Here is a 144,179-nt window from a genome sequence, read left to right on the forward strand (position 1 = left end):
AAGCCAATAAAAGTGGACTCTGAGCATTGAGTTAGTCCGAACTGTAACTTGGTGTCCAATGTCGTTGGGGTAAGAATGTACAAGTGGTGACTAGCTGTGTTTATCCTTTGTGTTAACATCTCCTGTTGTCGACAAATCTGTTATGTTCAGTGCATGGTTGATGATGTAGTTACCATGATGTCATTCACCATAAACAAAGCTGAGGTTAATTGCTAGACATTAAACAAAAGGTGTTGAGACAGCTGCGTTAATTGCAGATGGCATGTACTGAGTCAATGCTGAAGTCGGTTCTATCATTTGCTCTTGTCAATCCGGGTTAGCGTTGTATATTTCCAAGGACGGTATACACGGTGTTGAATTGATGGCTTGGCTAGGTTTGCTCTCTAACATCATCTAGTTTTGCAGTTTTCAAAACACATATGTAAGTGGATTGTTGTCTTTCCATACTGTGAACTGCCATGAACTGCTGCCCAATCAGGTAATAACTAATTTTGATTGTATTAATGGCCCACTTCAATGCAAAATTTTACAGTTTATTGGCTGGGTAATTCTTCTCCAGTTGTGTTAGACTTCTGCTTGCTTAGCTTATCACACGCTTCTCATCCTGTTGTTATGTGTAAATGACTGCTCCTGGTCTTATATCAGGAGCATCAGTGCACAGCTCGAATAGTAGTGTTGAATCGGTATAACCTAATATATGTGCTGATAAATGGAATCGCTTCATCGAATCAGTTAGTAGTCTACTTATCTGTCTGAAATTTAGAAATAAACAAAAAATAAACAAACTCTCTGTTATAATTTACAAGTCAAAGACATTTTCTGGTATATATAATACTGGCGATGTTGGTGTAGGCCAAGAAGTCACTTTGTCTGTCACTCTTTCCTGGTATCGATCGCTTCCCCTGCCTCTGACGTTATGTGACCTACAAACTCGACTTGTATCTTAAAGAAGGAACCATTCTTTTGAACTAGCTTCATGTTGACTTATCAAATCAACCCTATTACTAACTTGAGGTTCTGTATGTTCTGGTAAACAATGACATCGTCTATGAAGACACACCAGTGTGAAAATCTACTTCTGTATACCATCTTCTGATCAATACAGGATAGTTTAAGAAAGTTATTAAAATTTTAAAACTTAAACTACAGAGTGAATGTAATGTCAACTGGCAGAAAAAACTAAGTCCTTTATAAGTAAAAAACGGATAAACAGGATTGTTTTTTACAAAATTTACTTCTGGAAAATATCCTACGATCAAAGACAAGTTTCTGTCCAAGTTTGGTAGAAATCCAAAATAGTTTAAGAAAGTTATTAAAATTTAAATAAAAAATCGACAATAAAAGAGGGGCGAAAGATATCAGAGGGACAGTCAAACTCGTAAATCAAAAACAAACTGACAACGCCATGGCTAAAAATGAAGAAGACAAACAGACAAACAATAGTACACATGACACAACATAGAAAACTAAAGAATAAGCACACGAACCCCACCAAACCTGGGAGTGATATCAGGTGATCCGGAAGGGTAAGCAGATCCAGCTCTAGTGGCACCCGTCGTGTTGCTTATGTTATAACAAATCCGGTAAATAGTCTAATTCGGTAGGTCACATTCATGAAAGGGAAGGGGATTATAGTTACGATCGATGTACGAGGAACATATCCGATATCATCTGTGAAACGTTTATTCCATAACGGTCAACCAACTAGTGATGGCTTCCGTAAAATTTACGAAGGGATGATTTTAACTTCACCATTTTGAACTCTTGGTTTAATAGCAACCCTCTATCAAGAAAATCATGATAGGAAATACAAGCACGGGGATATCATATCAATTGGGAGATATATACCCCGTATGCAGGTGCTGCTTTAATGTTGCTACTTATAAATGGAAAGTTCATAATTGGAAAGCTGAAATCATCTCTTTTGTCGTAAAGTTTTGTTTTCAACCGACCCTCATTGTCAATTTCTATGTGTAAGTCAAGATATGAGGTCGATTTAACTGTATCTGTTGTATCCTTTATCTCTAGTTCGGTTGAATAGATGCGTTCAACATAGTCACCAAATTTTGAATTATTTAGTGAGAGAACATCATATCTATATAACGGAAAGTAAAGTTAAAGGATGTTGCTTACTTCTTATCTTTCTTCCTAAGAAGTTCCTGTATGAAGTCAGCCTCATAATAATAAAGAAACAAGTCGACAAGAAGAGGGGGACAATTGGTTCCCATTGGAATGCCGACAGTCTGTTGAAAAACACGTCCTCCGAACGTAACAAATATGTTGTCAATCAAGAACTCAAGCATCTTGATAATGTCAGATTCATAGAATTTTTTGTTTGAATCAGAGTAATCCTTTACAAAGTAGGATTTAACCCTCTCTAAGACAAGATACTTGTTTCTACGTTGGCCATTCTTTTTTATGAAACAAAGCAATACCAACGCTTTCAATTTGTCTTTTGGTTTAGAATGTGGAATACTTGTGTAAAGTGTAGAAAGGTCAAATGTATTAATACTATTGCAAGATGAAAGAGAGTTAGATTGTATGTACTCTAAAAGATCTTTGGAAGTATTTTAGTATTCACATCTGAATCACGCCACCTCTAGAATAGGCAGTTTCACAATAACTTTGAAGCCCGGCTTTGATTGCTGATAAAATAGATGTGAATAATTTAGAAAGAGGTTTCGTGGAGCACTTGGAAGACCCAGCAATATACCGTTGTTTGTAAGGACACTTATGTAGTTTAGGTAACTAATACAGTGATGGAAGATCCAGTTCTTCATCTTTGGTTGAAATTCCAAAAACATAGAACAGACCTATGATTATCCAGGATTTCCTCTTTGATAAGTGTCGGGAGGGTATATGTTGAGTTTCCAAGTGAATTATCAATACCCAATTCGTCTTTCAGGCAGTTTTTGTAAAGATTGTTACACACAAAAACGATGTTGTTTGGGGCTTTATCTGCGGGGACATATTTGTCATAGGAGAAGTAGGATAAGTGTTTTGCAACATTTGGGTCTTTGAAGATTGACGTAGCATGGACATTGATAGACCCATTCAGTTTCTTAATTCTGATTTGTATCAACGACCTCACAGCCTAAATTCATTCGGAAAGAGTGTCTACTTTTTCCTTAGCCCATTGCCTGACATAATCCTCGACTGAATCCATCAAAATTTTGAAGTTGTATTTCCAATGGATGGATTTAGGCTCGATCACGATATTTCGGACCTTTCAATAAACCATCAGCTGACTTATAGACATTTATAAATGCCCTGCAATGATTCTATTTACTAATTGTTGTACTTCCATTATTTATATAAAAAAAAAACCCAAAGAAAATAAGATATTTTGTTTTGAATATTCGTTTTAAACTGCTGCTGAACAATGACAAGCGGACAAGGACCAAATACATATGCCAGATGGAAATGTTAGACTATAAGGAATATGTGTGGGGCGTTTCTAAGTCGTCTACCTATTGAATGAGTACAAAATTTTAAAAAGTCAGTGCTAACCAATTAGCATCACAGCCTGACAATTACTGTTCAATCTCCTTCCTCATATCTTGAATTCTATAGTATTCTATAACTCCCGTTAGCGCCATGTGTCACATAGGGCGCGAATGGAAGCCTTCCATCTGAGTCTGTCTGCTGCTGCTTAACTTGTTGTGCTTTACCCCATGTTCTCCATCCAAATTCTGTTCTTTCCTTGTCTACCATTCGTCTCCAAGTTCCCTTTAGTCTTTCCACATTTCTCTTTCCTGGTGGTGTCCACGTCAAGCAAGGCGATTCTACAATCATTCCATGGGTCCATCCTCATGATGTGACCTATCCAATCCCATCTCCTGGTCTTAATGGTGTTGATTATGCTGCACATGTTGGCTTTTTGTAGCAGTATGTGTTGGATATCAAAGTTGGCCAAAATATCTTGAAGATTCTACGCAAGTTCCTGGTGTTAAAGGTGTTAATAAATAAAATTGAGAATGGAAATGGGGAATGTGTCAAAGAGACAACAACCCGACCATAGAAAAAAACAACAGCAGAAGGTCACCAACAGGTCTTCAATGTAGCAGGAATTTCCAGCACCCGGAGGCGTCCCTCAGCTGGCCCCTAAACAAATATATACTAGTTCAGTGATAATTAACTATCTCCATCTCTCTTGATTATTTTCCAACATTCTGCCCCATATAGCAACACTGATATTACATTGCTTTTGTAAATTTTTTATTGGTGTTTCCACTGTATTGGTTTGATGTCCATATTTTTTTATAGTATGCTGCTCTTGCTTTTTTGATTCTATACCTAACGTCGGCTTTTGCATTGTCGGTGGTATCTATGACCGCTCAAAGGTATGTAAAGCTGTTTACTATCTCTATTTCTTCGTTGTCCAATGTAATAGTAATGTCGGTTGAAAACAAAACTTTACGACAAAAGAGATGATTTCAGCTTTCCAATTGTGAACTTTCCATTTATAAGTAGCAACATTAAAGCAGCACCTGCATACGGGGTACATATCTCCCAATTGATATGATATCCCTGTGCTTGTATTTCCTATCATGATTTGCTTGATAGAGGGTTGCTGCTCACAAGGAAACTATTAAACCAAGAGTAAAAATCATCCTTTTGTAAATTTTATGGACGCCATCACCCTTTGGTTGACAATTATGGAATAACCATTTCACAGATGATATCGGATATGTTCCTTATGTCGTAATTACAATCCCCTTCCTTTTTCACGAATCTGACCAACCGAATAAGACTATTTACCGGGTTTGAAATAACATTAGCAACACGACAGGTGCCACATGTGGACCAGAATCTGCTTACCCTTCCGGAGCACCAGAGATCATCCCCAGTTGTTGGTGCGTTCGTGTTGCTTACACTAGTTTTCTATGTGTCTTTTGTACTATTCTTTGTCTGTTTGCCTTTTTTCTTTTTTGGTCATTGCGTTTTCAGTTTATTTTCGATCCATGAATTTGACTGTACTTCTGGTATCATTCACCCCTCTTCCATGTTTTCTTGTTTCTGCTCAAAGTCAGAAACCAGCATGTAAGTAAGTGTAAAACATTGGGAGGTTTGTGATGTATATCAATGAGACATCAACCCAATCACATTTATGAGAAGTCTTTTTAAAATAAAAATTGGTTTTTTTTGTAATTGGAAAAACTTGATATTGATGAGTTATCCTTGGAAGTCTGCTATTTCGTCCCCAATTTTCTAGACAAAAGTTGGTTTAGAGCTTGAGATATTGTATTTACACCAGCCCTTTTTTAATAGCAGTAAATCATAATAGTCTTTTGAGACTCATTGTACATTAACATCAATATGAAAAGTTCCATTATCTGCTGGGTTCCAAGGATAATAATTAAATTGAAAAATAGAGAGTCCTTTATCAAATTGCAAAATCAAAAGCTAAAATGAATGGCATTCACTTAAACAACTGTTTCCTTCTTTTCTTTAAACCCTTTTAAATATCTTAGAGGAATAAGGGCTTGAGATAAAATGCTTGTAATATTTTGAATGAAACATTTACTACTTTTTAGAATGTTCTTTTGACCTGGGTGGAATCAGTGATTCTTCACCTCATCATTAATAATGCATCCAGTGCATGTGATATAAGAAACAATTGGCAAGGTATAGTTAGAAGAACACAACCATGTTATAACATGGAAAGGCATATAGAATATGAAAACACAAAACAATAAAAATGCACCAAATTCAGCAGTAGTCCCTTTCCATTCAAATAAGCCTTAAATACCTAATGCCTAAACAAACTTGTTTTCAGTGGCGGATCCAGGGGGGGGGTTCCAGGGGTGCGCACCCCCCCTTTATTTTTGCCGATCAATGCATTTGTATCGGGACATTTGTTTTGCACCCCCCCTTTGCCCTGGGTGCCCTGGGTTAGCACCCCCCCTTTCGAAAATTCCTGCATCCGCCCCTGGTTTTTATGTCCAATAAATCATATGCAAACTATCCTAAACCAATATTTTCTGGAGGATGTTTTTACACAAGGGGAAACTGTTATACAAATCACTTCATACAAAGAATGATTAAACATATTTATTTTTATCACATTTATAACTATAACAAAACACAAAAAAAACAAACACGATTGTAAATGTAGACATTAAAAGAAACATGATTGTAAAAGTAAACATAGAAAATTGTAAAAATAACTATATTACTACATTTATCACATGTGATAGCTTATATTATTGCACTTTTAAATGACTAGGAATTGAAACAGTATGGACTAGAATTATCTTGACTACTTTATTTCTATAACAATTTTTTTTTTCTTCTATAATTCAACTGTTCTCGCTTAAAAATGCATGATAATGAGGATTCTTTTATCTTGGTTTTTTTTGGACTAGACTTTTTTCATACGTTTAGGGTGGATGAATAGGGGGTGCATATTATAAACAAATGCATATAATAAATGGCAGAGATTGGTTATGGCTTTTAATGCCTCTTCTCCTCTCTCTTCCCACCCCCCATCTATTCTTTACAGATATTATTTTTTCTTAGAATTAATCAACTCAAATGAGCTGAAAATACAGCTATTCAAACATTAAGTTGGTAATGAAATCAGGGGCAAATTACAATCATGGACATTAGGGGCAAACATATTTTTGATTTGAGATAAAAAAAAAATCATAATAATATTTGTACATACATGTATTCATTTTAAATAGACACAGGTAACAAAAAGATAACTCATAATGAATATGTAGAAAACTTGGAAAAACAAACATAATGCAAATAATGTAAAATTTCTTCATATTTGAAGTTATAAGTCGTTTTTTTAATACCTTTTACTATCCCATTTTATACATTAAATTAAGAAAATATTTTTATAGCAATGTTTTAATATAAATCCAACTAACAACAGGAATGCAGAATGATCATGATTATCAGAAATAAAAATCTATGAAAAGGAACAACATTTTGAGATCAAAGTTCATTTTGTGACATTGAATTTCAGATGTATGATAATCAAAGGTGTTTTCTTTGTGAAATGCTTCACTGTTGTTAGTATTGGATAATATTTCTGAATTTTTAGCATTTTAATTGCATTGCAAACAATTTTACAACTGTGTATGAAAATAAGAAGATGTGAAATGATTGTCAATGAGACAAGTATCCATTAGAAAAAAATGATCACTACGTCTTTCCTTAACTATAAAATTGAGAATGGATATGGGGAATGTGTCAAAGAGACAACAACCCGACTATAGAGCAAACAACAGCAGAAGGCTACCAATGGGTCTTCAATGTAGCGAGAATATGTCTATGTGAGACAAAACTATCTTAAAGTTATACATTTTTCAATGAATTCTTATTAAGAAGCTTTTTGAAATATTTGTGATATCAAGCACCTGAATCAAATGGCCTAGACTTAATGTCTACTTAGCAAGGCTGAAATTGACTCAAGTTTATGGACTCATTAATCATTGCAATTGAATATAGTAAAATCTATGAAGTTTGTAAACCAAAAAAATAAGTTAAAAGTGAATGAATTGTAACTTTGTGATGTAAAGTTTCATAGTTAAAAAGTAAATCTAAAACAAAAAGAGATCATCGCTGTCTCAATTTTATATGAAATCCAATAGTGTCATCAATAATAACAAAAGTATACGCATATCTAGTAAGGGAAATAACTCAAACTTTCTTACTACAAAAATAAAGATGCAACAATTAATGAAATTGTTTCTTCAGCATGAGGTGGCATTGTAAAGCAAGCTATGTGCAATGATAAGGTAAGGTAAAATGTTAACTAGACCTGTATTCATTATTGAAAGAAAAACAGTGTTTAATCAGTTTTAAATTGTGAATTATTTCCCTTTGATAACACATTTGGCTTAGTAATACAAAATCTAGGCTTAAATAATTTGATATTTTCTTGTGTACCATAAAAACTGAAAGATTAACACTATTGACTAAGTGGGCTATTACAAAGAATAGCAATCAATAGAAAATTTGAATGAATATTTAGTTCATGTGCTTACATTCTTTAAAATAATACACAAGTACATGTGATGAACGAATGTGATTTTCATGTTGTGTAATTTTAATGAAATATAGTTACACTTTAACTATTGAAAACCTTATGTACAATATATCAAATATTTTTTTTATCATCTATAGTAACTATAAATCAAATAAAAATCAAATCATTATCAACAAAGAGCAGATAACTGTGGATAATCATACAGAAGTCAAATTCTTTCTAAGATTTTACATTATCTTAACTGTAGTGGAAAATTTGGTAGTATGTTTGAAAAAAAATCTTTTGTTTCCTTCTGCTTCCATCATTTATTAGAGATGCTGCCTTTAAAAACCTAGGTACAAATGTATTTTCTGTCAATGTCTTTTGTACATCAAATTATACCTATGTGCTTTCTGAAAAAAAGATACGAGTCCATTATTTATTATTGTTTTGAGGGGTGGGAAATTTTTATAAAACATTTTTAGTGATGCAAAATGAAACAAAATATTCAAAAATGAGGGCTTTATCATACAAATATATCCACATCGACAGCTGTATAAAATAGACAGTTACAAATTCATTTTACAATGAATAAGTTTGAATGATACTGGGGGAAGGATGCAAATTTTCAGATGTTAGATTGCAGCTCCAATATTTTTGGGCTTAATCAAACTTTAAGTCAAGCTAGCTATAAAAACAATTTTAAGCCACCATTTTCTACATAAGTTAATGCATGTACCAAGCCAGGAAGATAATATATATTTTCCATTCGTTTGATGTGTCTGAGCTTTTGATTTTACCGTTTGTTAAGGGACTTTTATTTTTTCTTGGATTCAGTATTTTTCTTTTTTTTCTTTATTTTAAAGTTAAAAATCCCTATAATATATATAATCTAAATAATTCAGTATTCTCTTTTGATATTAACTATATTGTTGTGTGTTTGTTTTTGTACCTTGTCTAGAGGTATAGGGGGAGGGTTGAGATTTCAAAAAAATGTTTAACCCCCCTGCATTTTTGTGCCTGTCCCAAGTTAGGAGCCTCTGGCCTTTGTCAATCTTGTAAGATTTTTAATTTTCGTTTCTTGTGTATAATTCAGAGTTTAGTATGAACTCCATTATCACTGAACTAGTATACATATTTGTTTAGGGGCCAGCTGTAGGACACCTCCTGGTGTGAGAGTTTCTCACTGCCTTGTAAACCCATTGGCTGTTGTCTGCTTTAAGTCAGGTTGTTGTCTCTTTGACACATTCCCAATTTCCATTCTCAATTTTATAAAACACTTACCTCAAATTTTATTATAAAATCTGCAAAAATACCGAAGAATTCTGTGGTGGTAATATTCTTTGGATCTTCTCCAAAGTATTGTACAACATGGTGGAAATCTTCCATTGCATTAGCCTGAAGTCTGAATAGAGCTTGAACCTCATCTGATGCTTCTGATATAAAATGCTGGAAACAGTCAAGGAAATACCTATATGTTTGCATGGGAAAAGATTAAAAAGGGCCTAGGCTACTAATTTTAGTCTTATTGATATTTTTAAGTTTTCTACTGAAAATTACCATAATGCATAATGTTAATCTTTCATATGATGACAGGCTGTACCCCTGGTTTGAATGGCTGTACCATATGAATCACAAGCTCTCTGTTGAATTTCGCATACAAAAAATTGGTCATTTCCGTTTCATCAAACAGGTCCAATAATTTCTGTATAATGTGAACATATTTTTACTAAGAAATATTCTTTCAACCCTAATATATAATGTTCTATATCTAACATGAGAGTCAGCATGAATCATCCATTCTATAATTAATATGCCATGCTTTTCAAGAGACTTTATCTTTATTTCTCTTATTCTATGGAAATTTATCCCTTTCTGAACCCATTTTATAAAAAAAATTAATCAATGTGTAGTTGCACGGTGATCTCAAAAGATCATTGAATGATTTTAAGGGTCATGACCCTTTTAGCTAACTGGATGAATCAAAATATGCTAATTTGTGGAATGTGAAAAGCACTCGAAGGGAATTTTCGTTTCACAAAAAAAAGAAAATTTATTTTTTAATCATTAGAGAAACAGATTCTTACATAGTTACTCGTGGATTATCGAATTTATCCAATCTTGATAGTTTAAATCATAAATTTTATAAAGTCCTTGCTGAGGTTTGGACTTTAAAATTGATTAACTATCTCGATTGGATAAATCCGATAATTCACTGGTATCAATGTAAGAATCTATATTTATATATTACAATTCAGGTTAATAACAGTTTCAAGGCCAATATCAATACTAATAATAAAGGATACACCCATTACATCCTGGAATCTGTCATTTACACCAATTCTTGTCTTTTGAGATCCATACTTCTCTAATGTATTGGATATTTCCTGCAAAAATATTAATTTAGTTAAAAAGAAAACTACTTACTTACATATCTACAGTTGATCATTATTATTTCAATGGTAATTATGAACCACAAAGGAGTAGGTTCAGTAAGAACCCTTTTTGGCCCCAAAATATAGCAGTTTTACAAAATTGTTAAAATGTATACTTTAAGTTATTTATTGGACAGTAGAATGCTTCTGCTAAATAAATATGGGCTGTGTTTGACAATACAATGCACATATATCAGGTACTAGCATCATTAAGTCATGCTAAATTACTGAAATCTTCACAATTTTAGCATTTTAGTTATATTTTAGACTATTTCCGTCTTAAATGAAAGTGGCTGCATTCGTGTTCATTCTTAATACTGAAATATAAGTTGTATTTGATGATAATACATAACATATATAAAGGTTGAGGATGAACATGGATGCAGCCACTTTCATTTTTGACAAAAACCATCTGAAAAGGGACAATTTTTGGCATATTTGATAGATTTTTCATATTTAAGCTAGAATCGGGGCGTTTTTAATGAGTAAATCAGTTAAAATCTGTTACATATACTTATTGAATCAACAAAAAAGACACTTGAGTGTTTAAAAAGTGTCTAAAATCTTTCGTCAGATGAACTTGAAATTTGAGGTCAAAATCGGTCCTTACTACTCCTTTGATCGTTCAACTAAGTAAATATTTTCTATAGGCTTGTATCCAGAATTTGGCAAAACCAAAAAAAATAAAATATTAATGGAAAATAATTATTTTTCAAAACTTGAATTATAAAAACTAAATAAAAAAAAATTGAGTCTTTTAACATAAAAAAATCATAGAATTTGTGTTATACAATTAAAGAAAATTTTGCAATACAATTCAATATTAAAATTCATGTAGCTGTTTAACAATAATTTGTATGACTGAAATTCTTAATGAATCAATTATTACAGTACAAGATACTGTTGTTAAAATAATAAGTCCAGCTGTTATGATTCAAGTAGTCATTTAACATACTTTTATCTGACTAACCTGTAAAATTTTTATCTGACTTACCTGTAAAACTTTTAGTAAAACTTTTATCTGACTTACCTGTAAAACTTTTCTAAGTTCTTGGATTTCCTGATTTACCATTATATCAGAAACTACAATGAATATAACATTTTTTTTAATTATATTATTGTAGTAATAAACCCATTTTTAAGACGTTTCGGCCATTGGCCTTCTTCGGTTCTTTATTTTTCTTCACAACTACACGGCTGTCATTTTTTTCTTTTTCACTCATTAAGATGTTAGAGTGGGGTGCTCATTTTCGCCATATCTTACCATGTTTTCCACAGTTTATGTTGAGGTCTATACGTTTTTAAATAATACTGATATTTCAATATGAAGATAACTTCAAATGCAAAATATTCTTAAGCTTGAAAACGTGTTTGTTTGAAAATAATCATCTGTAAAGTTAGATTAAAGGGTGTTTGAAATTGCCTGATGTTTTGCCAATGGGGGACACATATTCGCCGTTTTTATACATCTATTTAAACCCAAATAACTGCAGCTTTAAACAATATTTATCAAATCAATTTCATTATAGATGGCAATAGCAGACATTTTAAAGGTGTACAGAACTTAAATTTAGGGCAATCAGTCAAAGATTTTCTAAGAAATACTTCTTTGAAATCGTGTTATTCATTCAGAAAATTGGCCGAAAATCGTTATCCGTTTTTCGGTCCTTTGCGGTAAGTGCCGCAGTTTTGTCGTAGTTTAAAATAAAATCATATTTGTTATAAAAATCTTAGTTACCGGCATATTTCTTCCATTTCAGCCATCTTTTGAAGTATTTACAACTCAAAATTATAAAACGACGAAATTGTGTCCCCAGGGAATATGTGCACCCCACTCTATAGACATTTTTTTTATCAAAAACTTTCTATAATGTCACATTAACAACAAGGAGGTACAGCGCTTGTTACATTACTTTTGTACTTTTTCCTTTCTTATTACATCTTTCTTGTTTTAGTGATTAATATATAGCTTCAATATTCAAGTTCTCTGGGATTTGTTTGTTTATAATCTGTTTAGAGGGAGGGTATAGTTAACATTTAAACAAAAACCCTTTAAATAATAATCTTACTAATATTATTCATTTCCAAGGCTTTGAAATAGTTAGTCAATCTAATTTTTTTTCTTCACCAAACATTTGCACTGATTTACTTTAAATCTTACAAAATCTTTTAACATGAAATAAGCAGAAATCAACTATTAAGTAGAAAAGCCTTATTACAAAATTAAATTTCATCTTGTAGCAATGGCTAATGTGACAAAATCTCTTTTAAGAAGTTGATAACACAGAGCCAAAAATATTTTTTTTTACACCTTACCTTTAGCAGCTTCTGGTATACTACTTAATTCTTCTCCAACAGCTAAAACTTCAGGAAACTTGACATAAACAGCATTGGCAAGGACATGTAAAAATGTTGTCTTATTGTCACTTGTCTTAGTTACTTCTAACTGTAAAATATATAGTTGATATATACTTAATAGTAATAATAATTGTACTTTTGTAGGGGAACAGTAAAATTCTGTTGCAACTGATTTTCCTTCTCAATAACAACAGGTTTGTCTCTGAGATGAATCACATTTTTTTATAGCTTAATGGGAACATCATCAAAATTTCAGGAATGTTAAATTAAGGTGGTACCTAACACTACAGGGAGATAACTCTGTAAAATCAGCAGAACGTTTTAATGACGTTGTGTTGTTAAGGGAATATTAAGCTTCTCAATGATCAAAATAAGTGTTCGTCAAACTGCTATATAACCAGTGTATTTTTTCTTATTAAACGGTTGGTTCAAATTTTTTGAAAATTTATTATTTTTGTCAAAGCATCATAGTAAATATTTTGTCAAAATTTGAAGAAAAATAAACGAGCCACATTAATTTTAGTTAAGGTGTTGGGTACCACCTTAATACACTGCATCTTTACATTTCAAAGATGGAATATACATGAAAACAATGTAAACTTTTCAGTTACTCTGAAGAAATAAGAATTATTCATTTAAAATTAGATAAACTTGAAAAGTGAAAAATATCTTATATAAAAAATTTATAAGGGTTCTGCGGAACTCAGTGTTTCCCCTACTTTTGCTGTTAATAGCAGGCTCAACAAAAATGAGGAAAAAAAAAAATAAAAATACTCCTAGATACTATCTTTTGATTGTAAGCAGTTTCTGTTCAAGTTTGGTAAAAATCCAGGATAGTTTATGAATCATATAAATGTTTTAAAACTTTAACTGCAGACTGTATTTTATGTTAACTGGAAGAAAAACCAAGTCAATTTATAAGTAAAATACAAAAAACAGGTACAAAGTTTTAACAAAATTTCCTTCTTGATACAGGTTTTGATCATAAACAAGCTTCTGTCCAAGTTTGGTACAAATCCAGGATAGTTTAAGAAAGGTATAAAAATTTTAAAAACATTAACCACAGAGTGAATGTAATGTTTCCTGGCAGAAAAACTAATTCCACTATTTTTTTTTACAAAATTTACTTTTGGATACTATCAAATGATCATAAACAATCTTTTGTCCATGTTTGGTAGAAATCCAGGATAGTTTAAGAAAGTTAATAAAATTTAAAAAACTGTAACCACATAGTGAATACTTGTGGACGTCACCGCTGATGATGACAATGCCGACGGAATGTAGGATCGCTATGTCTCGCTTTTTCAACAAAAGTTGAGGGCTTAACAAAAAAAAAGAAAATGGATATCCTGTATTCCTATAAGTAAGTGATTACAGTAATATACTTAACTCTTGCTTTAATTATCTCCCCCTGAATCCCAAACATGGCCCAAGACCACAATTAATGACCCCGCTTTTCGTTGTCCACGAATATAGTTCCTTTTAATTAGAGTGTATTTTTCCTTAATTTTTTTTCTTTCCTTTCCTCACTCATTCCTTAATTCTTTTTGGGTGGAAATGAAAGAAGAGAGGTCAAATAAATTTTTGGAGGTTGTATTTTAACTGATTTTGATATGGAATGAGTGATTAGGTCAAGTGCAAAAAGGTGATATTTACAGTTTTCAGAACATCTCTTGACTTGTCAATAGGGGTATGGATGTGTATTGGCTAAATTTGTAAAAGTGATTGCTTCAATCTTTCTGAATTTTGGATATATATTTGGACTAGGACAATACATTACACACACAAAAAATTGGACAAAAGTGCATGGTGCAATTTTTTTAATGATGCAAAAGGTTATAAAGAACTGATAGAGGAATTAATTGTGGTCTGTGGCCTAAGAGGTGCATTTCAGCAAATTTAGAATTTTTACTTTGGCATCTTTTCTGAATGATCTATTGGTATTGATTTGTCAAACTATATGAGAAGAAATGATTTTCACTTTCATTTGATAGAAATTTTGTGAAAAAGTCACTTTTCAGGTTAAATGCCTAAAATGTAGCTTTTTCACTTTTTTCACTATTTTTTCAAAAACAGCATGCTTAATTTCTCTCTGACAGTTTTTTTCTGATATCTATTTGTGTTTGTGGTATTTATTTCAGTTGTTTAACTTATTTGTGAACTCTGAACACAAAAAAAAGTAGATAAAAACATAAAAAGAGTGCAAAATGTGCTGTTTTAATAGTCTAAGTCTAACGGTCAGTATACGCAGCAGGTGAAATGTGAAGTTCTATGCACTTAAAAGTTGTATTCCAAAACAGATTGCACTGAACCTACATCAAAAACACTTATTACTGGTTGCTTAACCATTTCTGTTTCACAGACTACCTTTACTTTCTTCTGTTGGATAGCTAGTGGTTTAAATATTAACCTTTTGAGGCTGACATTTCATTCAGTTTTTAAACAGTAAAGTTAATAAACTTTGCATCAGACCATACTGTCTGCATATATAGTTGAAAGTGATAGTCTTGTTACATCCAGGCTCCATGTTTTATCATATCTGAGCACAGATTTTAGCAAAAAGAAGTATATCTCCATCTCCCATATCATTTATATGCTTTTAAATATGCAAATGTGGGGAACGGCCTAAACTGGCAATCTGTTTTTTTAAGCATAACATTGCTAAAGACCATTTTATCCACATGCGTTATGCTATTTGAAACTTATATTTCCATCAAAAGTACATTTATAACCTGTTAAAGTTTGTTTAATAACTTAACAACTTCAGAAAATTGTGGTAAGTGAAAAATATTACATTTGATATAAGGCCTCACCCTAATTGAAAACCTCTATTTTTTGGCACAGGCTCATATAAAATTAACTTCTGTCCATTTTGCATAAGTCTGTTACATGAAATATGCTTTCTGTTGCTTTAAATAGATGTTAACTTATACATAGAGACATTAACTAGAGGGTCCAAGGACCCTGTGTCGCTCACCTGATATTTTTATTTACAATTGTTGCATGATAAATGCAACTGTTGTACTGTCGTTTAGTTTCAGAGATATAATACTAAAAAGTGCATTTGAAACCTATGTTTAATTTCAGTCATGTGGGCAGGCAGGGTCATCATACACAGTGGTCCCTGGATATCCTAGTGGTGATTTAAACCAAGTTTGTTTAAATTCAACAGTTGTTTCAGGGGAGAATTTTTGTAAAATTTATCTAACAAGAAATGCAAAGTAATGAGAGAGTTGTGAAGTAGTTTTGTTGTTGCGCAACCCCCCCCCCCACTTTGCCAAAAAAAACAAAAAGGTAATAAAAAATTATCATATAAGGGCAATCTATCCTATTAATGATTTCTGCAAAATTCAGTTGATTGTGCAAGGGTTGTATAGCCAGCTGAGGTCGTTAAAAACTCTCTTTCTTTTGTTGTTGCAGATAGATCTTGACCTGATAAGCAATTCTACCACATGTCAGATTTGCTCTAAATGCTTTGGTTTTTGAGTGATAAGCCAAAAACTGCATTTTACCCCTATGTTCTATTTTTAGCCCTGGCGGCCATCTTGATTGGTTGGCCGGGTCACCGGACACAATTTTTAAACTAGATACCCCAATGATGATTGTGGCCAAGTTTGGTTTAATTTGGTCCAGTAGTTTCAGAGGAGAAGATTTTTGTAAAAGATAACTAAGATTTACGAAAAATGGTTAAAAATTGACTATAAAGGGCAATAACTCCTAAAGGGGTCAACAGACCATTTTGGTCATGTTGACTTATTTGTAGATCTTACTTAGCTGAACATTTTTGCTGTTTACAGTTTATCTCTATCTATAATAATATTCAAGATAATAATCAAAAACAGCAAAATTTCCTTAAAATTACCAATTCAGGGGCAGCAACCTATCAACGAGTTGTCCGATTCATCTCAAAATTTCAGGGCAGATAGATCTTGACCTGATAAACAATTTTACTACATGTCAGATTTGCTCTAAATGCTTCGGTTTTTGAGTGATAAGCCAAAAACTGCATTTTACCCCTATGTTCTATTTTTAGCCATGGCGGCCATCTTGGTTGGTTGGCCGGATCACCGGACACAATTTTTAAACTAGATACCCCAATGATGATTGTGGCCAAGTTTGGTTTAATTTGGTCCAGTAGTTTCAGAGGAGAAGATTTTTGTAAAAGATAATTAAGATTTACGAAAAATGGTTAAAAATTGACTATAAAGGGCAATAACTTCTAAAGGGGTCAACAGACCATTTTGGTCATGTTGACTTATTTGTAGATCTTACTTTGTTGAACATTTTTGTTGTTCACAGTTTATCTCTATCTATAATAATATTCAAGATAATAACCAAAAACAGCAAAATTTTCTCAAAATTACCAATTCAGGGGCAGCAACCTATCAACGGGTTGTCCGATTCATCTGAAAATTTCAGGGCAGATAGATCTTGACCTGATAAACAATTTTACCCCATGTCAGATTTGCTCTAAATGCTTTGGTTTTTGAGTTATAAGCCAAAAACTGCATTTTACCCCTATGTTCTATTTTTAGCCATGGCGGCCATCTTGGTTGGTTGGGCGGGTCACCGGACACAATTTTTAAACTAGATACCCCAATGATGATTGTGGCCAAGTTTGGTTTAATTTGGTCCAGTAGTTTCAGAGGAGAAGATTTTTGTAAAAGTTAACGACGGACGACGACGACGGACGACGACGACGGACGACGACGACGGACGCCGGACGCCAAGTGATGAGAAAAGCTCACTTGGCCCTTCGGGCCAGGTGAGCTAAAAAGTGTTAGTTTTGGTATCTTTTGGTTTTTAGGAGCTCAAATTTGATAGTTTTAATTGTTTTAATTCAACGCCACAATTCAGCACCCAAAATTCACATATAAAAAATGCCACATTTTTTTTATTTGGTATCATATGGCTTTGAAACTTTGTAACCTGTTTTATAATATACTAAGCTTGAATCATGCCAAGTTTTATTAGAATTGGTCAAGTTTTAGGCCCCTAATAGGCCCAAGACCACAATTAATGACCCCGCTTTTCGTTGTCCACGAATATAGTTCCTTTTAATTAGAGTGTATTTTTCCTTAATTTTTTTTCTTTCCTTTCCTCACTCATTCCTTAATTCTTTTTGGGTGGAAATGAAAGAAGAGAGGTCAAATAAATTTTTGGAGGTTGTATTTTAACCGATTTTGATATGGAATAAGTGATTAGGTCAAGTGCAAAAAGGTGATATTTACAGTTTTCGGAACATCTCTTGACTTGTCAATAGGGGTATGGATGTGTATTGGCTAAATTTGTAAAAGTGATTGCTTCAATCTTTCTGAATTTTGGATATATATTTGGACTAGGACAATACATTACACACACAAAAAATTGGACAAAAGTGCATGGTGCAATTTTTTTAATGATGCAAAAGGTTATAAAGAACTGATAGAGGAATTAATTGTGGTCTGTGGTCACATTTGTTTTAATTATCTCCCCCTGAATCCCAAACATTTGTTTTAATTATCTCCCCCTGAATTACAAACATTTGCTTTAATCATCTCCCCCTGAATCACAAACATTTTGTTTTAAATTATCTCCCTTTGCAAAATCATGGAATTTTTTTTTAAATCTGCAAATCTGATGTATTTCTTTTAAAAATTGCAAGCTTCAATTATATCTATAACTTTGATAAAAACTATAAAAAATGTCCCATAATACTTAGATTCAACTAAAAAAGTTTGAATCTGAGATCTTCATCTTCAAAGCAAGTCATAATTTGCATTTATATTTTTATAGGTCGACAGATATATTTGACAACAACAAAAAAATATGATAAACACAAACACATAAAGTTAGTAAAATATCCAAGATGCCCATATTTCGAACAATACTCAGTTGAATAGTCAACATTTTTATGAAATATTTTTTTTAACCAACCTGTGATATAAATGAGATCTTGAATCCTGCAGCTTCACCAACTCGTTGATTCCCTTTATTCATATAATTACCCATAGCAAGTATCATCTAAAAATTAAAGCATAGTAACCATGATCAGTAATGAACAGCAGTGAAACTTCTCAAAACTGACCGCCCATCGAATATCTGACCATTGAAAATGGCTGGTTTGTTGAGAATTTAAATCATCCTGAGTTACTTTTATTCAGTATGTGAATTTGAGTATATATGAAAATGTATTTAACTTTAATGAAAATATATGTGTTTTTCTCTGTGAATTTTAGTTTTGTATATTATATGAATGGTAAAAAAATTGTATTAAATATCAAGCTGTTGTAAATCAGTGTTTACCTCTAATATTTTTGTCAATCTTTTACTGTTTCTCAACTGTAAAGATCCTTTTCTTATACAAAGTAAACTCTGAAATATTAAGAAAATTGTACTGATCATTTATGTGAATTTATGAATATACAAACAAGAGATATTAATATAGTTATCTCATAACAGTCCATTTCATTCAAAACCAGTTAATACACAGTATAGAAGACTTCTGTCCTTTCCAACTGACCAATAATCAAACATTTAAGTTTGAAATATTCTGGATAATGTTAAAACCCTGTATTATGCTGGGCTTGCAAAAACTAATTGTTGATGGAATAGCATTGAAAAATATATAAATACAATATACTTCAAGAAGAATGTGTCTGTGGACCTGAATGTCCTAGCACAAGCTTTGCAACAAAAAGGGAACAGACAGAAAGATGGAAAGATGGAAGGACAAAAGAATGAAGGATGGAAGGACAGTAGGATGAACAGTCATGAGTAATGCTTAATGCTCCTATCAACTATGACGGGAACATAAAAATATGCATATATTTCTACTATATCATAGTTCTATTCTATGCAATACTACATGCAATGAAGAACTTCTTAAGAAAGAAAAGAAAAAAATCAAATAATGCATTGCAAAATAAATATATAAATATGTATAGGAAAATGGAAAATCGCAAGCAAGATAGAAATAAGCAATACAATTAGTACAAAACCTGCTTTAAAGGTAGCTCTGTTAAACATAAACCTGTCCTAAGTCAATAATGAAGACTAAAAAATGGTTTAAAAGATACAGATTTCTAGGTCTTTTTGACTTATCATTATTCTGTATTGAACAAAAATCAGCTCAGCATCTTTTTAATACACTGTGTGTCATAATGGATATTTCTTTCTCTGCATCACAAGTAAATCTATTTAGTAAATTTTTCCACATCACTCAAAAACAACATCTATGTTAGTTTGGTTTTGAAGCAATTATACATACCCTTTGAACCTTTTCATGGGTTTAAAAACAAAGCTATCAATAAATGGTATATGTTTGCACACATCTAATATCAGGGAGATATGATTATCTAAAATTGTTAATAAAAAAATCAACTGAACTGAACTAGTTGCTGCTCATTGTTGCAAGGCTTAAGGTGACCTAAAGTTGTTAATTTCTGTGTCATTTCGTCTCTTCTGAAGAGTTGTCTCATTAGCAATCATACAACATCTTCTTTTTTATAGGACACATTTTTGTTTAGGGGCTAGCTGAATACAGCCCTGTGTGCAGGATTTTCTCAATATTTTGAAGACTCATTGGTGGCATTGGGCTGTTTTCTGCTCTTTGATTGGGTTGATGTCTCTTTGAAACATTCCCCCTTTCCATTCTAAATTTTATGGATAGTTAACATAATTTACAGGATTTTATAGTGTAAAGAATCAAACAGTTCCAGGGTTAAAATTATTTGATAATCAAACAATATAAATCTACAGATATGTCATATGCTTTTGCAAAAACATAAAAAGACAGCTTATAAAAAAAATATTCATGACAAGCTTTCTAATTCTAGTATATTTGAATATTACCTCCTTCATGTCATCAATTTTCTCCTGAAAGTTTGCTTTAAATAAAATGGATTTCAACCTTTGTTCATAGCCAGGAACACGACTCATCTAAAAAGAGAAAGAGAAAAGCAACATTTGAGAATAAGTTTTTTCTTTTGTTGTTGTTCTAACTATAACAGTTATCGAGTTATTTAAATCGAAATTATCAGGGAGCCTCTGTTGCCGAGTGGACTAAGTGGTCAAACTACTGTATCACTAGCCAGTCAACACTGAGATAGCAAGTTTAAATGTCGCACTGGGCAATCTTAATTGATTAGGACCATCAGTTATCCTATGGAAGGTTGGTGGTTCTCTGCAGCCACTCCAGCTTCCTACACAATAAAAAACTGACCAGCAGGAAATAGCACAATAATGTTGAAAGTGGTGTTAAAACACCAATTAATCAATCAATCCAAATTATTAACATTTTTTTTTATATCCTCACCTAATCAATCAGACAGAATATAAATAAAGAAGACATTCATAACTATTTAAGGATCATGATGTGACACAAGTTTCTGTCACAGTTTGCATGCATTTTCTTCTATGGTATCTGAGTCTGAATTCCAAACCTAACAAAATGTAGGTCAATGTCACCCATTCATATGGACATTCTACTTTGAATGATGTTTATACTGCTGGCTCATAAGGTTAAACTCCATAAGCAGACATGTCATGCTAGGTGCTGTGTGCTGAGGGGTGACAGACCAAGTGCTAGTTGCTTAATATTCAGTGGTAAACATTTCATACATATTTCAGGATCAAAATGAGTTAACACTGTACAAATTTGTAAGCATTAAAAGACTTGACCCGTTTTAAAGTAATATAACCATTTAAGACTGCAACTGGATAAACTATCCACATTGATTTTAAAATGGGTCAGAGCTTAAATTTTTTTTTTTGGTGCAGCGATTGTAGAATCTCACAAATATTTCTCAATATCACAATAAGTTCTATAATGAAAATAACACTTCATTAATTTTGTGCACCCACAGAACTTTATGAATTACCTTCATCAGGAACCCTCAAACACAGACATTTGAAAGTCAGGGATGCATAAATCTTAGGAGCTAGATGACCAAACATGACATAAAAAGAAGGACCAAATTCAGCTTTAAGTGTCCTTCATAAAATTACCTCATAAGCAAATCTATCTGGTAAGCTTAATTCCTCAATATCACCATTAAAAGTATCATATTTCTCCATCTAAAAATAGAAATAAATCAAATAATACAGTTAGCAATATGACAACTCTATAAACTGATTAACTGCTGGAAAGATCATGATAGGTAAACTGCTTTGCTTTTTGTTTGTAAATGTAAGTTTTGAGAAAATTGTGAAAATATATTTATGAAGATGAAGGTATGATAGCTATTCCTTGAAAGTTCTGCATTAAAAAGAGAAAATACTTTAAGATATAGCAGGTGTATAACTTCATGAACTTAAAATAAATCTGTGGGAGTTTGATCGACTTTTGTCAAGCGGTTCATAGGTAGTTGTAGATAAATATTGAAGTGTGACACAGTGACAAGTAAAGTTTTGTTTGAGTTAAACTGGAGAAATGTTTTTCTTACCTCTTGTTTATTTGGAGTAAATGTGAGTAACTGTTTGAGTAAATCTGGAGTAAGAATTTCCTCATCCATTAAATATAAAGCTTGTTTCATCTGATCTATTGACATCCGTAGATGTCCTAATAATATTGCTACAAAACAAGATATAGATTTCTAAATAAACTCGTTATAGATACTAGGATTGAAATTTTGTATTTGCGTCAGACACAGATTTAGTCTACAAAAGACTCATCGATCAGTGATTCTTGATTTATAAAAGTCAGTGTGGATTAATTGAAACCACATATTTTCCTCAATAAAAACAAATTGGTATCCAGGATAATACATAAACCACTGTAAGTAATCATAATAAAAGTTTTGCTTTATACTGTTTATTTTTAATGATCTATTGAAGATATGCTTCATGTAAAAAAAAAATGGAAAAGTGTTTCTGGTGTATTTTCATATCACAGACCTTTTATTTATTTGAAAGATGATATTAATAAAGTGGTACCAAATTTATATTCTTCACATCTTTTTAAAAATTTGTAAACATAAAAATCACTCTTTGGTGAAACAGATTATGCTAAACTTACAGATGTTATAAGCTTTCTTAGGACTCAGAATGTAAATTTCATTTTTCTTTTCTGTAAACACTGAAAATATAAAAAAATTTGCTAGTTTATGTTATTAACTATTTCATATTTTGTTTGTTATGTATAGAGAACTATCATAGGAATTTATATAAATATTTTCTGAATTATTAAAATTAAATATATTAATCTTTATGAATATTCTCTTTTCTAGTTTTTTTTATTTTATATAGATTAGACCGTTGGTTTTCCCGTTTGAATGGTTTTACACTAGTAATTTTGGGGCCCTTTATAGCTTGTTGTTCAGTGTGAGCCAAGCCTCTGTGTTGAAGGCAGTACATTGACCTATAATGGTTTACTTTTTTTAAATTGTTATTTGGATGGAGAGTTGTCTTATTGGCACTCACACCACATCTTCCTATATATAGTTTAACAGTACAAGATGTATATTTTTAACTTTATGTTATATCATATCGAATCAAACTAAACATTTCAAACAAATGCAACAATCATAAATATGTATTGCTATCTTAACAAGGAAAACCTTACTGCCTATAATAGTATTTATATTTTGTAGTCATTTTTTTTTATGTATAAATACAGAGATTTAAACTATCTTATACCTGACATTCTTCTTTGGTTCCTGTGTGAAGCTGAAAATTTACAGCAATATAAATTAACGTCATACCAAAATAAGATTACTCATTTGGGATTTTTGTTTTAAAAGACCAGAAAATATAATACATATAAAGCAAAAGACCTCATTGCCATTGGAAAGTTTGACCTGAGAATTTTAAGAATTCAACTAATGAACAATCAACCTCATGAAACAATTACTATTGCATTGTAACACTATTACATTTTCTTTCACAAGTTAACTTTAATGTAATGTCTGTGAACTAGAATAGACGAAGACAAATAGTTATACCATATTCAACAACATATATTGCAGTCTATTAAAAATTTAATAAAAAATTATGAGAAAAAAAATCACAATTCAATAGACGTTTATAAGAAGAATGCAATTTAAAAAGAAAAAATTCAATCAAAAAGGAAAAGTTGGTCATATCATGAAATACACCTACGTTTGACAGGATTGGTACTAAAATGTTGTTCCAGCTCTAAATACTTCAGAACATCATCAAGATCTTCCTCATCTCCCAGCTGAAACAAATAACATTAAAATCAGCTATGCTGAAAGAAAATATTACATCCATATGGTCTTCATATATAGATTAGGTTTTCAGTTGAAAAGTTAAAGCAAATATTTATTTTTTAACAAGGGACATACAGTAACTCAAGGAAGAATATGTATGTTAAAATAGGCAGTCACTTCACAGAAAAAAGAGTTAGGCAAACTTAGATAAGTAAATGTATTTTGAAAGATGTGTACGAATTCATTTGTCTGATGCAATTTTACCTTTCATAAGTCCAAGTTTTACTTTTTATGCTTTATAGGTAAATTATGAACACATTTTTTTTTACAAAGAGTGGTGTTATATATATATTCTGCTCAATGATTTAAACAAAAATACATTATGCAAACAAGAGCTGTCAAAATGACAGTAAACCGGATTCTTTAACATTTATTTGTGTTCTGGCATTTATCAATACATTGTATTACAAGGACCAAAACTCCTAATAGGTAAAATTTATGATTATCAATATCAAACTTGACTTCCATGTTGTCAACAATAACAACATATAAATACCTTTATCAATCATAGAATGCTTCTAAAGTTAATGAATCCCATTTCTGTTGTATAATCTGCCAATAATATTCAGGTAACACAATTTTTCAATCTTTCAAGAACCGAAAGGTTTGGTTGAACGGTTCATGAGCAAATGCACGGACACGACATTTTTTAAACTTTCAAGAACCGTAACTCCTGAACGGTAAAAGTCAAAATCGTCATTATTGAACTTGACCTCCATTTTTTTGTCAGTAACAACATATTAAAATTTTAAAAGGTTTGGTTGAACGGTTCATAAGTAAATGCACGGACACAACATTTTTTAAACTTTCAAGAACGGTAACTACTGAACGGTACAAGTCAAAATCGTCATTATTGAACTTGACCTCCATTTTGTTGTCATTAACAACATATTAAAATTTTAAAAGGTTTGGTTGAACGGTTCATGAGTAAATGCACGGACACAACATTTTTAAAACTTTCAAGAACCGTAACTCCTGAACGGTAAAAGTCAAAATCGTCATTATTGAACTTGACCTCCATTTTGTTGTCAGTAACAACATATTAAAATATTAAAAGTTTTGGTTGAACACTTCATGAGTAAATGCACGGACAACATTTGGTTGCTGCCCGACCGCCCGCCTGGCCACCCGCTGTACATCCCCAAATCAATAACCGACATTTTTGACACAAAAATCCGGTTAAAAATAAATCAGTTAAGCAGAATACAATGTATGAATTTTAAGTTTACAATCCCATCCTAATGTTCTGTCAAGACTAAAAATAATATTACCTGCCCCCAGACTGTGTTTCCTACTTTTTGAGCATCAATCTTCTCCCAGTTGATTCTTTTCACATTCATCTTTCCTTTAGGTTCACTCACATCCTCTGTATTAGTTGGGAGTGGTGGAGGAGGGGGAGGGGCTGTATAATATAAATAAAATGGCTGTAAATAACAGTTTTGAACCAGTTGAAAGATCTATTACTCGGATTAATCATTATATTTGTGATACCAGACATGGATTTCATGGCTATTGGTGAATCATGAATTGTTCTGTCAAGTTAAAATTTCAATTGGCTTCAATGCAAAATCTATTGAACCATGGTATCAAAAATCCTCATTTTTCTTCTTCTTGTAAGCCCTATATAGTGGTTTCCACAAAAGTATATGAAACCACAGTATGTAAAAAATAAAAAAATAAATGATTTTACTGTTCCTTTTTTATGATTTTTCATAAAACATTATAAAGGAGCATATGATTTCTGTTTCCTGCAAATTTGTATATCTGATTAACGAAAGTATCATGATGAATTAAACCAACTTCACCAATAACCTTTGAGATCGCATCAGGTAGCACCTGCTTCATATTAAGTAATGTTTTGTGAAAAAGTAAAACACCAGTTACCTTAAAAAGTACTTAATTTTCTTTCCTTCTAAATCTCTCAATTTAACAACAACCTCTATATATTCTAAAAAGCATAACTTACGAGGAGGAGGTGGAGGAGAATGCACCATTACCTCCTCTGTAAATGATATGGATTTAGGTCTCAAACGGGGAGAGGATTTTGGACTTAATGTTGCATTGCTGGGACCTCTATGACCGATCTCTAGTGCACTAGAACCAGCATCTAAATCTGAAACCTCAGCCGCCATCACAGCATCTAATTCCTTCAAAGCCGTTAAAGCTCGTCTGTTAAAAGAATCACCAGCTCTCAGGGTAAAGTTATTACAAATATTGTCACGATCACTTTCACTTTCAGATTCTGATTCAGTTATCACAATTTCTGGAGGTGAAATTAGTCCTGACATTGTCCGTATTAATCCTCCATTTTGTTTATGAAATGGAATAGGATTTTTTAAACTACTTTTCAGTCTGAGGCTACTTGAAGGAGATTTATCTTTTTCTTCTTGTTCGCCAAAACCTACAGGTATCACAGTTACATATTTGTTAGTAGGATCTTCATCAGAGTCTGAATCTGTAAGAAAAAAGATGAAAATTACTGTTGATTCATGGTCATTCAATGGATAATAGTTTTCATGTGGACTTTTTTTTAATAATGTTTAACCACAAATTTAAATGTTTAACAAAGTAAAAATGTTCTAAAGGCATATGTGCATATATCGGCAAACCACAAAATCACATATCCACAAGTTTTCCTCCATCACAAAAAATTGGTAGTGTGGAAAATACAGGAATCCATTGGAAGAACTATTTTACCTTTTTCTACAGTGATGCATTGTTTATCAAACTCCAATCTATCGATTAATACTATATTTATGATAAATTCAATTTTAGTTCTTGTATAAAAAGTCAGTGTCATTTTTCATACTGTTACTATTTTCAAATTAAGAATTCATATTTTTGTCACTCAGCAGTACTTAAATGAGTACACTTATATAAATAAGATTGATGCCTACCATATGACTCATGGTTGTCACCTCTATTGGCCCCTAAGAACATTTTTTTTGCCTCTTGCACTGCCCTTCTTGTTTGTTCTAATTCTTTCAACAGCGCAATGTCAAATCCTTTAGTTCCGTCTATAAAATATGAATGAAGGATCTATTTTTATTTAAAGAAAAGAAATAAAACTCAGAGTATCATTGTATCAAAATTTATTCAGACCTTCTTTTATATGTTCTTACTGTGACTTGACTGTAATACTGATCTCAAACTATTGCAGTTTATTAAAAATACTGACCAACTGTTCACCTGGTTAGAAATTGAAACAAACTGCTGAAAAGAACACATACAGGTACCTATGGACATCGAGCTAACAAAAAGTCACAGAAGCAAAAACTAATTATGAGATAACTATATTGTATTTTAAGCTTGGCCTTCGTAAAACATAGATTTTACTGTCTCAAATTGAGTTTACCTAACGCGCAGAGCTGAGTTGGGAAACCGATTTTTGCGAAGGTGAAGCTAAAAATAATACAGTTATCTCCATTCTAATGCCACATATTAAAATAAATTTCATTTGATAAAAATTTTTGCTTAAAATTGCCATAAATGAAAATGTCTGCGAAACTGTTGCATCGTCTTTATCATCTAAACAATGTGACGTCATACATGTCAAACATGAATACTAAACCTATTGGTACTTTTCGTACGCTTCAGAATGGTTTCAAGATAGACAAAAAGAAGATTATTAGGCTCAAAAACTGGCTATCTTGTTTATTTTTTGAGAAATTACATACCTCAAAAAAAATCAGAATTAAAAATGGTGGCTTTCTTAGTTACGGATTGGTAGAACGTGGAATCTAACCCCTCAAAATATTTGTCAATGTCCAATGAAAATTATCGTTACAAACTCATTGCATTAGAATATTTGATTGTCATCACAACATGACCAATTTAAGAATTAAGAATTCATTGATATAGGCAGAAATTTAAATATTTATACAAATAAAATAACTATTAGTTCTTCCCTCTTCTATCCCAGTTTTGTCTCTCTGTTGTTATATGTACACAAAATCATTTGTAAGACTTTTGTATTTCCATTGCTACAAGTACACAAAATCTATCAAAAGACTGTCATAAAAACTACCTCTAGCATCCATATCGTCATAGGAATACATGAACCCAGGATGCATTGTTTTCCATAGTCGACCTCTTGATCTTCGTACACCTGCTTTCAGGGTTCTATAATGGGCATCATCTTCTGAAGAAGACTGTTAAAATTAAAAGTTCAAGGATGTAAGCATAAACACATATTGGTTTGATCTCCAAAATTAGCAAATCAAGGCAGACTTCTTTCTTAGCCTGTGCATTAAGAAATGGAATATTGTCATTTTAGAATATAATGCAATTTTTATCTTTGCAATATTGAGAAAAATCCTGTTTAATTCATATAAAAAATTACAAATGTGAGTTAAAATTATTGCGATTATAACCCTATTGCATTTTTCACAATAACAAAAACGTCGCAATAATTTCTGAATTTACAGTACTTGGTCTTTCTGGGAAAAAAAAAAACATGACAGAAAGACATTATGAATAGACTAACAAAGAAGTAGTCCTGTTTAACTCTCTCTCTCTGAGTAGGGGCAAACAAACCACATGAACAGGGTAAATTCTCATGGCCTTAATTTAAAGACATTACAAATTAAGTCATACCAAATTTTCATGGCTTCTTCTCCAATCATCTAATCTGTTTTGACCCTCTGAAATAAAACAAAAAAACTCAATGTATATATTATGGGGGTAGACCTAGGTTAAGGGAAATAACTCTTAAAATCATCAGTACGTTTGTGTCAACCATTTTCAAAAATGTATTCTAAGCTTCAAGGTTACAAAGATTATTTTCAATCTGTTTCAGGTAAATGCTTAAAATTCATTGACAAAACTTGACTTTTACAAAATAATTGATTTAAAGAGTTATCTCCCTGAACCAAGGTCTACCCCCTTAAGTTGAATCCACTACTTTTTTTCTTTTTCTCTTTTATTAAGCATAATTGATTTCAGAACTGCTTACACTACCAGAGCACCTTAGTTCATCCCTAGTTTTTAAGTAGTTTAAGGTTGCTCAAACTTAACTTTTCAGTATAGTTTTTGTGAAGTGTTATAGTGCTGTATTGGTTTGTCTATATTCAACTTTTACATTCTTACTTTTTGTAACATCTTACATGTTTGTAAAATATAAAATGCATTAAAGAAGACATTTTAAACAGCAACCCTCTTAATGAAAATATATTGCAGGTTTTAAAATGGTGAAATTCTTGAAATGCAGTCTATTTTTTAATAGACAACATGATATAATTGAATATTTAGCATACTTAATCTTAATCCATTAATAGGACCATCTTGAAGAAGATTTTTTCTTGGCATTCTAGGACTTGGTTCTGTTGATGATAGGAAGTCTGTTATATGAACACTGGATTGATCTAAAGCTGGAATCAGAAAAAAATCAGAGTTATCTCCACTTGAAACTATTTTTTTTTTTACATAATTTCATTAAAATCAGATTTTGGGTTTTTGTTTAATTTTTGGTAGATATATACATTTTTGTAATATCAATTTCATTGTTTTATTTCAAATTTAATCTATAGTTTTTACCAACCATACTATATTTAAAGTTGAATATGTCATATAAAACAATAACTCATGACCTCCCATGCTATTTTCTTAATAGTCCAGTCAATCTAGCATAAATTTGAACCTAACCTTGAAGTAATTGCAACAGAAGATTTTTAAGTTTTAATCTTAAGCATTATATCCCAAATATACACAGAAAAAAGTTCAACAAAATCTAACTTTAGGAAAATTAAAAAATCACGATTTAAAAATTACTATGGAGATTTGAATTGAAATGGTAAATATTTCTGCAAAAAAGACAGAAATATCAATAAAAATTGATACAAAATTATAACTTTATCGCTTCTATATGTATACAGTATGTATTTATTCTTGATATTTTTGCCGTCTTTATAGAGTAAAACAAACAACTCGAAAGGTGTTTTCATATCTTTTATCAAGCTGCAACCTAGATTTCATAATTCATTAGTTTGTCGAGGTAAAGAATCTCAAATTTAATAAAATAATTAAACATATATTCTTCTTATAGCCATAAATTTGCAATTTCGTTAATGTGATATGTGCAAAAAAAAAAAAAAAAATACCCATAACACTTCGGTTTTGTACATTTCATGAGAAGAAGATAATATAATATAGTCAAATAAGAACTTATAACACCATCAAAGCATCATACTTTACATTAATTTTAAGAAAATCAACCAAAAACTGACATAAAAAGGACTCATTTTTGCGGAGTTATCTCCCTTTCCAATGTTAATTTTTATAGGAAATTAAAAATGCTGATTTAGAGTTTTCCTAAAGTTAGATTTTATGGGACTTTTTGTCTGGGTATATATGGGGCTAAATGTTATAGATTAGAACTAACACATTTTCTGTTGCAATTGGTTTGAGGTTCAAACTTAGTTTGACTGGACTATAAGTCTAATTTTATGTGATCCTTTTTAATCTATATGAACAATAGAGCAAAAAGATGAAAGAATTTTTTGGTTTTACTAATAACTGTAACTAGTTATAACATTACCTTTGGAAGATGGACTGAGATTTAATTTTTTGATGGTATATTCTTGATGGGCAGATGACAATAGCTGAACTATATAATTCCATAAACTTTGTTTAGAAGGTGTGTCTAATATCACATTCATATCTAATATCAGGTTGTCTATTTTCCTGAAAAATATAAAAAGAATGGAATATAAAGTAAGGGCTATGAAGAATTCAGTGTAAAAAAAGTATGTGTGTGCAGAAGATATTTTACAAATTTCCTAAAGTTGTCTAATATATCCCAAAAGCCCTCAAGAATTCAGTGGTATATAAAGGCTGTATATGATATTACATAAATTAGATTGGTTAAGCAGAGATTTACAGCAATCTGCTTAGTAAAAAAAAATTAAATATGTTTCTCAATGACACAGAAACCCAACTACACAAGAAAAATAAATTAGACATCCAGGTCATAATACTGTATTCTTTGCAGAAAAGGGGGTTGGTTACAGAATAGCCTAAGTCATTGAACTATGTCACTGAGGTTGTGAGTTTGAATCTGGCATGTAGTAGGTGTGTTAGACTCCAATCTTAATTGTCAGACTAGGATTGCCAGTTTTTCTCCTGAAGCTGGTGGTTCGCACAGGCTTCCTCCACCAATAAAAACTGACCACTAAGAAATATCACAATAGTGTTGAGAGTGGTGTTAATCACCAATCAATCAAAGGAGAAGTATAGAACATTAACAGTATAAGTAAACAAAGAAAGTACATAACACTCTTTAATATATCAACCTGTTTTTAGAGTATATCTGTAATGCTTTCTTTAGCTGCATTCTTTCTCTTGATGTTAATAAAAACTCCATTTGTTTTTTAAAAGATGAGAAATGAGGTCCATTAGTTGGTGTTGATGGTGATGAGAAATCTGTGTCATGGTTTACTAGTGTACTGCTACTGGCTATAAAAATAACAAGACATTATTTATAAAAAGTTAAAATTAATTGTTCAAATTCTTTTCACCTAAAAGCAAACAGAAGGTATGTGAATTTTTTTAACAGAAATTGCCACTTAAAATTGGCAGTGATGTAAAACTAAAACAAATTGTCACTTTTTAATTTGAGATTAAAAGGTTAATTATGTAATCAAGACTTCACCAAGAATTTCTGTGTTAAAATAACAACAAAAAAGGATCTGTCTTTTTTTTTTTTTTTTTTTTTTTAAATTCTGATACTTTCATACTGCAGTTCAAAATGTAAATTTAATTTGTGGAGTTAAACAAAAAATTCAGTGGTCAATCTGCAATCTGACATCAATTTGTTCATATATCTATTCTTGTTTGTCAATTCACATCACAGCAGATCATACAAGAATTACACCAAATTACAATTCAAAGAAATTTTCATCAGACATTATGCAAACAATCTTGAAATTCAGTATCCTAGCCCAAAACCAATCAACTTTCCCAATTTCTAAGTGATTTTTCCTAAGAGAGGTTGTGACCTGACTCTCAAAATCCTCCATGATTTGAACTGAATACCTTAAATCAGGCATTCAATCAAATGAGTCAAATAACTTTTAAAAAATTCAGTCACCTATATGTTAATTCAAAACTACATTATAACAGATTAAAACAAATATTACATGTGTAAGTGATGCATTTTCTGATGCAAGAGTTGCTCCTGTGCATAATCTTTTTTTCAGAAGTTGGCAAGTATGTACCCCGTAGAGATCAAGATCAAAGTCTTTAAGGTGGTACCTAACACTACAGGGAGATAACTCTGTAAAATCAGCCAAACATTTTAATAACGTTGTGTTGTAAAGGGAATATTAAGCTTCTCAATGATCAAAATTGGTATTTGTCAATTTGCTATATAACCAGTGTAATTTTTCTAATAAAATGGTTGGTTCCAAATTTTTGAAATTTATATATTTTGGTTAAAGGATCAAAGTAAATACTTTGTCAAAATTTTATGAAAATTAAACGAGCCAAATTAATTTTAGAGAAAGTGTTGGGTACCACCTTAATCTGACATTTTTAAACGTTTTTTTTTTTGGTTTCTTAATTGTTGTTTAGTTAAAGTTGAGTCTGCAATATTCCAGGATGATTTTTCAGTTTTCAGTTATACCATACCTTTTGATGACCATGTACTATGTCGTAGGTCAAAACTAGAATTGGACATTTTATCATGATTCTTCCTTCCATTTGTTCCTCTTCGTTTTAATTCTGTAAAAAAAAATACAAGTACAAAAAAAATAAAAAGCAAGCATCAAAATGTCAAATACTACCAAATATTATAACACTTAAGGAACAGCTATCTGTATGTGAAGAAATGGCGCTAGCAAACATGGGTTACACTTTTACTATCTGCCTATCCATAAATAAGGAGCCTATAATTTAGTGGTTGTCATTTGTTGCTGTAAATCAAAGATGTTTTTGTTTATTGTTTTGTGCTTAAATCAAGCTGTTAGTATTCTTGTTCGATTTGTTTTTATATTTGTCAATTTGAGGCCTTTTACAACATTCTTTGCTCTCTTCTCTTTACATCATTTGGTCTCTGAAACATTGTCTCATTTGCAATCATATCAAATATCCTCATTTTCTTAAGGGAAAATTACCAAATTAAAAAGGACATGCTTTCATTGTTGCTCTTCAACTGATAAGTTACCTTGTACAAGACTCCTTGGTAGACCTCCTTTACCGACACAATAATCCATGTGTTCTGTAGGTAGTATAGGTAATATATATCTCCATAAAGTCTTCTTAGAATGAGTGTCTAATATCTGGGTCAATCTCTTGTGAAGGTCAACAACATTCCTGAAATGGATAGTTTGATGAACACTTATTTTAAAAGACTGATTGTACTAGTAGTAGTATATGTGACTGTCCCAGGTTAGGAACCTGTAATTCTGTAATTCAGTGTTTGTTATTGGTTTCTGTCAGCCATCCCCCTCCCATAAATCAGGCTATTGGTTTTCTCTTTTGAATTGTTTTACAGATAAACATAGATTATCTTCATCAAATCCTTAACTGTCACTATAATTTGATAAACTGGAATTAAGACAGATCTTAATTGAGTTTGGCCATGAACTGTAATTCTTAAGAACACAGGAACAATTTTTTGATTAAATAGTTGTCTCTAGATGTCAAAATATGAATTTATGCTGCATTTAGAAATTGAGAGAGGTCATAATAGATACAAATACAACAGTGCATATTCCAACCAACTCTCATTAATAAAAGTATGCAAAATAGACAAATGATAGTATCATTTATGAATTAAATTGAATAAAAGGTAGTCTATGATATACAAACTTTCTACTGTCATATTCCAACATAGCTTTCTTCAGCTGAGATCTTTCTTTTGATGTCAATAAGTAATAGGCCTGAAAGAGAAGACAACATAAATTCAATTGATGGTAAGAAAAACTTTTGTATATTATAAAGTAATACAATTTTGAAATGAAACACAGTTAATATTTCTGTTCCTTCTTAAAAACTACTTGAAGTGTATTTGGAAAATTATTTTAAAGTATGAATTTACAAATTCTGAAATAAAAAGCATCATAATCCTTTCACTTCTTATAAAACATTTGAAAGTTTTTAACTATGGTGAATTATAAGAAAACATGAATGATTAAATATAGATCTGGGTTACTTGAGTAGACGAAAATATCGAAACTTTTAAAGATTTATCTGTTGAAACACATTTTACCAAGATCTCATGAAACATGATGTAAACTTACACTTTGCTTAAATGTTTTGCCATCTTTCTGTTCTTCTGTAGGTTGCCAATCTGATGAGGCATGACTTGTTGTAGTGGATGCTAAAGACAAAGTGGATGGTGTTCTTGTATGCAAACTACCATTTAATCTGACACCTAAAATGTATATGTATGTTATGTTAATACACATTATATTTATACCTGTTTATAAGAAGTGCTAATTTAATTTTGGATGTAACATGTCTTCTTATTGGCTAACAGTGTTTTGTTTATCAGCTCATGGACATAATTTTGTCATGTGACTGTGAAGTCTTCAACGTTCATGATTAATACACCGGTTTAAAATTAATTATAAGGAATAACTGTATTGTTTTTTTTTGTCTATTCAGAATAACATAAAAAATGTGGTTCACACTTAAAAACAATCATTTAGCGTGTTATTCAGTGTACACCACATTTTTTATGATAGTTCTACATAGAAGGAAAATATAACAGTCATTTCTTAATTAACATCATTAAGGCAAAATCATTAATGAATCATGTTTCTAAAAGTTACTGCAATGATGCAATTGCTTAAGTTTTAATTGGGTGTTTTTTGGTGCTAAATTCACTTATAACATACATGTAACATCCTGAAAATTAATGAATTTAATTTTCTATATATAGAACAATCTAAACAAGAAACTAGAGGCTCCAAGGAGCCTGTGTCGCTCACATGATATTTCTATTACTGCAACAATAAATACATGAAATAATGCAAACGTTATACTTTTGCTCTAGTTTCAGGGCTAGAGATACAAGTTAAAAACTGCATTTTCCCCCTATGTTCTATTTTCAGTCATCCATGTTGGTTGGCAGGCTGGGTCTTCGGACACATTTTTCAAACTAAATACCGTAATTATGATTGTGACCTAGTCATGCAGTTTTGTCAGATTTTCGACAGTTAAGAACATCAAAACGTGCCAATTTTACAGCTATGATTTGCTTTTTCCAAATAATTTGTCTCAGTAGTTTCTGTGGAGAAGATTTTTGTAAGATTACAAAAATTTGCATAAATTGTTAAAAATTTGCTATAAAGGTCAATGACACCTTAAGGGGTCAATTGACCATTTTGGTCATGTTGACTTATTTGTAGATCTTACTCTGCTGAACATTATTGCTGTTTATAGTTTATCTCTATCTATAACAATATTCAAGATAATAACCTGCAAAATTTCCTGAAAATTACCAATTCAGGGGCAGCACCCCAAAAACAGGCTGTCTGATTCTTCTGAAAATTTCAGGACAGATAGATGTTGACCCGATAAATATTTCTTACCCAGTCAGATTTGCTCTAAATGCTTTGGTTTTAGAGAATCTACATTTTCTATGTTCTTTTTTTAGCCATGGCCGCCATCTTGGTTGGTTAGCCGAGACATTGGACACATTTTTTAAACTAGATAACCCAATAATGACCCTGTAGTTTCAGAGGAGAAGATTTTTGTAAAGGTTAACGACGACGACAGACTCCAAGTGATGAGAAAAGCTCACTTGGCCCTCTGGGCCATGTAAGCTAAAATTGCATAAAAATAAAAACCAAATATAAAATTAAATTAAAATTAAAATTTATAAAAAGATGAAAAATGTCTCAGTGTGCTTGCTATCATTGATGATTTTGCTACCTAATGTAATTTCAAAACAATTAAAGTCATATGAAATGTGTGACTGTTGAAAAAAAAATGTTTTTCCAATTCTTGAACCAATGCATTTATATATCATAAACTTAGTCTTCTGTGCATGATTTTATCATTTTTTACGCAAAGATATATCGTATAATCGTAATTTTTTCTCTCTTTATCTATTATAAAGTCAAAATATAGCAGCTCATAAATTGTTGTGTTTTGAAGCCATAGTTTACTGATTGTCAGCTTTTAGTAAACAATCAACAAAGAAGCATGGATATTGAGCATGTGTATAACATGCATATATGTACAATCAGATAATAGTTTTTTTTAGTGATAGATCCATGCCTATTGGGATCACAGGATTTTTACAAGAAGGGTCATGCTAAGGTCACTTGAATACGGAAAATATTTTTGAAAATTGGTTCCTTGAAGCAAGCATTTAAAAAAAAGTATACTTCTTCTAAATGTGAACAAATTAATGAATTTTCTTCAGAAAAAATATATGTACATAAGTTAAATAATAACTATCCATTTTGTTATAAAAAACATAAACATAATTTTTTTTAATTTGAGGTTTCATATGACTTTAAAACCAAGTACCATTCTACCAATTCTGATAAAAATTGGTTAATTCTTAAAACATATATCAAAATGTCCTTTTTAATCAGGGCTCATAAATCTAGCTTGGATAATAAGCAAAATGTTGGATGCAATTCTAAAACAAAAATTTCATTTTAACATGGTTCAAGTAGGCAAAACTATTGTAAAGTGAAGCTTAAATGTTAGACCATAACTGAATAAGATGAATATGTTGAGTTATGGCAAAATAAATGGGGAATATGTACAGGGGACAATACATGATACCCCCACTTGCAAATAACATTATAAAAGGACATAACTCAAGAAAGGTAAAAGTGATACCATCCAAGTTCAAACTTGATCTTTGTTTTGTGATAGTAAGCATTGTGTATAGGTAAAAATAAACTGTTATCATAGAGATATGTCTCACCTTTTTGTAATTTTGATTATGCAAATGTTGAAATCAAAATAGCGATACTTTAACATCTTACACAAATTATGCAAATATTCAAAGTCTATGAACCATGACTGAGTTACGTGGCTAAACAATCTCTATGTAAATGAGATGTGCCAATGCTAAAACTAACTGCATACCAAATACCATTGACTTATTATAATTCGTTCCTAAACCTAAACACAAACATTAACTTGTAAACTATGTAAAAGTTTCAAAGTCAATGAACCATGAAGAGGGGGTGGGGCTATATAATCTCCATGGAAATGATACTTGTGAATGCCAATAAATTTTCATACCAAATATCATAAACTTAACATAAGCAGTTTATCTCAAATTGATCTAATCACAATCTAATACATGTAAACTAAGATAAGTTAAGTCGGCTTCATATCTTGACTTACATCTAGAAATTGACAATGAGGGTCGGTTGAAAACAAAACTTTACGACAAAAGAGATGATTTCAGCTTTCCAATTGTGAACTTTCAATTTCTAAGTAGCAACATTCCAGCAGCACCTGCATACGGGGTATATATCTCCCAATTGATACGATATTCCCGTGCTTGCATTTCCTATCATGATTTTCTTGATAGAGGGTTACTGCTCACAAGGAAGCTATTAAACCAAGAGTTCCAAATGGTGAAGTTGAAATCATCCCTTAGTAAATTTTTTTCAGACGCCATCACGAGTTGGTTGATCGTTATGGAATAACCGTTTCACAATTGATATCGGATATGTTCCTTACGTCGTAACTACAATCCCCTTCCCTTTCATGAATGTGACCTACCAAATTAGACTATTTACCGGATTTGTAATCACATAAACAACACGACAGGTGCCACATGTGGAGCAGGATCTGCTTACCCTTCCGGAGCACCTGAGATCACCCCTAGTTTTTGGTGGGGTTCGTGTTGTTTATTCTTTAGTTTTCTATGTTGTGTCATGTGTACTATTGTTTTTCTGTTTGTCTTTTTCATTTTTAGCCATGGCGTTGTCAGTTTGTTTTAGATTTATGAGTTTGACTGTCCCTTTGGTATCTTTCGTCCCTCTTTCAAAGTCCATAGACCATGACTGAGGGGGTGAGGCCAAATATTCTCCATGGAAATGAGATGTGCCAATGCTTATACAACTGAATACCAATTAACATTGGCCTACCACTAATGGTTTCCATTGAACTGACCTAATCACAAACTAATACATGATAACTTAGCAAATTTTTTAAAGTCAATAGACCATAACTAAGGGGGCAGAGCTAAATTATCTCCATGGAAATGAGATATGCCAATGCTTATACAACTGTATACCAAATATCATTGACCTACCACTTGTGGTTCCCCATAAACTGACCTAATCACAAAGTAATACATGTAAAATAAGCAAAAGTTTCAAAGTCAATAGGCCATGAATGAGGGGACAGGGTCAAATAATCTCCATGGAAATAAGATGTGCCAATGCTTATACAACTGCATACCAAACATGATTGACCTACCACTTGTGGTTCACCATTAACTAGACCTAATCTCAAACTAATACATTGTTGACACTGCTGTCGCCGACGCCGGAAACAGCATACCTATGTCTCGCTTTTTGACTCCGTCAAGGCGAGACAAAAGATTGGTTGAGCCACAGTTAGACAACAGAAACTAATTTTAGTACTTCAATATGGACAAACAGACATAGCTATACAAGGTTAACGTTTAATGCCCCTCTGCATAAAAATATAGACACATGGGATCGTTTGACAAAATTATTATCAGCTAATCTAAGATGGACTAAGGTAAAGTATATAACTTACTCCCGTTATCATTGCCAGTCCTCATAACTTCTATTTGTGGAGCAGAATCACTATTCTGTAATAACTGTACTAGGTGGGCATGGCTATAGTTTCTGAAAAGAAAAGTCTAATTGTTATTAAAAATCTATAAATACCGGTATATAACTGATGAATAAACCATACAAGAAAAATCTATACTGAACTTTTAATGGCTGTCATACAAATTTGAATACCACTTTATAAAAAAGAGGTTGAAATTTGCCATTGGGACATTCAAAACTCATTAGTCAAAAAGAAACTGACAACACCATGGCATGAAATGATAAACAAACAAGAATGTGTCCAAAGTACATGGATGCCCCACTCGCACTATCCTTTTCCGTGTTCCATGGACCGTGAAATTGGGTAATAATCTAATTTGGTATTAAAATTAGAAAGATTATACTATAGGGAACATATGTCCTAAGTTTCAAGTTGATTGGACTTCAATTTTATCAAAAACTACCTTGACCAAAAACTTTAAACCTGAAACTCCCACTTTCATTTTCTATGTTTAGTGGACCGTGAAATTGGGGTCAAAAGTCTAATTTAGCTTCAAAATTAAAAAGATTATATCATAAGCAACAAGTTTACTAAGTTTCAAGTTGATTGGACTTCAGCTTCACCAAAAACTATCTTGACCAAAAACTTTAACCTGAACGGACGGACGCACAGACGAACAGAGCCACAGACCAGAAAACATAATGCCCCTCTACTATCGTAGGTGGGGCATAAAAACAAGTCCACAATAAAAACACGAAATAGAAAACTAAATACCAAGCAACAAGAACCAGGCCATCATAAAAAGAGGGTTTATATAAGATGCTTATAAGGTAGAGTAAGCAGATCCTGCTCCACATGTGGAAGCTGTCTTGTTGACTCATGGTAAGCATACCCTTAGCCAGATGGGGGGTTTAAACGACCCCCCCCCCCCTGAAAACAAATAAGCACTGTTAAAGTCAACATTCTGTTTGTATTGTGACTGTTAAAGTTGAGTTTGAGAGTCCAAATACTACCCCCACCCCCTTGGAAATTCCTGGTTACGGGCCTGGAATTTAATTTTCCATAAAAAGACTCATAAGATGATGTCACAATCAATCAGAACCAAATCTAGGGAAGTCCATTATTTTTTTGGTACTGAATTTGGGCACCTTCAGCAACAAAACAATACAATTTCATATTATGATTATTTTATCAAAATAAATTTGAATACTCTTTTTGAATAAAGAAATCAATTCCTGATTTTTTTTTATAGACCAGATCACTATTAGTCATAGAGCAATTTCACAATGCATGTTTTATATAAAAAAACTAATAGGCAATTATTGCAAATACATGTATGTCCAAAATGAGAATACTTGTTCTTTTCAGAAATGGTGAGGGCCCTCATGGGGTTTTTGATTATGTGATTACTTGGCCGTTTTTTTAATGATTATTTGATTATTAAGCCAAATATTTCATGATTATTTGATTACCTAGGACTGTATTTTTAGTTTATGATTATTTGATTACTAAAGATAAGCAAATATTTAATGATTATGTGATTATATTGGCAAAAAAATGGTGATTATGTGATTACTAGGACCCCCCCCCCCCCCCCCCATGAGGGGCCTCAATGGTAAATCAACTGAATAGAGAAAATATATAAACAGTGTTAGTTGTGTAAAGAAAACTTGAGTCCAATACTTGAGCCAGGATGTTTCTAACTGTGGAGGGGTAAAAAAAGGAGGGGGGTTATGATGTTCTTACTTTAATAGTCAAACTTCAATCTGAATCTATTTTAACTTTTTTAAAACTATACCGGTAAATGTTACTAATGTTAATAGATGATATAACTAGGAGGCAGGCAAGTGGTCCCGAAAGCTTTTTACAGGACAGAGAATATTTCTAGACTACTAAACATGGTAACCCTGAAAAGTTTACTTTGATGACATAATATTCAATATAATTTCAAAGTATATCTTGTTTTTTGTTGTTTATTACCATTTCAAAGGAAATATTTGGAATTTATGTGATAACATCTCAATTAAACCCTTTGCAGTTTCTATCTTCCTCTCAACATATTTACATAGGTACACCAAACATCTGGATTTAACCAAGTGATGACATAAAAATGCTCCACTATAATTCATGTAGGTGTCAGATAGAAGAAAAACAAATTCCTTTACTTCATTTTATAGCAAAGATCTTATACATACCATTATGCAGAAAAATAATTAATAATCTAATTATCACTTACAACTAATTATTTACTAAGTAATACACAGTTTAAAGTTACTGTTAAATTGATCAAATCATAATGAACCAAAAATATTTTATGCATCATTTTAAAAATCAATTTTGTGCAATGAGTTTCATTAACATTTTATCTCAAGGCCTTAAACATTGTTAAAGGTCAATTTATAATAAATGACCTATATTACAGATTTTGTTAAAATTTTGTATGCAAATTTGGTCTGAAGTTGAACATAATTATTGCTGTGGTACAGTTTATCTCTATCTATAATGTAATTTTCAAGATAACATGCAATCAAAAAATGCTAATAACTTTAAACTTGCCAATTTAGTGGCAGCAACCAAGCAATGGAATGTTCAGTTTGTCTGAAAATTTCCGAGTTGATAGATCTTGACCTAATAAACATTTTAAAAGGGTGTAAGATTTACTATAAATGCTTTAGTTTTTTTAAATAAAAACCAAAAACTGCATTTAATCCCTTATAATGTTCTAATTTTAGCCATGGCGGCCATGTTTATTGTTGGATCAGAATTTCAGATTAGTTTATAAACAAGGTACACTACAGAACATTCAATTTAAGTATGAAAGTATTTGGCCAAATAGTTTCAAAGGAAAAGATTTTTGAAATAGTTTATGACGACAACAATGACAACAAAAACAACAGACGACGGACACCAGGTAGTGGCATAAGCTCACATGGCCTTTGTGAGCTAAAAAAACAATAATAGTATTATACTTTTGTTGCATAATTATCTACATCATTTTTCTTGTTTCCACAAAATTCATTTTTTACTTTTAGAGCAGTATTTTTACTGCAGTTATACCACCTCTGATTCCATTATATTTTTTTTTTACACAGTCAATGTAAACTAAGTCTAAAAAGTGACATATAACAACTGTGTCAAACAGATGCTTTGAAAAAAAACATTGCATCAATTGATGAAGATGAAAACTCATTAAATCTTATCATGTTATTCTACGTTGTTAAGAAAATTAGTTGTTTTTAATTATAGGTGGTAAATTATTTAACATGAAGTAATCCAACGAACCAAAAGTACCCATCCATCAATTGTCATAAAAGCTGATATGTTTTTAAAATCATTTCTCCTTGTAATTAATCCCCTTATTGTTAAAAAACTTTAAAATTATGGTTACATAATACGTTTTTCTGGATATTGTTTACAAGTTTTAGTTCAATCATCAACTTTTTTATGGTGTTTACAATTTCTGTCGAAAACAGTTGGTAGATCAATTCAGTTTTTCATATTACACTAAAGCAATCAAGTACTTTATCGGTAAATTAATCTATTAAATTTTTACCTCTGAACCTTTATAAATTTACCTCTAACATTATTGCTAGACATGATATAGAGTTGAATGACTTTGCGTAATAGGTGTTATTTCTCGAAAATGCCAACTCTTTTTAAGATCCATTAGAATGCATGTTGATTATGTTATAACTTTCTGAGGAGTTTTTACCACAATAACTCAATCAAGGAATAAAACAAAGAAGCAAAATAAATGAAATCAGAATGGAATGCTATGCAAATATAGTTTTACATAAACAAATAACAATTAAACAGCCTTAAGGGAGTATAAAACGTCAAACTAAATTAAATTTGCATTACAAAACCATTGGCATCAAAATCAATTTTTAATCATCTTTCCCCTTTGAAGTATTTCAGCTCTTGAATACATTTATAAATATTTCCTATACATACTATAAGGAGCAAAGAAAACCTAACCACCAAAATGGAATCTAACAAAATTCACTGAGCTGTTAAAGTAAACATACAAACCATGAACCAAATATCATCAATTCATTTTACTAATTTTCAACACTTAACATTAGGTTTAATTGTTCATTTTGTAACCAAATTAAATTTAGTGAACTGCAAAACATTTCAGTTTCGTTTGTTTTTAAAAGAGAAATTTAAGCGCCCAGTCAGTTCCTTACAGTTGTTATCCTAATGCTAGCATGTTGGTTCGGTTTGCTTGCTTGCACGCATGCTTTGTTTGTATTAAAGTGTGCTCAAGCATTGTTATTAAGATTGACATCTGAAAACATATTAAAAAGACAGAGTTACACTTGTATAAATTATATTAAAATTTTATTGGACATTATCAAATAATCAAATTTACCTATATACAAGTTAAGCACTGCCTACTTATATGGTTTGAAGATGCCAATCTTAATTACAGTGCTTGAGCAAAATTTAATACAAACACAAAGCAAGCAAGCAAACCAAACCATTTACTTACTAGCATTAGGACATCAGCTGTAATACTAGAGTCTGGTTCACTTATGATATGGTAAAAAGTCATCAAGGTAAAAACACTCACTAGTACATATGTAATAAATGTAATTGATCAAGTGGTTTACAAGAAAGATTTTTATAGATATTTCCTATGACATAGATATAAAATTAAGTACCCATTTGGCACCCATATTGGCATTAAAGTATGAACATTTAATAAGTACCTCAAAAGATGCCTCATTGTCACACATGTTTTCAATTAATCATGACACACTTCTGGCTTTGTTTGGTCTTAATCACTTCAGCATTTCAAAAGAAAAAGTTTCCAGGTGTTTACTTTAGACTGTCATTTATCCTTACAAAATGCATGTGATAAAAAAAAAGAATTCTGTTGAAATAACTACCCTTCTGAAAAAAAAATTTGACACTCAGTGGTAGTAAACATAATTTTCTCGTTTAAATTGTTTTACATTGTCATTTCGTGGCCTTTTATAGCTGGCTATGTGGTATGGGCTTTGCTCATTGTTGAAGGCCATATGGTGACCAATAGTTGTTGATTTTTGTGCCATTTTTGGTCTCTTGTGGAGAGTTGTCTCATTGGCAATCATACTGCATCTTCTTTTTTATATAATAAAATCTTATTCTTACAAGCAAATAATAATGTAATAGGATACAAAAAAATCTGTGCTTAACTACTGGGAAAAGGAATGAGTGAAAAGGAACAAAATTCTGTCTTTTCTTATATCTATATGCTTATCATATTTGCCTGTAGACTTTGGCAAAATCATGCAATCAAAGATCTATTGAAAAAAAATTGTTCCTTTCCATGAATACTGGCAAGTCCACAGTACATGGTGTATGATAAGGAATTTTAAGAATTAGAACTTAATTTCAAATATTAGAAAGTTACACTAGAGGCTCTTAAAGCCTATGTCGCTCACCTTGGTCAATGTGCTATTAAAGAAAGGACACACATTATAGACAAAAATAGACTTTATGACAAAATTGTGTTTGGTGATGGTTATGGGTTTGAAGATCTTACTTAACTAAACTGTCTTGCTGTTTATAATTATATCTATCTATAATGAACTTGGCTCAGTATTTTCAAAAAAAAATATTTTGTAAAAATTTACAAAAATTTACAAAATTAATACTTAAATTGTTAAAAATTGACTCTAAATGGCAATAGTTCCTTCAGGAGTCAATTGACCATTTTGGTCATGTTGACTTATTTGTAGATGCTGTACATTATTGCTGTTAACAGTTTATCTCTATCTATAATAAAATTGAAGATAATAACCAAAAACTGCAAATTTTTCCATTTCAAAGGCAGCAACCCAACATGCCTGATTTGTCTGAAATTTTCAGGGTGGATAGACAATTTTACCTAAAAGCCAGATTTGCCCTAAATGCTTTGGTTTCAGAAATATACTCAAAAACTACATAGCCATGTCTGCCATCTTGGTTGGTAGGGGTGGTCATAGGACAGATTTTTAAACTAGATACCCTAATAATGATTGTGCCCAAATTTGGTTAAATTTGTCTCAGTAGTTTCAGAGAAGATTTTTGTAAAAGTAAGCAGACAACGGACATCAGACGATGGACGCTACATGATAAGAATAGCTCTCTTGGCCCTTTGAGCCAGGTGAGCTAAAAAGGATTTCTTAGATCATGTAGATCATGTAGTTGTTGAACATACAAGTTCTTGGTTGACCTTTACCAACAAAATCTACAAAAATTGGAATTACTCCTATATGAGTATGTAGGATTACATGTTATTTGACAGCTTTCAATATCTATATAATAAAAGAAGCTATCAAAGTTAAATAGCTGAACCTATAGCATCTGCATATAGCCAATTACTTATTTTTCATTTATTCACCTGACATCTATTTTGTTGACATTGACAATACAATCTCCTGCTAACAGCCCCGCCCTATCAGCAGGACCACCTGGTTCTACAGATTCTATAAATACTGGATTATTTCCTGCTAATACAAATCCAAAACTTCCATCTTCTCTATGTACTATTGCTGATCTGAAAAATAAGATAAAAATAAATGAAAAGAATCTAAATGCATACTCATTCATTTACTTCCTAAATTTAAGTTATATTCAATCTGTTTAAATGTAGCCAGTAATTATTGATAACAACATAATATTTTAAATTAACCATGACCAATTAAAATTATTATATAATTCCCCCCCCCTTTTTTTTACACCTCAATTTCAAATGGCTTATTTGCAATTCTTATGTTGTTTTTTTGTCCTCAATTTTTGGTTAGTGAGAAACACAACTCCTCATTTGTTAATTTTATAGGGACTTAAGGATGTACAGTACTTAGGTGAGGTTTTGGAATTTGTGTCAAATGTTCAGCCTCCTTGGCCTCCATACAATACAATGTAAAATATTTTGCCCCATAACACCCATTTATTTTTTTTATTTATTTGTTTTGAGACCTAATTATACCAATTCGAATATAAGGTAAAAGTCCGAGTCAGCCTTTTCCCGCCATATTTTAAATCTCAAATATCTTGAAAAGGCGGTCCATGACCTATCAATATTTTTAGCTTATTTTTATCCTTAATTGATGCTCTACCACCTTATAGTATCAATTTTAACTTCTTAATTTATTAATTTTCACCTAACCTCACCTAAGTACATCCTTAATTACTATTGAAGTAGCCAGTTACCTTACAGTACATGAATTTTTGGGTTAGTGAGTAACACAACTTCTCCATTTGTTTATTGTTTATTGTGACTTTATTTGTTAGACTGACCTAAGCAGTACTCAAAGCATTTAAACTAAAAGAAGTGTGTCTGAGGACACAAATACTCCACTCAAACTTTCCAATTTTTTCAAGTTAACAAGGGGCATAACTTTAAAACTGTTGATGACCTACTGCCAAAATTCAGACTCTGTATGGTAATATGTCGTATGACATTTCTCAAGAATATATACACCTTATAACTATTCTGGCTTGAACTTCTGATGTCATACAACAATCACTTTTCCATTGTGGCGTCAGATATTTTCTATTATGCCGTCAGAATTTTACGGGAACTTGTGTGATGTCCAGTAATGGTGGAAAAATTGCAATAAGGTGTATTGAATCTGTGCTAACTGATCTACTTTGTTCAAATTGTTTCTTAACAGTTTTTTTACTTCAAAGCTGTTGGACTTTTGAACAGATTTATATTGACTTATATTGATTGTTTTAATTTTTATTTCTGACCTTTCATGTTGTTTTTGTTACTGGAATAAGTCATGTTATTGTTCATAGTTTCTTTTTACTATATTCAAAATTTGTTTCAGATTAGACTAACTCTTCCCCCTGAAATATGGAGCTTTACATGAAGGTCAAACACCACTTAAGGTAAACCCTTATGTTTTACATTTTGTGGCATTTGTGGTAGGCAAGACAAAAGTACTAACATTTTGTGGTATTTGTGGTAGGCAAGACCACAAAAAGTACAACCATATTGTTGCATTTGTGGAAGGCAAGACAAAAATTACTAACATTTTTACACTATTTTTCTGACTTCCTGGCGATGCATCATCTTCGTTACTGTTATGAAGTACTTCATTCTCTTTGATAAAATCGTCAAATCTGTGTCTTTGTCTAGGTGGGATGAAAGGTCTAAAAATAATTAAAATATCTATCTTAATATACAACCTCATTGAACAGTTTTTAATCAAGAAAACAAAATATTGACATGAACCTTATATATGATCATGACCAAAGGACATGTATATTAGTGAAAGGCTATAGCACACCAAGACAGGAATGCATTATTTACACTATCGCTGCGATATAGCCTTTTTGTGATGATGTGGCATAAAGCAATCATCAATCAATCAGTCATTATTTACGATAGAAGTTTATACACTTCAAGGTATCATTTTAGTAATGATAATGAACATAAAATAAAAGAACATTAGATTAAGGCCAAATTACACTTGTTTATATGTCATGATGACATTACAATATGTTGTTTTGAGGTTTACTGCAGAATTGTTTCTAGCAAAATTGCATTAATGCAAAGAGTTGCCAAAACATTATTTTTTCTAATTAAATAAATTCTGAGTGATTTCATGCTTTCTGATATAGTTTTATACAAAACTTTTAATTAAAAACAAGAATGTGTCCAAAGTACACGGATGCCCTACTCGCACTATCATTTTCCATGTTTTATGGACTTTGAAATTGGGTAAATATCTAATTTGGCATTAAAATTAGAAAGATTATACTATAGGGAACATGTGTACTAAGTTTCAAGTTGATTGGACTTCAATTTCATCAAAAACTACCTTGACCAAAATCTTTAACCTGAAGCGGGACGAACGAACGAACGCAGCCACAGACCAGAAAACATAATGCCCCTCTACTATCGTAGGTGGGGCATAAAAAAGAGGGGACTTTTTTTCAAAACTTGCAATTGCATTTATGTTCAATGGCCGATGCAAAATCATGAATAAAAGAAATTTATTGTTTTATGCCAGTATAATGTAGAATGAATATGGTATGATTATGTGTGAACTGAATTTTTCTTGACTTAAATAAGTTTTAATGCTACCTTGCAGATAAAATTGAATGAAGCAAAAACTTAGAACACATATACTAAAATTTGGACATGCTTTACACAGTCACATTTCCTTGCTCAGTATAAAACTGTAAAATATGGATTCTAAACCTTAAAATAAGTCTTCAGAGGTCAACTTGATGGTTAAATAAGATAGTCTCTAGTCTAAAATATCATTAAAATGGTTATACATAATGAGTCAATGAATTTCTAATTGGTCTTGTAAATTTTTTGTAATTTGAATAAACGTTTTAATAACATGAAAAATTAAACCAAATTGGTGAACCTGAATGTGACAGTTTATGGCCATCAAAGTCTATTTAGACTGAATAATGATGATTTGGTTAAATGAGGGAATAGATCTTTTTGTTGTACGTATGCAAAATGACCAAATGACAGAACGATGGAATGTTGGAATAACAGATTGACCAAATGAAGGATGAAGGTAGCACTATATGACCCAGACCTAAAGTGACAGGGCAGCAGGGTCATGATAACTTGGGGTACCTTCTCAATTATCATTTAACGAATATGAGTAATGTGGCAGCCAATGAATCTAATACTGCTGTGAGGAATTTTTGTTTGAACTGCTAGGTCATTTATCATATTGCATCTGAACAATGTTTAAGGTGGTACCCAACACCTTGACTAAAATTAGTTTGGCTTGTTTAATTTTCATGAAATTTTGACAAAATATTTACTTTGACCCTTTGAAAAAAATATGAATATTTCAAAAACTTGAACCAATCACTTTCTCAGAAAAATTGGTTGGATATATAGCAGTTTGACAAACACTCGTTTTGATCTTTGAGAAGCTTTAATATTTCCATAACAATACAATGTGATTAAAACGTTTAGCTTATTTTACAAAGTTATCTCCCTGTAGTTTTAGGTACCACCTTAATTTGTGAGAGAGCTCTTGTTTTATGAAAACAGATTGGTTAACCGGATGTCATAAAAAAAATATGTCTAAAGTATATTTCGAGAGAAATATTAGATAAAGAGTAAAAAATATCGTTAGGTTATAAAATATTTGTACTGTAATATAAAAATATTCCATGAGAACAAGCTTAAAACCAAGTAGTAGTAATTCTGTGATAATGACATTTTTTAAATATTCTTCAAAGCAAACATTGCTGGTATAATTTACAACATCAATATGTTAGAAATAAATGCTTCAATAAAGAGGACGATTTGAGCTTCTAATGAATGAAAACTCATCTTGTTAATTACTTCATCAAATGTACATTACAAATACATTTCTGAAATAACAGCAACAGAGTTCCTCAGTCATCACAATGTTCCCTAGTGCTAGACATTTACAGACTGTAATCCTTAATTACATCATTCAGTTTCCCATAGGGGAGCCCATGTATTTAGTCTTTGAATCTCAAACAGTGTTGTTTATGTCGTAGACAAGGATTATGAGGTTTTTTTTCGGCTGTTTATTAGTTTGCAGTAAGAGAATATGATCAAATATTGATTTCAGGTGCAGAATTCAGATTGGGATACATTAACCAGCTCATGATTCCCCTAAATGAAGAAAAATTAAGTTAAATTTTGTGTCAAAATAGGAAAATAAAATCCTCTAGTTCGTAATTTTCAGAAGCTTCCTCCCAACATTAATTCTAGATCTATTCCTTGATTTGAAAGAGGGGGGAAAAGGGAAGCAATTGTTTTGTCTGCCTGAACATTTATCCTGTTGATTTTCTAAATTGTTGAATTGTTTAACACCTCTTATTTGAAATTAAGTCTTATATTATGCTTTGGAGAACAGAATACATGTTTTAAATCACATCTGTAAAAATTTCACAAAATAAAAACACAAAAAGGGATTTTTGCTGTTCTGGACAGTCTTTTTTCAAAGCTTTATTGTTCAGTTTGATTTAACATTCTGACTGGATTCATTCATTTTTTTGGTACCAATTTTTGTGGAATGTGCAAATTGCATTTTACGGGATATTTTATTTTGTAGTCTGCAGTCTAGCCTATAGATATAATACAATGTTGTTTGTTGCACTTCTGAATGGAAGCAGGAAGTTAAATCTCCAGTTTTATGGTCTAGCAAATCTCTTTTGTCTGATAAAAACATTAGTGTTTGCAAACAATTTGACCTCAAAATACAACCCTTTTAATAAATTCAGTCAGCACATTCGATAAAATGACATTTTCTTTCCAACTAATAAAGTAGTTCAACCAATATTAAAACTACAATATTTTGAATTATATACTGTAAATTCAAAAATTATTGCGATGTTTTTATTATTGCGAAAAATGTGACAGGGTTATAATCGCAATGATTTAAACTCGCATTTTGAAATATTCTATATGAATTAAACAGGATTTGTTTTCATGTCGCAAAAATTAAAATCGCATTATAGTCTAAAATTATAAAATCGCAATAATAAATGCATGCAATAATTTCTGAATTTACAGTAAGTGATTGAAAATTGATGGTTAAATCATTGAGTTATGCTAACCTATAATGAAACTTTGAAAAATGTTGTGAAAACAAAAGCAAAACTTCATATAATTATAGAGCATATTATCTCTTAATATTAATATACACAGATAAAAACATATATTCCTATTTATTGTTTCTCTTACCTTATTTGTTTCATAATTTTCTTTTGTTGAGGAGTTTTGAGAATAGCCTTTAATGCTCGTCCTAACATCTCAATGTCTCTGTCCTCCGCATACTGTTTTAGTACACTCACGGTTGCCATTTTCTTCTCGTAATCTGTCCCCAGAATTTCATTCATCTGTGAAAATTGTATACACAAAAAATCAAAATGCTCACTATATATTGGTAGATATATATCTCTTTGAATAAATGGCAGAAGTGCCATTGCAGGATACACAGAACAAAAATTAATTACTTTCATCAATTTATGTTAATTTATTACAAAAAAAGGCAAAAAATCTGGCAGATTTTCAACGATCTCTGATTTTCAATAAAATTAATCGAAAATAGTGCTCATCTATGTTTATTCCATAATTCACTGAAACATGCATAAGCAGGTGAAATTAACCACAGTGCATGCTTTCACAATCATATCTAAATCCAATTTCAAAATAGAGAAACTCTACACATTGGAAAACTGTAATCCCTTTTCCTAGCATCAAACTGCAACCAATTCAATACCTTTCTGAACAAATCCACTTAGATAATTAACTTCTTTTGTGCACTATTTCTGCCTTAGTTCTCGAGAGAAATTAATTACCATTGATGTAAAAAATACAAATATTTGCATTAAAAAGATGATTGATCCAGGAAGTATCTATAATATCTAATTTTTATTTACCGATGATCATTTTTTTTTATCTAAATAATGAAGTCTCTGTTTCAGTGGTCAATTTAAATTTGTTTTGCACTTTGCACTTTGAGTTTTCCAATATAACTAAAATAATGTGGAAAATCTATTAAATAAGATAGCAATAAATACCTATTTGCATTCAAAAGGTAAATAATCTACCTAACAAAATTGCTAACTTTAAAAGTAATTAAATTAGTAACCAATAATTATATTTCACACTTTTGGTTTCATTTAATTATTTTATGCAGACATGCAAGCATATTTGTTGCAAAACATCAAACCTAATATTTAGATTCCAATTAGATAAAAATGTATGACAAATATTGTGTGGGAGAAGAATTTATTTGTTTCATAAGTAAAACTATGAACTGATTTATGGCAATAAAATTATGTTTTTTTTTTCAATATCATAACCATACACCAAAGCAGTCAACACATATGAAAAAAGCTCAAAGCAAATTCCTTCACTTCTGCACTACAGAGGTATTTATGGTGTAAACATGGAGTTTAAGGGCATACGATACAGTTACAGGGGAGATAAATATGAGTTATTTCTGAATAAAAAATGCATATTTTTTTAGGATACTTATAAAATACAAAAATTAAAAATTATCTAACAAAAAACAATTTATGTTTATCTTTTAAAACAAGAGTTATGGCTTTCTTTCGAAAGAGAAAATACGGCCACAAATCCGAATTTTGAGCAAATATACAAAATTTCGACCTCATTTAACTCAAAAAGTAGCACATGAAGGTATATTTTTTATTACATATTTGATTTAAGCAGGCAAAAACTAGCCTATATGGAAATTTTCGTCAAACTGTTAATACAGGATCAAAACTGTATCGTATGCCGATCAACTCATCTTCTAATAGGGTGTTTATAAAAAGTTATTTATTGAACACTTACTTGTAAACCTCATTCATCGAGATATTTTTCCCATGTTCATTTTTGGTGGTTTAATTTGTCTTGTTTATCATTTTTGCTTATTTTTCAAACTTTCTATTATAATTTTAAGATAATAAGCAACACCCAAAAAATTGGTAAAATCCTCATTTAAGGGTAATAATTTTACAAGGAGTCAGACTTATATTAATTTGTAGATCTCATCTTTCTGATTAATTTTGCTATTAAAAGACCCTACCTGTTTTCTAAAGATTTCAAGATGATAGACAAAAATGAAAAACATTTGAAAAAATTTGGCATTCATTTTAAATAACTCCTACAACATTTAGTCATCTGACAATTTTGATGATTTGATTTTTGATTTGATTTTTGGTGTTTTAAAGCCACTTTTAAGCACTGCATATAGGCTATTTCACTGAGCCAGTTTTTTAATGGTGGAGGAAGCTGGAGTGCCAGAGAAAACCACCAACCTTTGATAGGAAAACTGACAATCCTAGACAATTACTAAGATTTGACTCGAGTGCAACTGCACGAGCGGGGTTCAAACTCACAATCTCAGTGTTAACTGGCTAGTGGTTACGGTAGTTACTACTTAGACCACTTGGCCACTGAAGCCCTGACAGTTGTGATGAGAATAGCCAGTAAATAATCTTAACATTTTTGATATGTCAGATTTTCAAGAAAACAGATTAAACTTGCATTTTACCCCTTTGTTCTATTTGAAGCCATGTTGTTTGGCAAGTGGGGTACATTTATCAAACTAGATACCAAAATGATAATTGTGGCTAAGTTTGGTTAAATTTGGCTCATAGTTCCAGAGAAAAAGAGGAATTTTGAAAAAGTCACCAGGCACCAAGGAAGGACAATGCTTGCCAGGAAAGTTCACACCTGTCAAGGTGATCTGAAAAACCCCTGGTGTTTATCTTTTAAAACCAAACCTTGTAAAAGAATTTGAAATATAAAAGGGAGAATTTGTCCATGGGATAGAGATGATGCCCCAACTTGCATATAACATTTTAAAGGTACATAAATCGAATACGGTATAAATAAGTTGGGCCACCCAGAATCAAACTTGATCCATGCTTTATAGTATTAAGTGTTGTGAATAAGTTTCATAACATTTGGTGTAGGCAAACTTAAGTTCGAGAATGGAAACTAATTTTTGGACAGTGACACTTAATCTCTTCTGCACCAAGGGGTATAAAAAAAAAGTTGATAACTCAAAGGATTTGATTTTTCTTTGTTTGGATTTTTGGTATTTTAACGTCACTTTTAAGCACTGCTTTTAGGCTATTTCGTGGCAGCCAGTTTTTATTGGTGGAGGAAGCCTGAGTGCCCAGAGAACACCACTGACCTTCAATAGGAAAACTGACAATCCTAGTCAATTAAGATTGGAGTCAAGTGCACCTGCACGAGTGGGGTTCGAACTGACAACCTCAGTGTTGACTAGCTAGTGATTACAGTAGTAACTACTTAGACCACTCAGCCACCAAGGCCCCATAAATCAAATGAAAATATCTAAAACCCTTTAGAACTTAAATGATTCATTGAGAAGTATGTGTTTCATGTGTTTAAAACCACTTTCAGCATTCTTGGATATATTATGGCCACAGGCAGTCTTATTAAGATATATAGGGAAACAAGAATATGTCCCAAGTACATGGATGCCCCATCCGCACTATCATTTTCTATGTTCAGTGGACCGTGAATGTGGGATAAAATATCTCATTTGACAATAAAATTAGAAAGATCATATCATAGGGAACATGAACACTACGTTTCAAGTTGATTGGACTTCAACTTCATTAAAAACTTTCTCGACCAAATCTTTAACCTGAAGCGGGATGAAAGGATGCACTGACGAACAAACGGACGCATGGATGAACAGAGTGACGGACGGACACACAGTCCAGAAAACATAATGCCCATAAATGGGGCATAAAAAAATTCTGTGAAAAGTGCCTATGATTATTGCACTCAGTTTATTATGAGGGAGGGGGGCAATAGGGGGTACGTTAACATGTTTTAAAACAACACCTCGATTTTGGCAAAATCAGTTAACAACAGATGCAAAAATGCTGATAACTGTTAAAAACAGTGGGTTGAAAAATGTTAACAGTTTAAATTTATCTCAGATAACAGTTAAAAACACCTTGAAAAAGGCCAAAACAGGTTAACATATTGATTTTGATTGGCAAAAATTGTCTATGTTGTAATTTATCATAGGATATGGCATCCAGATCCCTCTACACACACATATTACTTTTCCAAGACCGGTTTTATTTTTTGCAACTGAATCAAATAAGAAAAATAAACATTTGTTATAACACTATTGTGCTGAACATGCTAACAAATTATTTTTTTGTATGGTTTTTACCACTGTTTACAAATGTAGTTATGCAACATTTAATGCACTTCATCACTGATTTTTTTAACACACCTCCACAAAAAACATCCAAAAATTATGCAAGTTTCTATCATCTAAGCTTTGAATCTAGTTTAAGTTTGATGATTGGTAGCCAACACCCTGATATATTTTCATCACCGCCTTATGATAAATCATATTTATACTATTCACCTGAGAAAACTGAGAAAAATTAGACAAAAATCTGTATTTATTCAACATTTTGAAAAATATAAAAGCACAAAAAAGTTCATTCAGATAATAAAAAATCAACTTAACATCTAAAGTCTTTTCATAAGCGTGCTGAAGTATTAGTACAGGTCTTTGAACCCAGAATGATTATACATCAACTAAATACATGAAATAATCATAATATCACCTAAAAATTATTTAATCATTTAGCATTTCTAAAATTACAAGTTACCAGTGCAGAATACATATGTTTGTTATTTACATTTTTGCTATAACCTTGTTTTGAGTTGCAAGGGATCAAGATAATTGATTTATTCAAGGCACAATTATCTTCTAATAAAGGCATCGATATTAATTTAATTACTTTTGATTGAGCATACCTGACTAAGCCAATATTAACACACCACTTTAATGTTGTTTTTTCTACAGTTATAAAAAATGCAAAATTGCCTTTAATATGAAAAAGTGAAATATTTTTCTAATTACTGATAAAATATTATATCATAATATAACAAAAACCAGAGAAAGACATCATAGAGTGCAAGACAGTTGTGGATAAGGATTTAAAAAAAAAGGGAGATACTAGGAGGGGTATCAATGCAACTTTATGACATGTCAAAGTATATATGCATTAACCATATATGTAGCTCCATTAGGCCCTCTTAATCAACCTCTGTAAGAATCAAATGCACATCTCTATACAGACTTTAGAAAGATCTAGAAATATTGATAAAAATCTTCTGAACTTGTTCTGTTAATTATTGTTTGTTGTTTTCTTTACTTCCAGTGGCTAATATTTCAAACATATTTAGAAGAACAATTTGGTACAATAAACTTATAAATTATGTGGTTTCTGGAAATTGGAAAGACCAGACAGGTTCTCAGGAACTTTTAACCTGGAAAATGAATGCATACAAGGTTTTATAAGAATTTTAACCAGGTTGGGGTACTAGAACCTGTCAGTTGTTGTTTTTTTACCATACAGACAGTAGTTTATTTCCAAAAAGGGGTATCAAACATAAAGATTATACGACCAAGTACTTACAAATCCCTAACCATAAAAGGGACATTCTTTCTCCCAGGGACCTTCCACTGAATGGAAGGCATTCAACACTGATATCAAAATTCAAGTATAATCTATCATTCAAACCAGTCAGAAATAGTATCATTTGTGCTTTATTTCAGCAAGTTGATTAGTTGAATTACTCTTAACTATTGTTCTGCATGAATAATCATAAATGACATACATTGTAATTAATAACAGCAACCTAACAACAACTACCAAAATTAGACATGGTTTTTTCATTGAAAATAACTAAATTTGACAATTTGTGAAAATAATGTAAATGAATTTGATATTTCAGGAGTAACCTCCCCTTAATTGAAGATTTACATTTAAAAAGAAATGAATCTACTACATGTAGATATAACTAGAGGCTCTAAAGAGCCTGTGTCGCTCACCTTGGTCTATGTGAATATTAAACAAAGGACGCAGATGGATTCATGACAAAATTGTGTTTTGGTGATGGTGATGTGTTTGTAAATCTTACTTTACTAAACATTCTTGCTGCTTACAATTATCTCTATCTATAATGAACTTGGCCCAGTAGTTTCAGAGGAGAAGATTTTTGTAAAAGATAACTAAGATTTACGAAAAATGGTTCAAAATTGACTATAAAGGGCAATAACTCCTAAATTACCAATTCAGGGGCAGCAACCCAACAACAGGTTGTCCGATTCATCTGAAAATTTCAGGGCAGATAGATCTTGACCTGATAATCAATTTTACTACATGTCAGATTTGCTCTAAATGCTTTGGTTTTTGAGTTATAAGCCAAAAACTGAATTTTGCGCCTATGTTCTATTTTTAGCTGTGGCGGACATCTTGGTTGGTTGGCCAGGTCACGCCACACATTTTTTAAACTAGATACACCAATGATGATTGTGGCCAAGTTTGGTTTAATTTGGCCCAGTGGTTTCAGAGGAGAAGATTTTTGTAATAGATTACTAAGATTTACGAAAAATGGTTAAAAATTGACTATAAAGGGCAATAACTCCTAAAGGGGTCAACTGACCATTTCAGTCATGTTCACTTATTTGTAAATCTTACTTTGCTGATCATTATTGCTGTTTACAGTTTATCTCTATCTATAATAATATTCAAGATAATAACCAAAAACAGCAAAATTTCCTTAAAATTACCAATTCAGGGGCAGCAACCCAACAACGGCTTGTCCGATTCATCTGAAAATTGCAGGGCAGATAGATCTTCACCTAATGAACAATTTTACCCCGTCAGATTTGCTCTAAATGCTTTGTTTTTGAGTTATAAGTCAAAAACTGCATTTTACCCCTATGTTCTATTTTTAGCCATGGCGGCCATCTTGGTTGGTTGGCCGGGTCACGCCACACATTTTTTAAACTAGATATCCCAATGATGATTGTGGCCAAGGTTGGTTTAATTTGGCCCAGTAGTTTCAGAGGAGAAGATTTTTGTAAAAGTTAACGACGAAAAAATGAGATATTTGAACATGTTATTTTTGTTCTGAACTAAATATAAATTAAATTTTGATATTCAAAATTTCAGGTTTTAAAATATCTCCATTTTAAACACTGTGACATATATTAGGCCTAAAATAATGGTTGTTGGTTGCTTTTAAACATCCAGTGGAAACTATTTCATGCATATTCAGATCGAGAAAGATGCAGTCCTTCAATTCAATCAAATACTCTTAAAACACATGTATCAGATACCTTCTAAAACTGTAATTATGTATGTTAATGTCTATAGGTAAACAGCTGAAGATGTTTTTCAAAAAATCAATGTTAGCCTTAATGTTAGCACATGAAAACAAGGTCATGACATTAATTATTAAGCAATTTTCTAGATAAAAGGAATTGACTATTTGAATAATATTTTAATTAATTATTATAACACCAAAGGTATACCATACTTTATAGTTACTCAAGTTATCCAAATGTATAATTAAACCTGTGCATAGACCCTTTTTTAATAATTAATGATTTGTTTCCATAACAACTATAATAACAGTCACGAATCTGTTTAAAGTCAAGCAGAAAATGTTTATTTGTTTACAGTATTTTAGATAAAAAAAAATATTAAAAGATGTTTGATTGTAATCATTGCAAATTGCATGCAACTTTTAGTTATGTCCCCTGTGTTTTTTATAATACCTTATATTACTGTCATAATTAGCTTTGATGATTTTCCATTATTAACACAGCAGTGAGACATTATATTTTGCATGTCTCAAGTTCATTTATCTCTTTACAGTAAGACCTGTTTAAATTGACATTATACAAATGAAATTAAGTAATACCATATTCTTAGTTTCTGATTAACACAAATCATTTTGGTTCTGTCTAAAAGGAAAGCTTAACAAGAATGTGTCCATAGTACACGGATGCATGGGTTCATAAAATGGTGAACAAATCATATTTGCTTTGAATATCTACAAGACTAGTAGTGCTATAAATTCAGATATTTGTGATGTTTTTACTACTGCTGGATTGAATAGGTTTAGTCAAAATTAAAACTTTTATGTTTAATTTCGGTAGCTGTATTTGTATGCAGCATTTCCTAATTATGCAAAAAATAATCTGACTTTTTGGTACATTGTTCAACAATCACAGTAACAAATGTATGCAAAATAAAATGTGTCCATAGTACACCGATGCCCACTCACACTATCATTTATACATGTATGTTCAGAGGAACATAAAATTGGGGTCAAAACTCTAATTTGGTACTAAAATAAGAAAGATCATATCATCGGGAGCATGTATACTAAGTTTCAAGTTGATTGGACTTCAACTCCATCAAAAACTACCTTGACCAAAAACTTAAATCTAAAGCAGGATAGACAGACGAATAGACAGACGGAAAAACATAATACCCATTAATGGGGCATAAAAACTGATTGTGATATAACATGCACACAGACATGAAAGAGATTTTCTGATATAAGTCATATAAAAAAAAACATCTACAAATTTATACCTTATTATGCAGCATCCTAGCTTGTTTTATTCGACTCTTTCCTACCAATGGTGTACTGTGTTTAGGTAGGCCATTATCTGATTCCCTTATACTATCCTCCGGTCTTAATCTATCTGACCAAGATGACCTCAAATGCCTTTCTGACCTATTTAATGACCTTGAACTATCTAAAGCATGCCTTCTTGATCTTTGAGTTGACCTTGAGTTGTGATTGTCAAATGAGTTTGATGACCCTGACCTATCAGATTCATGTCTTTCTCTTTTATGTGATGACCTTGACCTACTGGTGTCATGTGATGCAGATCTAAGTGATCCATTGGATCTTTCTGAATCAGACCTTTCTGTTCCATGTGATGTGCTAGATCTTTCTAAATGGGACCTTTCTCTTCCATGTGATGTGCTAGACCTTTCAGATCCTGATTCAATACCAGAACTTTCAGAATTATCTTGTTGTGGTTCAGGTTTAATTTGTTTACTAATAGGTATTAATGATAGTGTCATCCTACGTAATCTGCCTGACAGAAAGTTCTTCATCTCATCTGACCTTTTAACTGTCTGTCCATTCACCTCTAAAATTATATCTCCTAAAACAAACAAAAAAGAGCTTAATTTAGAACATGTACTTTAATTTGAGCTTTTGAATTTTTGCAGAATATCAATTTTCATCAATCTGACTTTATTTGCCTGTAAGAATGGCTTCTTGAAGATAATTATTACAATTGATATTAGCTACAAATTAAACAGATTGAATTTTCAGGATTTATTGTCAGTGATTTTTTAATTTTTGATTTTTGGTGAATTAACTCCACTTTTAAGCACCGCATCTAGGCTTTTTCGTCAGGAGGCCAGTTTTTATTGGTGGAGGAAGCCAGAGTGACCGGAGAAAACCATGCCCTTTAAAGGACAACTGATAATCCAAGTCAAGTATGATTGGAGTCAAGTGAACCCACACAAGGGGGGGTTCGAACTCACAACCTCAGTGTTGACTGGCTAATGATTACAGTAGTAACTAAATGTACTTAAACCACTCGGCCACCAAGGCCCCTAGGATTTATAGTATGCATGACAGCTAGGGCAGAGTCCAACTTATATAAATAAGCTCCATTATGAAACACAAATCTGTCTTTTGTCAACTGATTACTGTGAATTCAGAAATAATTGCGATTTTTCAAAATTGAACAAAATGCGAGTTTAATTATTGCACTTTCAAAAAATGTCTGTTTACAGATCTATGTTCAAGTTATCAGAATGCGAATTCTTATTGTTGCTTTACCCACCCATTGGCATTATTGGTATTAATAACAACCTATCAGTAAAAACCTCACCATTATTTCTTAATTTACAGTATATTGATATATTCAAAACCTATATTTTTTAATACCCTTCAAAAAAAAAATTAATTAAAGAATACCATTAATTTACAAAAACTTAATAGAAAATGTCATTCATGTCATTACTGCTGATAATGAGGGAACTTAGCTCAATTATAACTATTCCCTGGCACTATTGTCATTCTAATCCTTTGTATATTTTGTTGATAAGTAATTTAGATATAGTTATATTCAAATAAAATCATGGAAGAAAAAGATTACAACGTTTTTCCAAGGTTCATGTATTTTAGTGTGTTTACTAACAAATTAATCAACGATCTCTAAGTGCTCTTTTTTTTTTAAAAAGAATTGTTGTCTCATTGACAAATAATAATCCACACAACTCTAAAAAGAAGATGTGGTATGATTGCCAATGAGACATCTCTCCACAAAAGACCAATTTACACAGAAATAAATAACAAAAGGTCATCATACAGACTTCATCAAAGCCCCTACCTCATAGTCAGCTATAGGTATAATATAAGGGGGGTCGGAACTTTATCAGGACTCAGGGATCAGGTGTTTTAAAGCTCAGGATTTCAGAATTGATCCTTTAGGGATCCGGGATTTTATTTTTAGAATTTCGTGATGTCAGGATTTAAATTTCTTTAAATTCAGAACATTAGGATTTTATTTTTTAAGCTTGGGATTTCGGGATCTGGACCCCTCTAACCCCCCTCATATAACACTTACCAGGTTTCAAACCAGCATCTGTGGCTGGACTCTCCATCTCAACTGACTCTATTGCAACTGGTTTATCTCCCTTTATTTTGAATCCATATCCAGAAGTCCTACTGCCTACAAGGTCGACCTGATGATATCTAGAAACCACACCAACTGGAGGAGGTTGGGTGGAGCAACCTTTAGCCAACTTCTTTAAGGATTCTAACGACATATTAGAGACGTCATGATCTTCTAATTCTAGAATCTGGTCCCCTGCTTTCAAACCAGCATTGTAAGCAACACTTCCATGAACAACATAGGCAACAAAACAAGGACCATCACCAACAATGTCAAATCCATAATGTTTTGGCCATTTATTGCTGGAAAAAGTTTTCAATGGCATTATTTGCTTTATTTTTCTGTTTCTTTTTTAAACTGCACTACTTACATGCAGCTGTCATAAAGTTGTTACCATATATATATCTACTTTTGAACTGACATCCTAAAAAACAAGCATTTCAAACTTTTAGCACAATCCTCTTTATATACTGTGGATTCACTTTTATTTGTTGGATACCAACTTTAGTAGATTTCGTAGGTACCAGTACTAGTGAACAACAAATTCAAATGTTAAACAAATTACAAATTTTACATAGGCTTTGAATGCAGAGGTTGGTAAAACCATGAAATAAAATATCCTCAAAATGCAAGTTTTCCTCAATCTACGAAAACTTATAACTATACCAAAGGAAATAGATGAATCCATAGTATTTGGTAGTGTTAGATACAGAAATTATTAACTATAGGAATATTGAACATAAAATTTATACAATACGATCAATGCCCTTGAGGATATTTCTCCCTTTTTATAGGAAAGTGTAAACAAAGCCATACAATGCAAAAACCATTTATGTTCATATTATTTTATACCCATCAATTCAGTTTGGTGCTTTGATGTTAGAAAATAAAAAAAATGATTCATTTTGATTGAATAAATACAAAAAGTGACAAAAACACACTGGTCATCTGGTTTGATGTCTCTTTGATATTATTGTTAAGTAAAACAAATCTGGTTTTCTCACAGATTGCATTCATTGCAATTCAGCTGCAACATGGGGGCATGATATGCCTGTCTTTCTTTTATTTCCATAATTAAAACAATGCAATATATTTCATGTAAGCTGTATACTAACATGACTAACCCACTTTCAACACTATTGTGCTATTTCATGTTGGTCAGTTTTTATTGGAGGAAGCTTGAGTGCCTTGAGAAAACCACCAACCTTCAGAAAGGAAAACTGACAATCCATGTCAATTGAGACTCACAACTTCAGTACTGACAGGCTATTGATACAGTACATGTAGTTTGACTACTTAAACAGCTCTGGCATCAAGTTTCATTTGACAAATTATATATATTGACCATCAACCCAATCTTTACATGAATTTCCTCAAGTGTGTTGAGATTTTAGTCAATTGGATTGCTATCTATCACAAGACCTATCATGCCCCCATGTTGCAGCTGAATTGCAATGAATGCAATCTGTGAGAAAACCAATGGCATCCAATTTCCCTTGTATTAAAAAAATTAAACCATGATCGAAGACCATTTCAATTTATAATAACTTAAATGCCAATAAACAAATGATTAATTAAGTGATTCACTGGATACATAATGTATATAAAAAAAAATGAAAATAATGTCAACAAAATTGACTTAAGGTTTAGAACCCTGAAACACCAAAATTAATTTACCATATATATCCAATTTGATTAAGTCATCACAGTCCCAAATGAATCTTCCTGTGTAGATAGCAAGATCTATTTATATTATTTCCCCTTTCAAGACTTTAGGTTAACTTACCAAATCAGAAACAAAGTGACATATAATACAGATTAACATTCATCTTAATCCACCATAGATATGTATAAGAAGTGTTTACAATCCATAGCATCATTGAACTATCTAAAAGCACTAAACAGTTGTTTGCATTTAACAAATTCGATTGTTTAGGAAAATTATCCCTTTATATTACAAACAGTACTATCTTTGAGGTAAAAATCACTAATTCACATTATTAAAAGTTATGAGTGGATCTTTGATTGATCAAAATGACACATATACAGTTATACAGTACATGAATGTATCAGTACAAATAAAAATATAATTATTGTAAGTTTCTTGTCGGTTATCTTTTGTGTATTAATTACAGGTAAAGCAATGAAGACGATGCATTGATTATCGATGCAGCTGACTTGATTTCACTCAGGTTAAAGACTACTGGTTTATCAATAATTCAGCACCCCTGGTAAAAAGGCATCTGTTCAGTTTTGGAAAGTCCGCCAAATCTAGAAACTCTTTTATTTGGAGGTAAAGACTTCGGAACCTCTCATGAGTTTTCAAAGAAAATACAGACGACAAGTTTGGAGAGGAGTGGAAAAATTATTGTAGGTCACTAAATATTAGATTTTATTGTGTTAAATCGAGAAAACCATATATTTTACTATCAAAGTGATGATAAGGTGAATGAACTTCATGAAAATGTCGAATGTCACAATCGAATTTTGCGTTTGTTTGATAAAGAACTACAAGAAAATATTGACATTATTGTGTTGTTAAGAGTAATTTAGAATCCAGCCTGATTCATGCATACCCTTGTTCTTGTTCGCGCTCATCCCTGATAACCCAATGTCTTCTCTATCTTATACTGTGTAAATGTTATTCACAAAAAAATTATCCTGATCCTGATCCTGTCAATCATATGGTCAAACTTCCCTACTTCTCCCTTCATACTTTTTGGTTTCCTCATATTTATGTTAAAGAAGAAAAATTAAAAAGACCTGTCTCTAACAAAAGATCAATCTTGCTAGCTGAACTTATAGCAATAAAAATGGTTCTGGATTACATAGAATCCTTTTCAAAAGAGAAAATTAATACTTTAACTTTATTTTCGGACAGTCAGACAGCATTAGGTATCTTAACTCTCAATTGGAAAAATGACAGCTATCATCAAACCATTAACGAAATCAAAGGGAAAATAAAAAATTTAAACGAACATGGATTTTTAATAAACTTAAACTGGACACCAGGACATGCCAACATAAAAGGAAATGACGAGGCAGACTCCTTGGCAAAAGAAGCTGCTAAAGAAGCAGAAACACTAGCCGTTGATGACATAGTGTTTACAAAACAAGATGTAAAAAAAGCAGCTAGAAATTCTGTTACAAAAAAATGGCAACGCAGATGGGAAAATAGTGATACTGGACGTCACTATTTCAGATTTCATCCTGAAGTTAAAGATAAAGTTAAAAAAGACTTCCCGTCAAAAAAAATGTACAACATAATCAACAGTTTACGAACAGGTTATTCTAAATTAAATGCATACCAATTTATAATAAACCAGCACATCAACTCGGAAACCTGTCATCACTGCAAACAAAAAGAAAATGTACAACACTACCTTTTTGAATGTGACCTGTATTCAGATGCCAGAGACAAATTATTTCATCAAATATACTTCATAACAGGACAAATTCCAACAGATCTAGACAATTTATTAACAATCAATTTGCCAAATGCAGAAAATATCAATCAACTATTAGCGGAGTACATAGAGGAAACAAACCGTTTTAGTGGATAATTTGATACAAATTTCTTTAAATTTTTTATATTTTTAATTTTTCATGCCATTTCAATAACCTAATAAACCATTTTTTAAATTTATTTCACTTCATACAATAATTCTATAATATTTTTAAAGCGCCACCTACAATATATAAGTACAAAGGAGAAACTACATTTGTGATAATTATTTTACAAGAGAGGATAATTTACAAGAGAGATTACTCTGTCATCACGACAAAGATTGAAGATTGAAGATGTTATGCATATGCACAAAATAATTTATTGTGGTACTTTTAGGTATATACTTGTTTAATAGGTACAATATCAGCCTTTAGAGTTTGCCAGTTCTTTCTATGTATTCCACCATACAACATGTATAAAATTATAAGATCATATGCTACTTTAATAATAATAGTAGGTTTCTTGAACAATGTTTAATTTGTGGTGATACAGTCCAAGATTACTCTGACCTCCAACAGCTGTTTTGCAAGACAAGCTGGGGTATGGGGTGTTTGAGCTTGTCCCATATCAAAGTGGATATTTCCCAGTCTAAAACCTTGACAACTATAGAATAGAATAGAATAGAATAGAATATTTTTATTTACCAAATTAGGGCCCCAGGAGGGCATATGATACAGACAATATTATTATAAACAATAACATATGCAATACACACACAGTAAAGATATGTAACAAGTGTTATAAAAATAATAAAATAAAATAATATAACACAGAAAATACTCTCAACGAAATAGTAGCAATGTATTATTATTCAATGAAACTTAAACTGGACACCAGGACATGCCAACATAAAAGGAAATGACGAGGCAGACTCCTTGGCAAATTAATGTGCTATCCATTATTTATAATGTTTATGGAAAATTGGAAGGTCTATGTCATGTATGTAAACATTAAAAGGTTGGATATTTTTATATTTATATATGCCTTATATGTAACATGTATGTCCAATGTACAAATGATGTAGTATATACTGTAATGATACACAAAATTCATATGTTTATATGCAAGCAGCATGTGTATAAATTGATACCTAACTTAACCCTCTTGCTGCCAGAGGAACACATTTGTCAACACCAACTGAGCCGGAGGGATTCTTATGTCCATGTTTTAATTTATGCAAGATTCTCATCATTCATTGTGAAATTGCTCTTTCAAATAAATGACAAAAAATTAAACTGTGCAGTGTAATAAATATTTTTCTCCAAACATTACGGACCGGTCGTTATGGTGTTACTTCATATATTGAATGACATTGTTGTTGGACATCTGATATCACAGACTTTGAGCTTTCATATTTTCTGGCACACTAAATGCAACCTTGAAAAAACAAATGGCAGTAAGAGGGTTTATGGATAATAGACTAACTGTATTATTGGAGTCACAGTTTATTTTATTAATGTGCTATCCATTATTTATAATGTTTATGGAAAATTGGAAGGTCTATGTCATGTATGTAAACATTAAAAGGTTGGATATTTTTATATTTATATATGCCTTATATGTTATGTCCAATGTACAAATGATGTATATATATATAGTGTCAATGAGTGTTTTCTTTTTTAGACTCACTGATCAGAAAATGGAATTTCTTCAAATCGTTGTTATTTATGTCCTGCTGTTTTTCTTGTCAGTTGGATTATATTTCTATAGAGATTCAGCAATACTTAGGACAGGAATAGTAGGCAAAATATGTACCATAGTTTCATCGGTATGTATTGGTAAATGAATTAAAATTGTTGTAAATACATGTACATTTACCTTCAAAAGAGGGACGAAAGATACCAAAGGGACAGTCAAACTCATAAATCTAAAACAAACTGACAACGCCATGGCTAAAAATGAAAAAGACAAACAGAAAAACAATAGTACACATGACACAACATAGAAAACTAAAGAATAAACAACACGAACCCCACCAAAAACTATGGGTGATCTCAGGTGCTCCGGAAGGGTAAGCAGATCCTGCTCAAAATTGCACTCTTAGTTGTCATAATACATGTACTTGTAAACATTTGCTGACAAAGTAAGAGATACTTTAAATAAGGAACGTTGAAATGATTGGTGTGGGTCTCATTGAGGTCTAAATGTGACGCGTGATTACCGATTTTTTGTAAGCGTGACATGTGAAAGTCAAATTATTGTGCTGTTAAAATGGGAAATAAAGTTTAGCGGGACACTTGAAATTACAAAAAGATGAGAATTGCATAATGTAAGCTGGACACGGAAATCTGACAAAACAGTAAGCGGGATCCAGGATCCGAACCCCCCAATGAGACCCCCATTGAATAACAATACATGAGTCAATATGTGGTGAAACACAATGTACTAACATCAATGAACATGACTAACATGTATATGAAAGAAACAGATCTGTCATAGAGCTTTTGAACCTAAAAGCTTCTTGAATGTCTCTGTTATTGACACACACACAAATGTAGACAAGAACACACATTTCTTATTTATATTCTAATTCGCCAGCTCAAACGATATATAAATTATTTAATAAATAAAACAACACATAAATAGGATAAGTGTGCCTACAGCTGTAGCAGCCTTTAATTTAATTTTACACTCAATATGATTCTCAAACTAAAGTCCTTCACTATAAATTCAGGCACACTACCAATCCAATCATACAGTAACAATAGCACAGTAATATACAGTAGTACAATCAAAAAATATCTACAAAAGAGGAAAAATTCATGTTAATATAATGTAATATATGCATATACTCCTATTAACGATAACCATCTCAGAAAAGGGTGGGTGGATGGGTTAACATAATAACGAATGCTGCTACGTTGAACTATAGGCAAACTTCGAATACCTGGTAACTTTAATTTCTCAAACTAACCCCTTAAATAATACCTAATCATGCTTTTCTCGAAAATCATGAGGGCATATACCCGTAAAACCGGCATTACAGGTATATGCCATCCAATCAAATTGAACATAAACACACACGTGTTTATAGTAAACAATCACTTGACCGTTACAACGTCATGTGACCAATAACTTTAATAAATATATGTACAAAGTGTACATGAATGAGTATGGTCTTCCCCTTTACAGTGTCATAAGATAATATATCATAGATCCTTTTAATTATACAAGCAATGATTTGAAGCAATGTTAGTTTTAAATGACATCTCATTGGTACATGTACATCTGTCTTTTATGCTTTGACAATTTTACCCTGTTGCTAAAAACAACATTTAATTTAATCATAATCATGATTATAAACGGGGATTCTTTAAAAGTTTCAAAATATGGGGAAATGTTGGTACATGTATTTGTATTATAAGCTTCAAATACAAATACTATGCATTCATTATTATTCGTTGGATACCAATTTTCGTGGGTTTCGTTGGTACAGGTGAACCACAAATTTAAATGTCCAACAAAATACAAATTTCTATAAAGTTGTATCCAGGCTTTGGCAGAACCCCAAAATCACATATCTACGAAAAAGCAAGGTTTCCGCAATCCAGGAAAATTGGTAGCCTAAAAAAATAAATGAATCCACAGAAATCTTTAACATTATTTTCACTTTCTTTTAAGAATTGTCATCTCTTTATCAGAATTTGGTATTCCCTTTGACATATATATCTGTTTCAAAACCTTGAATTGTCTTGATATATATTAAGGATTTAAATTTCTTTTATATTCAAATAAAATTGAGACCTCAAGGTTTATTTTTTTTACATTTTTAGGCAATCAGGATTGCGGTACCAAAAAGTTTAACAATGGTTTTATATAATGCTTTACAGTATTTTTTGTACACAAGGTAAGATCTGGAATTAAAAGAGTATACCATAGTAACTATCAAGATGTAGAACAGCAATGCAAATGTTTGTATATTCTGATATGTTGAGATTTACAGTACAGCGTCTTTCTCTACCTAAATAGTTTTCTTTTTCAATGTTATACATGTTATATCAGTTAAAAAATTTATCATGTAATATTTGACTTTTATAAATATTTATCTCACAAAATTAAATAGAATGGTGAAAAACTGTACAAACATTCCCTTAGTTGCATTAGTTTTAATATTTAGTAATTAAAATAGATATATAACTTTTTTTTCAGAAACCAGTGTATGAAAGTATTATTTGGAGTATTAGTACTAGCTGGTAACATTATATGTATCATGGACATGTTACCACTTCTATACAAGTACCTACCAGATCAAAACCATACATTAATACCCATTATAAATGCCTTTGCCAGTTTATACTTCTTCCATAAATGTTGTAATGGAGATCCAGGGGAAATAACTCCATTGAACTTAGAGAAATACCAGTCTGTCTATCCATATGATGAGAGAATGTATGTACCTAATGCTAAATGTAGGACTTGTAAATTTGTGAAGCCAGCAAGATCAAAGCATTGTAGTAAGTTATGAAATCATTGAATAGTGTTGGAATAGATGTTTTCATGCCCCTGCTGTAGTGATGGGGGCATTAAGTTTTACCCTAGTCCCTATGTTAAAAAGTTGGTTTTCATTCATTAACTTTAGTTTGCCTCAACCAAATGATATGAAACTTATTCACAATGCTTATTACCACAATTCACAGATCAAGGTTGAATTTTGGTGGCGTCACTTTAACCTTTTTAGAGTTATGGGGATTTACAAATGAAAAAAATGCTCATTTTTTGTTTCTGTTGTCTCACTTTATTTTTTAATGTAAACAATGTAGAAAGACAAATTTATTTGACTCCACTAATCAGTATTCATAGATATAAATTTATATTCAGCATGTATCTCATACTGCAGTTCTTTATAACATGTTTTAACCTTAGATAAAAGTTTTTAGTTAAAGTTCATTCATAAACTCTGCCAAAACATTCATATAAAATGCCCTGATGAAAATTTATGGAAGTGGAAGTTGCAAAACAAAATGATTTTCATGACAAATGTTATTCTATGTAAATGACATCGGGCTAATGAAAAATATTCAAACAGAGGAAATATTCAAACAATGTTTGTTATTTTAGTTAACTTATTTAAAAACAGTGATCATAATGGGAGATAATCTAGTTTTGCCTCTATAAATTACTTAAACAGTTGCCTCCCTTTGCATAATATGTCAGCATTAGGAAGTTTATATAATCTTTTGGAGATTTAAATAAAGTAAAATTGTTTGGCTCAATAAATAAATTGTGGATTTTCTATGTGTATTTATAAAATGTAAATTTTCAAAAAGATAGTATTGCTAAAAATAATTTTTGTTTTAACCAAATATTGTGACCTAGGAAGTTCAAAGCATGAATTTTATGAAGATTAAGCGTTATTGAAGAATAGGGTTTGAAAGGATTGTTTAATTAAGTAAAGATATTAAACAAATAAAATACTAAGGATTGTTTTATTTAGCAAACTTATTTTAGTATTTAGAAAAAGAATTAAAAACAATTAAAAACCAATTGTTCAGAGAACAATTGAAGGTCTTTCCATTAGTAAAGATCTATTTTGATATTAAAATATGAAAAATCAGTTTAAAATGTTAGTTCCTATGGCTTTATGATGTATTAATATGAATTTGAAGCAAAGGTCAAAATCCTGAACGTCCTATTAACCTATGACCTTGACCTCAATTTCAAGGTCACAAACCAAGGACCTTAAATCACAAGACCCTAGATCTTTAATATGTTTGGTTAATGAGTAATACCACTTTACGCGTAATTCTAAATGTAAGATGGACAAAAACTCCAATTTATTGTATGCGCACCCTTTCAACCGAAATATACAAGTAAGGACATGTCGCAACTAACAATTTAGGAAAAAATATTTGTCGATATGTCTTATGGTATTTGAAAATAAGTGAAAATAAGCCAAAATCAATTTTTAGAATATGACCTTGACCTTTGACCTTGACCTTATTTTCATTTTTCTGGACCAAGGATCTCAAATCAAGAGACCCTAGGTCTCTATCACTTATGGTTTACCAGTTAGAACGCATATCACTTATATCAAATGCATAAGGGGAAATAACTCTCATATGGAGTCTCCGGATGGCTTCATTCCAAATGAATATCCTAATCCTGAAGAAGAAACGAGCAATTTGGTAAAATAAATTTGTCGTAATCTTTTATGGTTGCGAAGGAGTAGTGGCCACAAGAAAAACAGTGTTTGGGGAGATAACTCTTACAACGTAAAGTATTTTGTTACGCAGTTGTAAATTTTTAAAGCGTATAAACTATACGACATCATATTCCAAATATCTAAGCGACATCTTTTGAAACATCAATACTACGCAAGAAAAAAAATTAGGCGGAAGAAAAAAAAAATAAAAAATAATAATTAAAAACCAATTGTTCAAAGAACAATTGAAGGTCTTTCCACTAGTAAAGATTTATTTTGATATTGAAATATGAAAAAAACAGTTTAAAATGTTATTTCCTATGGCTTTATGATGTATTTATATGAATTTAAAACAAAGGTCAAAATCTAGAACGTCCTTTTAACCTATGACCTTGACCTCAATTTCAAGGTCACAAACCAAGGACCTTAAATCATAAGACCTTAGGTCTTTAATACTTTTAGTTAATGAGTAATACCACTTTATGCGTAATTCTAAATGTAAGATGGACAAAAACTCCCATTTATTGTATGCGCACCCTTTCAACAAAAATATACAAGTAAGGACATGTCGCAACTAACAATTTAGGAAAAAATATTTGTCGATATGTCATACGGTATTTGAAGATAAGTGAAAATAGGCCAAAATCAAAAAAATTTTAGAATATGACCTTGACCTTTGACCTTGACCTTATTTTCATTTTTCTGGACCAAGGATCTCAAATCAAGAGACCCTAGGTCTCTATCACTTATGGTTTACCAGTTAGAACGCATATCACTTATATCAAATGCATAAGGGGAAATAACTCTCATATGGAGTCTCCGGATGGCTTCATTCCAAATGAATATCCTAATCCTGAAGAAGAAACGAGCAATTTGGTAAAATAAATTTGTCGTAATCTTTTATGGTTGCGGAGGAGTAGTGGCCACAAGAAAAACAGTGTTTGGGGAGATAACTCTTACAACGTAAAGTATTTTGTTACGCAGTTGTAAATTTTTAAAGCGTATAAACTATACGACATCATATTCCAAATATCTAAGCGACATCTTTTGAAACATCAATACTACGCAAGAAAAAAAATTAGGCGGAAGAAAAAAAAAAAAAAAATAATAATAATAATAATAATTAAAAACCAATTGTTCAAAGAACAATTGAAGGTCTTTCCACTAGTAAAGATTTATTTTGATATTGAAATATGAAAAATCAGTTTAAAATGTTAGTTCCTATGTCTTTATGATGTATTTATATGAATTTAAAACAAAGGTCAAAATCTAGAACGTCTTATTAACTTATGACCTTAACCTCAATTTCAAGGTCACAAACCAAGGACCTTAAATCAAAAGACCCGATGTCTTTAATATGTTTGGTTAATGAGTAATACCACTTTACGCGTAATTTTAAATGTAAGATGGACAAAAACTCACATTTATTGTATGCGCACTCTTCCAACCAAAATGTACAAGTAAGGACATGTTGCAACTAACAACTTATGAAAAATTATTTGTCAATATGTCATACGGTATTTGAAAAGAAGTGAAAATAAGCCAAAATCAAAATTTTGAATATGACCTTGACCTTTGACCTTGACCTCATTTTCATTTTTTTTGGACCAAGGACCTCAAATCTGAAGACCCTTGGTATATATCACTGATGGTTTACCAGTTACAAACGCATATCACTTATACCAAATGCATAAGGGGAAATAACTCTCATATGGAGTCTCCGGATAACTTCAGTCCAAATCAATATCCTAATCCTGAAGAAGTAACGAGCAATTTGGTAAAATAAATTTGTCGTAATCTTTTACGGTTGCGAAGGAGTAGTGGCCACAAGAAAAACAGTGTTTGGGGAGATAACTCTTACGACGTAAAGTATTTTGTTACGCAGTTGTAAATTTTAATAGCGTATAAACTATACGACATCATATTCTAAATATCTAAGCGACATCTTTTGAAACATCAATACTACGCAAGAAAAAAAATTAGGCGGAAGAAAAAAAAAAAAATTAATTAAAAACCAATTGTTCAGAGAACAATTGAAGGTCTTTCCACAAGTAAAGATCTTTTTTATTATCAAAATATTAAAAATCAATCTAAAATGTCAGTTCCTATGACTTTATAATGTATAAATATGAATTTAAAGCAAAGGTCAACATCTAGAACGTCCTATTAGCCTATATGACCTTGACCTCAATTTCAAGGTCACAAACCAAGGACCTTAAATCAAAAGACCCTAGATCTTTAATATGTTTGGTTAATGAGTAATACCACTTTACGCGTAATTCTAAATGTAAGATGGACAAAAACTCCCATTTATTGTCTGCGCACCCTTTCAACCAAAATATACAAGTAAGGACATGTCCCAACTAACAATTTATGAAAAATTATTTGTCAATATGTCATACGGTATTTGAAAAGAAGTGAAAATAAGCCAAAATAAAATTTAGAATATGACCTTGACCTTTGACCTTGACCTCATTTTCATATTTTTGGACCAAGGACCTCAAATCTGAAGACCCTAGGTCTCTATCACTTATGGTTTACCAGTTGAAAATGCATATCACTTGAATCAAATAAAAAAGGGGGAATAACTCTCATATGGAGTCTCCATATAGCTTCGGTCCAAATGAATATCCTAATCCTGAAGATGTAACGAGCAATTTGGTAAAATAAATTTGTCGTAATCTTTAACGGTTGCGAAGGAGTAGTGGCCACAAGAAAAACAGTGTTTGGGGAGATAACTCTTACAACGTAAAGTATTTTGTTACACAGTTGTAAATTTTCAAAGCGTATAAACTATACGATACCATATTCCAAATATCTAAGCGACATCTTTTGAAACATCAATAATACGCAAGAAAAAAAATTAGGCGGAAGAAAAAAAAAAATAATAATAATAATAATAATAATCAGAACAAATTCAATAGGTTCTTTCCACGGAAAGGTGGAAAGACCTAATAATAATTAAAAACCAATTGTTCAGAGAACAATTGTAGGTCTTTCCACTAGTAAAGGTCTATTTTGATATTGTAATATGTAAAATCAGTTTAAAATGTTAGTTCCTATGGCTTTATGGTGTATTTATATGAATTTAAAGCAAAGGTCAAAATCTAGAACGTCATATTAACCTATGACCTTGACCTCAATTTCAAGTTCACAAACCAAGGACCTTAAATCAAAAGACCCTAGGTCTTTAATATGTTTGGTTTATGAGTAATATCACTTTACAGGTAATACTAAATGTAAGATGGGCAAAAACTCCCATTTATTGTCTGCGCACCCTTTCAACCAAAATATACAAGTAAGGACATGTCGCAACTAACAATTTATGAAAAATTATTTGTCGATATGTCATAAGATATTTGAAAATAAAAGAAAACAAGCCAAAATTAAAATTTAGAATATGACCTTGACCTTTGACCTTGACCTTATTTTCATTTTTTTGGACCAAGGAACTTAAATCCAAAGACCCTAGGCCTATATCACTGATGGTTTACCAGTTAGAAACTCATATCACTTATATCAAATGCATAAGGGGAAATAACTCTCATATGGAGTCTCCGGATAGCTTCAGTCCAAATGAATATCCTAATCCTGAAGAAGTAACGAGCAATTTGGTAAAATAAATTTGTCGTAATCTTTTACGGTTGCGAAGGAGTAGTGGCCACAAGAAAAATAGTGTTTGGGGAGATAACTCTTACAACGTAAAGTATTTTGTTACGCAGTTGTGAATTTTTAAAGCGTATAAACTATAGGACATCATATTCCAAATACCTAAGCGACATCTTTTGAAACATCAATACTACGCAAGAAAAAAATTTAGGCGGAAGAAAAAAAAAAAAAAAAATAATAATAATCAGAACAAATTCAATAGGTCTTTCCACGGAAAAGTGGAAAGACCTAATAATCAGAACAAAACCTATAGGTCTTTCCACGGAAAAGTGGAAAGACCTAATAATCAGAACAAAACCTATAGGTCTTTCAACCGAAAAGGTTGAAAGACCTAATAATAATCAGAACAAAACCTATAGGTCTTTCCACGGAAAGGTGGAAAGACCTAATAATCAGAACAAATTCAATAGGTCTTTCCATGGAAAGGTGGAAAGACCTAATAATCAGAACAAATTCAATAGGTCTTTCCACGGAAAGGTGGAAAGACCTAATAATAATTATCAGAACAAATCCAATAGGTCTTTCCACGGAAAGGTGGAAAGACCTAATAAACTATGATATTTTGAGCTCACTGGATTTTTATTCAGGATTTTTATTTTACCTTATGAATACTGGTGTATTTTTTAATTGTCCTGTATATATTCTTGAAGATATTGATTTGAATGCTATTTGCAATGTTTGTTAATTGGATCAAATATTTTAAATATTTGACATTTAAAAATATTTGTGGACAGATAATTGATTTGATTAGAAGAATTAAACTATTTGTTTTAGAGGTCTTGATATGACTTCTTGAAAGCATTTTCCAAATATATTTTTAGAAAGTATTGCAGTATTCTATATTTAGTGCTGAGAAATTTATTGTTTTACATTAAGTGAATAATATTTGAATCCTTGAATGATAAATTTAACATTGTATGCTATGTTAAAATAGATACTTCCTTGTCCTACTGTTAATTTTCTAATTGATTTTGGTGTAATATTTTGACAGAATTGAAATCAGTTTAGATTATTTTTTATATGTGTGGTTTGCTTGTTACCCATTGAATTAGAACTTAAACCATCAATATTGTTTTAATTTCTCAATGTATGAAGCAATGTTGTATTAATCAAACATTCTTATTTATTAAAAAAAAGAAGATGTGGTATGATTGCCAATGAGACAACTCTCCACAAGACACCAAATGACACAGAAACTAACAACTACAGGTCAACTTATGGCCTTCAACAATGATTGAAGCCCATATGTTGATTTGTTTATTTTATTGTATAGAAGTGAGCATTAGATGCAATGTACATCTATATATTAAGCTTGCCTTCTAATATAGCAATATTTCTTTCAAAATTCTGAAATACAAAAAAAAAATAAGAAGGAAATATAATTATCTCAATTAAACTTCCTGTAATGTCAAAAGTCCAAAGAAATTATTGGTCCTGTGGGTTGGGTGGTTGGGTTGAGGTTACCAGCTCAATATGTACAATTTCATGTTGGGTGTAAAGTTTCGAGTTTACTAGCAGATATCAAATTTCATCTTGTAATTTAGTTTTAAAGGATCAAATATGATCATAGATTTCTTATAGAAATAATGGATTAAAGAATGAATTAGATCCTATTTGTTAATATAATCTTTAGAAAATATCAAAAGAACTAAGGTTGTGTATTAATGGCACAGCAGTTTCAAATTATTCTTAATATAAAAAAAACCATGTAAGTTTCTATCCCTGATAATCAACCACATACAATGACATGAATACTATAAACAATTAAGATCAGATCTAAATTCAATGATTAAAATTCAGAATGGAAATGGGGAATGTGTCAAAGAGACAACAACCCGACCAAATAAAAAACAACAGCAGAGGGTCACCAACAGGTCTTCAATGTAGCAAGAAATTCCCGCACCCGGAGGCGTCCTTCAGCTGGCCCCTGAACAAATATATACTAGTCCAGTGATAATGAACGCCATACTAATTTTCAAATTGTACACAAGAAACTAAAATTAAAATAATACAAGACTGACAAAGGCCAGAGGCTCCTGACTTGGGACAGGCGCAAAAATGCGGCGGGGTTAAACATGTTTGTGAGATCTCAACCCTCCCCCTATACCTCTAACCAATGTAGAAAAGTAAACGTATAACAATACGCACATTAAAATTCAGTTCAAGAGAAGTCTGAGTCTGATGTCAGAAGATGTAACCAAAGAAAATAAACAAAATGACAATAATACATAAATAACAACAGACTACTAGCAGTTAACTGACATGCCAGCTCCAGACTTCAATTAAACTAACTGAAAGATTATGATTTCATCATATGAACATCAGGCACAATCCTTCCCGTTAGGGGTTTAGTATCATACCATCATAACATATATGAGAAGAACATAACCCGTGTCATGCCAACAACTGTTTTTAGAATAAATGTGTTTAGTTCCGATGCAAAGACCTTATCAGTGACTCAATATTAACGCCAAAATATGCAATCTTTAATGACTTGACAACAGTATCGTAATTATATCCCTTCTTAATAAGTCTATTCAAAGGTTTTGTAAGTTTCTGAGGTGAATACTGACACGTTTGTGCTTTATAAAGAATATTTCCATAAAAAATTGGATGTGAAATACCTGAACGTATTAGAAGTCTGCATGTTGAACTATATTTACGAATGATGTCTTTATACCGATGATAAAATTTAGTAAATGTTTTGACTAGTTTGTGATATCGAAAACCCTGGTGTAATAATTTTTCAGTAATACATAAATTTCTCTCGTTAAAATCTAAAACATTGTTACATACACGAGCGAATCGTACAAGTTGAGATATACCGATGATAAAATTTAGTAAATGTTTTGACTAGTTTGTGATATCGAAAACCCTGGTGTAATAATTTTTCAGTAATACATAAATTTCTCTCGTTAAAATCTAAAACATTGTTACATACACGAGCGAATCGTACAAGTTGAGATATATAAACACCGCAAGATGGTGACAAGGGAACGTCACCATCTAAAAACGGATAATTAACGATAGGAAATGAAAAATCATCCCTTTTATCATAAATTTTAGTATTCAGCTTTCCATTTGTGATATAGATATCAAGATCGAGAAAAGGGCAGTGGTCATTGTTAGTATTAGCTTTATTTAAAGTAAGTTCAACAGGATAAATTTCATTAATATTCATACTGAAGTCGTCATTATTGAGAGCCAAAATATCATCCAAATATCTAAAAGTATTATTAAATTTGTTTATCAGATGTTGTTTCGATGGGTCTTTGCTTATTTTTGTCATAAATTGTAACTCATAACAATACAAAAACAGGTCCGCAATAAGTGGTGCACAGTTAGTCCCCATTGGAATTCCGATAATCTGACGATATACGGAATCCCCAAAGCGAACAAAAATGTTATCTAGTAAAAATTCAAGGGCATATATAGTATCAAAGCATGTCCAATTAACATAGTTTTTTTGTTTCTTGCTACTATTGCTTGTTTCAGTAGTTCCACTTGCAAACATTTCTTATCAAAACGAATAATCAAGGATAAATGCAAGCTCAAAGTAATGTAGTATGCCATAAAACTGTTTATTTTTCTATTTTTAGGTATTTGCAACAGATGTGTACATCGCTTTGATCATCACTGTTTATGGACCAACAATGATGTAGGGGGCCTTAATCATGGCTACTTTGTTTTATTCTTACTCACTATGATGTTTAAATGTATATGGGGATTTTATATCGGTATCAAGAGTTTAGTTTTATATACACAATACCACAGATTGTTAGAGACACAAGTAATGACATCTAACGGAGAAATGAAACAAGTCACATCTTCTATAGTACTACAGGTAATTTGTCATACTATGAATTTAAACCATATTTTATGAAACAGGTGTTCTTGATATAAAAGTTTTGGAATAAGATTGATGAAAGGAGATGTTGGGTATACTTCAATGAAGCAGCAACCAAATAAAAATAATATCAAAGATTTTTTTACTACATATGCATTGTTATTGAAATTTATGAAACATATTTTGACTGGAGAAGAGAAACATCCAAACATAAAATTAGCATTGGTATTATTTCTAAGCTTAATGCAGGCATGGCAGGTGCACAATATATAATTTTGGGAAACTAGAATTTCTTTTGAATCCCAGAATAAAGACATGGTAAAAGGATGACATAAGAGAGGTGAGAAATATCAAATGAATATAAAAACTTGTATGTTGAAAACAAACTGACAATGCCATAGGGAAAAACGAAAATAACAGAAAAAACAACATTCCACAAGACACAACATAGAAAACTAAAGACTAATGAGCAACACTACCAAAAACTGAGGAGGAGTGATCTCAGATACTCCAGAAGTATGAGCAGTTCCTCCTCCACATGTGGTACCCATTGTGTTACATAAGTTTTTTTATTAGAAACTAACAAATCTTTATGCTATGCTAAGACTACACCTTCCTTTTTTCTTTTTCAGCATCTGTTTATGCAGTTTCCACGACTTGTCTTTATAGTGACATCTTTATTCTTTCTGATTATTTTATTGGGAATATTTACAATTTATCATGTCAATGTGGTATTAACCAATCGGACTACAAATGAGAGGTATAAAGCTGCAGAATTGGAACCAATCAATATTGACTCAAAAAGACTCTCGAGCAATAAATCTAAGTTGCAAGCAGGCATGAAACTAAACAAGAATATCAAAACAGTTGAGAATCTATATGATAAAGGAATAATAGGGAATATATATGACACATTTTGGCACAGAAGTATAGTGAAGAAAATAAAATTTAGATAAAATACCATGTAATGTTTTAATATTTTGCCTGATGTACAGTCAAACCTGTATATTAAGGTTAGTATTGGAACCATCATATTAGAGGATTGACCTTTAAATTGAGGTTGAAAATGCATAGGTATTATGCATTTTTAATGTGACCTGCCAAGACTGGTTTTAGCTAAATCAACGTTTTGTTGCCTGTTTGACTGTATGCAAATTGACTTGTTGCTGTAATCCTTTAGAACATAATTGCCTGCCAGAATGTCAAAACAGTTTTAAAAACCAATGGAAATTGATATGTTTTCAAAAAATTTAGAATGTTTTCAAACAAGGCCTTTACATGGCACTGCAACTTGTTTCATTAGATATAAGTTTTTTTTAATTTTAATTTATTTTTTCTTAGCAAGATTATTTAGACTGAGTTGTTATATCTTTTATTTGTTTATTGGTCACTGCCGCAAGAAGGCACAGGGGACTTGGATTTACTGTAAATTTGTTTGACTGTCCAGTCATGTAAGTACTCTAAGGCAACCTTTTTAGCTCACCTGTCCCGAAGGGACAAGTGAGCTTATGCCATCACTTGGCGTCCGTTGTCGTCCGTCGTCTGTCGTCGTCTGTCGTCGTCGTAAACTATTTCAAGAATCTTCTCCTCTGAAACTACTGGGCCAAATACTTTCAAACTTTAACTTAATGTTCCTTAGGGTATCTAATTTATAAATTGTATCCGAAGTTTTGATCTATCAACAAACATGGTCGCCATTGCTAAAAATAGAACATAGGGGTCAAATGCAGTTTTTGGCTTATAACTCAAAAACCAAAGCATTTAGAGCAAATCTGACATGGGGTAATATTGTTTATCAGGTCAAGATCTATCTGCCCTGAAATTTTCAGATGAATCAGACAACCCGTTGTTGGGGTGCTGCCCCTGAATTGGTAATTTTAAGGAAATTTTGCTGTTTTTGGTTATTATCTTGAATATTATTATAGATAGAGATAAACTGTAAACAGGAATAATGTTCAGCAAAGTAAGATTTACAAATAAGTCAACATGACGGAAATGGTCAGTAGACCCCTTTAGGAGTTATTGCCCTTTATAGTCAATTTTTAACCATTTTTCGTAAATCTTAGTAATCTTTTACAAAAATCTTCTTCTCTGAAACTACTGGGCCAAATACTTCCAAACTTTAGTTGAATGTTCCTTAGGGTATCTAGTTTGTAAATTGTTTTGGAAGTTATGATCTATCAAGAAACATGGTCGCCATTGCTAAAAATAGAACATAGGGGTCAAATGCAGTTTTTGGCTTAGAACTCAAAAACCAAAGCATTTAGAGCAAATCTGACAGGGTAATATTGTTTATCAGGTCAAGATCTATCTGCCCTGAAATTTTCAGATGAATCAGACAACCTGTTGTTGGGTTGCTGCCCCTGAATTGGTAATTTTAAAGAAATTTTGCTGTTTTTGGTTATTATCTTGAATATTATTATAGATAGAGATAAACTGTAAACAGCAATAATGTTCAGCAAAGTAAGATTTACAAATAAGTCAACATGACGGAAATGGTCAGTTGACCCCTTTAGGAGTTATTGCCCTTTATAGTCAATTTTTAACCATTTTTCGTAAATCTTAGTAATCTTTTACAAAAATCTTCTCCTCTGAAACTACTGGGCCAAATACTTCCAAACTTTAACTGAATGTTCCTTAGGGTATCTAGTTTGTAAATTGTATCCGAAGTTGTGATATATCAACAAACATGGTCGCCATTGCTAAAAATAGAACATAGGGGTCAAATGCAGTTTTTGGCTTATAACTCAAAAACCAAAGCATTTAGAGCAAATCTGACGTAATATTGTTTATCAGGTCAAGATCTATCTGCCCTGAAATTTTCAGATGAATCAGACAACCTGTTGTTGGGTTGCTGCCCCTGAATTGATAATTTTAAGGAAATTTTGCTGTTTTTGTTTATTATCTTGAATATAATTATAGATAGAAATAAACTGTAAACAGCAATAATGTTCAGCAAAGTAAGATCTTCAATTAAGTCAAATTGACCAAAATTGTCAATTGACCACTTAAGGAGTTATTGCCCTTTAAAGACTTTTTTCACAATTTGTTCATCATGTTGACTTACTTTAAAAAATCTTCTCCTTTGAAACTGCTGTATCAATTTCAGCCAAACTTAGGCTAAATGAGTTTCAGAGTATCTAGTATACATTTTATATTTTATTTCCTTGTATGTCAAGAAACATAGCTCCTATGGCTAAAATAGAACATAGGAGAAAATGATTATTTTTTTTGGCTTTTGAAGAAAATAGGAAGATCCAAAAAACATTTAAATAAATTGAAAAGCCAAAATAATCATTGATGAGAGATTTAACCAAAAGAATTAAGGTGAGCGATTCAGGCTCTTGAGAGCCTCTTGTTTTGTCTTAATATAGTCTTAATATATATTGCTTTGCCCCTAAAAAGTCATTGAGACAAGATTGAGGCATGCACTTTCTGGCATATCAGATTTTAAAAAGTGGGAGTATACTGTTTTATCTCTGCCTCTCTGTCCATCTATCATTCCATCCATCAGTCTGTCCATCCCATGAATATTTTTCTTCACATTTTTCTCAGGAACTACACAACAAGGATTTCTGAAATTTGGTTTTAGAGTTTATATAAGTCAGCTATACAGTGTGATGCGTTTTCAGATTCATCACTCGACAACTTACTGTTTACCGAACACTTACATCCTTTTACACTTGACATCCTAGTTGAAAATTATCATCACATTTTTCTCAACAACTACATTACAAGGTTTTCTGAAATTTGGTTTCAGGGTTTATATATGTCAGCTATACTGTGTGATGCATTTTCAGATTCATCACTCAACAACTTCCTGTTTACCATCAAGTATTTGGGTGGGGTATCGTCAGTGAGCAGTATCTCATAGTTTCACTTGTTTGTTATGGGGAAAATTTCAATGTTAAGTTTTCTTCTAAAGTTAGTTTGAAAGGGACTGCTTGTGATAGATCGATGCTATGTTGTAAGAAGTTGCATCACCATCAGTAGATATCAGTCATACAATTATTTCAAGGCCTTGCCCCCTATGTTATGGCCCAGTGACCTTGAATTAATGGGGAATTTTTAATGTTAATTGATCTACTTACGTTAGCTTGATAGATTTGACTTGGGATAGATCAATGATGTCTTGTATGAAGTCAAATTACTATCTGTACATATCAATTTGATGACTTTTTTGAGGCTCTACACCTTAGAACATGGTCCACTGACTTTGAATTCATCAGAAATTTTCAATGTTAGATTTTTTGCTTCAATAAGTATGATAAGATATACTTGTGATATATCACTGGTATTTTGTATGATGTTGCATTACTATTTATAGTTCATATCACTTTGACTACATGTATTTTGGTTGGATAATCAGCATCAACCATTTTTTCAAGCAAGTTATGTATCATAAAAATAGAAATTATATACACAATTGATTTGTTAGCACTACAGCCTTCCTCCTCCAGCTGATTAAGAATTAAACAAAGATTCTGAAGCATCGCATCAAAGAAACTACAATTATATCAGATGGATTAAACATACTCCAAATCGCAGTACCGCCTATCATTAATTATTCGAATGTTGCTTATACTCGAGCCAAATTAATGATATTTTTTTCGAAAAATCAAATAGTGTCATTAATCTGCAGTGTAGACCGCAATTGCATTGATATGTCCACACTATGAAAAATTGAACTACATATGTAGATATTCTAATTGCTTAGTAAGTTTCTTTAGAACCATTGTCCGTATATATCTCTTGTTTACTACTATGTGCATGTATAGCCTGACTTCAATGGATGAGAGTGGTTATGTTAAGTTCATAAATAGCCGTATATTTACTACTTAATTAACTCACCTTGAATTAGTACTGACCTTAAATGTCCCTCTGGTATCTTCCATCTCTCTTTACCTCTATTAGTTTACTTTAACTCTATCTCAAACGAACTTATGATGCTGCAATTCGTCAATGTTTTAATCAATTACTGGTTCTCTTGCCAATATTCTACTGTTGTCATTGTTGTATGTGACGAGTTCCTAGCTTTACATATACTTTTTTGTGTTGCAACCATTGCATTACCTAACCTGTGTATTATCTGACCTATGTCTACCTTTGCACTGATTAACTGTGCTGTCTGTCCTTTGATCCTACTTCTGTTCTTCGATACCTGTGCATTATATCCTACAGCTGCTTGTTGGCTGTTACAGTGCATCTTATACCTGTGTGTTCGTTCAAGTTGGAAATATATATCCAAATATTCCATGCAACCTTATTTAGGTACGCAGCTGCATTCTGATTCAGAATAAAAAAAAATAATTTTTAATTACCTACTGGCTTCATGTTTCTTCTGAACGTCTTGACAATCAATTTAGCCACTCTTCTTACAGTGTATCAGGTTTGTTTCACTGGGATGGCCTATTACTGCTGCTTTGTATGATACAAAATATCTTTTTCCTATGAGTGATTGTGGAATACCTAAACCCTATTTTGTAAAACGATTAAATGACGGCCTGAAACTACAACATTTGATTGGAATATTAGGGTGATTGCCAACCATTAAAGAAAAACTGGAGTTAACAAACGGACACTCAAACTCATAAGTCGAAAACAAAATGACAATGCAAATTAATCATGAACAAAAAATGAAAAGATGAACAAAAAAACTAAAAGCTGAGCAATACAATAAATCACCATAAACGGTATGATCTTAGGTGCTATGGAAAGGTAAGCAAATACTGCTCCTCATGTGACACCCGTGATTTTACTCATGCAAGAACATATCCGATTTTTTACTTCACTTGAAAATCTTTGTTCATTAGCTTCCTTGTAAGCAGCAACCCTTTATTAGGGAAATCACTATTGAAAATGCTAGCTATTGAAGCGCATATCAACTTGGAGATATATTTCCCATAAACATGCCATTTTTGAATGTTGCAACACAGCAAAATAAAGTTCACAATTAGGAAACTGAAGTCATAATCTCGTTTGTTGTAAAGTATTTTTCTCAACCGACCTTCACTGTTAATCTTTGGATAGAAGTCAAGATATGAGATATACTAAACTGTATAGGAGAGATGTGTACAACATAGTCACCAAGCTTTTAGGTATTTAATCCGACGACATCATCTGTATACAAAATGTGAAGTTAAAGGATAATGATAGCTTCTTTTCTTTCTTTCTAAATAGCTGCTTTATAAAATTATCTTCATGTGAACAAAGGAAATATTTGTCAAGAAAGTAAGTACATTGGTTCCCATTGGAATGCCGATTGTGTGTTGAAAAGAAAAACACGTTCATTCAAACCTAATCGTGTGAGTTTTAAAGAATTGTTTGTTTGAATCAGTGATTTTTTAAGAATACGCTATAAAACCAGGTACAATCCACCATTTTCTACATTTGAAAATGCCTGTACCATGTCAGGAATATGACAGTTGTTGTCCATTCGTTTGATAAGTTTTGCCATTTGATTTCGCCATTTGATTAGGGACTTTCCGATTGAATTTTTCTTGGAGTTCAGTATTTTTGTAATTTACTTCTTCTTTTTTTTGCCATACTTTTATGTAGAGGACCAATTCCTTTAATTTCTCTTTAGCTTGAAATGGGGAATACTTGTGTAAATGGTAGAATAATCGAAAGATTTAATAATATTATTAGAGCAAAGACACTAAGAATTAATGTACTCTTACAGATCTTTCGAATTTTTCAGTATACAATTAGTCTGAAGCCCGGCTTTGTTGGCTGAAGAAATTAATTTTAATGATTAAGAGAGATGTTTTATAACCTGTCATGATTCTGAATATTATACATTCCCATAGCGATGCATAAACAAACTAAAACCGAAACATGCGAAAGTAGACAAAAGTTCAAGATATAAATTAAACGATTATACATATAAAGTTTTCATTATGTTTGTTTTGTCTATGTATTTGCCATGACCAAATTTTGATGGTTTTGCAAATAAAGAATATAATTGTATAAAAGATTTAAACTTTGTAACTTAAGTAAGAATTAGCTCAACTGACACTTTTTAAATTTTTAGATAAGTGGAACTGCAAACATCAGGTTAAACCTTTCCAAGTTTTCACTATGAATTATTCATGTTGATCGTGGTATTTAAATATGTGCATAAATTTTGATATACCCTTTTCTTTATCTTTATATAACACGTACTCTGTAAATTGTCATGAAAACTAAAATAATCTGATTTCTTTATTCTGTATATCTTTCATTTTTGTGCAGTTTTGTAATCACCTAATTCTTTTTCCCCACTCTTATTCTCCATACTGTTGCACATGCTTTTTTTTCTATTCTTCATATTTTCTCTATTCATGATTTGTTTGGGTTATATTATTCTCCACTTTCTTTTATACACATGCAAACCTTGTTATATATAATTCAAGGCAAATTGACAAGAAGCATAATTCCATTTGATGCATTATTTTCGTCTTTAATCGTATATTTTTCTCAAACACAGTTCATTTTATCAAACTGTGTTTATATTTCATTACAAAATAGTCAAAGTCTGAAATGGCCTATATCTGTACTAGACTGTACTGATTTTTACTCGACCAGTCTGAATTGGTCTGAAGTTTACTTGATAAAACTCGACTACAGTCTGAACCATACTTAACAGTCTGAATTTGTACTTGACCAGTTCTTAACAATTTTATACGAGTCTGAACCATGCTAGACCTAGTCTGAATCATACTCGACCTAGTCTGAACCGTACTCGACCTAGTCTGAACCATACTCGACCTAGTCTGAACCATACTCGACCAAGTCTTAACCAACCTAGACCTATTCTTTGTATCTATCAACTGAATTTTATCAATTAAGGAAATATTTTTAATAAAAATGAAATTTAAACAACAACTTGATATTAAAAATGTACATGTATTCAATATAGTATTGAAATTAAAATTTCACAATAATCAATCATAAAATCACTTCAACGCAATATTAATAAACACTTACATAATAATATATGTCAACCTTAAAATACAAATAAAACAAGGTGATCAAATAACCTAAACAATGAATTGTGACTAATATTTTCAATATTATTCAAAATTTTATGAATATTTCTGAAGTATTTTATGCTAACGGGACTATTTTCACCTTTAACTTAAGCCTAGTATAGATTTATATTGTCAGTTAGACTTTAATAATGCAGTGCATGGTTTTTTTTTTATTAATATTTATATAAAATTGTATATAAAACAACTAAATAGATTTTAAAAAATGAGACCTCAATTGTTTTGTTTTTTTAAACCAAGAATTTAATATAATCATGATAATAGCATTTCCATATCGATCCTTAATAAGCTTTTTAAAAAAGGAAATGTGTTCCAAAGTAACAGTTAAAATTTATTTCAATTGATTTAAGTATTTTTTGTCAAATTATGGAAATGGCATTCATTAAGCACTTTAATATGGATTTATTGCCTCAGTACATGTGTGTTTTACCTACCGTAACAGCAGGAGAAAAGAAAGCCCTATTTTATTAAATTCGTTTATTACTTATCTTATATATTCGTAAGGCCTCGGTTTTTTTTTAAAGTTAAACAGGATGCTGCAATTTTGAATAAATGTAATTTAGAATTTAATCTCTCTGACCAGGTGTGATCTTATTTATGAGTTTGCCCAAAGCAGAGGTTATATTTAATATTTCACCACTACTCAGAAAAGCAATTTTATTTATTTATTAAATTTTATCCCTTTTTGATATAAATTATATATAATATGTTTTTTTTTTTATCCTAAATAGAATCGTAGATATATTTCTAATATAAGGTTAAACAATTTATAAATTTTGTTGGCTGTTGTTATAAATGTCAGTTAAAAAGATATTTATTTTCGCAGTAAAAAAAAGTAGAGGTTATTTGGTCTAGTATGGTTCAGACTGGTCGAGTATTGTTCAGACCTTTGGTTAAGTATGGTTTAGACTGGTCGAGTATTGTTCAGACCTTTGGTTAAGTATGGTTTAGACTGGAAAAATAGGTCAAGTACAGATCAAGAATGGGTTAAGACTGTTCCAGACTGGTCGGGTAATAGTTCAGACTATTTTCAACGGCACAAATGAAGTTCGAGTAGGATTCAGTACAGTTGAGTATGGTTCAGACTGGGATCGAGTAATGTCAAGTAAAAGTCAGACCAATTCAGACTGGTCGAGTAAAAATCAGTACAGTCGAGTACAGATATAGGCCATTTCAGACTTTAATGGTTTGTAGTTTTTACAATATCTTTCTTACGTGATGGAGCATGCAGCTTTAATTTGATTCATCTTATAAAGGAGACATATTTAAAAAATAAACATAAGACCTATGTCCTTATAAAATAACTCTTCGAAAAATCGATAAGTATAGGAAGTATTGTTTTCATTTAATCTAAAATGATATATTTTTATTTATAAAAAAATCAAAATAGTTTCAAATCCTGTACAGTATGTTTAAAGGATAGATAATTCTAACGGGAAATCAACACTAAAAGTTAAAGATAAACAAATTACATCATGATCATAAGAAAAATGAGATTTGATAAACAATGAAAAAAATATGTAACAAGGAAAACATAAAGAGCAGAGGAAAAGTTATAGAACCACTTCTGTTTTACGGTTATCTGTATAATAAATCATTTACAGGTAAGACATTACCAATAGATTGTATAGTGAATATTGATAACTTGAAAAAATATTAGAGGTCAATCATCATATAGCTTGCGAAGCAGTTACTATCTACTTTGTCCCTGTTCCTCTATACTCGTTGCTGGTACCCACAGTGTATTGTCTTGTTGTTTGTGTTATACTGCTTATACATGTTAAGGTAGATACAGTGGTATACTACTGTTGCCTTTATTAACTTTAATTATGAACCTTTCTACATCCTAACAATGTTCATCAAAAGTATATATGTTCATTGATAATAAAAGGCACATGACATGAACATGAAGGATCAACGAACCGAAAATTAAATATCTGTCAAACAAATGAAAAAAAGTATTTTCAATTTTTGTCTCTGATGTATTAAGATCCATCCGGTTTCGTTATGTTATTGGTTTGAAATTGTAAGTAGAATGATTAAGTCTTGTGATTGATTTTTATTGCTAATATGTATTCACAATCAATACCTAATCAATACAATATTATTTATTTATTATGATAGTGCACAACACTGTTTTTTTTTACTAGCAACCGATTTCCCAGGTAAAACTCCTGAAACTTTGCTCCAAATTGTAGCCGATGTGAACGTTCTTTTCAGACAGAGAACCAGTCGAAATCATACGCTTTCTCCAAGAAACAGAATACTTCTTTTTATGCTCTGGTTACGATCGTATCCGACATATCACATGCTTTCTGTAATATTTAACGTTAGTGTTTCGACTATTAAAGGTGAAATGCATGCATCTATACCTATTTTTGAAGAAACATATAGTCGGTCTCATTCATTCGCCTTCTTTGGATGAAAGGCAGGACTTACAGGAGGGTTTGTCCTCTGTTGTTTTTGTTTGAAAATTTACTTGATTTGCTGACCCATTTTTGGAGATCCTCTGCTGACCGTTTCCATGGCTCTTCTACTTTTGTAGCCTACACTTTCATCTAAAGTTTCCACCGCAGTTGAATACTGCTTTGCATACATTTTGAGAAATTGAACTCTATATGGGATTCTAATTTATCTCTTGTGTACTAGTATCTGCAAGCATAACAAGTATTTAAGTTTGCCATTCTTGTCTTTTTTCGTACTGTAGAACGTCTGAAGCTTGACAGCTAAGCATATTTGCCTTATGTTTTGTTGTCTGGACTGTTTAGTCTGTATCTTCATCTCACTTCTGTACTATGCATCTAAGACATGATAATTTGATAATGTTTCATTGACTTAATTAGGTGCCGGCGAATGGGTATGCTCAGTTTATTTATAGCAGCATAGTTATTCAAAGTTCCTCTTTTAGTTCCTCAAACGTACTTATATTCGCTGCAAATTTTCAATGTTTTACTCAATTACCAGTTCTTTTGCCAATATCCAACTTTTACCATAAAACAATCATGTAACGTTCTCGGTGGAGTAAGTCATTGTATCGAACAAGAGTTAACTCCTGGATATTGGTAGATTCGTTTTATTTTTCAAATCATGTACTTGCAGATTAGGCCTTTAACACCTACTATCGCTGTGTGTGACATATTCCTGGGTTTGCATACTACGTATTTGCGTGTTTCGACCAGTGCACTATCTAACCTGGGTATTATCTGACCTATGACCTACCTCTGCACTGCTTTAACTATGCGCTCTCTTATCTCTGCTCTACTTCTAATGAACATCTGAACAATATTTTTCCATTGAGCGTTGTTTTTTTTTTTTAACTCAGAACTAGTATTGGAATATAACTGTTGTTTGTATGATATCAAACATCTTATTCCTTTGAGTGATTGTGGAGTAAATAACCATATATTGTAAAACGCTTAAATGATGGCTCTACACTTATCAACTTCTGATCGGAATATTAGGGCTAATACCAACCATAAAATAGAGGCGAAAGATAACAAAGGGACATTCAAACTCACAAGAGGAAAACAAACTGACAATGTCATGGCAAAAAAAAAACAAAGCGAAAAGACAGACAACAGTACATTTATACAACATAAAAAAAAATCATAGCTCAGCAACACGAACACCCATCAAAAACCAGCGTGATCGCAAGTACTCTTGAAGGGGGAAGCCAATCCTGCAGAGGTGGCATCCGTGCTTCTGCTCATGCAAATACATATCCGGACGATTTTAACTGCAGTTAAAACTCTAGGCTCATTAGCGTCCTTTTGTAAGCAGGAACCTTCTATCAGGAAAATCAAGCTCTGGAATCTCGGAAAAACTGTGAGATATATACTCCAGAAGCAGCTATTGTTTGAATGTTGCAACATAGACAACGATAGTTCAAAATTGGGAACCTTAAATCATATCTTGTGTTGTCAAGTTTTATTGTCAACCGACCCTCACTGTCAATTTGTAGGTGTGAGTCGAGATATGATGCGGCCTTGAATGTATCTTTAGCCATCATTTGGCGTCCGTCGTCGTCCGTCTGGTGTAAACTATTTCAAACAACTTCTCCTCTGAAACTACTGAACCAATTCCAACCAAACTTAGGCTGAATGATCCTTAGGATATCTAAAATTAAGTTTGTGTTTTATTTATTGTTTCGTAAAAAAACATGGCCGCCATGGCTAAACATAGAACATAGGGATAAAATGCAGTTTTTGGCTTATATCTCAAAAACAAAGCAGCTAGAGCAAATCTGACATGGGGTTGAAGTGTTCATAAGGTAGCATTCTATCAGCCCTGAAATTTTCAGATGAATCTATAACCCATTGTTGGGTTGTTGCCACTAAATTGGTAATTTTAAGAAATTTTGCAGTTTTTGGTTATTATCTTGAATAGTATTAATGATAAAGAAAAACTGTAAACAGCAAATATGTTCAGCAAAGTAAGATCTACAAATAAGGTATATGACCAAAATTGTCAATTGACGCCTTAAAGAGTTATTGCCCTTTAAGGACAATTTTACACAATTTGTTTATCATGTTTTCTAACTTTAAAAAATAATCTCATCTGAAACCACTGAACCGCCTAAACATTTAAGCTGAATGATCCTTAGGGTGTGTAGAATAAAGTTTGTGTTTTATTTTCTGTTTCGTCAAAAAACATGCCCGCCATGGCTAAAAATAGAACATAGGGGGTAAAATGCAGTTTTTGGCTTATATCTCAAAGACCAAAGCAGTTAGGGCAAATCTGACAAGGGTAAAAGTGTACATAAGATAACATTTTATCGGCCCTGAAATTTTCAGATGAATCTAATAACCCATTGTTGGGTTGCTGCCACTTAATTGGTAATTTTAAGGAAATTTTGCAGTTTTTCGTTATTATCTTGAATAGTATTAATGATAAAGATAAGCTGTTAAGGAGGCTCGAGGGTATAAAAATTTCAGTAAAAAATTAAACATTTGTTTTTCATTACAAATTTTATTTATTACCTTTTGTAGTTGTTACTTTATCGTATGGTACAAAAAACATTCAAAACAATTAATTCGTGTTGGCCCAAGATGACTTTTAAAAGAGGGACGAAAGATACCAAAGGGACAGTCAAACTCATAAATCTAAAACAAACTGACAACGCCATGGCTAAAAATGAAAAAGACAAACAGAAAAACAATAGTACACATGACACAACATAGAAAACTAAAGAATAAACAATGTAAACATCATTGAAAAAGTTCCAAATTATCTCCCTTTGGTGGAAAAATGCCATTTTTTGGCTTTAAAATTGAAATATCTCTTTTAACTCATCGGCGACCTATATTTTTTAATATAATTTCGATATATGCTGTACTTAAACTAAATCATTGTAAAATTTGAGCGATTTCTGTAATAAATTTCTTTTTTTTATTTCGATATTACCTTTATTTCTCCTATTAGTTCAACAGAAAAAAAAACACTTTTACAAAGATGTATGCTTCTTTCGAAGGCAGATTGTGAGCGCAAATGAACGGTGACCCCATTTTTTTATTTTATTTTTCTATTAACTATAAGATAAAGTTCATTTATAGAAAAATATAGAGAAATCCTATATAAATGATTTAGACCCGCGAACCCCCTTAACAGCAAATATGTTGAGCAAAGTAATATCTACAAATAAGTTCATACGACCAAAATTGTCAATTGACCCCTTAAAGATTTATTGCCCTTTAAAGATAATTTTACACAATTTGTTTAAAAAACTAATTACGATGAAATTGGACACTTAAACTCTTAAAAGAAAGATTAATGCCAAAAAAATCAAGGTAAGCGATTCAGGCTCTTGAGAGCCTATTGTTTGAACCATCTCATTTATCTTTATTAATAACACTGATTCTATAAATTCTCATGGAAACTTTCTTTCTATTCAATTATCTGTTATTATTTGATTTCTTTATTTTGTACATCTTGCATTTCTGTAAGCAGTATTAAATCCTTTATTTCCACTGTTAGTCTTTATACTGTTGCAATTTTTTTTCTCTAATCATTATTTTTTAGGGTCTCATTTTATCTTTTCATTATTTGTTTGGGTGTCATTATTACACCCCTTTCGTTTAGCCCTATCCAAACCTATATAATTGTTGTAGTCAAATTGACAAGAAATTCAATTCGATGAAAGCTAGATTTTTGCCACTTATATAATTTTCTTAAACTCAGTTCATAATCAAACTTTGTTTATATTTACAATACCTTTATTACGTGATCACCCTGCAGCTTTAATAATAAGTTTTGCATAGTTGATTCATCTTAACAAGGAAACATATTAATAATATGCCTATAAAATGATTCTTCAAAAAATCGATAAGTATAGGAAGTATTGTTTTCATTTACTATAAAATGATATATTTTTACTGATAAAAAAATCTAAATAGTTTCAAATCCTGTTGAGTGCAATCCATGTTTTTTTTTGTTTAAAGGACACAATTCTTACGGGAAATAAAAACTAAAAGATGACGATAAACGGATTACATCATGATCATGAGAAAAATAAGATTTGACAAACCATAACATCACTGGTTTGCCCACTTTTAATATTAGCAATTATCTAATAGCAAAGAAAAAAAGACAAAAGGTTTAATCAGCATACAATTGTATAGTCTGTTCCAGCTTAGGTATATAATTTTATGTGTTTTCTTACTATATTAAGGTTTTTTTTTAATTTTGTAATACCATTATGATTTTTAAAGAAAAATAATAAATAAATCAAATAAAAATTTCTCTCAATAATTTGATAGCAATTCAATATTATCAATGACATTCAGTTATAAAAGTGTCTTCACAAACTATTAGGATCTGAATGATTTTCATGATTTAAATACGGCAATAAAAATTCTCTTTTATTGCAAGCATAATTTATATAATTTATGAATTTATATAATATATGAATCAAAGTTTATAAGGGCATAACATAGGAAATAAATAAAGCACTGTGGTAAAATAAGTAATATGGGCACTGTATGTATAATAATGGGAAATAGAACATTTTATATATATTTCAAAAATCACAAAACGTAATATTTTCAAAGTCACTAATTACAATATTTCACTAAGTTGTTCAATTGAAATGAAGACGATTGGATGCTATGTCAGAGTAGTCTATCACGCTGACGATTCCTTGTCGGTAACTGTCTTTCAATAATTGGAGTCTGGTGGTGTCTATTACTCTGTATCTTCTTCTTTTTGGTGGGCGGGCTCTTCCTGCTGCATCCTGGATAATATTAAATTCTTTTGGTATCTGGGACTTCTTGATTAATATTTTTTCCCATAGAAAGCGGTATACTTCAACCCAAAATTCTGTCACAGTAAATACCAGTGAATAATGTTGCAGCAAGTATGTTGTCAGCTTCACCAATGACTTCTAAACTTTTATGCAAAATATCCTCAACTAGTTGGGTTGGAACAAGAGGTATTACTGCGGCACGTCTTTAAATAAAGTGATGTCTTCATTTTTAAGTCTCCCAAACAAAGTTTGGAGACTTATTGTTTTTGCTCAGTTCTTATTATGTCACCCGATCGACAATGTCGGGTGACATATTGCTTTTCCTTCGTTTTTTTTTTAATTATTATTATTACTGTTATTATTATTATTGTTATTCTTCCACCTAATTTTGTACTGCAGTTTTTTTTAGAGCCAATGGAACCAATGTTAATGATAGTTAACTATAATGAGGAACACAAAATTTCGGGTTGCAGTAGGTCTTAAGAACATTAAAAAATGGCTGCCGTTACCATGGAAACGGAACAAATGTGAAAAAAATCCAGTTTTTGGTTTTGGTGAATTTTTTGGATATGCTTAAACTCAGAATCATTATATTTTGATACAATGTAGATGCCAGCCATATACTGGTTTTGGATGATTTTGATGATCATTGAAACTACTATGTTGTCATGGAAACTACACCAAAAATTTCAAAAATAACAAAATGCTCCAAATTTTTTGAAACTTCACAGTAACGATGAGCAACATTAGTAGATACGGAATTTGGCGTTGGAATTTCCAAAATGTCTGCCGTTACAAATGTACCATAGAAACAATGCAAAACAGGTCAAAATGCTCCAAAAACTTCAGGGTTTGGTGAATAATTTTGGTATGCCTTAATTTACAATCATCTAGTTTTTATACAATATAGTTTTCAACTATATACAGGTTTTGAATGATTTTGACATTCATTGGAACTACAATGTTACCATGGATACAGCAGCAAAAATTTCAAAATTCAAAATGCTTTAAACCTAATGAAACTTCCCAATAATGTTGACTGTCATGTGTTGAAGCAGAATTTGAAGTTGGAATTTTCAAAATGGCTGCCGTTGCCATGGAAACATAAAAAAATTCATAATTTTCAAAATGCTTCAAATGTTCTCGAAATTTGTAGAAAGATGAATTACCATGCATATATGTAAAATCACTGTTTAAAATCGTTGAAATGGCCGCCTCTTAGTGGCAATGGGGGGAGGGTGACATCCGCTATTGCTTGCCATGGCAAATCTAGTCATTTTTATGATTCTTCTTTTTCTTTTTCTTTTTCTTCCGCCACATTAAAAATGAACTTGTCCGCAGCGTTTCTCCAAAACCCCTGGTCAGATTAACTTAGGGTTTCATATAATGTTAGACTAATATATCTAGGTGAGAACGATCTTTCGTTTGTGCATTGGGGTCTATTAAGGGGTATTTTGGGGGGGGGGCAGAAATAAGGGAGGGGTTTACTTTAGAACCCCTTTGGGATTTTATTTTCTAAAATTTTTAAATGAATAACACTGTTCATCAAAAGTATATATGTTCATTGATAATAAAAGGCACATGAAAATGAAAGATCAACGAACCGAAAAATTAATATCTGTCAAACAAATGAAAAAAAGCTATTTTCAATTAGATATATATTATTTTTGTCTCTGATGTATTAAGATCCATTCGGGTATGAAATGTTGGAATTGGTTCGAAATTTTAATTTAGAAAGAATAAGTCTTGCGTTCGATTTAAATTGCTAACTGTTTTTACAATCATTACGTAATCAATGCAGTATTATTAATTTTAAGCAAAGAGCCGAGTGAGTTTTTCTCATTACTTGGCGTCCGTCGTCTTTCGTCCGTTGTCCGTCGATTGTCGTCCGTCGTATGTCGTCCGTCGTCGTTAACTTTTAAATTTACAAAAATCTCCTCTGAAACTACTGGGCAAATTTTAAACAAACTTCATTGTGGTATCTAGTTTAAATAATGTGATCGGTGACCCGGCCAACCAACCAAGATGGCCGCCATGGCTAAAAATAGAACATAAGGGTAAAATGTAAATGTTTAAACATATTTATTTATTATAGTGGATTGGGAAACAAGTTTTGCAACTTATATTAATCTCTTTCCACTTTGCGGCTTACAGATGTTGTCTTATATCTCTCAAATCAAAGCATTTAGAGCAAATGTGACTGGATAGAATTGCTTATCAGCTCAAGATCTATCTGCCCTGAAATTTTCAGATGAATCGGATAATCCGTTGTTGGGTTGCTGCTCCTGAATTGATAATTTTAAGGAAATTTTACCGGTTTTGGTTATTATCTTGCATATTATTATAGATAGAGATAAACTGTAAACAGCAATGATGGTCAGCAAAGAAAGATCTACATATATAAGTCAGCATGACCAAAATGATCAGTTGACTCCATAATGAGTTATTGCCTTTTATAGTCAATATTTAACAATCTTTCGTAAATTCTTGTAATCTTTTACAAAAATCTTCTCCTCTGAAACTGCTAAGACAAATTTAACCAAACTTGGCTACCATTATCATTCGGGTATTCTGTTTAAAAAAATGTGTCCGATGACCCCCGCCCTCCAACCGAGATGGCTGACATGACCCAAAATAGTACATAGGGGTAAAATGCAGTTTTTGGCTTATATCTCTGAAACCAAAGCATTTAGGGTAAACCTCAAAAGTAGTAAAGATGTTCAATAAGTCAAGATCTATTTCCCCTGAAATTTTCAGACAAATTAGGTAACTAGTTGTTGGGTTGCTGTCCCTGAATTGGTAATTTTAAGAAAAATTTGCAGTTTTTGGTTATTATCTTCAATATTATCCTAGATACTGATAAAATGTAAACAGCAATAATGTTTAGCAAATAAGTCAACATGCCTTAGTTATTGCTCTTTATAGTCAATTTTTTAACAATTTTTGTAAATTATGAAAGTTTTGTATAACACTTTTACATATATTTTTCTCTGAAACTACTGAGCCAAGTTCATAATAGATCAAGTAAATTGTAAATAGCAAGAACGTTCAGTAAAGTAAAATTGACAAACACATCACCAAACACATTTTTTTCATGAATTATATTCTTGTCTATAATGTGTGTCCTTTGTTAAATATACACATAGACCAAGGTGAGCGACATAGGCTCTTTAGAGAGCCTCTAATTTATGATAGTGCACAACAGTGCATGCATGTATGGACTTGATAATTTATTTGACCAACAATTTTATTACAACAAGATTAAGTAATTCTAGATACCCGTATACTATAATATATTATAAAAATAATTTAGGCAGACGATAAAAGACCGAAAGAACAACATACAATAAAAAAAAAAATGAAAATGTATAGAAATGACGAATGAAATTTTCATAGAAAATATTCAGCGATACCAACTTAGCCATTGTTTGTGATACACCGATTTGAAAGATCTGACAATATCGCTTTACTAATTTAATCATTATTTTACTTCATTTCACCTGTATACACGATAAAGAAGTTCGCGATGGTACATGTACTACATGTATTGAAGATTACCATGTATCGCAAAATAAATACTGTGTATTGAATATTGATTTGCAATCCAACCATTTAAGTATGTAAGAAAGATAGTAATACTACAATATATTTCTTATCTTCAATATGTCATTCTGATATTGCTTCATCTGTTTTAATAGTTTATAGTAATGCTTTTTGAATGAGTTACATTTGAGCTTCAATTTGATTTTGTAATAGGATTAATCACACCCTATTGTCTCTCGATATTGATGTTACAATAGGATACCCACCAGCATTGCAACATTTAAAAACCACATCAAGAAATTGACAGAGCGGATAATAATAATTTGTAAAACATAAGAGGTCAGTCATCATTTTGCTTTAGCCTTAGAATTAAATGTGATATACAATTTGGTCACTGATCCTCTATGATCGTTGCTGGTACCGACAGTTTATTAACTGCTTTATGTTCTGTAAGAAACAATCTTACACGCATAATCTTAACAACATCGTCATACATAATAATAAACAAAAATAAAGGGAAACATATCATAAGAATGGACAGGCGAACGACCCGAAATCTTTCATAAGTCAGTCCTGTCAGACAAACACAAAAAGTATTGCCAATTGTATTTCAGTAACTCCCTTTCGTCTTTTAAGGGACATATACTTTCTTCATGTTGAAATTTGAATAAAGAATGAATGTGTTAATACATATCCCATTCTCTTTCTCACTAAAATATAGAATATCTTAATACTTTTTCTTATCTGATTCAATGCACTGGACATAATATAGCCCATTATATTGTGTATTGCATTTGCAGTCGACGTGTCAGAAATCAATGCAATACTATTCATTGAATTGTAGACAAATCAATGTTATTGATTCGTTAAATAGACCGGACTCCTCAGATACAAAAAGGATAACTGCCAGCAGTGCTACAGTTATAGGACCACATCTTCATCTTCCTTTCCGTCTGTAATATGATAGATAATTCGCCAGGTAAGACATTATCAATACAAACCAAATGTCTCAATATTCATATCGTGAAAAGTATAAAGTGGTCAGTCATCATTTAGCCCGAGAAGGAAAACCAATATCTATGTTGACTCTGTTTTCTGATATCCACAGTTCGTTATCTTCGACTATTATCCATATTGCTACACGCATAGAAAGAAACATTTCACTAAGGCCTTTCCTACATTTTCTTACAGTTTGTCCAATGCAATTATATTCGTTTAAAATAAAGATTCACATAACATGAAATGAAAAATAAAGAATGTCAGACAAATACATCTCTAACATTAGAAAGTGAAATAAATTGCACTGAAGCTGTGACCAAAAATTTTAAAATGAAAACACTGAAAATGTTATCGGCCGTTAGTTTGAGTATTGTATTTACAATCAATATGTTATGATGAAATTGATTATAGTAACAATGCGGATGCAACGAATCTATTGATCGCTTCTTTAAAAAGAATTATAATTTCAAAAATGATTTCGTCATTGAAAAAAATGAAAAGTCGACGACAAAAAACCTACTGCGGGTGATACAGGATACCCACCAGTATTTTTATAGTTCCAGAACTACACCCGTTTTTTCTTCATTTAAATGACATATTATTTGACAGGTAAGAACTTATCATTGAAAGCAAATGCCGAACTAACCGAGTAAATATTGATAAATTGAAGAATATAAGGGTCGGCCATCTTTTAGCTTTATAAGGAAATCCAATATATATTGTTTTGTATGATTCTCTTTGCTTGTTTCTGGTACCTACAGTTCATTATCTACTCATTTGATTCAAACCTATTTCATGTACAGGTAAAAACAGAAACACTTCTTTTTAGCATAGTCCTTACTACATTCTCATACAGTTTGTTCAATTTTTTTTTATATGTTTTTAAAATAAAAGGAAACATAGCATGAACATGAATAGGAAACAAACTGAACAACTAGTATAACTAGATTTGTGGGATATTCGCTTTACTTGTTTTGGAATCGATTTGCAATTGTAATTTAGGATGACTTGTGTTTGATATATCTCTTTTCATCTCTACGTATTTTTATCCTTACTTTATCATATTTAATGTACTGAACATGATATAGGCTATCAATTTAAGAATGGATTTTACAATCAATGCAATAATATTTATTTTTTGAGATTATCAACTTGATGAGTTGTTTGACTTTTTATGATTTTGTTTGAATAGAATATAAGTTTTTAAAAACCATATACAATATACAACTGGGTTGGGTTTTTTTTGGTTATTATTTTGCTTTCTGTTTTCATTTATATTATGTCGCTTACTATATTATCTATGTTGTTGATGCTATAGCATTATATTATATGCTGATTTGCAATAAACGTATTACAATTACAATAGTAGTTATGTACATGCTTTGAGATATGTTCATGTTTATATATATTGACCTATCACTATATTCTAAAACATTATTACAATTTTCTGAAATTAAGAATGGAAACGGGGAATATATCAAAGAGAAAACAACCCTACCAAAGAGCAGAAACAGCAAAAGGCCAGCAATGGGTTTCCAACACAGCGAGAAAATGTCAATCACACCCGGAGGCGGGCTTCAGCTGACCCCTTAACAAAAATATGTATTAGTTCAGTGATATTGAAGGTCATACTAAACACCGAAACATATAAATGAACCAAAATAAATACAATAGCCAGAGGTTCCTGACTTGGGACTGGGGCAAACAATCAGCGGGGTTAAACAAACACACGGCAATACGCACAGTTAAACTCCATTTAACGAAATCCGAATCGAATTTTCGCAAAATTTACAGAAGTAACTAAACAAAATGACAATGATCAACATAAATTACCTACTAGCAGTTACTGACATGGCTGCTCCAGACCTTAGTAAAAACTGATTGAAAGATTATCGTCTAGTTCTCTACACTCGGAGTTATGAAGATATTTTAGTACAGACGTGACAAGTACTTTTATTGTTCCATGTATAAGGACAATTTTTCAGTCGTGTATTTTATTCGACCGATTAGACTTCGTTGATTTTTTTAGAGGTAGACGTTAAGGAACTGCCGGAATGTTACAATGTAGAAATCATAAGAAGCATGCGTAAAAAAAACTAAAAATGGTCGTATTGTAAAAAATGAATATTTTAAGGATGCATAGACCAATACGAAATCAGGAACATTATACAGCAATATAAGTTAGCATTCAGATAGAGCACTTTACACACAATACCTCAACTCTGAATTACCAATTTAGAAGTTAGCACAATATTGCATATATACACATGGAAAAAAGTATTGCAACACCAAATTGAAATTCAAATTAAAAAACACCCTCTATTGTTTTGTGATATAATTTATTGATATAGAACTTGTTAAACATTATTCAAATCTCACCTACGTTTAATCAAGAAATAACGACTCGATAAGTTCTTATCTCCACATGCAGCTACTGTATCCGTAAACCATAAAAAAGGTGTTTTTATCCTCATCGTTTTCAACACTTTAAATAACTAAGTTTGTAAAGTTAACTCTCAAATGCAGCAAGATGATAGATTATCAGCATGAGAGAAGCCGGTATGTCCTGCGACAAATTACACATATTGTTGGTCATTACCATTCCACTATAAGTCGTTTTGTGAATAAAAATCAGGCAACCAATAATGTTAAAGACCTATCGAGATCATGAATACCCTCTTAAACATCAGCTAGGGAAAACCAACCCTAAGAGTAAAGGTAGGCCAAAATGAAACCATTTGCACGCAGTACAATCCTAAATAAGGGGATGTTGCCATACAGGAGACTTTAAACAAGAACTGTTCGAAATCGATTCATAGCAACTGGTTATCGTAGGTGAAGGCCATTTTGGAGACCTTTGCTTACGAACAGACATAAAGTAACCCGTATCCAATGGTGCAGAACTCACCAATGTTGAAAATTGGCATCTTGGTGGAAGATTCATTGGTCCAATGAATGTCGCTTTATCTTCCCTGGCCTGATCGTGGTCCGGATTTGAACAATATTATGCATATATGGGTCATTATTCGACGTAAAGTGTGCCAAAGGACACTCCAGTTCACACACTTCATGAAATAACAATGCCCGTCACCAGGAAATTTGCAATCACCTCAGCAACACATTCGTTGATTAGTGGCAGTCATGATCTGAAGAGGTAAAGATACGGTTGTCCGTGTGAATGGAGGCTACACGAAGTATTGATTTTTTGGCCTATAACAATCAACCATGATGTGAATAATCATCTTAAGTTTTATTTTGAAATGTCTGACATTCTATTAAAGTTGTAAAGTGCAATTTTTTGTACAAAAATTACTTCATTTTGGTATCAAAATTGTGGTTAATTAAAACATCTTTTTTGAAATATTTTTTAATTCGTTTTAGTGGAAATGTTATCATTAAGAATGTTTCAATATTATTATACAAATATTTTATCATATTCTATCCAAAAAATGAAGCCGATTTTCCAAGGTTTAAAAAAAAAATTCAGGTGTTGCAATACTTTTTTCCATGTGTATATTTAGAAATGGTTTGAAATTTTAATTTAGAATGATAAAGTCTTGTGTTTAATATCATTTGCTACTATGTATTAACAATCGATACGTAATCAATAGATATTTTTTATGATAGTGCACAACAGTGCATGCATGCATCGACTTGATAATTTATTTGACCAACAATTTTATTACAACAAGATTAAGTAATTTTAAATACCCGTATACTATAGTAATCATTTAAATACTTTAAATGGATATATAAATATAGATCTATAACAGTACATTTTTCTCAAAATAATATTTTAATTTTTAGTCTTGAATGTTCTTTACAGTCAGAATAATACGGATTTTTAAATTATTCAACATGACAGCAGTGCATCTGTGAGGGATATATTTTCGTAATATAAGGTTAGTTTAATAATCCAAGTTCACGAAAATGAGTCAATGGTTTAGATGTCAATGAAAAAATCGGAAGTCAGACGATGAAACCGAAAGGACAACTCACAAATCAAAACTTAGAAAAAATATCACAATATCGCATCAATTTCATAAACACGACAAAGAAGTTCTCGGTGGTACTTTATTTATCAAAATTGCAATATTTCTTCAACTTCGTACTTTCTTAGCTTAATTTGACAAAAATGTAACCATTTTGGCTGCTAAAATCGAATTATTATTTCACTCTTTCACTTTCATTAATGGCTGAACAAAAAAGACAGCATACTTCAGATTTCTTGTAGCTTGTGTCCTTTTAAATGCACTGAAAATGCCTCCAAACTGAAACTCTAATCATACAACAAACGCATGCGTACTGTAAATGGTTTATCGGATATCAAATGTAGGGTTTTGATTGTCATTCGCTTTCCTTATGCTGAAATAGGTTTTCAAACGTAATTTAAAATGATTTGTCTTTCTAACTTTTTTCCTTGTTTATCATATATTCAATTTTCTGAAAATGATTTAGGCTATCAATATGAGTTTTGTTTTACAATCATCATGTAATCAATGTAGTTATATTATTTCCATGATAGTACACAACAGATTATCAGGAATTTGTATAGTAATTTTTTACACGTAATATATTCGTTAAATTCGTTTAAAATAAAGGGTGACATAACATGAGAATGAAAAAATATGGAGTGTTAGCCAAACACAAAAAGAATTGTTAATTGTATATACTATACAAATCCTTGAGAATTTCGACTTGATAATTGTTTGAACCGTTAATAATTTTGTTTGAATAGAATATAAGTAATTTTAAATACCCATACACAACAGTAACTATGCGAATGCTTTACAGCGGATTCCATTGAGTGTGCAGCCAAAGATAATATCTTTAGTTAGCTTGCTTGTTAGCTGAACCGTGAAGTTATTATGAGCTCAGGTATACTATCTTCCTTTCGAAGTAGCATAGTCCAACAGACAGATAGATTGGTTTTCTGTTGAACTAGTCTATTCTTAAAGTAGGGTAGTTAAACTAACCTAACAATGACTTCATGGTTCAGCTAACACGCATACTAACCAAAGATATTACATGTGGCTACACACTCAATGGAATTCGCTGTAAATGTGTTTATATAGAAACTCATCATTATGTTTCTCTAATATTATGATGATTTTCGAAGTCCTGAATATTCTAAGCAGTGGTGTGGAGGATATTTTGGTACACGAGTGCAGATTTGATAGATCCTTTTATTGTTTCATTTAAAAAGTTAAATGTCTCAACTATCTCTCGACGGATATAGTCGCATTGAATAAAAGATGGTTTAACCGGGATATACTTTACTTTTTTGTGCCCCACCTACGATAGTTGAGGGGCATTATGTTTTCTTGTCTGTGCGTCCGTTCGTCCGTCCGTCTGTCCTGCTTCAGGTTAAAGTTTTTGGTCAAGGTAGTTTTTGATGAAGTTGAAGTCCAACCAACTTGAAAATTTGTACACATGTTTCCTATGATATGATCTTTCTAATTTTAATGCCAAATTCAAATTTAACCCCAATTGCACGGTCCACTGAACATATAAAATGATAGAGCGAGTGGGACATCCGTGTACTGGGGACACATTCTTGTTTAAAATCTAAATTGTATTCAAACAAAAGAAATCTTTAAATATGAAATACCCACGTAACAATCACACATCGGCGTATTCATATTATTGAGGTTTAAGATTTAAATAAATTGTATCATGCGAATGACATAACACTCTAAAAGTTACAAGAAATATATATAGTTCTATATTGTATGTAGATGATGCTTACCAAACATCGCTAAAAAAAATTATAAGTATCATTGTAACAATTCTCAAATGCAATTTTCTTATTTATACAAGATGAAAATAAATATGAAATGCACTAAATAAGATAACTGTTTTATTTTCAGCATAGTGAAAGACTTTCAAGCAATGATACAGTCTATTGCAATGCACAATTTTGTGCATTTTCATGAAGAACAGAGACTTGTTTTTAAAGAAGGTGCAAACTTTTTGATTGGAGGCAATTCGACTGGAAAAACAGCTTTTTTTGAATTAATTCGGCGTTGTTATTCCAACAAAATAAATACAACAACATCTTCCGTGTTACACCAAAATGAATTAGCATATGCTGTTTGCCATTTCACAGTACCAGAGCAATATCCTCCGATAGAAAAACTGAAGCTCTCTAAAGAAAAACACCCGAAGGATATCCTCGCATGCATTTTCATCAAAAGTCAAGGATGTCAGCCCGAAAATATAGCAAAGGACCAGGCAAATGGGTATGACTGTTATAAGGTTATATGTTCAATATCTAGTACAGGTTCTATTCAGACCTTTGCACAAAAATTTATCGGATCCTATGGGTGCTATACAAAACAACTTGACGATAACACCAAAGGCTGCAAACGAATATCACTGGAAAAATCTGCTATAGATGACGTAAAGGTTTATGGCACCAAAAAAAATATACACGATTTCTATAATATTATTGCGAGCGACTTTGAATCTACTACTACCGGTTCTTCTGATGGGTCCCTTTCAATCATGAATGCACTTTATGATTGTCTAGAAAAAGGCTATGTAGGTATATTACCAATGCGATCAATTGGTCCTCTGCAGTGGACTAAAAGTGAGTTGAACCAACATATTAACAGACTGAAAAACTATGACAACGCTGATACTCGCGCAGAAATTCTATCAAATCTTTTGGATAATGACTTAGTTGATAAACCAAAAGAGAAAGTCTTTCATGATCAAATCGTACATCCCTATGAATTTATTAAACGTAATGGGAAAATTGAAGTGAGCAACACTGAAAGGAAAGACCAGTCACCAAAGCGACTTTTAAAAACACCAGAAGGTATTCTTGAAGGAAAGCAGTTAACACTTATTCTTGCACACAAAGAATTTTCAACAATAACTATTGAAGAACCCGATAGAGGCATGCATCCTCATATGATTAAGAAAATGCGTGATCTAATTTTGAGACGCATTACTGGAAAAACTGTTCTAATAATTACCCACAATCCTTCATTGATAGATAGATGGGCTATGTCAAGAACATTTGTGTCATCAAAATCTATTCTGAATGAAACCATCTGCCATTCAATCTGCAAAGTACCACCAGGTTACGACAAACTGTGTAAATCAGAACAAATCCAAGAAATGATAAACCTCCTTTTTTCGTCCAGAATTCTCTTCGTAGAAGGCAAAACTGACAAAATAATTGTAGAGGCTATTTTTCGTCTGCTAATTCACGATGACAAAATTTATGGAGACAAAAGGATCTCGCTGAAACAAAAACATTTTCTTCTTGCAACTGATATTCGTGAATTGTCAGGTTCGGGTAACGGCGACAATATGAAGAAATTTTGCAAAAAAATGAAAAAAGAAATATACATTTTGTTTGATAGCGACGTTAAAAAGGGTACCGACGAAGAAGAAGCTGATTGCACGGGAGAATGTATTTTTTACTGGAAAAACGGGGATCTTGAACAACGAATTATTGATATTCTTGATAACTGCCAGGAAGGTTCGGCAATGAATGCAGTAGTTAAAATATTTCGTATGGATTTACAAGAAAGTGACGAGAAGTATAAAAGTATAAACAACTATTTACAATATCGAAACGAAATTAAATATTTAGACGAAAGAATTTCGGCCATTAAATTTAAAGGTCTAAATGAAAAATACAATACCATAGAAATAGAAGAAATAAAAAAAAATAAGAACGAAATACACAAAAAGATGAAACACTCGAAAGAAGTCATAGAGAAACGATTGAAGAAGAAAATTCCTGATGCCGATTCTGAGGATATCGAAATAATTGCAAGTGAAATGATACACAAATCTAAAGAGGTTGAAGACTTCATTGCCTTTTTACAATCAAAACCAAGTGAAAAAAGTATAAAAAGAAAACTCAGCCAAACAGAAATTCCCGAGTATGGTGCATCTTTCAAAAAATCTTCGCAGTGTATTGACACTGAAGAACTGAATACATTAAGTAATTCTTCGTCCGATGATGCTATAGGCAGTCATACAGGCCAGACACAAGAGTTCAACACCATGAGTATAGATTAAAGAATTCATCTCATATTCCGTCCGTTTTTTTTTCTGAATTTTTATGAAATTAGTTTAAATCATTTTTGTCATGCGTGTGACGAAAATCGCTTTAATGAGATTTACGATTTCTGCTCACGGCAATCGCGGCATCGGCAATATGAACAGTTACTAATAATATCAAATTATTGCATGGAATTTATCATTTCGCATGTACTATCAGCCATAGGTTCAATATGAGCCCAAGAGCCGCATGGCTCAAGGGCTGATATTTGCCGAGGGCTGATTATACATGCGATATGAAAAATGACATACTATGATCTTTTTATCATATGCTTCAATAATGGAGAAAAATAACAGATTAATATATAAATAGAAATAAAAAAATAGAAGTTCAAAGAGTGAAACGTTTTCAGACGTCGGACCCAAAATGTATTACATCCAAAATGAAATCTTTCTATCAAATGCCTCAACAGAGAAGAAAAACAACAGTATGATCTATTCTTATAAGAACGATTAAAAAATTAATTCAATAATATTATTATGAATATACATAATGAATAATGTTTGGAAAAGTCATCATTTTAAAGTAACTTTCTAAAAAATTTAGAAATGTTTTAAAATGCGTTTATATTTTTTATTTCGTTTGATTGTTGGTTTGTTAGTTTTTTTATTGAATTTTACACAATATACTTTCCTGTATCAAGTTAATTGTTTTGTACCCTACTTTGTAATGTTTTTCACTGAAAAGAACCATTGATGCGTATTATCCCGCATTTGACGCGTATCACCGGAATACCATGCGATAACGTTAAGGAAAGGCATGTGATAATATTTGAAGCATGTGATAAATATTTTATATCAGCTCGCTAATATAAGCACCAATTTGAAAAATATGAAACTTACGTTAATTTTATGCTATTATCATACGGTAAAAATCATATGTTATTTAGTCTAAGTATATGATAAAGTTATTTATATAGTTATACAGGCTGTAACGTTATTATAACGCCTTTGCCCTGATATAAGCATCATACATTTTTATACCAATCAATCGGGGTAATAAACTCATCATAGATCATAGTATGAACAACATTTTTCAGGCCAAACGCACGTTTTGTTTACAAAAGACTCACCAGTGACATTTGAATAAAGTTTTTTTTTTAAATAAAGTGCGCAGTTGAATATCACTGAGAATAAAAATTTTCGAAAGGTTGTGCCAAATACACCATAAGTACAGAAAAGAGAAGTAACACATATTAGAAAAAAAAGAAATGTTTATCAAATTCCTGCAAGGTAGCTTATCCTTTCATTATTAAATGTGTCTATATAATATTTGGTAACTATTGATTTAAAGCCTCATGAATATTTCTAATAAAAGAAAATATAGTTCATAAAACTGAAAAAATCAAACGCTATCATTCAACGGAACAAGTGAAAAAAAAACCAATACCATATTCTTTTAAGAAAATGGTGTGTTATATATAGTTCTATAGCTATTACTAAATAATATCAACAATGAAAAAAAACTGTGAGAGAAACTTCTTACAGGTAGAAGCATACTTCTTTTAATTAAAAAGAAAAAGAAAGTTCTGTGTATTGATATCTTTACAAAAAATATTTTAAATCGTTTAACTTCCATGAGTTCCATATACACCAGACACAAGTTGGTTCCTTTTTCCTTTTTCCTTTTTCGATATTCAAATTTTGAAAAATATTACAAGTCCAAACTAAAAATTTGTTTTCCTTCAAAAAAATTTTTCCTCAGAATTTTTTTTTCCTCAAATTTTTTTTTCCTCAAATTTTTTTTTTTCCTCAAATTTTTTTTTCCTCAAAATTTTTTTTTCCTCAAAATTTTTTTTCCTCAAATTTTTTTTTCTCAATTTTTTTTTCCTCAAATTTTTTTTTCCTCAAATTCTTTTTTCCTCAAAAAGTTTTTCAAATTTTTTTTTCGTTTCCTTATTCGGTTTCTTTTTCCTTATTCGGTTTTCATTTCCTTATACAGTTTCTATTTCCTTATTCGATTTCCATTTCCTTATTCGATTTTCATTTCCTTATTCGGTTTCTTTTTCCTTTTTCAATGTTTATTTCCTTTTTCAGTTTCTATTTCCTTATTCGGTTTCTATTTCCTAATTGGATTTTCATTTCCTTATCCGATTTCCATTTCCTTATTCGATTTCCATTTCCTTATTCGGTTTCTATTTCCTTATTGGGTTTCTATTTCCTTATTGGGTTTCTATTTCCTTATTGGATTTTCGTTTCCTTATTCGATTTCCATTTCCTTATTCGATTTCCATTTCCTAATTCGGTTTCTTTTTCCTTTTTCAATCTTCATTTCCTTTTTCGGTTTCGATTTCCTTATTCGGTTTCTATTTCCTTATTCAGTTTCCATTTCCTTATTGGATTTTCATTTCCTTATTGCATTTTCATTTCCTTATTCGGTTTCTTTTCCTTATTTGGTTTCTATTTCCTTATTCAGTTTCCATTTCCTTATTGGATTTTCATTTCCTTATTGGATTTTCATTTCCTTATTCGGTTTCCATTTCCTTTTTCGATATTCAAATTTTGAAAAATATTACAAGTCCAAACAGAATTTTTTTTTTCCTTCAAAATTTTTTTCCTCAAATTTTTTTTTCCTCAAATTTTTTTTTTCCTCAAAATTTTTTTCCTCAAAATTTTTTTTCCTCAAAATTTTTTTTTTTCCTCAAATTTTTTTTTCCTCAAAAAGTTTTTCAATTTTTTTTTTTCGTTTCCTTATTCGGTTTCTCTTTTCTTATTCGATTTTCATTTCCTTATACAGTTTCTATTTCCTTATTCGATTTCCATTTCCTGATTCGATTTTCATTTCCTTATTCGGTGTCTATTTCCTTATTCGATTTCCATTTCCTGATTCGATTTTCATTTCCTTATTCGGTTTCTTTTTCCTTTTTCAATATTCATTTCCTTTTTCGGTTTCTATTTCCTTATTCGGTTTCTATTTCCTTATTGGATTTTCATTTGCTTATTCGATTTCCATTTCCTTATTCGATTTCTGTTTCCTTATTCGGTTTCTATTTCCATATTCGGTTTCTATTTCCTTAGGTAGCACTCCACAGTTAAAAAATAAAATTAAAAATGAGCCACAAAATGTTTTATCATCTCCTATTCCTGGATTTCTAATACATTAACCTAACTGTTTGTGTTGTACATGTGCATATGTATGTAATCAGTATCTTCCATTGATTTGATTTTCAAAAGTGAAACGGGTGAAAATTAATTCCTTTTATGTGTATCCATGGCAACATTCTGCATTTATTTCCCATAAAATATTGCAAAAAGGGGGGTGAACATGTCACATTTCACCCAAAAATTTGGATCAAACTAGAATTTCAATGCCTTTGAGTGATACCTTTTCAGAAACTGTTTCCCTCAATCTTCCTAATGATCAAATAAAAAATGGGTGTCTTTCGTCTCATTTTTTCGTAAAATCCAATCACAAAGTTCGTGCGATAAAAAGTTGGAAAAAAACATTGCAATAATTGCCGGACCAGTGTATGGTAGGGACTGTCATACAGAAAACAGCCTATATTACATACATTACATAACCTTGATGTTCATATAAACCCAATACAAAGATTATTTTAATACTCAGCTATCCAAAAATGAATTTTATTGCACACTAGCTCTCATATTTGAAAAATTCACAGGGGCCAAAATGCGAAACTACACATCTAACTGTGGAGTGCTACCTTATGCCATGAATTGTTCCTTTGGACAACCAGTTGACGGTGGCCGCTTACCGGAAGAAGAAGAAGAACGTGTGACTGTCCGCTGAATGTCCCTTGTAGTTGTGCACATGACCCGCTGAGCAGTTTTCGTTATTCAGAGAAAGGGGAAAGTAACATGGATTCCTACACTGTCCTGTATAAAACTCCTAAAACTGGCGCACATTAAGCGATGTACGCAATGGAACGTTAACAATATAAAATGATGATCACTTGACGAATAAATGAGGAATGAGTTCCAGAATAACATGTAAGACTAACATTAAAGTATATCCGACTAAAACTGACGTTCGGTCTTTACTACATCTTCATCCCAAAAAAGCTCGCTATATTTTTCCTTTTTTGTCTTTTGTTCGAGCCTGTATATTGACCTCTAGATATCTTTCAATTACATCCAGTTTGGTGTGGGTTGATGTTTGATAGTTGAAAATATAAGGAAATAGTAACCGAATAAGAAAATGAAAGTTTAATAAGGAAAAAGAAATCAAATAAGGAAACAGAAACCGAACAATGAAAAAGAAACCGAATAAGGAAATAGAAACCGAATAAGGAAATAGAAACCGAATAAGGAAACAGAAATCGAATAAGGAAATGGAAATCGAATAAGGAAATGAAAATCGAATAAGGAAATAGAAACCGAATAAGGGAATAAAAACCGAAAAAGGAAATGAATATTGAAAAAGGAAAAAGAAACCGAATAAGGAAATGAAAATCGAATCAGGAAATGGAATTCTAATAAGGAAATAGACATCGAATAAGGAAATGAAAATCGAGTCAGGAAAAAGAAACCGAATAAGGAAATGATAATCGAAAAAGGAAAAAGAAAACGAATAAGGAAACGAAAAAAAAATTGAAAAACTTATTGAGGAAAAAAAAACTTTGAGGAAAAAATTTTGAAGAAAAAAAAATTTTGAGGAAAAAAAAATTTAAGAAAAAAAAATTTGAGGAAAAAAAAAATTTGGGGAAAAAAATTTTGAGGAAAAAAAAATTTTGAGAAAAAAAAATTTGAGGAAAAAAAATTTGAGGAAAAAAAAATTTTGAGGAAAAAAAATTTGAGGAAAAAAAAATTTGAGGAAAAAATATTTTGAAGGAAAAACAAATTTCAGTTTGGACTTGTAATATTTTTCAAAATTTGAATATCGAAAAAGGAAATGGAAACCGAATAAGGAAATGAAAATCCAATAAGGAAATGAAAATCCAATTAGGAAATGGAAACTGAATAAGGAAATAGAAACCGAATAAGGAAAAAGTAACTGAATAAGGAAATGAAAATCCAATAAGGAAATGAAAATCCAATAAGGAAATGGAAACTGAATAAGGAAATAGAAACCGAATAAGGAAAAAGTAACCGAATAAGGAAATGAAAATCCAATAAGGAAATGAAAATCCAAAAAGGAAATGGAAACTGAATAAGGAAATCGAAACCGAATAAGGAAATAGAAACCGAAAAAGGAAATGAAACCGAATAAGGAAATGAAAATCGAATAAGGAAATGGAAATCGAATCAGGAAATAAACTGTATAAGGAAATGAAAATCGAATAAGGAAAAAGAAACCGAATAAGGAAACGAAAATCCAATAAGGAAATAGAAACCCAATAAGGAAATAGAAACCCAATAAGGAAATAGAAACCGAAAAAGGAAATGAATATTGAAAAAGGAAATGAATATTGAAAAAGGAAAAAAGAAACCAAATAAGGAAATGGAAATCAAATAAGGAAATGGAAATCGAATAAGGAAATGAAAATCCAATAAGGAAATAGAAACCGAATAAGGAAATGGAAACCCAAAAAGGAAATAAACATTGAAAAAGGAAAAAGAAACCGAATAAGGAAATGAAAATCAAATAAGGAAATGGAAATCGAATAAGGAAATAGGAACTGTATAAGGAAATGAAAATCGAATAAGGAAAAAGAAACCGAATAAGGAAACGAAAATCCAATAAGGAAATAGAAACCCAATAAGGAAATAGAAACCCAATAAGGAAATAGAAACCGAAAAAGGAAATGAATATTGAAAAAGGAAATGAATATTGAAAAAGGAAAAAAGAAACCAAATAAGGAAATGGAAATCAAATAAGGAAATGGAAATCGAATAAGGAAATGAAAATCCAATAAGGAAATAGAAACCGAATAAGGAAATGGAAACCCAAAAAGGAAATAAACATTGAAAAAGGAAAAAGAAACCGAATAAGGAAATGAAAATCAAATAAGGAAATGGAAATCGAATAAGGAAATAGGAACTGTATAAGGAAATGAAAATCGAATAAGGAAAAAGAAACCGAATAAGGAAACGAAAAAAAAATTTGAAAATCTTTTTGAGGAAAAAAAAATTTGAGGAAAAAATATTTTTAGGAAAAAAAATTTGTGAAAAAAAAATTTTGAGGAAAAAAAAATTTTGAGGAAAAAAAATTTTGAGGAAAAAAAAAATTTGAGGAAAAAAAATTTTGAGGAAAAAAAATTTTTGAGGAAAAAAAAATTTGAGGAAAAAAATTTTGAAGGAAAAAAAGTTTCAGTTTGGACTTGTAATATTTTTCAAAATTTGAATATCGAAAAAGGAAATGGAAACCGAATAAGGAAATGAAAATCCAATAAGGAAATGAAAATCCAATAAGGAAATGGAAACTGAATAAGGAAATGGAAACCGAATAAGGAAAAAGTAGCCGAATAAGGAAATGAAAATCCAATAAGGAAATGAAAATCCAATAAGGAAATAGAAACTGAATAAGGAAATAGAAACCGAATAAGGAAATAGAAACCGAAAAAGGAAATGAATATTGAAAAAGGAAAAAGAAAGCGAATTAGGAAATGGAAATCGAATAAAAATGGAATGGAAATCGAATAAGGAAACGAAAATCCAATAAGGAAATAGAAACCCAAAAAGGAAATAGAAACCCAATAAGGAAAAAGAAACCCAATAAGGAAATAGAAACCGAAAAAGGAAATGAACATTGAAAAAGGAAAAAGAAACCGAATAAGGAAATGGAAATTGAATAAGGAAATGGAAATCGAATAAGGAAAAGAACATCCAATCAGGAAATAGAAACCGAAAAAGGAAATGAACATTGAAAAAGGAAAATAAACCGAATAAGGAAATGAAAATCGAATAAGGAAATGGAAATCGAATAAGGAAATAGAAACTGTATAAGGAAATGAAAATCGAATAAGGAAAAAGAAACCGAATAAGGAAACGAAAAAAAAATTTGAAAAGACTTTTTGAGGAAAAAAAAAATTTGATGAAAAAAAAATTTGAGGAAAAAAAATATTGAGGAAAAAAAAATTTTGAGGAAAAAAAAATTTTGAGGAAAAAAAAATTTTGAGGAAAAAAAAAATTTGAGGAAAAAAAATTTTGAGGAAAAAAAAATTCTGAGGAAAAAAAATTTTGAAGGAAAAAAAATTTTGAGTTTGGACTTGTAATATTTTTTAAAATTTGAATATCGAAAAAGGAAAAAGGAAAAAGGAACCAACTTGTGTCTGGTTCCATATACAATAAAACAACGACAACTACACTAGATTAAAGCTTCCAGACTAAGAACAGGCAAAACAAACGGGTGGGTTCAACCTGTTTGAGGCCGCCTAACCATAAACCTGACTTGATACATTTGTGTAATAGCACAATTTTAGAACGGTTTCTTCTGGCTATTCCTACATTTTGAATTTTATAGGCAAAATAGTAAAACTTTATGTAGGAGTTCCCAGATATTGTATGTAAACATTCATTCATTCATTTATATCTTAAATTCCGCACAAATGAGATTCAATGAACATACACTTAATGAATATAAGTAAACGTCATAATTACACACAACATATTAGTTTAAGAGCAAAATATGAAGTAAATACAAAAAAGATAAATGACTGTTTATATAAGCAATATTTAAAATACTGATGCAGTGCCACATCATGTTTTGGCACATCTAAAAACAATGTCTTAGAGATCAACTATATTATAATACACACTGGACAACATGTGCATGACACAGCTTGAGAAACTTAACCGATTCATCTATGTTTGAAAAAATTGTCAGTGATTTTCGACCGAGTATCATTTGAAACAGGATTTCGTCGTCATACATGCTTAATTCACAGTAAAGATGCACTGGATAATTGTCACTTAATATGTCCCGTTAGAATTCGCGCTGTGCTATACACAGTAGACTTCCAAATTTGTTTTGATGAGAATGTTCCAATTTCAATATAGTCAAGAAGGTAACCAATAAGTCCATATAGTTTTGAAATGTTAATGATATCAGGAATAAATCCGTAGTGTTTCCGTTGAGTGTCTATAAAGAAAAAAAAACAATCTGGTGAGAAATATTCTCTTAGAAAGAGAGGAAATGTCTACGGTACACAGTTTTTGTAGGAATATGAGTTTTCTTTCGTCACTACATCCTGTTATTGGATGAATACCAAGAATACTTTCGCACATTTCAGATCGAGTCGACGTTATCAAGTTGAGAATATGTTTTACTATAAAATGTTGAAACCGGTTTAAAGTAGCTTTGTCATAAGATTTCATGTTATTCCACATCTCACACCCGTATAAAACACTGGGTAATATCACAGTTTTATATAGTTTGAGTAATACACACGGATTCGTTGCGTTGTCTTTATACCATTCAACGCAAAGTATGCGTTTCTGCCTTTTCTGCATGAACTTTCAGTTCTTTGATTTGATTTAAATCGAGAGTTTGGTTTACCAAAATGCAGATAGGTATTTGCTATCGGGATACGTTCATTACCAATTAACCATGGACAATGGACTTTGATCTCTCTTGTATTTATAGAAAATTGAATACTAGTAATACACGACTTATTTGCATTGAAACGAAAACGCCATTTCTTTGAATATTGGTTACATACATTAAGCATACAATGTAAGGATACTGGAGATGTGGCAATACATGATATGTCATCTGCAAGAGCTGGCGCACAACAATTGATATTGAAAATACCTGTTTTTGGATTAAATTTTTCCAGATCACAATTTAAACCATTTATAAATACTAAATACAATAAACCTGAGAGCATACCTCCTTTTCGTAAACCTTCTTATAGAGGGGGTAATCTGATTGACATTGATTGACAACAACTGCACTTTTCGTATTATAACGGCAGTCATTAATTATTAACCATAGCTTGCCATTTACACCAAGTTTAAACAGTTTGTACATGAAACCTAGCCTCTATACCATATCAAATGCTTTCCTGCTATCCAGGAATGCTACACAAATTTTACAAAATAATTCAATACTATGAAATATAGTTTCATGTAAATAAAAGGATGCAGTAAGACATCCGAGATATTTCTAAAAACCTTGCTGCTGAGGGTTCGGAAAGAGACTTTCATTTCAGACATATAACAACAATCTTGACTTCATAACATGCTCAAACACTTTGAGTACATGTCACCAGGGAAACTGTGTGACTTGTAGGGTTGTGTAACAAGAGCCTGACTGAATGGCCTCTTGTTACTGAATCTGTGTGATGCACCTGATCACACAACGAACGATTGCTCTAAATAGCAATAAACGGATAAAACGGATGATGAACGGATCTGAAACGGATGAATGCCAAAAGAAAATTTCGCGTCAGAAATGTCTATTACAGCTGGTATGTCAGATTTCTGGAGTGTCACGAAATCTTATTATTCATAATAAATCTTAGAGTAAGGGTACGACTTTACTACCAAGCAGCTCTTATTCCGGCTACACATTACCCTTTTGCGGCATTTTGAAGAACAAACCAAAACCAGTTACACAGAAACAGAATATTTTTGCGATTTACATGCATTATTATTGTCGCCTTTAATTTTTCCGTATATCTTGTTCATCCGTTTTATCCGGTATGCTTCCGTTAGATGACCGTTTTATGCGGTACTCGCCTGTTGGATGAACGTTCGACAACCATTCTGTGCGGTACGTTTCCGTTTCGCGTACGTTGCATATTCGGTGTGTGTCCGTTATGCATTCGTTACGCGTCGGTTTTATTTGGTCAGTACATCAATGGACTCCAAACGGATAACAATTTTTATGTTCATCCGTTAGGCATCTGTTCGTGCTATCCGGTAAGGTGTGACCGAGTCTTTATATTAACCTCTAGTGATTCTTTCCGCGGTGAATATACTATTAAAGTGTTTTTAAGAGAAGATTCCATATGCTTTTGACCAATGAAAAATCAAAAACTTATAGTTATATAATAAATATACTTATCCATAATTTTTTTTTATCATCCCTGCTTTTTAAAGAGGCATCTGTTTTGCCAGAATATACAAACAACTAGTTTTAAACATTTTAATTTTATAAAACCACAATACACAATAAACTCATCATATATACAAGGATTGAAATTTTGTATTTACGCCAGACGCACGTTTCGTCTACAAAGACTCATTAGTGACGCTCGATTCAAAAGATGTTAAAAAGGCAAAATAAAGTACGAATTTGAAAAGCTTTGAGGACCAAAAATTCCTTAAAGTTTTGCCAAATACAGCTAAGGTAACCTATTCCTGACGTAGAAAAGCCTTAGTAATTCAAAATGTCAAAAAAGAAAGTTTTGTTAACAGTTAATTTGTAATTATGAATAATTAATGATAACTCAAGTCAACACAAAGGTGCTGATAAGGATGACATGTTTGTTTTTTAACTCGAACAAAACATTTCTATTCAAAATATACATTTTTCTGAAATAGTTTTGGTTTTATATTTTTTTAAAATGCAATAGAAATGCTCATCTCCGTTAGAAAGGGGTGGGGACGGTTTCATTTTACTTTGTTGTCAATGTAAGAAAAAAAACCAATACTTCAAAAAAAGACGGTTGAATTTTTAATGTAATTCGAGAAATCAAGGACTGTTTTATCATATAAGCGGAAGGTATGGCTAGCCATTAAACTAGGTTCGATCAACAAATTTTTCTTAAAATGTTATGAACCGAGTCAGGAATATGAAATTTTATCTACAGCCGGTTTCTATGCATGTTGGCGTTATTGTTCTATTCAGTGTTTCTGTTGTTATGTAGTTTTCCTTATATAGTTGATGTGTTTCTCTCAATTGTAGTTTGTTACCCGGAGTTTTAAAATTATTCATATATAAAGAGATTATTTAACCGAAGGTGCTTAAGTATGAATAAAACACTGAACGCAGAGTACAGCCCATAAATATTTTAAATGTTTCAATGTCATATTAAGGACACTTGACTATGTTAATTCTGATCCCACTGAATTAAAAAAAAAAAGACGTGTTGGTATACGCCAGAGCGACATTAATGCAGCAACACACATTTTTTAACATGTAGTGATCTAAACTTATTCGCATTCTATTAATTGATAGATGCGTGCTACATTTTATTAATATAATTACAATGAAATTGTTTTTAATTTCAGCGTGTGAAAACACATCTTAGCCATGCTACGATCTATCGCATTTCACAATTTTGTTCATTTTAATCAGGAACAGAGACTAATTTTTAAAGATGGCACAAATTTTGTCATTAATGGCAATTCAACTGGAAAACAGTTGTTTTAGAAGTAATTCGCAAATGTTATTCTAACAATGTAAATACATCAACAACTTCTGTATTAAGGTAGCACAATACAAAGATTTTTTCACTCCCAATCAGACAACTTTAAACTGATGTAATTCATTTCATCTTTCTTGATATTTTATAAATGAGGTACCAAAAGAAAGAAGACAGATTAATCTTTAAAATTGTGATAATTTAATTATGACATAATTATTACATAATTAATTAATATATAAGATTAATCCTTCTTCTTTCTTTTGGTACCTCATTTATTAAATTTAAAGAAAGATGAGTGCAATTACATCAGTTTAAAGATGTCTGATTGGGGATGAAAAATCTTTGTATTGTGCTACCTTAAATAAAAATGTATTGGCGTATGCTGTTTGCCATTTCACAATACCTGAGCACTATCCTTCACTCAATATTAATTGCATTCGCCAACCAACAGAAATTCTTGCATGCGTATTCGTCAAAAATAGTAGAAATCACCATGCAGATGAATTTGAATATAACAAAGTTATCTCCTCAACATCCAACGGGCATTCCTTCCAGACATTCGTACAGAAATATCTAGGACATTATGGTTGAAGTACGGAGGAACTTGTAAGCAATGGATGCACTGAAGTAACACTAGTAAACTCTTTAATAGAAAAAGTAACAGATAGTGGCAGCACAAAATATGAAAAGGTAGAGGATATTGGAAGCAATACTGATGAAAAGAATAACAGCAGTACAAAAAATGAACGTGTAGATGATGGTGGCAGCAAAAAGGATGAAAAGATAAAAGATAAAGGCAGCAAAGCAGATGAAATGGTGATGGATAGTGACAACACAAAAGAAAAAAAGAGTAAATGATGTCGGTAACAAAACAGATAGCACGGAGAAGGACGAAGGTAGTAGAAACCATGAAGAGGCTGCCTCAAAAAAGATGAAATACATAACCTTTTCAAAATATTCCCAACAATTTTGAATCTACCTCTAAAATGCCATGAAAACATTGCATGCACTTTATGATTGGCTGGAAAAGGGTTATACTGGTATATTACCAAAGAGATCAATTGGTCCACTTCAGTGGACAAACAACAAGAAAAACAACCATCACAATAGAAAAAAAATAAAAAAGCATGCCGTCGTGCAGAAATTTTATGGCATCTTCTGGGTCATGAAAAGATTAATGGAAAGCAAGAGGCAAAATTTTCTGAACAAATTGTATATCCCCATGAATTCAGTAAAATTAAGGATAACATTTCAGTCAGTAATTCTGAATTTCCAAATTTGCCAGCCAAGCCACCTTTGAAAACACCAGAAGGTGTACTTGAAGCAAATCAGTTGACACTTATTCTTTCACACAAAGAATTTTCAACAATTACTTTTGAGGAACCAGATCATGGTATGCATCCTCATATGATAAAAAATTGCGAGACCTAATTCTGAGACGTATTTCGGGTAAACACGTTCTGATAATAACCCAAAATCCTTTGTTGATCGACAAATGGGCCATGTCAAGAAAGTTTGTATCGTGAAAATCAATTTGGAATGAAACCATCTGTCATCCAATCTGCAAAGTACCAAACAAATACTATAAGTTGTGCGAAAGTGATAATTCTGAAGAAATGAAAAATCTTCTTTTTTCTTCTCGAATTCTATTTGTAGAAGGTAAAACTGACTAAATAATTGTAGAAGCTATTTTCCGTTTGCTTATTCATGATGATAAAATTCAGACGCACATAAGAATTTCGACTGAACAAAAACGTTTTCTTCTGGCAACTGATATTCGTGAACTAGCAGGTTGTAAGAAAGGATCCCAAAAGAGGAGATTTTGCGAAGAGATGAAAAAGAAATATACCTTTTGTATGATGAAGACGCAAACGATAAAAAAGCTGAAAGCACTAAAAAGACAAGCATCGATAAAGACGCCAAAAACAAAACAATTAATGTGGACTCCAAGAAGAAAACAAGTCATGAAGACACAAAGAAGCTTAAGAAGTTGATGGACATGATGAATACGCCAAGAGGAATACAAGTCAACAGGACGCCAAAACGAAAACAAGTAATGAAGACTCCGAAAGGAAAGCACGAAATAAAGACGCTAAACAGATAACACGAGATTTAGACGCCAACAAAGAAAAACAAATTTACTTTTTATTTGACTTTTGCAGCAATAACAGTTTGAAAAGGAAACACAACAAACCAGAAGTGAAACAAGTTCATAACATTGCAAAACAAACTTCGCAGCAGAGTATAAAAGAAAACAGTATATCGTGTATGTTCATAGACCGGACACAAGAGTAAACCTTCTTGAGCACGAATTCAACCTTTTATCGCTATTTCTGATATTGATAATGTCAAATTGGATATTTGTTTTTATTAAAAAAGATATTTTAAACGACTTTTGTTTCGCTTGCAACGAAAATTTGGAAAATGAAACCCAGACCGTTTTCTGCGTCGGTTGTCGTCAGCGACAACAGTTGTTAAACGTTGTCATAAAGTCATTCAGTACGTTGTTAGAACTCTTGAAGTGCACTGTATGTACAAACATTACTTTTATGATTATTAGGAGGTTTATGTATCTAAAAGATATAAGTAGATATGATATGGGTACAAATGAGACAACTCTCTAGTATCCAAGTCACACTAAGTAAAAGTAATCATTATAGAATAACCTTTTTAATTATTATTTTTATGTTTATATTGTAATGTTTCCATGAATTTCATAATGTACATGAATAAAAAGAGATTTGAACCATTTATCAATGAGACAACGGCTGTAGTCAAATCTCAAAATAAAGTCGTCCTCCCGAACTTTTCATGCATACAATACAAATTTAAAAAAAAAATGCAACATACGCCTTATTACCTAACAACCAAACAAGCTATGACAATTTTTCTGTCCTCGATTGGTACCTCACTTTTGAGTTGGTTCAATAGGTATTTTTTAATTTGGGTCTCTTCTTTAGTTTGAATATATCAAAAAAACAAAGAAAGTCACAGATTTAAACCTAGTCCGAAAATTTCAAAAAGCCTCCTAAAAACATGAAGTTCAAGCAATAAAACTTAAGTGAGCAACATAGGAAAAAACATTTCACAACACAGTACAGTACACATATCAGGAGATGTGGTATAATTGTCTATGTGTGGATGTTAGAAATTATAGCCTACATTATCGCCTAGAACAAAAAGAAATACCAACACGGTATAAAAGACCCATATATAGAAAATGATAACCATTTTAAACAAGAAAACTTACGGCATACTTTACAACCATACCATTAACGAAAACTAATAAGGCAGATAGTAACAATCGACAACCACTGAATTATAGGCCCATAGCCTGTGTTAGGCAGATTATGAATAGGGAGGAGAAATGTTTGTGACCGATAAACCCTACTCTCATTGTAGGCATTGGTGAAACAGAACAAAAAATATATAAACTATGAAAATGAGCTTCAAATAACTAAAAAACAACGACCAAAAACTAATAGACATAAACCCCAACATAAGAGACATGTTTAGAATTTCGTAAAAACGGGAGTATAAACAAAAAAACACATGAAAATTAAAATAATCGTCTATACAAAATATTAAGCTCGAAGGTAAAATATGACTATTGTTTTTTTTTTCATTCCTCATGCAAGTCCTGACTTGGTTCATACATGAAGAAAATGTTTGGTAAATGGAATTATAAACAACTACTATACAATTTGGAGATTACCTAGCTATATATAGCGTAGTTATAGCTTAAATTGTAAGTCGACTCATTATACGATTTTTCCGACGTAGTCGGTATAGTTTCGATTTGTGTCCTTTGAACTTAAGGACGCTTAACTATGACAACAGAATATGCATGCTCGAAAATCCTTTCTGTGATTGGACAAAATGCTGTCATGGTGGGTGATTTGGTTGTGTTTGAAAAAACGTCTCGTTAATTATATCGTGATGGAAAGAAAGTGAAAAACTATAAATATTTGAACTAGATCTTACAAAAATTTATATCTTTTATTAAAATAATTGTTTCTCCAATAGCTCTTTGCATCCGTGACAGCTGTTTATTCGGGGCAATTATATAATTTTTAATGTAAACTTTGTTGTACGAACGTACATGACTTTTAGAACGCACCTACGCATGTGAGATTTCCGCGGGGGTTTTGATGAATGTAAACAGAAAGATACGAGGACCGAGAATACTGAACACAAACAGAGAAAACGTTATTTAAATGGTATCTTTGTGCTTCTGAAGGTTATCAAAATGATAGTTTTAAACATATACTCAAATTTAAATACGTCGGATATCTTTTTTAAAGATATGTCTTGTTTAAATATAAACTCCACAGAAATAATGCAAAACTATTGACTTAAAAGCATCAAGTATCTCATATGTAAAATCTCTATAAAAAGTTTTAAACTTTAAAGAAATCCTCAATTTAAAGTTCGCCATAGCTCTCAGCGAACACATATAAAAAAAAATTACCAGATGAAAATTTATTGAAGTGTAAGTTTGTCAAACAAAATTGTTTTCATTGTGAAAGTCATACTATGTAAGTGATGTCAAGTGATAATAACAAAATGGGTTTTAGTTTGCTGGATATCATGTTTCGTCCTTTGTTTTGTTTATTATTTTGTTGATAAATATAGACAACAGTAAAATTTCGCTGTTCAATAGTCAAAAATGATCAAGCGAAAACAAATCCAGGTTACAAACCAAAATTAGGCTGTTAGTTTTCTTGTTTGAATAATATTACATTTCCCATTTCATGCACATATACAGCATTATAGCTTGCTATGCAGTATGGATTTTGCTCTTGTAACCTATAGTTTGCTAACTATGTTCTTGATAATGAAAAATTGTATAATAAGCAGTTATACATGATTTCAGTTTTAGATAGAAGAACAAACACATAATAACATAGGTTAGCTATTTTAAATCTAAAAAAGAGTGAATTCACAATATATAAAGTTCTGTTCGGTTTGTTATGTAGATAATCACAATGGGAGAGAATCGAGTTGTCCCTCTGTAACTTGATCTTAACAGTTGTCTTTCTTAACCTACAGATCTATAAAGCTTATGTTCAATAGGGTATTTAAATGATTACGTTTGTCGTGTTCTAAATATAAATACTGGATATTCTACAGATATTTATAATATGAAAATTTTCAAAATTTTAGTATTGCTAAAAATAACTTTTGTTTTAACCAAATATCATCACCAAGGAAGTACGTAAGATTAAGCGTTAGTTAGGCTAATATAATTAAGGAAGAAGGGTTGTTTATTGAGCAAATTGATTAAAGAAGACAATGCAAGAGATTTTGCAAAAGAAGAAAACATAGAAAACTGTAATAATTTCAATATCATTGCATTATAATTCAGATTGATCATCAACAAATGAAGACATGTTTTGGTTGTTCTGAATGCATTTCTTAAGCTCTTTTAAAATAGGCTATTTGCCAATTCCCGTAATTGACCCTGTAATGAGAGATCCCTAAAAAAAAGTTGTCTCCTTTATGAGGGACATAAATAATTTTTTTACAATGGAGGGCTAGCAGAAAAGAGCAAACCTATCTGTGCGTCATGTGAGTAATTTACAATGTTTTCGAATCTTTTTAACAGCATTAATTTGTTGTTAAACTAAATACTTTTGACATCAGAAATTATTTTTCGTGAAAAATTAGTTAAACTGCCGATACATCACTTTCAATTCATCATGCTTTGCATTGGCTAAAGCCAATTTTGTCCGGTATAGGTGGCACGGTAGTATTTCCTAGTCCATAAGGGATAATGATAGCCTTTTTAGAATTTTTACCACTTTCTAACACTGCAAAACATTCTACATTCACAGTTAACTGAAGTACTTTCATTTTACTATTCAGAAATGAATTTGAATATGTATGATGACCGTTTACTTTTTTTGCTATTTTTAAAAACCTAAGGCCCCTAGTACTTTTAGGTCTTTCATGGTGCAGTGAATACAAAATTTTCATCTGTATGTAAAATTATTTCATATTTTTCTACACCTGATTCATCCCTCAGTTTGGGAAAGTATGTTCAGTTGATACTGTATTTTTTGTTCAATCACACTGTTTAGATACATTTACCTAAGTAGGGTACACAAAAGAGCAACCTAAATTCTGGAATGCAAATACTACCGTGCCACCTATAGAACCAGTCTACGATTGACAAAGGGAAGTAATTTGTTTTAAAGGTGTGTAATAACAGAATCAAATCGGTAATTGGCAAATGGACTATTAGAATGTTATTTTCAATTGTTGCGAATTTCATTAAAATATTTAAAATTTTTGTCATTCAAAAATATTTGTGGTCGAAAAAAATCAGTTAATAAAAGAATTAAACTATTTGCATTTGAGTACTTGAAATACCTTCAAGCCTTCTGTGGTTGATTTTTAAGAATATATTTTATTTAGGGTTGCATAATTTTATATTTAGATCTCAGTGTTTTGTTATAAATACAATATCAACTTGATATCTAAATCCTTTGGTGACATAGTTAACTCTGTTCGAAGTCCATGTTGAAATGTATAATTCCTTGACTCACTTGTAATATCAGATATATTTTCCTATAATGTTGTCAGAAATGTCCAAGTAGAATAAGTTAAATTTAAAGATTATTGGCTTCAAATCCATTTATATTGAACTAAAAACAATGGATATTGTAATAACATAAAAAATGTATTTAGCAGTAAAAACAAAATATCAAATTAGTTTTAGATTTTCTATAAAGCATTTAAGTAGATTTTCCCAGTTCTTATATCGATTATTTTTCATTATATACATGTGGGCATTATATACAATGTAGCATATTAATCTTTTGCAATAAAAAATCATAATATCTAATAAAATTTGATTAGATATTATGATTTTTTATTGCAAAAGATTAATATGCTAGTATATGTGCTTGCTCTCTGTTGCTACTAAAATGTTAGGAGAGGGCAAGCATATATACGGCATTTCATCTAGTGCTCACATGTATAGAATGAAAAACAATCTTTAAAAGATGACGTACACAAAGTTAATGAAATAAGTTTTGGTAGCAAAACTTCTTTCTTTATAAAAGATAGATATTAATTAAAAGTTGTAGTCCTGGAGGGAGGTTTAAGGTTACAGACATATAAATTACAACTAGCGGTTTAATTTGAGATCTATCAATAACAAGGACATAATTCTACAGAATGAATGGACGAAAGCAGGTATTAGATCTCAACATTGAAAGTCATCCTTAATACAAAGATATCAAATCAAAAGTAAATACTTTATACTAATTTACATTTGAAGAGTTACGAAAATGAATCATTTAACTTGTGACATGTACTATTGTCATTTGTTATTTAAAGTCAGGAGCCTCGAGGACCCTCGACTCTGTTCTGAATTGTTTAAAACTAGACAAAAGATGATGTGTTATGATTGTCAATGAGACAACTCTGCATCCAAGTCACAATTTTAAAAAGTAAACCATTATAGGTCAAGTACGGCCTTCAACACTAGAATTGTCGATTTTCGTACCGAATGTTAGTGTTTCTCCTATAATACACTCACCATTTTAAAGTAGAAAAACAGCGTTGAATACAAATCAATTAATTAATCAATTAAGGAATGCTTACATCGGATAATACTCAAGGTCTTTATCTTGTGACAAGATTTCATTCCCAACGGGCCATATTGTAGTGTCTTCTTATCTTTTTGAATGTCTAAGTCTATGACACGATGGTCTTGAATTATAGATTCTGCGTACTGACATTTTTTAATCATCTTAATACGTGTTATAGTATTCGTTTATTTGTCTTTACTAATATTACTTTTACCGTTTGTTCTTATTTTGGTGATAACCATTTGATGTGGCTCTAGATCTGTAATTTAACATCCCGTCATTATGTTGTTTGCATTATCTTTCTTTTTTGCTTTGTCCGTGTGAATTTTTGTGTTTCTTTGATACATATGACTCTGTACCTAAATACCTTGCTATTGTGTTATTGTTCTATTATAAAATTATATTCTTTTTTTTTAGATGAAAAACACAATTAACCTATACACAAGCTGCAAGAAGGTAAACTTCTAGTTTACATTCTGCAGAGGATATGTCTAAAACCTATAGACTATATTTTTTGCATACTTTGAACGACATTATTTTATATCTCTACCTGTGTGACGTTTACATTCTGAAGTCATACGCAAGATTCAACATTGAAGAATGTTGATCTATGCAATATCTTTAAACCTTTCAATCGTTTATGGCAGGATTTAACATTCATAAATAAAACTAAAAAAAATAAGAAAGCAATAATGAGGTTGTTACATTTGATATGCCTTTGTGTGTATCTTTGGTAAATATTTGTTTGTTTTTATTGATATTAAAATACTTTTTGTGCTTGTATATTCTGTCATTCTAGTTTATGATATTTTCGTATTCTTGTCTTTTATTTTGCTAATGTGCTCTGTCTACATGCCTTTTGGTGTTACATCGAAAACTTGGTGTTTCTTCAAGGATACGAAGAGTTATTTGCTTTGTAGTGCGTTTCTGTCGTCTTTAAATGAGCTCAAAACCTTCTTTGATACATTTTGAACTCTGTTTTATTAGTTACGGTCAATCTATTGCAAAGTGATCACAAATTAAATCTCTAAAGTTCTCGTGATATCTTGAAGACGTTGATTTTCAATTATCAGCATATATTCCTATTGTTGTGATACATGGCTTTTGAACACCGTTATACTAATGTTGCCTTTAGTTATGATGCTCGCTATCCAGTTTTCAAACAAGAAGGTTTTTAAATACCGTTATTCATGGATAGTTCATATCTATATTTGAGCTAACAAATTTAAAGTAAAAATAAAAAAAAAGGATTTTTGTCTTGTTTTTGAGAAATGAGCCATTGAAGATTTTTCCGGAATTATTCCATCTAAATTTTCGTAAATCTACATTCAAAGGTGCGTACAAATAAAAAAAAAATATTGTTGGGGGGGGGGGGGATGAGATTACAAACATCAATTGCAGTTTAGTTTGCAAGCTATGATATTATCAATAACAAGTATCTCATTTTCCGAACTAGGTTTTTTCTAAATAAAAATACATCTTTGTAAAGCCCGATTTGTATACAAAGAAATACATGTATATATATTTTTATGTTTTATTATGTGAAACACTACAGTCACTATTACGGGAAAACAGAACAAAGTATTTTAGTACATACGTTTTATATTATCTGAAATAAAGATTAAAGACGTTAAGTTTACAAATTTGCAGCATCATATATTGGTCATTCCCTCAACAGGATTTGAAACCTTACTGCTGTGACAGCAAGGCAACTTTATTGGCAAAGTGTCTAGCACTCTAGATCACCATGCCAACTAGGCTATATAAACTATGAATTTCGTTAGTATAGTCATGATAATCGTCTTTTGTCCTATAGGGCGGGAAAAACTAAAAAGATTGGAGGTACTGATATAATTTTTATATGATTTTCTTTTTTGAGTTGTTCGTTGATAAATTTTAAAAGAATTTTTAAGAAACTAGTTTCAAGTTCCACAAACTAAGCTGACTTTAAATTAATTTGGCTTTTTAGGTCCAATAGCTCTTTATTGTCTTTCAAATCCTAATAAAGATAAATCTATAAAAGCGCACGGAACGCATACAATTTATAAAATATCATTGTTTACTGTGGCAACAGTTGTTGAGTTTGCTAGTGATTCATAAGCATTCAAAACATCTTACATATCCATCTTCAACTTTTTTGAATGAAATCGATAAACATAGCTGAGACTTCATATCACAGTTTTCATTGTAGGCTCGTTCTTTTAATCATTAAAATAATTTAGTAATAATCACCATTTTTATAGGAATCGTCACACTCTTGTTATAACTTGATAAGTTTTGTTAGTTGATTTAATAATTTTGGGAGCTATGAAACACATTCGTGAAGTATGTATTACTATTAGGTTTTTTTCGTATTACTTACTATTATATCATAAAAATGTAATACGTTCTCAAATAACCTCTTTTTCTAGAAGTTATAAATGTGTGCTATCATTAATTTTTGCAAAGACAAAATTATTCTCATAATATAAAAAAAAAGTGTTTTTTAAATTCGACAAACCGGCATAATATAAGTTAAGAGCTTGTTTCCAAATTTTATCAAATATTCAGTTGTGTTGATGCCAAATTGTTTATATTATTTAAAATGATTTAAACAAAAAATGGTTACGTTTGAAGACAAAAGTATATAATCTTTAATAATCCTATTGCTTTAAGGGGTCTAACTCATTGTAATTTGATAGTTCCTTAGCCAAACACTGAACTGTTAAAAAAATCATTTGCTTATTCTAAATCAGTATTATGGAACAGACTACCATATGAAAAGAGTAAAATCACAAAAATATTGAACTCCAAGGAAAATTCAAAACGGATAGTCCCCTAATCAAATACCAAAATCAAATGAGAAAACATGTCAAACGAATGGATAGCAACTGCCATATTCCTGACTTGGTACAGGCATTTTTAAATGTAGAAAATGGTGGATTGAACCTGGTTTTATAGCGCTAAACCTCTCACTTGTATAATAGTCGCATCAAATTCCATCACATTTACAACGAGTTGTGAACAAAACAGACATAATAGGTAAAATTGTCGAAATCGGGAAAGAGAAAAAAAGCAAACATACAACATATTAACACATAGTCAGAACACAATCGTATACTCATGATAGTTCAGTGTACTAAATAAAACATGTACACTGAACTATCATGAGTATACGATTGTGTTCTGACTATGTGTTAATATGTTGTATGTTTGCTTTTTTTCTCTTATTATTATTTTCTACTTGTATTGAATATAAGGGCCTCAGGAAATATTAGTAATTGTAACTAAATGTGCTACCCTCTTGAAATAAAGTTTTTATTATTTTCATTATTTTTATAATACATCGTTCAGTAAAAAAGAGGCGAAAGATACAAGGGGGCATTTAAGCTCATTGATCGAAAATCGCTCGAAAATAACTGACATCACCATGACTATTAAAGAGAAAAAAACAAACAGACAATAGTACACAAGACACAGCATAGAAAACCATAGACTTGGCAACACGAACCTCTCAAAATCTAGGGATGTTCTAGGTGCTCCGGAAGGGTAAGCAGATCCTGCTTCACATGTAGTACCCGTCGTGCTGGTCACGTTATTACAAACCCGATAAATAGTCTATTCGTAATTGGGTGAGAATTTTCTACTCTAATATTAATTCAGCTGTAAATCAAGGGGGTAATTTGTCAGATTTTTTTAACATTGAACGGGGTTGTAGACAAGGTGATTCGCTTTCTCTTTATTTGTTTATATTGTGTGCTGAAATACTATATATTAAGCTTCGCAACAATAAGAAAATAAAAGTATTAAAATCTGTTAGTATTGAAAATAAATTTTCTCAATTTGCTAATGATACTGCTATTATTTTAGATGTATCTGAAAAATCTCTAATTAAAAGCATGAAAGATCTTAATTATTTTTGGGAAATCTCAGGTTTAAAAATTAACTACAGTAAAAACCAGGTTGTATGGATTGGCAGTATGAAATACAGTCAGAATGAACTTTGTACTAGCTTAAACTTATCATGGGGTAAACATAATTTTTCGTACCTTGGAATAGACTTTGATGTAGATTTATCAAAGATGATACGATTAAATTATTTCAAAAAAAATATTGGAGATTGAATCTCTTTTAAGGCAGTGGAGAAAGAGAAATTTAACTCCAATTGGGCGTATTACAGTGGTTAAAACATTGGCATTACCAAAGCTTATCCATCTGTTTTCATCATTGCCAAATCCAGACTCCATATTTATTCAAAAACTTGATAACTTGTTTTATAGTTTTGTTTGGCAAAAACCATTTGGTAAAGTTAAGAGAGGAACATTAGTGAAAGATTATTTTGAAGGGGGTCTAAAAATAATTAGCTTGAAATCTTTCATAAAATCACTGAAATGTACATGGGTTAGAAGGTTGATCAATGATAAAAATTTACAGGAAACTCTTGCTTTCTATGGGATTGATTTTGATTGATTAGAAAATACAGGTGTCAAAAACATAGAAAAAAATATGAATGTATGCACAAATCCATTTTGGAAAGATGTTTTGAGTGCCTGGAAAGAAATTGTTGCATTAAATATTGAATATACATGGGAATGTTTTTGAATATGCTTTATGGATTAATGAGAAAATTAAAATAGAAAATGATGTTGTTTTCTACAAAGACTGGTATGACAAAGGTGTACACATTATAAATGATTTATTAGATGAAGCTGGAGAATTTTTTCTCTGACTAAATTCCAGGACGTTTATCACATACGTACAGACTTTCTGAAATAATATGGCTTAATAAATTGTGTTAAACAGTATTCACAACATTTTGTAAAATAAAAATGCTGAATCTCCAATTAAGAATTGTTACCCAAGCATTCCTGATAATATCAAGAATTTTTTTTAAACATAAAAAAAGGTTCTAAAGATATGTACTTCATATTGAGAAAATCTTACAGAACCAACAAAAAAAAAAATTATGGAAAAATTTGGTGTCACTAAAGATGAAATGAAACTCATTTATACACTTCCATTTAAAACTACTACAAATAGTAGAGCACAGTGGTTCCAATACAGGATAAAACACTTAGTTTTGACTTGGAAAAGATAAAACTTGTACAAAGCCATCTTTGTACTTTTTGTAATATACAACCAGAAACCATTATACACTTATTGTGGAAATGTACAAATTTTGTTAGAAAATTTTGATACATGGACTTCTTCTACAGCACACATAACACTTAACTAAAATTGTAAGACTTTTGTATTTGGTATTGTTGATGTTAGAAACTGTATTGTACAAAATAAGATATTGCTCTGTATTAAATATTATATTTATTCAAGTCGATGTTTGAAAAAAAGTTTATCATTTCAGGCACTCAAACATAAATTAAATGATCTGTACTGTACTGGAAAAAAAAAACCGTAGCTATTTATAAACAAAATGAAGAACAGTTTGAGAGATAATGAAAAAGCTGGCACTTTCTGTTTTTATACTGAGAACAATCACACAAATACATTAGACTTTTGTTTTTTAAAGGAGTAGGTCCGGTAAGGGCCGATTTCGGCCCCAAATTTCAGTTTCATCTAACGAGATATTTAGGACACTTTTTAAACACTTAAGTGTCTATTTCAATTGATTCGATAAGTTTATGTAAAAGATTTTAACTAATTCAGTCATTAAAAACGCTCCGATTGAAGCTTAAGTATGAAAAATCTATCAAATATGCCAAAAAACGTCACTTTTCAGATGGTTTTCGTCAAAAATGAAAGTGGCCGCATCCGTGTTCATCCTCAACCTTTATATATGTTATGTATTATCATCAAATACAACTTACATTTCAATATTATGAATGAACACGAATGCGGCCACTTTCATTTAAGACGGAAACCGTCTAAAATTTAACTAAAATGCTATAATTGTGAAGATTTCAGTAATTTAGCATGACTTTATGATGCTAGTACACGATATATGTACATTGTATTGTCAAACACAGCACATATGTATGTAGCAGAAGCATTCTACTTTCCAAAAAATAGCTAAAAGATTACATTTTCACAATTTTGCAAAACTGCTTAATTTTGGGCCCAAAAAGGGGTCTTACTGAACCTACTCCTTTGCTAATTTAACCTATAAATATGGCTCTTTACTTTCCATCTTTCTTGAATCAGATACCATATAATGGCAGTGAACCGCGGATGGCCAATTCTTCTTTTTTTTCCCTAAAAATTTCAAACTTGTATTTGTTTTGTTTTTTGGTTTTTTTTTTGTTGTTTTTTTGTTGTTTTTTTTTTTGATTTAATTTTTCTCTATCAATTTTTTTTTCTTTTTCAAAGTTTTACGATAGAAATAAAACAAAACATAGATAAAATAGTTTGCAGCAGAAAACTCAAACTGCTCTTAAGAATTAGTAATTGTAAGAAACGTTAAAATTAACTTAATTATAATTATCTGACATTGTATTATCTGCATTATAAATAATAATTTATATACTTTTGTATATTATCATGATTATGCATTATGTGTTTTGATAAAATAAAATAAATATAAAAAAAAATAGTCTAATTCAGTAGATCACATTCATGAAAAGGGAATGGGATTGTAGTCATGACATTGAAACATATCCGATATCATCTGTGAAACGGATATTACATAATGGTCAACCCACTCGTGATGGCGACCGTGAAATTTACGAAGGAATTATTCCAACTGCACAATTTGGAACTCTTAGTTTTATAGCTGCCTTGTGATCAGCAATCATCTATCAAGGAAATCATGATAGGAAATACATGCCTAATAATATCGTATCAATTGGGGTGAGTGATATTCTCATTTCTGACAGATTACTCCTTTTTACTTTTTTATGTTTTTTTGAATAATATTTGTCACATAAGACAATCTTGGTTTTTCTTTTTATAAATATGCATTTTAATACTAGGTTATTTTTTACTAAATGATAATATGTTTACTATTCAAAATAATTTCCTGCCAACTATAGATTTCTTAAATTCATAATCATATATGTAGCCTTCCTTCAGACAAAAGACATGATCAAGGACATTGTATGAGGAACATTTTCAAAAAATACAGCGATCTTCGCTCAACTTTATTGTGATCCTTTATCTATGTTTGATTGTACAGCTTAACAGGTATGCAACTTTAAAAATGAAATAAAAAATATCATAATGCTAGATAAAAAATATTTTTTATGGTAAAACTGATATTATAATGCACTTGACATAAAAAAAAACCAACACTATCACATATCTAGGCTTCTCCAGGATATTGTATAAGGACCATTTCAATTGAGTTTGAATTCTGCAGCGAACTTTGAACAATTTGAGGATGATCTTATATCTATGTTTGATTGTTCAGGTTTTCAAGTAGTAAACGTCGATACAAAAGTAACAATAATATCCTGATACAAGATTAAAAGTTTATTTTTAGTAAATGTGATACGTCTTATTATAGAAAAAAATGTGGGCACAACAGTGTTTATTTTCAAACATCTGATATGAACGATGACACAAAAGTGTCAAAATGTCAATATTTTTCACGAATCTTGAAAACCAAAATTTAGGAATACTCAAATATATGTTACAATCAGTGCTAGCAACGAATTCCATTAAACAAGTATATGAATAATGATATTGTTTAAAAAAGGTATACATATGGACTTAATCAAGTATACCTTCTAGGGGACAGTCGATGAACAAATAAGTAATCGATGTGAAAATTTCATAACCAAAGTCCCTGTAATACAGTCTGTGGATCTTCTGCAAACATCATTTCTTTATTTGACACAAAATACCCATCTTCTATTCAATGCAAATATAATGATAAACAGTTTTGCTTTGAACAACGTTTCCCTTTGTTATACATATACCAAAGAGCATGTTGCTTTTATCATGTATTTGTACTGTTTTATATTGCAGGATTTTGAAAAGTTTGTAAAACACAGGCCTACTGAAGGGGCCATTAACCTTAAAATACGACTCTGCCACTATTAAAAGCAAACTTACTATTTTTAATTTGGTTTCTCTTGTTTGATATTTTTTTTTACATCTTTTGTTTGTTGTTGAATAAGCGGATTTAATACAGGTTTTGTCATAACTTTAGTCTAGACCCCTTTATACGCATTAAAAATTCCATTAATTGGATGTTTTAGATAACATGCAAACGACTGTTGGAAAAAAGTAAAATAAAAAAAATACTGAACTCCGATTTTTTTATTTTATTGCTTCAGCGGCTCACCAAAACGTAATACTAAAAATAAATTAAGGACTGAAAGTATATATACATAATACTTATGATATATGAATTTAAGGCGCAATTACTACATAAGTAAGTCGCCTACCAAAACCAATAACAACAGCTTCAGCGGCTTTAATACAGTTTATTATCAAAACTTTAGTCTAGACCTGTTCATACACATTTGAAATTTCATTGATTGATTGTTAGATAAGAGAGGGATGAAAGATACCAGAGGGACAGCCAAACTCATAGATCGAAAATAAACTGACATCGTCTTAGATAACATGCAAACAACTGTTGGAATTTTGAATTTCGTTGCAGGAAAGGATGTCATTTATAACGGAATTGTGACCCCGCATAACCCAGAGTCGATCAATTTTGTACAATTTTACAATTAAATTAACATTTCTCAAGTTGCATCTGACATTTTTAGACCATAACATCGATACAACTGTTGTTTTGCAAATTCCGAAATGAAGTCCTTTGCAGAACTGTAGACCCTATCAAACATTTGTTCGAAATATATGTGATAACAAGAAATATTTTCATTTCCTTACCATACAGATAAAGAGGTTATCGATATTTGATTCAGTTTCCGTATATGTTAGATATAAAAGTCAGAGCAACAAAAACATTTCAATATAGACCCAAGGTGTTTGGAGAAACAATCTGATTATAATGGACAATTTTCATCTGTAAGTAAACAAATTGTACTAAACAGCCATAAATTGACATTTAATATATATACGTTTTAACTTTCAGGATTACATTACAAGATAAAAAATGAATATGGTAAGGTTCGTGTTACTCCGTCTTTAGTTTTTGATATTGTGTTTTGTATACAGTTGGGTGTCCTTTTGTCTTTTTGTAATGGCTTTGTCACTTTATTTTCGCATTATGAGTTTTAATATCCCTTTTTGTATCTTCCTTATCTCTTTTTGAAATATATAAGAGATTTTAAAACCGGCTTTATAGCTTCTTAGTGGTTGTAATCAGTGTGGCTGTAAGACACAATGCTAATATCTTGTGACCAATTTATAAGGGTTGCGTTTTGGTGTTTTCATCATTTAAGGTTAATCTGAACTACAATTGAAAGGCACCTGGAATCTATACAAACTCTAAAGTTGGCTTTATAATTATGTTTATAAAACTTTAACATGCAGTTTATGTGCCTCGAAGACACCTGATAAAAGATATTCCAGGAATACGTAATATCAAATTACTGAAAACGACTATCACATTAACTTTTCTACACTATCAACTACTTGTTAGGGTCAATTTGGAGAACTTGTCTTGGAATCGGGAAACAATAGGAATATGTCGTGTGCCATATACAAAAAAGAAATTGTACGTAGATATTGTATAGAAAAAGAGTACTTAGGATTGTATAAAAATGTTTTCTCAAAATAAACTGAAAATTTAAATTAAATGATCTGTACTGTACTGTTGAATGACGATTTGTATTACATGTTGACTATTTTAATACAATTGCGTAAAAAATGAACATCACTTATTTAAAATTAGAAGATGTGGGATACTGACCAATGAGACAACCCTCCACAAGAGACATAATGGTACTTAAATAAATAACTTTGTTGCACCGTACGACCAACAATGATCAAAACCCATACTGCATATAGTCAGCTATAAAATGCTTCCGATAAAAGTATGCTTATTATTTTCTATATCTAAGCATGTTGATAAATGATTGTTAATTTTAATTGTTTCATATTTGTTTTCTTTGAAAAATAGTTTTCTTTCTATTTTGTTATTCCAATTATGGGAGAAGTTCTTTTTGCTTGACACACCTTTTTCCCTTTTTTTAGATAAATTTATAAATAAAATCATAATTATAAATATCTGTGTTAGAATGGAATAAATAAGTATGAAAAATGATGCATATGTTTTGACAAACCACGCAATTACAAGCCAAATGGCGTTCCGTACAATTTTATCTCTAAAATGTGTTTCTTACAGAAACACGAATTTTTTTTGAGAAAATGCAATAGCACAACAATTGTACAGACTTACCCAATTGTGTCCTATTATATTATATGCTTACAGCGTGAATCAAATATAGTGAGTAATGTCAAAAAGGCTGAATACGAGTTAGAGAAAACTCGACTTAAATGTATATTACATAAACAGACGGTAATCAATTTTCAGTTTCGGTAAGACATTCATATTCATGTACCATACACACACTTGTCACATCCACTCTAACACACACTTGTCATATCCACTCTCCCACACACTTGTCATATCCACTCTCACACACACTTGTCATATCCACTCTCACACACACACAAAAACAAAAGTTAAACGAAATGTTCAGTGAACTATGGAGCGAGAGGTAACGCTTTTAAAAATAACTTGTTGATTTCATTTAAAAGAGGTTAAACATAACAAAGAGATATTCAAAACGATGAGTCACAATCAAATTGATAATGTTATAACAATTTTCTGGAAATGTTTTTAATCATTGGAGAGTCCAAATCTGAAAATAACTATTAATCAGTTTGAAGTTCCATTACATGTACTTAATACATCTAAACAGACAGAAGAACAGAGTTTTACTTTTTTAATAAATTCATAACTGGTTTTTTTTTCGGGAGATTTTGCTAAAATATAAATAAGAGACTGTTTTTAATTTCAGTTTGAAGAAAAACTAAAAGATTTTACCAATGATACGTTCTATTGCAATGCACAATTTTGTGCATTTTGATAAGGAACAGAGATTGGAATTTGAAGAAGGGACAAATTTTATCATTGGGAGCAATTCAACCGGAAAAACAGCTATCTTTGAATTAATTCGCCGTTGTTATTCCAACAAGATAAATTCATCCACAACTTCTGTACCAAATACAAATAAATTGGCATATGCCGTTTGTCATTTTACAATACCTGCTGGTTATCCCCGAATAGAACTCCAAAAACAACCGAAAGAAATCCTTACGGGTATTTTTATCAAGAAACATATTAAGACTGTGTGTAAGAAGGCTAAAAGGAGTTCTGCAAAGAAAAAAGAACATAGAAGAATTGACATAGAAAATGGTTGTAACTATTACAAACTTATCTGTTCAATATTGACTGACGATTCAATTCAAACGTTTGTCAAGAAATTTGAAGGACAATATGGATACAATACAGAAGATCTTGTAGTCAATAGTATACACTGCAAACAGATAAACACTGAAAAACTGCTTATAGATGAGGTTAAAAATTGTGGAACCAGTGATGATATTGAAAAGTTATTTAAGCTGATTGAGAAAAACTTTGAACTAACTGCATCGACCGAACCCTTTCAAGAAGCAATGACAACTATGAATATATTTTATGATTGGTTAGAACGAGGCTATGTTGGTATATTGCCAATGCGATCAATAGGCCATCTACAGTGGACCAATAGTATAAAGTTAAACAAACAAAAAAATAGAATTTCTAACTATTCAAAGGCTAATCAGAACTCAGAAATTTTATTACGTCTTCTTGGTAATGACAAAGTAAATAAAGAAAAGGAGAACAAATTTCATAGATATATTGTACATCCTTACGAATTCAGTGAAAGTGATGGAACAATTTTGGTAAAGGAGAAAGGAGCTGTACAGTCGACTCAACTTTTGAAAATACCAGAAGGTGTCATAGAAGCCAAACAGTTAACCTTAGTTCTTGCACACGAAGAATATTCAACAATCACCTTTGAGGAGCCGGATCGGGGTATGCATCCGCACATGATTAAGAAAATGCGAGATTTAATTTTGAAGCATGTTTCCGGGAAAACAGTCCTGGTAATATCCCACAATCCATCAATCATTGATAACTGGGCTATGTCAAGAACCTTTGTTTGTTCAAAACACGTTTTCGGGGGTAAAATCAGCCATTCTATTTGCAAAGTACCCAGTGAACCTGACATAAACAAGTATAGCAGAATTGATGAAATAAGAAGTCTTCTTTTCTCATCGCGAATTCTTTTTGTCGAAGGCATTACTGACAAAATAATTATTGATGCAATATTTTGCTTATTGATAAACGGTGACAGTAACGTAAGAATAGAAAAACAGATCACGACCGAACAAAAGCATTTCCTTCTTTCGATTGATATTCGTGAAATGTCAGGTAAAGATGAGGGTTACAAGAAAAAGGATTTTTGCGAAAAGCTTGGGAAAGAGATATTTCTTTTGTTTGATTCAGACCAGAAAAAGAATGGTAAGAAAGAGAATGTCTATATATGGAAAACTGGTGCGATAGAACGTAGGTTTATTGATGTTATTCATAACGGAGATCAAGCTTCAATAAGTGCTTGCAATAACATTTTCCGCATAGATTTGCGAAAGAAAAGTCCTTGTTACAATAAAATTGATGAATACGTAGAAAATGAAATAAAAAAAAACAAAAATAAAAACTGTGGGGGGAAAAACAAAACAATCTGAAGGTAAACCAAAAAATTCCAAGGAAAGAATCAAAATTGAGAAAAGACTCAAGAAACAAAAACTGTTTAAAAAGGCTCAACCCGAGGAAATCATAGCAATTGCGCGCGCAATGATAAATTTTTCAGACGAAGTAGAGGAGTTCATTAAATTTTTAATGGAAAAAATCTCTAATGAAAATAAAAGGAAGTATGATGATCGAAAATAATCCACATCGGAGAAAAAAATCATCACCCAAAATATGGGAAGATCCGGCAGAGGAGCCCTATATGCCTGTAGAATATCATACCGGTCAATATAAAATTTAGAAGAATTTAATTCAGAATGAATGTTTTGTTTTAGTACGTTTTTATATAAAAAAAAAATCGCTTGCTATGTGATTCGCCGTACACAGTAACCAAATTACTGATCTTAATGTTTATCATTAACAAAGTTTGTCTATAATCAACTGAGTGTAACGCCATTTAGTTCCTTGTTTATTTAGGGTGTACACGTGTTTTATGCCTATGTTAGTTTGATTTACTGGGCACTTTATAAATATTCTAAAGCCTGGTATTTCTTAATCATAAGCAATCCGATGAACTAGGTATTATAATTTACAGTTGTCACTACACATACAGATAGTCAGACATATATATATATATATATATATATATATATATATATATATATATGTAAAATAGTACAGTGGTTGAATGCTTTTAAAGATATAATAGCATTCTGTAATTATACTGAGGAGATGATAAGATGTCAATTACTGTACGATTAAAATACTTTGTGCATTGTGTCCTTGTTCAATTCCCTACGAGAAGGTACCACTAAAGCTGCTTTTTATTAGCTATAGGCAGAGGAGGGACAAAGGCGTCTGCACAATGTAGGCGGAGTTGTCGTAAAAGTATGAAGTATAAGGTACAGGTTCCAGACCAGCGAGGGAGACCGGGGAGGAAGTAACGAATCAGATCTACTCTAACATTGTTAATTTTCTAGGCATTTAGTATAGAAAACTTACACTTAAAACATTACTCTTGAAATAAGACTTATTGAGGAGGGCAAGGGGTTATCTGTTAAACTGTTTTGGGGAAATTCAATTCTTAGTTATCTGTTATCTGAAAATAAATTTGCTCTTAGCTGTTAGCTGTTATTGTCTGAATGTATTTGCTGTAAACTTTTATTGAAAATTGGAATATTGTCAGCATTTTGACAGCAAATTTTCGGTAGAAAACAAAAATCATTTAACATTTGGGTCTTAGCACTGGTAATATGGTGGTCCCTTATTCGGAAAGGGATTCCAGCATGAGTAACATACACATAACAGAATACCACATAAACATATTAAAATCAGTCGGGTCCAGGACCTTTCCTGTATATGTTGTGTTCTATGAACTTATATTTAGAGCTACCTATTTACTAGAATTGGTTTACTCAATGTATGATAATAAATTTATGTTATGGAATACTTTTGTCAGCATTTATTTGTGTACATCTGAAAAAACTCACACATGCTAACGAGTGTACGTATTGCTCCTGAATCTGTTCCTTACTATACAAAAGGTGTATCGGTTAAGGTCGTATGGACCTATGCCACTCATAATCCCTGTTTTCCTATTAATAATATTAAGAACTCTGCGAATTACACATTGGTATAATGTTCCCTGTATCACAATACGAAAATATTAAATTCAAATAGTTCTTAATTAACTGTTATCTGTTTTGATCACCTTTCAATGCCTTGTTATATAAATTATCTGTGTTGAGTCAATTCAATTTGCTTTTTAGCGGTTAATGAACACCCCTTGTCCCTTCCTAATTGTATCGGTTCACTAATTCTTTGTGGTGACTATTGAGTTTATCCAGTGCCGGCTTAAAGTAGCACAATACAAAGATTTTTTACTTCCAATCTCCAACCTATTTTTATCAAACCTATAAAATGCTGTTACTTTCTTAAAACTGCATATAAATTAATAAAAGAGGTATATATAGAGAGATTAAAGATTAATCTTTTAAATGAATGCAATATTTTTGTTATGCAATCATTATGTAATCAATTATTATGCAATTAATGGCAAAATCTTGGTCAGTTCACTTGAATGAATTTAGCTCTTTCATCTCTATGGCTACATAAGAAATTTTAACGTTATTGCAATTAACACAGCAGGAGCTACAAAAGAGTGTCTCAAATTATCGCTATCGTATTCCATTCTCTCATAAATTTGTATTAGTGTATACATCCTTACCACATAAAAGTATATAATGTATGATAAGGTGTAAAATTTGATCTATACATTCTAACCAAAATCTTAGACACACTTTTGTAGATAATGGCCCTAGGAACAACATATGATATAATCAACCCTCTCAGGGGATCCATGAAGAAGCTAATTTCAATTGAAAGTGGAAATTTCTTGTAAAATTGTGTAGACACAGTTATCATTATAATTGATTACATAATTGTTGTATAATACTAACATTGCATTAATTTGAAAGAGTAATCTGTTAGCTATCAATAGATACCACTTTTATAAATTTGCAAGCATTATAAAGAAAGTTACAGCATTTTAAAACTGGGGAATTGGAGGTTTAAAATCTTTGTATTGTGCTACCTTAAATCAGATCTGCGGATTTTAAAAATTGTGTGTATTACCCTGATATAAACATAACTAACACAACCGGATTCCTAAATAACATTAATTAAGGAATGACTGTAATATTTTTTCTGTCTATGAAGAAATAACATAAAAAATCTGGTGCACACTGAATAACACGCGTAGCGTGTTATTTAACAGTGTGCACCACATTTTTTATGTTATTTCGAATGGACAGAAAAAATATTACAGTCATTTCTTATAATTTCATTCTAAATTCCATTTTAAACCGTAGAAAACCATGAAAAAACGTTGATGACGTCACGGTCACATGACTAAATTATGTTTATGGGATCATAACAAAATAACGTCATCCGATCAGAAGACGCGTTACATCCAAAATTAAATTATTATAGCATAGATGATAACATATTACATTCTTTAAGATGCAAGAGTTTTAAATTGCTAACTATTAGATTGGTTTCTTTTCAAAATTACGACTTTCTTTTCCAAAATTGGCCAATATTGCAAAGCCTAAAGAGATCTAGTCACGTTTGATGTATTTGAGCTCCTGATTTTGCCATTTGATTAGGGACTTTCTGTTTTTAATTTTCCTCGGAGTTCAGTACAAATGTATTTTTGTGATTTAAACTTTTTCGAGATATAGATTTTTTGTTCAATTATTAGAAAAGGGGTGAAAGATACCAGAGGGACAGTCAAACTCATAGGTTATTATGAAAGTGAAATATTGAGAGAAAACAATCGCATTTAGCAACCAGTTTGGTTCTATTTTTGACAAAATAAGCAAAGAAACTTTGCTTAAGAATTATTCTCTTGCAAGTTTATTATTCGACCTGTTTAAATACGTATTCATGCGAACCTCAATTGAACCTCTTAGATATAGATGGGTAACGCATGCACAAGGCGTGTTCAGCTAGTAAAAGGAAAAGAATGTCATCATTGAAAGTGAAACAAGGGTAACCATATAATAAAATTGACTGATTCGATCTTCAAAAACTCATTCTAATACAGGTAAAGCGATTAGAACTTGTATTATTTTTTTTTATCTATGATATGAAATCAAACAGACCTAGAAAATATGATTGCACGAGTTCGCTATCTATTCATATATATGTTTATGTTAACAACAGGTTATATAACCGTCGGTAGGTTGCGGAAGGTCACGTCGATGGTTAATTAGATGGCATGTAGACTAGAATTATATAAGACTGCGCAGAATTCCATAAAAAGAAATGAAAATTGAAGTCTTATATCGCTGTTGTGAAATTTCAGTATAAAAAAATAAAAGATGTCAGGATTTTACGAGAACTGTGTTAATGATTTTATTCATAATATATGTTTTGCAAAAAAGAAATATGATCCGAAGAACAACTATTTAAAAGAGGGACGAAAGATACCAAAGAGACAGTCAAACTCATAAATCTAAAACAAACCGACAACGCCATGGCTAAAAATGAAAAAGACAAACAGAAAAACAATATTACACACGACACAACATAGAAAACCAAAGAATAAACAACACGAACCCCACCAAAATCTAGGGATGATCTCAGGTGCCCCGGAAGGGTAAGCAGATCCTGCTCCACATGTGGCACCCGTCGTGTTGCTTATGTGATTACAAATCCGGTAAATAGTCTAATTCGGTAGGTCATATTCATGAAAGGGAAGGGGATTGTAGTTACGACGTAAGTAACATATCCGATATCATTTGTGAAACGGTTATTCCATAACGGTCAACCAACTCGTGATGGCGTCCGTAAAATTTACGAAGGGATGATTTCAACTTCACCATTTGGAACTCTTGGTTTAATAGCTTCCTTGTGAGCAGCAAACCTCTATCAAGAAAATCATGATAGGAAATGCAAGCACGGGAATATCGTATCAATTGGGAGATATATACCCCGTATGCAGGTGCTGCTGGAATGTTGCTACTTAGAAATGGAAAGTTCACAATTGGAAAGCTGAAATCATCCCTTTTGTCGTAAAGTTTTGTCCCATTTGCCCTGTGAACAATATTGTAAGTGAAGCTTTGTGAGAATATATTTTAAAAGATACATGTATTAAAACTGTATAACTATAAACTTTGACTTTGGAAAAAAAGCAGAAATATTTACATAAAAATAAGAAAATGTTGTGTGACTGCCAATGACCAACTATCCTCAAGAGACTAAATGACCTATAAGTTACCATACGGCTTTGAGAAAACCCATACCTCACAGTAAGCTATAAAAACATTACAAATGTAAAATAATTTAAACAAGAAATCCAACGGCCTGATTTTTGTACAAAAAAAGTAAAATAACTAAAATACCAAACTTCCAGGAAAATTCAAAACAGAAAGTCCGTAATCAAAATCAGTGACAAAATTTAAAAGTTTAAACAGATCAAACAAATGGAAAACAACTGCCATACGGTATTCTTGACTTGATACAGATATTTTCTTATGTAGAAAAAAAATGGTTGATTAAACCTGGTTTTATATATAGCCAGCAAAACTTCTTACTTGTATGATAGTAGCATTATTCTATTATTCTATTATATTGACAACGATGTGTACACAAAACAAAAAGACATAATAGTTAAAAATGTCAAAAATATGGATACAGCAGTCAACACTGTATTTATAATCTTAATCATTATAAAAACAAAAAAATATGTAACAAAGAATCACTTAAAGGCATATAGACAAAGCACATTGGCAAATATGAAAGACAAGAATACATTTTTTTTAACATAGCACAATAACACAATGACGGGATGAAGTACAGAGCCACGTCAAATGGATATCATCAAAACTATAAAATAAAAAACGAAAAACAAATGCGATATTCAGCAACAAGTTTTTTTCTTCTGTCAGTATTGATAATATAACAATAAAAATATATGCATTTCCATAACGTTACGGTTGATTTTTTTTTAAATCTTTACAAAACGTAGGGAATGTATCTGCTCTGAATACTTGTCCGGGTGCGGATTTAAGATCGGGATTTTTTGCGTATGAAAAAATTATGAGTTTTGAATTTTCGTTTATAATGCCCTTGAGCATCACTGAAGAGACATTAGTTGTTGCGATGCACATCTGGTGCTGTAATATTTGTGTTGTTGATAATATTTCACTGTTTTTACAAGTTCTGTCTTTTATGAAAATATAAGTTAAGCTTTTTGACAAAGACATTTGAATCCATGTCCTTGTTGTTGTCTAGGAAGAGTTAACATTAATAAAGAATAAAGCTGCAGCGCCCAATATTCCTATTATTCGGGGTATTATATGAAATTGGGATAGTAAATCATTTCATTTGATTTTATCTTTGTTTTGATATCAACTTTTAAATATTATCGGAAGTAGATTATGGGTATATAAAAATGAGTTCTCAATCAAACGATACAAATTTACAAAAGACATTCAAGTATCATACGGGATCAACAGACAGGAATTAAATATTAGGTTGTAATTATTCTGAAATATATGTTACATGTACAATAAATAGATGAAATTAGGATTTAAACGTAAATACATGCAATTCTCGATGCACTTATTTAATACAAGTAATTCCTAAAACTGCCCAGTTATTACAAGTAATTAAGAAGTTTTAAATGAAATTTCACTCCTATTTACTAGCTGTTATAAAAATGTGGTAAACAGTTTTAAATCACAAAAATACTGAACTACGGAAAGTCCGTAATCAAATGGCAAAATCACAAGAACAAACACTTCAAACGAATAGACAAACAACTATTATATTCCTGACTTGGTACAGGCATTTTCTTATGTAGAAAATGGAGGATTGAACCTGGTTTTATAACGCTAAATCTCTCACTTGTATGACAGTAATCTACGAGACATCAAAGGTCGGCATAGCTACTTTTCCAATACATACAAAAATGCTAGCTATTTTTGAGCAGGAAGATGATCTGAATTTAGAGATGACCAATATGCATCTTGGTTTAATTTCTCAAAGTAGAATTTACAGTGGTAACGAGGATTTGATTGATCCAGTTTCTCACATCAGTTAACTGATATGCATCCAGCATAATAGATAGCACCAGATAGTATAAAATATCTGACAGACAACCAACCTTGGAAATACAGAAGCCTCATTACTTGACATATTTTAACTTCTGAATGACTATACTTCAGATTTTTTCAAAATATTGAACTTGAAATTTTAAAAAAACATACTTGAACTGGAGTATTCAGCAAGCTGCAACGACCTAATGAACAAATGAATGGTTTTAACATTTTCAGTAAAAGGGATAAATACAGCGGATATCTTAACTAAAAGATACAATAAAATGTCGTTTC

The 144,179-nt window shown here is 31.3% G+C and overlaps 3 protein-coding genes across 5 annotated transcripts; 2 read left to right on the top strand and 1 right to left on the bottom strand.

Moving 5' to 3' along the window:
- Positions 1 to 6,053: 6,053 nt before the first annotated feature.
- On the bottom strand, positions 6,054 to 62,995 carry LOC139489714 (delphilin-like). Its single transcript, XM_071276447.1, has 32 exons — positions 62,879 to 62,995; positions 60,698 to 61,169; positions 58,635 to 59,218; positions 50,401 to 50,555; positions 46,731 to 46,850; positions 45,091 to 45,246; positions 38,697 to 38,788; positions 34,226 to 34,359; positions 33,795 to 33,865; positions 33,148 to 33,296; positions 32,613 to 32,705; positions 31,277 to 31,439; positions 30,523 to 30,668; positions 29,243 to 29,356; positions 28,584 to 28,630; positions 28,015 to 28,138; positions 26,885 to 27,004; positions 25,954 to 26,442; positions 25,259 to 25,389; positions 23,857 to 23,935; positions 23,395 to 23,424; positions 22,775 to 22,834; positions 22,203 to 22,330; positions 21,766 to 21,834; positions 20,611 to 20,697; positions 19,063 to 19,131; positions 18,694 to 18,780; positions 12,736 to 12,865; positions 11,450 to 11,502; positions 10,291 to 10,371; positions 9,269 to 9,433; positions 6,054 to 8,397 (listed from the first exon to the last, which is right to left on the bottom strand). The coding sequence occupies exons 2-32, from the start codon at positions 61,068 to 61,070 to the stop codon at positions 8,359 to 8,361; spliced, it is 4,338 nt and encodes a 1,445-aa protein (XP_071132548.1). The 5' UTR covers positions 61,071 to 61,169; positions 62,879 to 62,995; the 3' UTR covers positions 6,054 to 8,358.
- A 14-nt stretch (positions 62,996 to 63,009) lies between these two features.
- On the top strand, positions 63,010 to 78,872 carry LOC139489716 (palmitoyltransferase ZDHHC4-like). Its single transcript, XM_071276448.1, has 6 exons — positions 63,010 to 63,115; positions 65,877 to 66,021; positions 68,027 to 68,100; positions 68,403 to 68,707; positions 77,664 to 77,908; positions 78,544 to 78,872. The coding sequence occupies exons 1-6, from the start codon at positions 63,060 to 63,062 to the stop codon at positions 78,865 to 78,867; spliced, it is 1,149 nt and encodes a 382-aa protein (XP_071132549.1). The 5' UTR covers positions 63,010 to 63,059; the 3' UTR covers positions 78,868 to 78,872.
- An 8,524-nt stretch (positions 78,873 to 87,396) lies between these two features.
- Positions 87,397 to 105,781, top strand: LOC139489717 (uncharacterized). Of its 3 annotated transcripts, none has more exons than XM_071276451.1 (2): positions 87,397 to 87,545; positions 103,594 to 105,781. In XM_071276451.1, the coding sequence occupies exon 2, from the start codon at positions 103,616 to 103,618 to the stop codon at positions 105,764 to 105,766; it is 2,151 nt and encodes a 716-aa protein (XP_071132552.1). In that variant the 5' UTR covers positions 87,397 to 87,545; positions 103,594 to 103,615; the 3' UTR covers positions 105,767 to 105,781. The 3 variants fall into 3 exon arrangements, with proteins under 3 accessions (XP_071132552.1, XP_071132550.1, XP_071132551.1); XM_071276449.1 differs by lacking the exon at positions 87,397 to 87,545 and adding an exon at positions 101,514 to 101,625; XM_071276450.1 differs by lacking the exon at positions 87,397 to 87,545 and adding an exon at positions 101,514 to 101,625 and having other exon boundaries at positions 103,599 to 105,781.
- Positions 105,782 to 144,179: the final 38,398 nt, after the last annotated feature.

Source organism: Mytilus edulis, chromosome 9 (genome assembly GCF_963676685.1).
Source record: "Mytilus edulis chromosome 9, xbMytEdul2.2, whole genome shotgun sequence".
NCBI classification, from domain to species: domain Eukaryota; kingdom Metazoa; phylum Mollusca; class Bivalvia; order Mytilida; family Mytilidae; genus Mytilus; species Mytilus edulis.

Coding starts and splice junctions, on each gene's coding strand:
- LOC139489714 (XM_071276447.1), bottom strand. CDS start 61,070: ATGCCATTGAAAACTTTTTCCAGCAATAAATGGCCAAAACATTATGGA. Junction 31,440..32,612: donor TAGTACATGGTCATCAAAAG/GTATGGTATAAC, acceptor TTATTTTTATAG/CCAGTAGCAGTACACTAGTA. Junction 27,005..28,014: donor TGACGATATGGATGCTAGAG/GTAGTTTTTATG, acceptor CATATTTTATAG/ACGGAACTAAAGGATTTGAC.
- LOC139489717 (XM_071276451.1), top strand. CDS start 103,616: ATGATACAGTCTATTGCAATGCACAATTTTGTGCATTTTCATGAAGAA.
- LOC139489716 (XM_071276448.1), top strand. CDS start 63,060: ATGAGTTTTCAAAGAAAATACAGACGACAAGTTTGGAGAGGAGTGGAA. Junction 66,022..68,026: donor TATGTACCATAGTTTCATCG/GTATGTATTGGT, acceptor TTACATTTTTAG/GCAATCAGGATTGCGGTACC. Junction 68,708..77,663: donor AGCAAGATCAAAGCATTGTA/GTAAGTTATGAA, acceptor TTCTATTTTTAG/GTATTTGCAACAGATGTGTA.